At 40.8% G+C, this 142,195-nt stretch overlaps 9 protein-coding genes across 22 annotated transcripts; 3 read left to right on the top strand and 6 right to left on the bottom strand.

Moving 5' to 3' along the window:
- Positions 1-5,035: 5,035 nt before the first annotated feature.
- On the bottom strand, positions 5,036-39,221 carry LOC137135639 (CCR4-NOT transcription complex subunit 3-like). 7 transcript variants are annotated; one of them, XM_067520321.1, is made up of 21 exons: positions 39,067-39,213; positions 32,789-32,851; positions 30,944-31,031; positions 29,607-30,038; positions 27,286-27,353; positions 27,085-27,159; positions 26,011-26,100; positions 24,312-24,440; positions 22,437-22,532; positions 20,964-21,092; positions 20,740-20,830; positions 18,723-18,856; positions 16,870-16,926; positions 15,601-16,594; positions 14,797-14,902; positions 13,830-13,980; positions 13,256-13,352; positions 12,566-12,767; positions 10,514-10,646; positions 9,462-9,587; positions 5,528-8,831 (listed from the first exon to the last, which is right to left on the bottom strand). In XM_067520321.1, exons 4-21 carry the CDS (start codon positions 29,629-29,631, stop codon positions 8,733-8,735), a joined length of 2,802 nt encoding a protein of 933 aa, XP_067376422.1. In that variant the 5' UTR covers positions 29,632-30,038; positions 30,944-31,031; positions 32,789-32,851; positions 39,067-39,213; the 3' UTR covers positions 5,528-8,732. The 7 variants fall into 7 exon arrangements, 6 of the variants coding, with proteins under 6 accessions (XP_067376422.1, XP_067376330.1, XP_067376591.1 ...); XR_010915517.1 differs by lacking the exons at positions 29,607-30,038; positions 30,944-31,031 and adding an exon at positions 5,036-5,368 and having other exon boundaries at positions 8,681-8,831; positions 39,067-39,221; XM_067520229.1 differs by lacking the exon at positions 29,607-30,038.
- A 799-nt stretch (positions 39,222-40,020) lies between these two features.
- LOC137102072 (coiled-coil domain-containing protein 106-like) lies at positions 40,021-45,540 on the bottom strand. The gene is made up of 7 exons (XM_067481173.1): positions 45,305-45,540; positions 44,416-44,574; positions 43,607-43,798; positions 43,376-43,528; positions 43,072-43,278; positions 42,714-42,874; positions 40,021-40,808 (listed from the first exon to the last, which is right to left on the bottom strand). Exons 1-7 carry the CDS (start codon positions 45,342-45,344, stop codon positions 40,653-40,655), a joined length of 1,068 nt encoding a protein of 355 aa, XP_067337274.1. The 5' UTR covers positions 45,345-45,540; the 3' UTR covers positions 40,021-40,652.
- Positions 45,541-48,514: 2,974 nt separating this feature from the next.
- Positions 48,515-50,502, top strand: tmem238a (transmembrane protein 238a). Of its 2 annotated transcripts, none has more exons than XM_067519915.1 (3): positions 48,515-48,602; positions 49,353-49,504; positions 49,818-50,502. In XM_067519915.1, the coding sequence occupies exons 2-3, from the start codon at positions 49,360-49,362 to the stop codon at positions 49,979-49,981; spliced, it is 309 nt and encodes a 102-aa protein (XP_067376016.1). In that variant the 5' UTR covers positions 48,515-48,602; positions 49,353-49,359; the 3' UTR covers positions 49,982-50,502. The 2 variants fall into 2 exon arrangements, with proteins under 2 accessions (XP_067376016.1, XP_067375924.1); XM_067519823.1 differs by having other exon boundaries at positions 48,558-48,717.
- Positions 50,503-56,985: 6,483 nt separating this feature from the next.
- On the top strand, positions 56,986-62,741 carry LOC137135188 (recoverin-like). Of its 2 annotated transcripts, XM_067519702.1 has the most exons (4): positions 56,986-57,272; positions 58,271-58,805; positions 60,838-60,949; positions 61,554-62,741. In XM_067519702.1, the coding sequence occupies exons 2-4, from the start codon at positions 58,425-58,427 to the stop codon at positions 61,637-61,639; spliced, it is 579 nt and encodes a 192-aa protein (XP_067375803.1). In that variant the 5' UTR covers positions 56,986-57,272; positions 58,271-58,424; the 3' UTR covers positions 61,640-62,741. The 2 variants fall into 2 exon arrangements, with proteins under 2 accessions (XP_067375803.1, XP_067375794.1); XM_067519693.1 differs by lacking the exon at positions 56,986-57,272 and having other exon boundaries at positions 58,043-58,805.
- Positions 62,742-65,274: 2,533 nt separating this feature from the next.
- On the bottom strand, positions 65,275-69,949 carry LOC137135448 (germ cell-specific gene 1-like protein). The gene is made up of 6 exons (XM_067519716.1): positions 68,927-69,949; positions 67,853-68,045; positions 67,433-67,492; positions 67,115-67,273; positions 66,761-66,872; positions 65,275-65,836 (listed from the first exon to the last, which is right to left on the bottom strand). Exons 1-6 carry the CDS (start codon positions 69,122-69,124, stop codon positions 65,320-65,322), a joined length of 1,239 nt encoding a protein of 412 aa, XP_067375817.1. The 5' UTR covers positions 69,125-69,949; the 3' UTR covers positions 65,275-65,319.
- A 4,750-nt stretch (positions 69,950-74,699) lies between these two features.
- epn1b (epsin 1b) lies at positions 74,700-85,388 on the bottom strand. Of its 4 annotated transcripts, none has more exons than XM_067519656.1 (11): positions 85,371-85,388; positions 83,103-83,253; positions 82,890-82,998; positions 81,944-82,099; positions 81,097-81,225; positions 80,744-80,864; positions 80,467-80,642; positions 79,098-80,271; positions 78,003-78,149; positions 77,424-77,585; positions 74,700-76,938 (listed from the first exon to the last, which is right to left on the bottom strand). In XM_067519656.1, the coding sequence occupies exons 2-11, from the start codon at positions 83,180-83,182 to the stop codon at positions 76,373-76,375; spliced, it is 2,820 nt and encodes a 939-aa protein (XP_067375757.1). In that variant the 5' UTR covers positions 83,183-83,253; positions 85,371-85,388; the 3' UTR covers positions 74,700-76,372. The 4 variants fall into 4 exon arrangements, with proteins under 4 accessions (XP_067375757.1, XP_067375706.1, XP_067375747.1 ...); XM_067519605.1 differs by lacking the exon at positions 85,371-85,388 and adding an exon at positions 83,803-83,946; XM_067519646.1 differs by lacking the exon at positions 85,371-85,388 and adding an exon at positions 83,365-83,524.
- On the top strand, positions 84,839-92,901 carry necap1 (NECAP endocytosis associated 1). The gene is made up of 8 exons (XM_067519679.1): positions 84,839-84,997; positions 86,557-86,657; positions 86,800-86,904; positions 87,299-87,380; positions 87,596-87,704; positions 89,210-89,354; positions 89,539-89,632; positions 90,642-92,901. Exons 1-8 carry the CDS (start codon positions 84,858-84,860, stop codon positions 90,694-90,696), a joined length of 831 nt encoding a protein of 276 aa, XP_067375780.1. The 5' UTR covers positions 84,839-84,857; the 3' UTR covers positions 90,697-92,901.
- A 5,293-nt stretch (positions 92,902-98,194) lies between these two features.
- Positions 98,195-105,737, bottom strand: si:ch211-171h4.3 (serine/threonine-protein kinase SBK2). Of its 2 annotated transcripts, none has more exons than XM_067519422.1 (5): positions 105,476-105,737; positions 101,304-101,448; positions 101,014-101,216; positions 100,658-100,819; positions 98,195-100,559 (listed from the first exon to the last, which is right to left on the bottom strand). In XM_067519422.1, the coding sequence occupies exons 1-5, from the start codon at positions 105,494-105,496 to the stop codon at positions 99,936-99,938; spliced, it is 1,155 nt and encodes a 384-aa protein (XP_067375523.1). In that variant the 5' UTR covers positions 105,497-105,737; the 3' UTR covers positions 98,195-99,935. The 2 variants fall into 2 exon arrangements, with proteins under 2 accessions (XP_067375523.1, XP_067375589.1); XM_067519488.1 differs by having other exon boundaries at positions 98,196-100,559; positions 105,491-105,737.
- A 4,744-nt stretch (positions 105,738-110,481) lies between these two features.
- Positions 110,482-131,129, bottom strand: LOC137133031 (uncharacterized). 2 transcript variants are annotated; one of them, XM_067516272.1, is made up of 5 exons: positions 131,010-131,129; positions 112,421-112,587; positions 112,037-112,135; positions 111,777-111,944; positions 110,482-111,084 (listed from the first exon to the last, which is right to left on the bottom strand). In XM_067516272.1, exons 2-5 carry the CDS (start codon positions 112,472-112,474, stop codon positions 110,914-110,916), a joined length of 492 nt encoding a protein of 163 aa, XP_067372373.1. In that variant the 5' UTR covers positions 112,475-112,587; positions 131,010-131,129; the 3' UTR covers positions 110,482-110,913. The 2 variants fall into 2 exon arrangements, with proteins under 2 accessions (XP_067372373.1, XP_067372281.1); XM_067516180.1 differs by lacking the exon at positions 131,010-131,129 and adding an exon at positions 115,541-115,592.
- Between the last annotated feature and the right edge of the window lie 11,066 nt (positions 131,130-142,195).

Below are 142,195 nucleotides of genomic sequence, written 5' to 3'. Positions count from 1 at the left end.
TGTTGGATGCCACTGTTCCCATCTGTTGATTGCAAAGAAATTCTTGCAGTACATAAGCGTCTCAAAAAGCACAATGTACTGAAGAAAGAAACTAAACACCCTGCTGGAATGGGTTTCAGCTGAGGAGGAGGATTTGTGCAGAGATGGATTTCTGAATCACCCTATGTTGTGAAGGTATATGAAAAAAAAACATCAGGAAATAAAAGCTCAACTGTTTCTAACCCAGAACAAAGGGTATAAAATAATCTGGTTCCATCTGAGCGTCTGAAGACTGCTGATCGTGGTTCACCTTGTGCTTTCGTCTGTTCTCCTGCTCTCATGTGACGTTGTGTGATTGAGTCATGGTTTTTCCCCCGCGGGCTGTTTTCGTGTCGCACTCCAATCCAAGGCCGGAGACCAGAATAACACAGCGTGAGCCGGTGTGGAGCCTTAAGGGTCTGAGGTGCAGATTGGCTCTCAACCTCTGTTGCATCCTTCACTCCATTATTCGGTTATAGCATCACGGAACAAAACCATGGCATTGAGACTCCTTCTGAAAGGATGGTTTGGGGGGGGGGGTTCAGAGGCGGTGAGCAGCTGTGCAGAGCCTCTGGCAGCTGAGAGTGTTATAGCAGGAAAGGGAAACGTTCTCTGGGCACGTTTGCTCCACCACCACCACCTCCAACGCTCGTCTCTGTAGTGGGATGTTCGAACAGATGAACGTCAAAATGGTCAAATGTAGGTCAAAGCGAAAAAATGGCTCAGGCTTGAAATCCAGCAACTTTCTGCTTCATGACCGTGGAAGGACCAGTAAAACGGGGTCCAGCAGGCACAAAACCAGTTTGTTCAATCCAATAACAACAATGAGACATGGACCAACCAACTGGGTGAGTTGGTTATTGAGATGCTATTGGAACTGATGCCAAATTATATGAGAAGCAACAGCCAGGGACAAATCCAGCAAGGACAGAATTGCGGGCGTGTTCTCGTAGCACAAACAATGAGGGCAACCAGCAGCATGGACTGAAGCTCTGTCAAGCAAGTTTCCATTCTACTGCCATACACACAAAAACTGCGTTAGGGTTATGAAAAAGTACTTGTACATACACAGGAAATAGTGACAACAGGAAACACGTACTACCTCACTATAGTAACCACGTGCACCATGTTGTGTTACGATCATCATCAAAGTGCACAGCGTCTCACACTAGAGTCGAACCCTGGTTCCCCCTGGAAAAGTCCCGTGATTTGTCGATCTGGACATTTGTCCCAGCATTGGTGATGTGAGGTCACAGTGACCTTTGACCATTAATTAGCAAAATGTATCTGGACTCTCAAGTCTCAACATCCTTAAATCCAGCTGGACATTTGTGCCAAATCTCCACAAGGACTCAGATGAATGGTTTGGACGGACAGACAGCCTGATGTAACGTCTTCTGCACACGGTTCTTGGTGGTGTAAGAAGTGCAGTTTGGGGGAGGTCATGGATGGACTGGTGTGGACCGAGGCCTCCAGAGGAAACAGGCAATTACAAGTGAAGGTAGGGGGACGGAATCAGTGGACCATTGTCTTAATGATTTCAGCATTCATTCATCAATTTTGTTTACCGTACTGTGCATGTGTGTTTATTATTTCCTGTCAACAACCTTGTGAGTCTTATTATACTGTGTACAGCTCTTTGGTTAAATCTGAATAATCTTGGCCTCACTTGACATTTGTGGCCCCAGTGACAGTTTCATAAAAGCTGCTTAATGAGGCGAGAACAATCAGAGCAGGTGCAGAGGCCATAATCAGACACAAAATGGCTTCAAAGAGCGAGTAAATGACACAGAATTGCCCCTGTGCAGTGCAGATGGGCGGGTCCCTTACATGTTTGACCTTTGGACATTGGTACAATACTTTAGTTTGACGCTGACAATGAAGAGAACGAGGGGACACTTTAAAAATACTTGTCCCTGGTGCACAGTGTGTACTTGGTAAATGATGCTCTATAGAAAAGGGACAGAAATCAGGTCCTTGCTTCCTGTGGGTTTCCTCCTCTTTTTCTCATTTTCAGCCTTCACATCGTGTCCTCGGGGACAGGAGGGTAAGGTAGGGGAGGAGGAGGCGTTTGACTGCTCTCAGCGGTGGACCTGACAGACCTCAGTAGAGTCAACAGACAGGGATGAGTCAAAGTGTTCTCTGGCCAGCAGAGAGTGAGTCATTCACAGACACACACGCACGCACGCACACACACGAGCAAACACATGTACAACACGTGTGCACAGGTACTGCTGGTGTCCACTGAAACCCTCCCACGGCCAAAGGAGCTTTGGCCGTGGGCTCCGGTGTCATTGGCCAATAGTCTGTGTGCAGGTCCCTCCAGCCTTAAATGTCATTTATGCAGCTCTTCAATAGGTAGAAGTTTTTGTAACGGCGAGAGACTTTATGCACCGAGAGACATTATCAAACCGCGTAATGTTGTGTCTACACTGCGTTGTTGAGATGTGTGTCCTGCAACTGATACGCTGCGGTTTGAACGTATCCAGACGTCCACGCTTCCTGTGCACTGACTCACACACACACACACACACACACGTGAAGTGAAGGGGTATGGTCCAGCTTCTCAGTGGCTGAACACACCTGATGCAGGTAGTGAGCAGTAGGTACTGAGGGGATAGTTGGAAAACTATCCAACAAACATATCTAATACCATAAAAGTTAAAATACTATAAACTGAACTACAACACAAGTTCTAACCATCGACAAAGACAAAACTGACCTGAATGACAAAACTAAAACAAAAACAATTAAACTTTAAAATTAACTAAAACACATAAAGAAACGCTTCTGCCATATGTCCCCGTCCCTGCATTTAACGGGGCACTTGGTAAAGTCCGGGCCCAGTAGAAGCTGATTAAGCTTGAAGAAAGCCTCAATCTAACCTTTTACGTGGACGAACATTAAAATTAATCAAATGCGCATGTTTAAGAACCTGATACTGAAATCAAATGTAAACGTATAAACTTAACGGTGAAAACAAAAAGGAGCTAAAGTAAAATTAAGGGTGAGTGAAAACCACCACACCGAGCAACGGTCAAACGCAAATGTACCGCGGTGGGTAATTACGGAGCTGAGGGCTGATTACAGAGTGGAACCAGCTGTGTAGGTGAGTTAAGTCGGGTAACTGCAAAAAGAAAGACCCACAGTATATTCTGTATGTGCTCTTTGCTTCACAGTGATCGTGGCATTTAAAACGTTTTACATAATAGAGTAAAAGCCACTGCTGCAGATGATGGTTTTTGTTGCAGAATATGTGAATATCTGGAGTTTGTTTTCATTTTTAAATGCACACACACACATTCTCACCCACAATCCTGTTTGCAGGGAGTCATAAACTCTACATGCGCCTAAAACATCAACCGACATCTCGACCCCGTGAAAAAGTAAAGGGGAAAAAAAGATGCCGACGTCTTTGAGCTGGGTTAAAGTCACGTTATAATGTGGCATGTTGAAATTATATGCAGCCAGTCATCCAAAAAAAAAAAAAAAAAATGATGGTGGGGGGGGGGGGGATCTGCAGCCGCCACACAGCATAACACGAACATATGGCAGCACATCACCATATGCTGCTCGACAGTTTACACAAGGTGAAACCATGTGTGGAGTAAACAAGTAACATCCAGGCACACGAACATATCACGGCAGCAGGAGTGTGTGACGAAGGAGGCCACACAGGAGGGAAGAGTGTGTGTGTGTGTGTCCTTTATCACCAGTTCCCCCTGGTGACCTGCTTCGTCGTGGAGAACAGAGGAAGCTGCTGGGTTCTGCAGGTGTGAATGTGTGAAAAAGATCCACATCTCGAGCCAATTTTTCTTTTTATTTTCTGTCACTTGATGCATTTTATTTTAGGTGGGAGCTCAATGTAGCAAAGGCCACAGTCAGACCTGAACCAAGGATGCTGGGATTTATGGTCAGTGCCTCGTGCAAGGTCCCACAATTCAGGACAACCGCCAAACGTCCATGTCCTAGAAAGTCTCTATGGACCCCAACAAGGACATTCTGGGAAGAGACCGGGGCAATAATGTGAACATGTGTATACAAGACATCGGAAATGTGGAAGGGAAGAGGTCCAAAACCAACAGGACCAACAGTACGAACATTTGTTTCCTGCTGAAAAAAAAAGCTAAATAATTATAAATGATTCTGACCCATATTGTTTTCCATCACACTATATACTTTCTAGGTACGATAATGGAACAGGCCTATGTCCTAAACTGAACCTGGGGGATGCAGCAGAACCCCTGACTCAGGTAAAGTAGAAGTTAGAAGTTGACTAAAAGCAAATGGACCTTGTGCTGACAGGCGACTACGTGAATAACAGGATCCTAACTTGAACAGCTCCTGCTAATGTGTTTCCCTGAGAACCTGACGAGCTTCATAAAAGCTTTATTGTTCCATATGGTAATGTGGTCTCACCCCCCCCCCCCTCCCCCTCCCCTCCCCCTCCCCCTCCCCCCCCCCCTCTCCCCGCTCCCGTTCAGGCAGCAGGGCAGAGATGCTGAACTGTGTGTCTCCTCTCAAAGTGCTTATTGACTTTGGGAAAACATTTACAAAAACAGCAAAGCCTCATAATCAATGTCTAAAATTATGAATGTGGCTCAGTCGGAACAGCAGTCGTCCTTGAACAGCAGGGTCAACGGTTCGATTCCCAGTTGCTCCTGGCCACATGTTACAGGTCTGTGCGCATGACATTCGTTACTCACTATTTATTCAAAGTAACTAACAATTGAAATTTTGTATCTTAATGAAATAATAAATGTCAGGATGTTTATTTTCCTGTGGGAAAAAACTGTACAATAGTACTTAGGCAAATGTAACACCTCTGCTATTAATTCGGTCTAGAGTACTACTAAAGTATTACCATTTGTACTTCTTGTTACAGCAGAATATTCATTTTCAGGTAAATCAGATTCTTGTGCAGAGTGTTGACGACCTGAGACTATTCTGTGCACATTTACTTCTATGATCTGTACGTTACCCTCACAAACCACCACGCAGAGCCAATTTTCTGAAAAGTAATTCTTTTATTAATATTTTACAATCCTTTATTCATGGTTATTTCATTATTTACTTATTTCAGAGCCACTTTGCAAGTGTCAAATATTCTGACGACAACGACAAAACAGAAAAACAAAACAAAGGAGAGGTTTGAAGAGTCTATGCAACATTTTTGTCAAGGGGCAGAGAGAGATTCACATTCTGGCTCTTGGATTGACCTCTCATCCCTTCCACTTGTCAAAAAAAGTAAACAAAAGGTTTAAAAAAAGGTTTAAAAGCAGGACTGTCAGTCAAGTGAACGTGTGTAGAGTTGTCCGTCTGTGTTTGGCTACAAAAACATCCCACACTCCTGTTGAGAAAAAAACAGGACTCCTCATTCTCTTTCCCCATCTTTGACACAAAAGGAAAAAATAATATACAAACTACCACAATTAATTCAACAAATATAAAATATAAAGATGGTCTCTCATCCAGGTGCTGCTCCAAACATTGGAGGATAATATTTGTGTTTTTAAAAAAGCCTCTTGTGAAATGAAAAGGGCCACAGGCAGGTTAGAGTGTGTGTGTGTGTGTGTGTGTGTGTTTGGGGGGGGAGGGGTACAAAGTGGTACAAATCTGTCTGGGAAGTTGTTGTGCTGTGGTGACGTGAGCTGCTGGCGGATACATTTCCTCATGAACTCATCTATCAAATACTTCCTGAGAAAAGAAAGGAAATATCTACCTGGTGTCATGGAGAAGAGGGGGGAGGGGGAGGGGGGCTGAGAGTGAGAGTGAGAGAGACATACACACAGAGGAAGAGGGTGAGATGAGTGAATCGAAATCCAAGTGTGAAAGAACAACAGACTAGAGGAAGCTGGTGTGTTGTGGTGTGTTGGCAGCAGGATGCAGCGAGTGGAAAACACAAAGAGGAGAAAAGCTTAAGCTGTGACTTGTTGCCTGCAACAACTGTGCAGAGTGTGTGTTTATCGTGGGCCCCGTTCGGAGTGTAAACACGTGAGCAGAGAGCTGGAGGACAGAGGAGGAGATGTGGGCAGCAGTGCTGGTGTTTGTGCTCTCTTCAGTGCACAGAGGAGGAGGAAGAGGAGGAGGGCGGCTAACAAAAGTGTCCGTCCAGCTGCTGGTAGCGTCCTACACCCACGGCGCTCTGCCTGTGCGTGCGTGCGGGTTAAAGGATCAATGCACTTAAACCACTAAATACATTTTCGCCTCTGGCGACGTCTGGTTGAGAGCAGATGTGTTTCCGGGTGTCACAAACATAAGATGTTTTACACAAAGGACGTGTACAAATAAAATGTAGTGATTGTTCCTGGAGGGGTGGTTTAAAAAAATCTTTTCTGAAAGCAACACTAGTGAGCTTTACAGCTGCCGAGAGGCTCATATGTTGCGTTTGGACACTGGCTGTTCGTCCCCGTTTCCAGTCCTTGTGCTGAACGAACTGAGCCAGCGGGCCCGTGGGTCCAGCTACATGATTACGGCACATATGAGTGGAAGTCAACATGGTGAGATGGAGGCAGTAATCCCACTTTAACCACTGATGTGCATTATTGCGTGTCCAGTTTGAGAGCAGCCAACGAATCCACATGACTGCTTTCAAAACGTACACAAGATACAAGTGCGATGAGCACGTTTTCATGCCACCGAAGTGCTGCGTTACTGATGGATGATAGAATTGTCCATGCTCTGTGTTAGTTCCATTCAGAGCAGGGCGTCATCACCTAAAGTTGCATTTCTTTTTCACTTTTTTTCAGATTTGTTAGAAAGTACCGCTATTTGGTTCAGTGCTATCATTTTCCCTCCATTGGGTTGGATGAGGAGCCTTAAATCGCCGTAGAAACATCCCCAAAAACACGAGCAAACACAACCGAAAGTCGGGATTTTTATGTCATTTGGTGTGAACTGATCCTTTAACCCAAAGCGAATTCGAAAGCAGAATCCAAATGTGTGATCCGTTTCCTCTAAAGCTGTTTCGTAACACTGCCCACCAGGTAAGAGACAGCTACTACCAACACCTCACTGGCTGTGTTGTCACTACACTCCTCCACTGTGGCTGGATGGGAGTAGGCAGGACAGGATATTTTTAGATTCACAAAAACAAAGCAGCCACACAACAACCTCCGAAAGCTAAGTGTGCGAGAGGCCTGTTGTTCCACCCACAGCCAACGTTTCCCCACATTTGTCTGTTCATTTTCCACCCTGGTGAACATTTGGTTGGTCCACTGCCCCCCCAGAGGCAGGTTTGCAGGTCAGACGGTGTTCAATAGAGACGATGAAGCTCAACAAGCCCTTAATTAGCTCTTCTAAGCTCATTTAGCTCTGTTTTCCTACCAAACACTGATAGTGGAGTTCACATTTATCAGCAAACAGGGAGGTCAGAGCAACTTTGTGTAGCACCAAACCCCATTCACTTTTTTGACTACTTAATGACCTGTAACGTAAGATGCAACCAGGAACATTTGTTCCCGCTGCTACGGATGCCAACGCTGCTTAGTTAGGAACTCTTGTAACAGTTTTACTAAGACTTTTATCCTCACAAAATTGGGAAATACTGCGTGGAAATGCCACGTCAATTCCAGCACCACGTTAAGCCCGGTTTGTCTCAGCAGTGAGACAAAAAAAAAATAAAAAAAAAAATCCCAAAATATAATGATGTTGTCTTTTGGCGGAAATGTGCACTCAGTTGCCGGTTATTCGTACGCGAAAGAAAGCAAAAACTGTGTGGTTGTGCAAAAAAACTGTTAGAAACACATCAGCCACACAGACGTATTTCTTTATTCCGAAATACTAATCCAGGTTGGAGACTGATGGACATTAAATGTGAGTAAAGGCGATTCACAGTTGGTTTTTGTGTTTGCATGGGGACTGTTGAAAATATGATAAATTTAGAAAATGACCGACGTTATCTTTTAAGTGATAACTTTCGCTCTATTAGACTAAAAATGAAATGATAAATGAATGAGAGTCAAGGGAATGTTTTATTGGATTACGATCATTTGAGCTAGTTGTACCTATTAAACTGACAACTGAGTGAACGCAAAATGTTCTGGCTCGTAAAACAAGGCCTACGCCTAATGGGCTCACGTGGTTCTGGTTTGGGGTTGTTAAGTTCGTGTAGCGGAAAAAGAGCTGACCGATCATCTCCCTGATTTCTGCTCCGCTGCTGCAGGACCCTGTGCCCAGACGTTTTACATTTAACAGGTTTTCATTAGTCTGTTAAGGAAGCTGGCAAAACATAAAGTGATTAATTACTGTATCTTTGGTTCTTAAGGGGCAAACATAAGAAAAAAAGTTTTAAAGCCAACAAAACAGGTTATCAAGGAGAGGAAAAGCACATGGTCGTCTGCATATTTGTGGTGATTTTTGTGTCTTATCTGCCAAAGCGAACTGAAGTTTGTGTTCGGGAAAAGAGAGGAAAAAAAAAAAGCCTGATGATGGAGAAAGTGTAGAGGAGGACTTAATCGCTGCCCGGGTGAGGAAGATGAGGAAGGGTTGGAAGATCAGAAGGAGGGAGGGGTTTGAAACCTGTCTTTGCAAACCCCTCCGGCCCAAACATCTCCTTTACCCAAAGAGCTGAGGTGAAACCCAGGAATGTCAGCGGGTGGACTGCACTTAATTAATTCGGCTGTTTGTTCTTCATCCATCCTTCTGTCCCTCTCGCTCTTACTTTCTTTCTCAGCCCTCCATCCGTTCGTTTGTCTTGTGTTTCTCTCTGCAGGTCACTGGAGGTCTCGGTCTTCTAGGTACCGGTACTCGAACGTGAAACCTTCCTTCTTCCGTTGGCCCCATTTCTCATAGTCAAAGTAAATGTATGTTCCCTAGAAGAAGAAAAAAGAAAAAAATGAATGAAATACATCAACGTAAACATTGCAAACAAAGTAAGATCAAGGAAATTATTCAAGCCTCAGTTTTTGATATACCAGCATCCACAAGAACAGTTTGTCTCAACTGTTTTAATAACTTCCCCGGAAAAACTCTAGTGTTGAATAAAAATGTTTCATAGCCATGAATTTTTGGCTATGTTGATATTAAAGTTGATTTTTGAAATTTCCAGATGTATTTCCAGCACTATTGAAACTTCCTTGAGCTGTGTTATTTACCACAGTGTAAATCAAGTCTGCAATAACTGTTGTCGGCCTAAACCTGCAATTGTTCAGCAGAGCAGCAATCACAGTATGAACATAATTAACAGAGAAAATGAAAAACAAGGTGGGCGTTGGACAACCTCACAACAACAACCGATTCTCTATGATGCCACATAAACAATAAGCAAACTTGAAAATGTTTTCATAATAAAAAGAAATAAATGGAAACCAACACCTGGAATAATAATAATAACAACAACAATAACAACAACAATCTTCTCTTCAAATCTTCTCATCTTTAGTGATTTTACTGACTTTACCGACTTTGAGATTATCATTAGGAGTCAAAGATGTGAAGCTGACCTGCTCAAATTCGTCAGTAATGGTCTTCGGTTCTTCGTGCCTCTGAAACCACATCATGTACTTTGTGTGGAATCTCCACGACTGCTTCTTCAGGGCTTTGGCTGCCAGATACTGGGCCTTTGTGCCCTGCAGAAGAAAGCGGAAGATAGATGACAGAAAAGTGAAAAAAAGAATTAAAACTACTTAGTCTGATACATGTTCAAAAACACATTCCTGTAGTTGATTGACATGTTGCAGAATAAAGTCGGAAATAACGGTTTCCAATCAAATGTAAACACAATTTATCCAATTAAGTGTAATTAACTAAAAATGAAATCAATGAGATCTTGAAACTGTTTTAATTTAAAGGGCTGACACAAACTAATACCATTCAGGAATGTGAATGTTGTGACAATTAATACAATTTTACTAATCACAACTGCCTCATATTTAACAACAAGTACTACGACTAAAGAAGAGATTAACTATTTTGCACGCAAGTACGCAAAAGTCAAAAAGCCATCGCCTGACAAACATTTTCTTCTAAAATAATGCACCTGCATCCAAATCTATTATTGCAATTTACACTCACTCCTGGGTAAAATGCGCACTGCAGTTTGTTTGTTATTGCAGTGAAATCAGGTATTTTATGCAGCAACAATCCCAAGGCCATCAAATTTTGGATGGACAGAAAACTGGCAGTGAATTGTGTCACCATGAGGTGTGTGAATTTACTTACCTGCTATGCGACTTCTTAAAAACACATCAGTGAGCCGCACAGCAGCAGTGGTTTACAGGTTTTTTCTCCTCTAAAAAGGTCCTTTTTATATTATTAATGTTACACTTAATATGTTATGTGTAGTGTAAGACGCTAGTGACCTTGGGTAAACAGAGCTTTGCTGCAAATCACTGATTTCTTATTAATAGTTGCATAGATAAATCAGATAAATTAGTTTCTGGACAGACTTTCACAGACATTATAGTGACAAGATGCAATTCACTGGCAGCGGGTTCTTGGCCTCGGACAGAAAAGGGAGGGTTGCGGACACATTCCATTAGCCAGACGTGTTTACCTCCAGGTAATAAAAGATGAAGAAGAGGGTTTCGGTGGAAAGCCTCTGGTAAAACTCTACAGTGTCGGAGTGGGGTGGTGGCACCTGGTGGTGGAAAGGCAGGGTGGGACATGGGTTCCTCATCAGGTACTGCCTGTAATTGTCGACACAGAGAACGGTCAGTTAGTGGAACAGCGTTAAAAAAAAAAAAGCAGCATATACTGTTCATCACCAATTAAACTGTTGCTGTTAGTAGCAACTAAATGTTAACTCGCACTGTTAAATTAATATGCGGGGGGTTGTTTTTAAAACGTGTGCATCATGGGTCAGCAGTAATAAATAAAAGTGGTGTCATGGTGGAAAAAGTGACATTTAATGTCGTACAAACACTGTGTCGAAAGTCGAGGAGACTGGAAACAACAAAATACCATGACCGCAATATCGAGACGTCACATAACATCATCTGCTTTAAGTCTGCATTTCAATGTTATTCTCAAGCAAAAAACATACTTCATTTGGAGACACTGCTTAATTAAACGAGACTGTCTTAGCTGCACAAATGTTCCAGATTGATGGATCCCACCTGTTCATGAGGGAGAAGGTGCATGTTCCTGCATTAGCATTCGAACATTAGCATAATCAGCACCTATAGAAATCCCCATTCAAGATTCCTATTAGTCTTTGTCACTGACTCGAATGTTAAACAAAGGTTTAAAAAAAAAGAAAGAAAAATCGGCGCAGAGCTTCAGGTTTGTAGTCAGAAAACAGCAGACTAAACTCAAACAAACCTAAGGGAATCTGTCGTCACATTAGAGAAGCCAAAAAAAATAAAGAGGGACTGATACAGGCTGCATGGAATTTGTGTGTGTGAGGAGGTGAAAGGGACGACAATCAGGGAGATATCAGAGTAGAGAATATTCCATCTACAGTGGCTGATATTCCACTGTCAGCTGTTTGAACAGAGGACACAGTCACTAAGGCAGGAGACGTTTAAGAAGCTGCTTTGAACTAATAGGACAATAAAGACGCCAAAATCTGAAATACGTCACAGTAAATTGGGAGCAATTTACTAAAATGATAAAAAAAAAAAAATGCATTATTCTTAGTGTCAGTGTAAAATTTGCGATTAAAACAGTGGTGACTGGCCCAAATTCTCAAACGTAACTCTGACGAGCCAAAGTTAAGTTGGCCCAATCAACAAAACCTGTATTCCAGCCAACAGAGAGCTTCACGTCCCTAATGGATCCACACAAAGTAGGAAAATCCACTAACGGGTCACACTGTGCCCAGATGCCATTTTCCATCCAAATCAAGTATTTTTAGACCAGTGACAAATCCAGATTGTCCTTTGTGTTTCCATTAGGCTGCGTGCGGCATTTATATTAAGGTTAAACAGGACTCAACACCAAGTTAAAAACGCTCCAGTGAGTTATTGATAACAATTACTTAGAAATCACCCAAGGTAGAAATGACTGCGTTTGGTTATCAGGAAGCAGATAACTTGCATCACCTTCCTGTTTTAAACACGAGAGAAGAAGACATCTCTGCAGGCTTTATGGCTGTGTGTGTGTGTGTGTGTGTGTGTTTATGTGCGCGTGTGTGTGCCTCTTCTGCTTCCTTCTGCAAAAAACACACAACAGGTTCTGTGGGACAAGAGCGTTTGAGTGTTTGGATTTAAATGTCAATTGCACACGTGTGGGCAGATGGCATTGTAGATGCAGCAGCAGGATAATCTGCTGCTCTAACTGTGGCAGCTGTGTGTGTCTGTGTGAATTTATGTTATTGCATAATAAGGTGTTCATAGGTTACATATTACATCAATGTTATTTTCACAGTCAGTGCGGGAATCTCTGTTGCTCCTGGGAGTCGGGTAAATTAGTAAGTAGTTTGTTAATATCTTCACATGTCTGATCGCTGCTATAAACTGTTTTTTTTTTTACCAGTAAACAAAGAAAACTAGCAAGTGTATGAGGTCTAATCCAACCATGTCAGCTCAGGATACATGGGACTATGCCTTGTGTTCTCCAACAGTTCAGACTATCCTTAAGGTGGAAAAATAAAATCTTGCTGCACCTGATCCTCTCAGAGTCAGACGGGTGGGGCATGTGCATCCACGCCGCCTCCTGCATGGCCTGTTGGTAGAGCTGGTCTTTGGACAGGGGAACCGGCCCAAGTGGGCAGACCCCCAACGATGGGGGGATGCTGACCTCTGACAGCGAGGCCTGAGGTGCTGATGGGGGGCCTGAGGGGGCCGTAGTGCTGCTAGGGAAGATGTCTGAGGGGAAAAGCCAGATGAGAGAATTACAGAAGTGGAGAGGCAGGAGATGCTTTTGTTGTCTGGTGATCATTTGATGTGTCCACTTTAAAACGAGGATCTCGTTCAACCTTATTCTGACACGTGTCAACCTGCTGATTGTAAATAAACCCATCTCTATGAATGAGAGGGTTTGTTTTTTAATATGGAGTCATGACTTCTTCCCTGGCTGCCTTCAGGACAATACAGAAGACCGAATTAGAGGGAAAATAGGAAATTGCAGAAAGAGGAAATTGGGAGTGGGTGTGCAGAAAGGGGTGGGGGACTCTGTGTTTGAAGTCAGAGGACTAAAAAGACTGAAACGTTGACAAAGGGCTAATTGCATTGGTGGTTTTTGTTCGGAGGACGCTGAGAAAGGGAGGTGGGATGATACTTGGTCCCACTGAGCTACAGCTTTTCTAGTTCTGCTCTTTGCTGGTTTTATTAACGTATACATGGATGTGTGATACCTGGGGTGAGGTGTATGGAGGACATGTCTCCCTCCATCCCTGAGCTGAGTGCTACTCGCTCGGCCATGGACTTCAGGCTGCTCAATGGCTGCTGAGGCTGTTGAGGACAGAAAAGGAGACTCATGGGAAAACAAAATTGATGGCACATGTGTTTGCAGCCTTCGCTACCTGCCTCCACGGAAAAGCTTGTGTTCCTGCACCAGTGACAACACTGTTATGCAAAGTATTTCGGATTCGCTTTGTTGGGATGTTTGATTGGTTTGCCTTAGTCATGCTGGTGAAGGTTCATGAAAGTATTATATATTATATATTTGAAGTGTAATTAAGTGGGTTAGCACAATGCAATGCTTTTTATTGTCTTTAGATCAAAGTGTTATGATTTGTTGTTTCACTGTTGTGTAATATTTGAAATGCTGCAGCTTGCTTGATCTTCAAACGAACAATGGGACTACAATAACCCTCTCATGGATTTCATCGTTGGCAGAAAAAAATTACGATATAATTTATGAAACACCCAGTTATGGGGAGGGTCACTGGGTAAAAGGGACGCGGGGCAGCGTCACCATGTCCTCACCTTGATGCCGTCAGAAGACTGGGAGTAGGACATCGGCCCGTTCAGCAGGCTGCTGCCGCCGCTCACCGTTTTGGCCTCGTTGTAGGAGGCCGGCGATGGAGAGCTGGATGACAAATTCATAGAGCTCAGTAAACTGGAACCAGTGTCCTTACTGGGGAGGGGGACAGAGAAAGAGCATGAGAGGGAATAGTCAGGCCAGTTCAGGTTATTTAAGACAAATACTAACGTTTAAAAGCTTTTCAGTAGAGCAATTTAAGTTGTTAAAAATAGTGTAGATAAAAAGTTACTTTATTTTAACCTTTGCTTAGCTTAATTCTAGTAAATGTAGCAAAAGAGTATGTGAACAGTTCTTTGCATTAACTGATTATCAAATGTAAGTAATGACTATAGGTAAACACATATTCGAATATTTGGAGCCTTTATCTAACACTCCCATTTAACATTCATAGTGCTGCTGGAAACAAATTAGCAGCAATAACCTCAAAGCACAGAACTTCAGCTCCTATTCTCAGGATGTCTGCTGTGAATGCTTCTCTGAGCTCATTACAGAGAACCTCTACTGACTGGGCCATTGTTCTTTGTCTGAGGTCATTCTGTGCCATTGATGTTCTAAATCGGTGGTGCGTCAGTCAAATTCTACTGAGCTTCAGTTCAGAGACTCCCACCCTGATACCCTGATAAACTTTCATTTTGTCCTAAATCAAAGCAGCTCTAACACACAACTCCAATCTGAACTCCAGGTCTGTTAATCTCTCACTCCAATTAGGAATCCGGAGTTGCTGACACCAGTAAATGAGGGCTTCATATTTTTTTATAAACTACACAGTGCAAGTTTATTCGCTGTATTCCGTGAGAACATTAGAGCATAAAGAGCAAAAGCTTTATACTGCTGCAACAAGTTACCAAACTAGACAGAGAGAAAAACGTGTCTGTAACAACCTAGTTAGAGTTGCTTGATGATACTCACAGCTGATTGGTTGTGGAGGTCAGAGATGAGGGTTGGCTGTTTTGTGATTGGCTGGCACTGCTGAGGGCGGACTCTGTCGTGCTGTCTGCTACTACAGCACTGTAACCTGCAATGTAAGGTGGGCAAAGAGAGGAAACAGATAAACAAAATAAAATGCAATCCTGAATCTTAATCTGTTCAACTGTAAACACTGGAAGTCATAAATAGTAAGAATTGGGAAAAAGGCATCCAGAAACACCAAAACTGCTATCTAAGCCTAACTCTGCTCCGCTACCAAGCTAGGATGAGGGAGACTATGTCCATTTCCCTCTTCTATTCACCCTGTGCGTTCATGATGCTCCTGTTCACGTTCTTCAGTTGCAAACAGACACATGTAGTCAACACTGGCTACACAGCTGGTTTCATCACAATGAAGACATGATGCAGACGAGCAGTGTGACTACTCTTCAGAGTTGATTTTGGAAGATAATCAAGTAGCTCCATACACTGGTTGACTCACTATAAAAGCCCTGTTGACAAAGCATCTAATTAGGGTCAACATCACCCCGTCTGTGGCTGAAATAATCATGCTATGCAGAGCCCGTGTGTCACTCACTGGAAACAAACATTGTGTATCCAAGAACCCTTAAATCACAGTAAATGAGATCAGTCCAGTCGCAGCACGATGTGTTTGTGTCATACTTGACATTGCATGTTATGTGATGGTGAAAAAGATATGCAGCCCCAGTTTTCAGGGACTGTAATAGTGCAACGTTTTCTGTTCCAGTTTTTAAAAGATTAACCTCCTGGTTTTCAGATACTTACTGGTGCTACCGTTCTGCTTCTGTTGGCTTGGTGGTCTAACAGAGAGTGATGAGTTTCCCCCCACCACTCCGCTTCCCACCGATCCTGAGCTGCCTCCGTTGCTCCCGATGACTCCCACTCCGCTACCTGAAGCTAAGCCTCCTATTGGGCTTGGTGATGCAAGGGAAGACCCCTGCACCCCTGATTGACTGGACCCCAAACCCACAATCCCAGAACCAGCACCGCCCATCCCCGGCGCCGCACCCAGCAGACCCCCTGTTGAGGATGTCGGGCCACCGACGGCAATACTTCCGCTGCCGATGGAGCCCATTGTGCTGTTGGTTGAAGAAGTGCTTACACCACCGAGAGAGCCAGGCAAGCCAGAGCCCAGTGTGCCTAAGGCGGCTGCCTGAGCATAGGGTGCTGGGCTGGAACTTGACAGGAGGCCAGCCATGGTGCTCAGGGATGCCGGCATCCCTGAAAGGCCAAGTCCTCCTGACATTGGGCTGGTAGTGATGGAGCCACTTTTCCCCAGAGAGAGACCCAGGCTGAGGCCGAGGCTGTTGGAGGCTGGCGTGGACCCTGATTGAGGCTGGGGCTGTGAGTTGGAATTGAAGAGCCCCTGTGTGCTGACGTTGGGAGGAGAGGAGGCAGAGGAGGAGTTGGGGTGGCTGCTGGTGGAGGAGTTGGGATTGGCGATGAGAGCCAAGGAAGAGGAGCTCACTGAGTTTTTGGCCTGTTGCTGTTGTGCTAATGGATGCGCCTGCTGTTGGGTGGCGCTGCTGTAGCTGCCAGCGGAAGTGTTGGAGAGGAGACTTCCCGAGTTGACCTGATGACCGTTGCCCCCAGAGCTGCTGCTTCCTCCCCCAGCGATGGTCGACATAGAGACTAGGGAGGATGAGGTCAGTCCCGAAACAGAGGAAGAGGAGGAAGAAGAGGAGGAGGAGGACGAGGAGGAGGAGGACGAGGAGGAGGATGAGGAGAATGATGCGGGGGTCCCGTTCTTCACAGGTGACTGGAAACGAATGGGACACTGTTAACAGATGTGTGCTAGTCAGTCAGCTCCTTTAGACTTTAGACTGATAAAAATGCTATATGCTAAATATTTCTAAAACAAATGTTCACTTTATTATAAGGGTTTATGGCATGTAGACTGAGAAGTGATTATGCTTAATCAAATAAGTGGCTGTTTTACTATCAATATGTTGCGTGTGTCCGTGTTTCTGGGGATGTCAATGTAGTTTTCAAAGGATTAACACAAGAAATGGATGAGCACCATCTCAGTCTCACCTGACTAACTTCACTGTCCGTTGAACGTCCTCTCTTCTTGTCATCCTCTGAGTTCTCCTGAGGAAAAATACATAAATACAATAACAACGTTGGGTTAGCCGTCATCGCGATTGCAAATCAACTCATAGTTACAGATGTGATATTATAATGCATTTAGTTATTTTGACAGATGATTTTCATGGTTTATTTCCCATATCTACTATATACTATACTGTAGAGTACTTTATACTTACCTGTTTGTATTCACCTTAGTAGTTTTGTTCCATTGGAGTCTATGTAATAGTTATTCATGTGCTGCTTTTGTGTTTTGTTTGGTAAAGACAGTCTTTCCGCTCAGTCTCTGTTTCTTGGCGAGAAATAAATGCTGACTGATAGTCTCCCTCGAATACAGCTATGTGCAAATGTTCGGGCACAAACTCGGTGTGCTCATTTTATTGTATTTTTATGTTTTATTCACTATACTTAAGAAGTAAAAAAAAAAAAAAAAACACTCTGTAATTGTGGCATCTACAAAGTCGATGTCACCCTAATCTGCTTTGGAGTCATGCTGCAGTCGGATGCACAGGAAACAACAGAGCAAAAATGGATTTGACTAACGAATGCGAAACGAAAGAGAGTTAAATTGAAAAGAGGCTGTTTTTTTTCACAACAGGACAAGACTGGGATAAACTGCCCATATCCAGCTGTGAGAAACTTGTGGAGACTTACCCAGTAAGGGTGTCATTAATTTTTACAAAAATATAGAAGAATTTGTCCTTATGATATTGAGTTCAAAATCATGCATAAAGTATGTCTTTTTATTATAATTTTGTTATTGAGAGTTCTGCTGCTGAGTGAACCGAGCTAGTGCAGCGCAGAGATACTCTATGATGGCGTGACGTCATTTTTGACCGACTGACTTGCTACTGCACTTTCAACGATGTGGAGAGGTTTGATTGTGCAGCTGTCAGTAAGACATTGCCGTAATCCAGATATGAGCAGTGCCTGCACGAGGAGTAGGGCTGCATATTAAGAAAGGTAAAGAAAGAAAGTCTGAATGACAGCTGTATGGCAGCGCCTCCCATTGGACAGTTGCTAATCAAAAATGGTAGATTTGGAAAGCTAAACTTAAGTTAGGCTAGAATTACAACACAGCAGTTGTGCTGAACATCTCTCAATGAAACTTTCCCTGGATAATTAAAAGTTTAAACTACTCCAACTGAACTTCACACATCCCAGGAACCAACGCCGCACACCGTACTGTACATCCCACCCTTTACATTCCCTTTCATGCCAAAGCGTAGCTTCTTGTCAGCAGCGTTTAACAGCACCACGCCTTCTATTCAGACACATCAGACCTACAATAACTACTCTCACTACATATTGTATGTGGGTGGAGAGGAAGAGCAGATGATATAATGGCACTACAGTAGAACAATAACAGCAGATGGCAGGGCACTACAATACCAGCTACAAAGGCAATTATGCTACATTTATATTTGGGCCATTAGCCTGTCTTGACTTAAAGTGGCTGTAACAATGGTGTTAACTTTCAGAAAATTATCAATATTAGATCAATATAACTGTCACTGAAGAGATAATTACATGACAAATTGTTTGTGGTGGAAAAGCACAGTGTCAACAGCTGTTATGACATTTTATAATTGCCAGATCAAACACTGAACAGTAAAAAAAAAGAAAAAAAAAAGATGAAATATACAAAAGCTGGAATAATGATGAGAATGAGGTATGGACTTCAAGTTTGACCACAGATAATAATGAAAAAAAGTGGGGATTGTAACAATTTTTCAGTGAGCAGTGGCAGAAAGCTATGAAGAACAGTTTTAAAATTGGTTTGAGCTCATAGTTCGTACCGTAGTGCAAGTGGCAGGCGATGGGGGGATGGGTGAGGATGAGGTGGTGGAGGTGGGTGTGCTGCTAGAGTGCTGGAAGATCTCATCCTCCAAGTGCGATTGTCCTGGTGGAGAGGTGGCAACCAGCGACGAAGCTGGAGGAAGCAGAGAGAGACAGAGAGACAGAGACAGAGAGGACAGTGGACAATGGGGTTAAAATTTTAAAATCACTGTCAGAGACCCTGAGGGAAAATTAGCATACTACAGCAGCTCAGAGATTAAAAAAAACAATAAAGCCATTATTTCAATAATTAAAAGCCCTTACAACCTATTACAGCGAAGCTATTTAGTTTGACAGTACTATGCTTAATGGTAGAAATATATTAAATGAGTAAATAGCACTAGGAATTATATTTCAGCACAAAACAAAATGAGAAAGTGTGGAACACAGTGCTGCTGAATTACAGTAAAGTGCATGTTTCAGTGTGTAGCATCCAGCCACGTAGTGGTGAAATGTGTCATTAATAATCCAGAGCCCCGGAGGTGGTGGACGGGTTAGAGGGGACGGGCTGCGTATTTAAAAAGTGGATTCAGGTCAGTGTTGCCAAAGGGGAAATGAAGAAATATCGCACTATTGCCTTAAAATTATCGGAGATTGACCCAAACTATTGTATGCACTAAAAAGATCAATGGCTTTCGGCTCGTCCCTTCAGGGGACCCTCCCATCTTATCCGGGCTCGGGACCGGCACCAGGGTGGCCCTTGGGGGCTGGGCAGGGCCTGCAGTAACCTGGCCCAAGACTCGCCCAATTGAATTAAACTGCAATGTCCGGAGCAATGGCAAAAGGTTGGAGCCATCACTTAGACATAGGTTCTAACTCCCAGGCAGGACGATAAAGCTGCTGTTCCCAGCAGAGCTTCTCTGCTTCCTCACCGTGTCCGTGCTGCTGGACTCTTTTCTTTTAGTACTTAGTACTTTTTCCTATGACAACTTCCTATGAACTCCTACTTGTTTTCCCTTGGTTCGAGGCTAGTTTTATTTCCTGTAAAACCCAAGAAAAGGTCACGAATGCTCAAAGCTGTAGTGAAACTGTTTTCAGTTGTTTTATTTCTGTAAATGTGCTCTAATTTGCGGTAGTTCTGCATGTACTGTAATTTACCAGCCAGCTGACTCATCAGTGGAGGTCACAAAGGTCTCTGTGGACTGACACACAACGGTCTGCTTATCATCAGTAACACTTCTTACATTCACAGTCTTATTAAAGCCTGGCTTGCAAACAGGGACTGAACTGCAGGTCTTCAAAGGTCAAAAGACTCTGTTCTAAGTGCCACTATGTCTGGTACTTGAGTGGATCCAAACTGACCCAAGTGTGAGTAGTATCAGCTGTGTTTTGAGGTGAAACGGTTGAAAAGCCAGCAGAACAAATCTGTGGTGGGCTGTGACGTTCACTTTTTACTTTCTCCATTTACCCCCCACAGTGCACAATCCCCCCTTTTCTGATTATTTTACATGTGTTTAACATGTTATCTAACATAAGTTAACACGTCGTACAATAACTGTCCAGCAGAAACACAGCAGAAAACACACCTGCACAACAACCGCTCATCTTGGTTGGTCAGTGGCGACTTCTCAGTGTGTGCGTGCGGGTGCGCACAGAAGATGGAAATCAGACTTCAAATATTTATGGAAAGGAATTATTGTCTATGACTTTAAATGATTATTGTTTATTTGATATTGCGGCTCTTTCTTACTGATGAATGTCATCACATCTAGTCATCATCGGGTCTGTATGCTCTGGGGTTTTTTGACAACCCATCCTCCTACATGCAGGTTAGTGCAGGTTTTACAAAGCCGTGTTTAAGACTGCTTTCGGGAGCTTTTTACAAGTTTCCTTTTCTGCAAACAATAACACTCTTGAACTGTGATGTTTCCTCCTTAGTTGGAACCAGTCTGCACATTTTTTGTTACCATATGATTATGTTAAAGTTTTAATGCACAATCATTGTGAAAGTGGATGAACCCCAGATTTTTTACTTACGAATTTCCTCCAGATCTAGGTCGTCGTATAGAAACTCATTCTCCTTGTAGTCTGGATCTTGCGACGAGTCTAGATAATACTCCACATCATCCTTGATGAAGAAAGAAACAATCCAAAGAAAGATAATAGGTGTGTTAATATGGTCATTTTAAACTAGACACTGCATTTTAGACAGAAAGTCTTCATGGTCAATAAAGGACCTTAGATTTTAATTAAACACAAACCTTGATCTTGCGGATGGCTTCCACCTGCACAGAGTCATTGTCCAGCATCCTCAGTATTGTTTCCAGCATCAGGATGTGGTACCGATGTTTCTCAATGAACTTCTTCAGCTCCTCAATCCGGTCCTGCTTCTGCAGAACAGTAAGGGTTTTTAAAACTGTTTTCTCTTTGTTTTCAGAAGGATGTTTCCTTTGACTTAAAAGCAACATAATGTTTAAGCTGCACAAGATTTGTATCGTTCACTTTGATGGAACAGCTCCTACGTAACATGTTGGGAGAAACATTCACTCAAGTGCAGAACAGTATGCAAAATGAATAAACGGCATGTTAAAATTTAAAAGGTCTTTCATGCTCTCATGCATGTTCTGCAGCAGAAACAAATTAATGAAACTCTGCTTCAGCTAAAACAGCCCTCAGGGTGACAGGAGCCCAGTATCTCACTTGAGATGCAGGAACACATCCCCTCTGACTCCATCATTTATAAATTATTTTGCCGTGTAAAAACAGCTTTTGCCTTTAAAAAAATAAATAAATAAATAAAATGTTGGTCAAGGGTCTCTGGAACTTAATTTAACTTGCATCTTGACACAACAAAACACACAAAGTACACATTTAAAAATACACTAAAGCCAAACATTATATTGTCATCTTTTGTCAGTAAACTATTAACCAACAGAGCAAGTAACTCCCTTCTGATAAGTTATCCACCAGAAACAAGTGTGTTGCCCCTTGATGGTTGGTCATTTTTGAGCCCGTGAGAACCCGGAGACCAGAAACTAATCAACACTTCAGAGCCACACTCCTTTGAAGATTTCCACTGAGAAACACGGTCCTACGCTTCTTGGCCACCTAAGCTAACTCCACCAGCAACAGACAAAAATAAAACCCTGCTGGGTCTCGTTTAGAACAGAGTCCATTGCGCAAATTTCACGGAAAAGTAATGCTGATGCCAAAATAAGTTAGCAGCACATACGCTCAGTTGGCACTTCGTTAGCTACACCAAGCCAAACCTTTTTCAGTCTAATCCAACAATATTTAACACCTCTATTAAACACTTTCAACAAAAACTGAACATCACTCTCATAAAGGAAGGGTTTATTGGGGGACTGTTGTGTTTGTGTACCTAATAAACTGCCTCTTGGATGTACAACTTCTCCGCAAATGGGGTTTTATCTTTTCAATGTAATTAATTTTCTGTTAATCCTTGATAATGAACAAGTAGCAAGTCCAGACACTCTCTCTTTAAGTAGAGAGGACCACAATAAAATGAGTGAGAGAGAAAGAGAAGTGGTCAGCAAGGTTATCTATGTCAGGGCAGGCAGACGATGAATGGGAGACACACACTATCTGAACTTTCCACCACAGAGGAAGGAAGATAAAGAAGAGAAAGGAGGGACCTTTGTCAGACATAAACACAGAGCACACAGAGAGTAGAGAAGAAATTAATAATAGACCAGAGATGACAACACACTGACCTCCTTGTCTCCTTTCTTTTTTCTCGTCTGGACTGACAGAGACTCCACTTCACTCTCAAACTGGTCCACCTGCATGTTCAACGTGTCTATCGTATTCTAAAAAAATGAAATACACAAATAAGTAAACGAACAGTTAAACGATTATTCTATGCATCAATTATTAAAACGGAGTCTACATTTTTTTGCGGCAAGAACACCAAACATTCTTTCAAGGCTTTAGATTTTACACAGCGGATGGTTGAAAAAAATCTCGTCAGGTGGGAAAATCAGTCGATATGTAACATTTTTAGAATATACTCTTAGTAGAGATATGCTGCGTAACTTTACAGTGAACACTGATTAAATTATTCCATGTTATTTCTATAAAATGTCATAGTGAAAAATCTAATTTGTTGTTTTATTCTGTGATATTCAAAGGTTACATTTCCATCCATCTAATAAAAATAAGCACAGGAAACTGCCATATTTCAGGACGTGTAAACAGATGTAATAAAAGTTCAGAACAGCTGCAAATGCAACCAAGCAGCACAAATGAAACTTTTACTATATGAAACGTGGGCGAAAAAGCTTCAGATGTAGAGACAATTATTTTTATTTCCCTCTCAGCCGCCTGTAAGAGCTAAACAGAAAGTGTTAAGAAGTAATACTGTCTAAACGTACCCTCATCTTCTTTTAATGAGCAGCTGTGATGTGTTCATACAAGCAGGAGGCTGATGGGTAATAAGGTGTTCAGCCTTCTATGCAACTGAACACAGTGGATTTGTCCTCATTTTGGTTTTAGGTCACTTTGTATCACTTTCAGGTCCCGGTTTTTGATTAAAATAAATAAATAAATACCTCGCAAAAAAAAGTCACACAATGACCTCAGAGTGCAGTGAGTGAAACTAAGTGTAAAAACCACACCAGCTGAATAACACACACAGGAGCAAAGTAGCATCAAAAAGTGAAACCTCCTTCTCTGTATTGGCCTCTTTTCAGAATCTGCTGATCAATAAATGCTCAGGGGTCATTCTCCACATTCAAACTGTGAATATTTGCCCCTCACTATTAGACCTACTCCACAAAAGTCACAGTTTAAGCAGCAGAGTAGTAGTTTTTGTTCCCGCTCATATGTTTTTTTGGCCAATGATAAAAATGACAGTGACACTAACAGAAACTACTGTAATTAAATATTAAAATGAGCCAGAAACCCTCACCACATTTTTTCCTTACTGTTCTGTGGTAGTCATTTGTCCTCTTGAAGCTTTTATATTTCAAGTTACTTTACCATGTTATGTTATTCTGAAAGCCTTCACCGTCAGTATCCTATGGTATCGGGCAGTTGTTTCATTGACTCTAGTCCGATGTGTTTGTTAACAACAGTGTTGCTGAGTTATGTGTGTTTCTATGTCAACTGTCAACTTTTTTTCCTCCTTCTATGCTTCTAAACAGAGAATGAGAACAACTCATTTATGTATCTGTTACCACTGATTTAATCCCTGCACAGGCATGTTTAGCATCCTACACATTAACTCTCACACAACAGAACAAACAGCTGCTGATGTCTTCATGCAGCTCCATTTCTAAGTATGTGTTTCATTTTAGATTTAATGACATTTAATTATCACTGCACTCAATATAATTGATTTTAACATCGTCATTTCAATTTTCTTTTTTTATTTCTTTTCTCGTTTCCATTTGGGAATATTTGTAGGCTTGCATACTTGTCTAATAAATGGATTCTGAATTGGCTGTGGAGTTAAGCCTTTGGGAATTTCACCAAGTTGGATTTGGATTCAAAAGGAACCAGCTTTCAGAAACAATCTCTACTAATATGGACAAATATTACTTTCACCGTCAAGAGCTCATCTCTCCTGAAATAATGATGCAGCTCACCGTTAGCCACGTCCCGACCTCCTCTTTTTCTCTTTGGGCTGGGTCCACCTTCTGGGCTAAACCTAGCCCCTCCTTTGAGTAAGCTTTCGTCTTGGTTTCTCTTTCCACTATCTTGAACCGCTCCATTTGCTGTAGACATATACACACATATGCGTTATTATTAAAGGATGTCTTTGTGTCAGTGTGGCTCAGATATCATAAAGAGAAAAAAAACCTGTGGTGCAGATGACGCACATATTTAAACCCTCTTAATCTGAACTGTGTTCCAAAACCTATTCAAATTCAATACTTAATAAATTGGTGATGAATTAAAATCCAGCATAACATCTCAACTAACAACAACATAATTTCTTAAACCGTGGGAAACGTCCAAAAAGACGAATTGATGGAAGACCTGTTGTGCTGGGTGTATACGCTCCTGAAAATAAAGTTTTTTTATAAACTTTTCTTATGCTTTTAATTAAATTATAACTGGAGGTGTAAAATAGGCAAACACAGCAATGATAAATGTATAAAATATGCACCAGAGGAGCAATTAAAGCCCACTCAGCAAGTAGAAATAGCACGAGACCACAAATTATCTGTACAGGTTGTCTGCACTCCACAAAAGTGATTTTCATCCATGTCCAAATCTTTAAAGATCACTGATAAGGCTCTAATCTGATTTATTCCGCTCAGTCTAAGCATCCAGTAGATTTTGAAGTTCCGCTTTCCTCTAACGAACCCCATCCATTTGCTGCAGGACTCTTTGAAAACAAATGTATAGTTTCAGGTCAACTGACCAAACTATGGGAACATTTGAAGGGCAGCTCATTAAGATCAGAGGGAGCTGCCGTGAGTCGCCTCTTGACCCTCTTTGTGCAGGCAGGTGGCTCGTATTCAGGCCATTTCAATGGCCCTGATCAAAGACCCGTGTAGCTGTGCAGCCTGACGGGCGGGGAAGCTGAGCTAAAAGACAGGTAATAGGTATTGGACCACCTGCCGCGCTCATGGCGAGTGAGAACTATTGCAATTTCTGTCCCTTACATTGTGACATTGGTTATAAAAAGCTGGAGGTGCATCCATCACTAAAATCATCACAAGTCACTGTCATTTACAGCTGATTCTGGGAGAGTAACAAATGCGACATGTGTATTTATAACACAGCGTAATTTTGCAGATTGTATTACAGAAGAAAAGAAATTTTTTTTAAGCAGTTTATCGTATGTCTTTAAGAATTGGTTTGTGTTGTTTTTTTAATGAGACAATCTACTGCATAGTTACATACATGGATTTATGTACTATATACTGTAAGTACACTTTTTGTTTAAAATGACAGAGAATCTGTTATAGCTATGTAATAGAAAGTAAACAAACCTTTAGGCCATGAGAGGAATAGAAAAGCAGCATAAAAATTAAAAATTAGAACAATTTAAATAGAAAAAAAAAATCAGTGGGTAAATCACTAATCACTAACTCAGTAATTGCTTAATGCCTGACTGTTATCTCTGCCGTTCTCTACATGTAAAAGACAAACCATTTTGTGGCTCTTGCATGTTGCAAATAAGTTGAAGTATTATTATTGTTTTTATTTAAAACACTATTTTTATTTCAAGACTTTCCAGAGTTCAAAACAAAGACAAACAAAGTAACGCTGGGTCCTGGAAGGAGTGTTATACTGATGTGTCCTACCTGTCCTCCCTCTTCCGTTTCAACTCACCGTTTCTATGAGTTTGCGGTTGTCTACTAGCTGCCTTTTGTCTTTGATCTCATTGGATGCCACCCACGTCTTGATCTGGTCTCGAAGACGCTGATGGACCAGAAGAAGAAGAAGAAAAAGAAGAAGAGGGAGAGAAACAGAGTGGGGAAGGAAGGGAGAGAGTAGCAAAGACAGAGAGGGACACAGATACATCAGTGAAGTGTGAGATACGTGCAGAGACTCGTCTTCAGCAGTCATGGATGATAAACTCCATGCAGAAAACAAGCTTGGCTTGGAGTTTTGTCCTCATGGCAACGTAAAGACAAACCACGCGCACACACAGACCCTACTCTACCTTCTGGCTTACCATTTTGATATTTAATACTCTGCAAGCAAAAACACACTGACACACACATCTCTATCTTTGGGCAGGTTAAACAATTCCAGGCTGTTCCCAAAAAAGCAAAGACATCAAACACCAGCCTGAAAATGAGAATTCTTTCTGTTAGACTCATTGTAAAAAAAAGATACAGTAAAGACAGTTATTATTAATGTGTGAGCTGTGTCTGTAAGAAAATGGGACAGAATCTCATTCAGGTGTAAATGCAATAGATGAAAAAGTGGCAACTGCTATGACTTAACTGTTTCATAATTTTAATACATCACTAAACTAAACTTTCAATAATGCTCAGGTTAAATTGTCTAAAGTTTTGCTTATCGTATTTTTATAATGTTCCTCTATATTAAGGTATTTATTTTTACTGAAACTTTTGGAAACTATGCTGCAGTTATTCGGATGAACTGCACTGAAACTGTATAGAAAAACCTGACAGTAGTTCAAAAATATGATTCAACAGCACCACAAACATGTGAAAGCATTCACAGTTATCATAGAGTTGAATAACAAATAAAGAAATTCAATATTATCACCTTCATAAAAGGTATATTTGTATATTGCCATGATGGGAAAATCCTGTGTTTTCTCTACAATATTCAAACTCCACATAACAGCTTCTACTGAATAACAACACTGAGCTGATGAGGTTATTAAAAACCTTTTAATATTACATTCTCAATAATAATCTTTGTATTTACCTGTAGCTTTTTAATCTCTTTCTTGAGGTCTGCTTCATATTTCTCCTTCTGGTTTGCATTGGCTGCATTGTGAAGCTGCAGAGAGGAAGAAAGAAAAGATGGTGACAATTATCTGGTCCAAAAACAAAATGGGAAAATGCAATAATGTCAAATATTTTTCCTTCAGTCTAATCAAAGTAGATACGGTGACCACTCGTTTACCTTTTGCCAAATGTCTTCAAATTGCTCTACTCCTTCCGCTACTTTTTTCAGACATCGATCTATTTCACCTGTATAGGAGGAGAGAAGCAGAACACACATGTGGAGAAAAGCTTAAAAACTATTCTATTCACATGATAGAGTAACTAATGTGAAGATAAAGAGTAAAAACCACAATAGAACCAGAATCTTTTCAGGATAAGTTTACAGAAGTTTCACATCCACTATCACACAACTGTCTGGTGCCCACAACCTGCCGAGGCAGCTTCTACTAGCTGTGATCATTACAGGTTAAATCCTTTATTGGCAAATCAACACAAAACCACAAAGAGGAAATTTTATGCAAAAACGAATTCACGTTTAATAGATAGTTGCAGATTCACTACATGGTGCAGGAAGGTAGAGCGGTTGTCCACCAATAATGCAGTTGTTGGTTCGATCCCCGGCTTCTCCGGTAACATGTCCAGTGTCCTTGAGCAAGACGCTGAACCCCAACTTAGTTGCTCCCTGGGAGTGTTGTCCAGCTGCACAGTGTGTGTTTGTGATTATGAGTGCGAATGGGTGAAGGACAAGCAGTGCAAAGCGCTTTGAGTACTTACATATTTTGTAACCGTAATTGAGTAATTAGGTTGTAATATTGATTATGAGCACAATGACATCCAAACAACTCCACCTGTTCCCGTTTTCTATCGTTCAGGTCAGGTGAGACACTAAAGCACCCTGAAGGATAAGGGCCTGAACGCCCTTGATGCAGAGCATTGCTCGTGACCTCCTCTGCAGGGGGGTGCGTGCTGCCCGCAACAATCAATGTGTTCATGCTGCAAATGAACCCTGCTCTTGTTCGTGTCGCCCCCCACCACCAACCTCCTTGACACACGTTTGTGGGTAACAGTTAAACATACTGTTGTATTTGTTTAGCTATTTTTTACAGTTTATACAAGTATACAGGTCACCGCCTTGTTTTGTCCTGCATGTGTGGAACACAGCTGTGTATTCATGCTAAATGCAGTATGAATAGAACAGGAGGATGTGAAGGTCACACAAAATATGAATTTAAGGTATCGGTACAGGCAGGTTGGGCTATGATAATAATAATAACTGACCACTTTTTTCAGCTGCCTTTGTATAGCTGTCTTTACTTTACTCCATTGGGTGTGTGGAGGCTGATCTCTATGAAGCCAGAAGGAAGCCTAGTTTGAGTACTGATAAAATTATGAATACATCAATCCATTGTAAGTATTGGACTCGCTCATATTAGATCACATCCTGATCACACCCTTCTTAATGCTGCCATAATTTGCACCCTTGCTGTAGGTGTGTGTCCAGATATCACACTATGTCTATTTACCACTGAAAACTGTGATTTAGTAATGAACAGGAAACAGTGTCTTGTGGTTGGCAATTTATAAATGGTAAATGTTCTGCACTTATATAGCGCTTTTCTACCTAACGGTACTCAGAGCGCTTTACACTGCTTCTCATTCGCTCTTTCGCACTCACAATCACACACACACACACACACACACACACACACACCGATGGGGCAGCTGCTATGCAGCTGGCAACTAAGTTGTGGTTCAGTGTTTTGCTCAATGACACTTCGACATGTGCCCAAAGGAGCTGGGGATCGAACCAACAACTGTGGGATTGGTGGGCGACCGCTCTGTGATGTCGCCCCTTTATTTATTTGTTCTCCATTAATGTTCTGCTTGTTCTGTATTTCAGTACTGAAGTGAAAGTGAGGCCACCTCAGGATTTGCTTTTATCCCCCACACAGAAGCACACGTCAAATAAGAGAAGGCCATCTACAAACCGTAGAAATCTCATGAAATATGCATATTGTAAAAAGGTACATTCTGCTCGTGAGAGAGGTGAAACAAACACATCACCTCACATACACACACAGAAATATAGGTTCTGTTAAAAATGACACGTAACTGCAAAAACCTTCTAAGTGCAGCTCCATCAACTGCACGTTTTGGATGGCAGAGGAGTCAAAGCAGATTACAAAGTGACGGGGGAGTTAAACATGTCCAGATTTAGATTTTGTTATCACACATATGTCCCAAACGTATGCTTTGTCCAAACATCTGTTTTTGTGACTGGTGTGAGACAGATGTTCACCGCTAAATGAATCCAACAGCTCACTGGATATTTTTCTGTACCTTAAGCGTGTAAGGATAAATGGAGCCGTAAGCTGCCTTTGTGTGCAGGTTTGTGTTAAGAAAGTAACACAGCATAACGTGTCCCTCTATCAGAAGCTAACTCTCTGATCAGGCACAGTATAAACTGTAGGTTACAAGGGATTTGAAAACTGTACACACTAATTGGTGTCTTCTGCTTCTTCATCTAAGCCAAGACTCCAGGACCTCAGGAGGTTGAGGACAGGGCTCTGTGGGGGCCAAACCCTCTGGTGCAGGAATCTTTACGACTGTGGTTGTATGTTCGGGGTGATTGTAAGATGCTGCAGAATTAATATGGGACACCTCTAAACATAAAAAAGTGTCTAAATACTGTATTCCTAATAGATGTTAATGCTAATGGGTAAGCAGGGTGTAAAGACCAGTGGCTTAGTCAGAAACTAAGTTGTCTGAACTAGCTCCAGTGTTGAAATAAAGACTATATTGTCTGTAATACTACAAGTTGAGAGAATTGAGTTTGTGCTCATGCTCAATCTTTTCTCTTTCGTTATTTTTTGGGTGATACATGTGTGTTTTTAGGAAGCAGACGCTCAGCAGGAGAAGTCATAGGAGTGCCTGTGAAGGGTAGAGAAGGATGAATCTTGTCAAAAATCATCTTTCCAGCCTTCAATGACAAGTTGAAAATAACATGAAATAAAATGACTGTGAAGAAAATGTCTGCGGGACAGAGAAGAGCCTGAGGTTCTGTGTCTGTACACAAGGAAGTGGGTTAGGTTGCAGTGCTTGTTGTGGTGAGTTCAGATGGCTTTGGATGCTACACTTCAGACATCAGTCAACATCAGCTGAACTGTTAAGCTCATACAGTTTGCATTTTTGGAATAAAAGCACTGAGGACAGATGAGGGGAGCAGCATAGGAGTCAGACCCTGACCCATCATAGTAGAAACAAAGTGTGCATCTGTGTGAAGCCTGTAAAGGCTCTCTGTCAGTGAAAGTGTGCCAGCATCATGAGCAGACGCCTGCACAGATGTCTGCCAACACACACGAACGCAATCACCCTGTGAACAAAGACGTAGTGTCACATTTCCCAAAACAGGACACAAACAGAATCAGCAGCCTTTAAATAGCTTAGAGCGATATGGGTAACTTTTTCATTCGTGGGATTTCTCATTGCTGTATGAAATTTTTAAAAACAAAATAGAAGCACTTCAGCACAGTACAGTACAGCTGATTGACACCCTTGGCTGAAACACAGAACTGTGACTCTAGAACAGTCTTTGCATGATTGTGTTGCAGATTTATCTTTAAACAGATTTACAGACACTCAATCACCTGTGGCAAAGTTAAGGCATGAATGTTTGCCAATTTCTATGGGTTCACATAAAGGTTAGTAGAGAAAGCTTAAAACTGGTTACCTTAATGGGTTGAAAGGATTAAACGTGGATGGGAAGAGCACTGTGGTTCCAATTTCAAAGCATCACATACAGAGACTAAATCCAACAATCAATTGCATCTACTCACTGTAATGTTTATGAATCCGGAACATGGTTTAGTTTATTTGTCTGTGCTGTAGACGTCCATTGTTGATCCTAAACACATTAAAAACACACTGTAGGAGCTACTTGTTAGTATTAGGTCAGTGTTTAATTATTGCAGATATTTGCCTAATTTCATTAGATGTATCCAGTATTTTTCTTTCTGTTTTTTTGTATAAGATTATATTCAATTTTTAATATCCACAGACTAACAGGCTAATGTGCTAACAAGCTGTATTTATCTACACATTTCTCAGTCAAATAATACAACACAGTTATTATTGTAAAACTAGTAACTACTTGTACTGCACTGTGGTTTGTACTATACACCCTTTACCCAACGTCCAGTATTCCCACAGTGCTTCAGTGGCCTTTTGACTAATTTGACCGTCATGAAACACAGGGTCGGAATTTTATCAAAAGAAAAAATAAATAAATAAAAAGCTCAAAAGGCTGAGAATGGTCATTATTAGTGTCTGAAGTAAGAAAGGGTGAAGTGCACACGTATGCACACGTCTTTCCTCGGTTTAGAAACTGCCCCACCCGCTCATGCTGTACACGTCTTTTAGATTATAGTTCTTTTTCAAATTTACACTGTCTAGTAAGTCTAACGTATAAGAAGAGACTGTTGGATGTGCTGAATTCAAAGAACCACCCTTTTTTGAGCCAGTGGAGCTGCTCACTGACCAGTAGTTCCGACACTAGTTCTCTGTCTGTATGGGATTAGGTGCTTTTGTAAGAAACAGGTTGTCTCCCAGTGAAACTAGTCTGAAAAAATAAAAGGAAATAAAAAATTAACTTTCCTTTGAAGGCATCAGACCCTTAATTCAGACCCTTTCCTTCAGTAAGTACAGCATTCGATTTTCTCTGCCACTTGCAACAGATGTCGTCATGTTACGTAGCAAAGTTTACTCTCGGTCCGACTCAGTGACAGTTTGACATGACGAAGAAATCAGATGAAAGTCTTGTTTATTCAGTAAGCTGTGGGACACTCATGCCCAGATTTCCCTAGATCTCTACGACAGAGGTGGCGAGTGTTGGCACAATCCACAGAGCTCAAATCCACAGAGGATTTTCTACTTTAGATCAGTTGTTTAAACAGGTGAGAATATTTGAATTCCTAACACTGAAAATCAACTTTCTTTCCTCATCTAAGCGCAACTTTCAGATATATTAAAGCTCCTAAACTCCTAATTTATATGTGATGTAATATATATGCAACTTGATAAATGCAGATAGTGATACTGGAAATCAGTGCAAAATAAACAGACAATCTGTCGCAGTGCTCAACTTTTTCTTCGTGTGCTTTTACTTGACAAAAGAATCTCAGCTGCATCTATCATATTGTAGCTAAAGCTATAGATTGGATTCTCACTCCCTCTGGAGCCAAAAGCCTCAATCCTAACAGGGTGATTACTTACACAACCCAGTAAACAAGCTTCCTGTGAGGGCATGTGACAACCTGGGTTCTTTTTTTTTGGTTTTAAACAAAGCAGTGGGAAACTACAAATGCAAAAGTGCATTTTCCTACTTGAGCTCCTCAAAACCTAAAACACACCGTAGCAGAGCAGCAGAAGCTGTGATCACACCTGAACAGTAAGCTGTTTTTTTAACCTTTACCTACTTCGAGCGGCAGATGGGTGGAGTTTAAGAAGATGCCCTCTGCGGACTCTCCAATCACACACTCTGCTTTGCTGTGATTGTTGACACTCCCTGTACTACAATTTATGGTTAACCTTCCCTACCTGGCATCAGATCAGACCACAACAGAGCCTAATGCTTAGGTGCAAGTCAGGTGTTTGGTGACCCCGAGGTAAGTCAGAAACCTTACCTTGAAGTTTCCTTTTATCGGCCATGGCTGACAACTAGGGTGATGTCTTCATGCCTTCTTTCACTGCAGAAAACAGAGAGGGACATTAGTTAATGTGAGATTTTTTTCTTCTGCAGCCCCTGGACACGTGTTACACATTTAAGTACAGCGAGACTGTTAAAAAGAAACCAGTTAAATATCACAGGCAAACAAATTTACAGGGAAAAACAGATGACAGAGATGAAAGAGGGGTGAGAGGACGTGTGCCTGACAAACCCATTCAATCCCGGCCCAGTTCTCAAGAAGTGCAGTTCTGCGGCCGACCATAAAGTTTACCTTTATAATGTCTTAACATTCCGGGGGTCTGACACGGTAACTAAAAGAGAAATCCTATTGTTGCCTTTTTTCTTTTTTTTTTTAAATCTGTGTCGGTAAATTCGTTGAGTTATAGCAAGTATTGTTAAGTAGCTAACTGTAACCTAATCCTGCCTGCTCGATGTGAGCATCACCTCATGATTCTTCAACATTTTTTAACAACCGTCGAGAACGAGTTTGAACTAGTTGAACATTTGATGCCCAGTTTTCCTACTTGCTTTAGCGTTTAGGTGATGTAATGACTTATGACCCGACTCCAAGTTACCCTTTTATCGAACACGTTATATCATTATTCCCATAAAATTCTATGAATGACTTCACTACAGAGTCTTATCCACTCAGACAAATCTTTTACTGAAATGTATTGAATGATAAGTCATATAAGAATAATTATGTCGTGAACAGGACCTAAGGTTTGTGCAGCATTCAGTCAGTTATGGGTTAATCACTGAGGAAGAATGTGGTTAAAGCTCGACAATCTTTCAGCCCAGTAAAGTCTCTGTGGTTTAGATTTAATCCAGAACCCTGGAAAATCTATACATGGTTTTAACAAGATGTCTCTATCCTCTACCCAAGTGTTTTTGCTGTATCAGACATGCTTTATATATTATAGCTTTCCAATAGAACATAATGTGATAAATGCTGCATACTGCCAAACACTGCTGACAGCAAAGGTGGCAGAGGTGCACCCCTATATAACCTCGTTCACTATGCCCCAGTACCACTTTTGATCAAACAGAGTACAAGTACTTGCAGATTCTGACCACTGACCGGAGTAGTAAACTGTTCTGCTTCTAGTATGAGATGCTGAACAGTAAAATCCTGATTAATCCACTGCACAGTTGAGCTGATGAGAGACACTGGAGGACACGTAGCCCTAATAGAAGTTGGGACGCATCCGAAGACTTTTAAAGACTAGACAGTAAACACTTAAAGCACTGTTTCCAACAAGAGATATTTAGTCTCTGACAGTCTGGAAAGAGTACACATCTGACAACTGGACATTCTAGTGTGGACACATACACAAATTCAGCGAGAACTGAAAATCTCACATATTGTTCTGCCAAAACAAATATGGTGGCAACCAGTGGCAACGTCGAGTGAAAATAAAGAATAAATAAATAAAAACAAAGCACAGACTGCAGGTGAAATGCTGGATGGAGACGCGTGGACAACACAGAGGAACATGGAGGTAAAGTAACTTTGTAAAATAAGGCAAACATAAGGTAAAGCTGAGGTTACTGTCATTCTTGCTCAAATGTTGCCGATGTCAGTTGTCAATATTATACATATTAAAAATAATGTCAAGAAACATGAGTCTGTGTTTGCCTGTTCTCGCTGTGCTTGCATGAGTTTCCTCCCCCAGTCCAGAGACATGCGTGTTAGGTTGATAGGTGACTCCAAATTGCCCGTAGGTGTGAATGTTTGTCTGTCTGTGTATGTCTCTCCGTGTTGGCCCTGAGATAGACCTGAGACTGGAGTCTCTCCCCCAGTGACAGCTGGCAGAGACACCAATCTGATTTGCTTCTGACAGCTCTGGCAAGAAAAACAAGCAAACCTCGGACTACATGAATACCGGTTTTAATCAATTTCACGACTGCACTTTCAATACGTTACGTGTGAAAATGGAAGAGCAAGTGTCATTCTAATAGTTAAACACAACTGATCGCTAGAATGTCATCACAGAGCGAACCTGTGCTGTAATTAAGTTGGAGTAAATGGATGATTTCCCACGATGCAACATTAGTAAAACGTAAGCTATTGGCTTCTATTAACACTACCATGACATTGCTCCACCCAAGAAGAGGAAACCGAGGGGGCGCTCAGCCAAAAATATTAAAGGTTCTCTCCAAAACAAAGACAAATGAAGATAAGGAAGAGAGCAGATGTAGAATAAAGGGAGGGGGGAAGGGAGGATGGCGATGGCTCCAGGGTTGTTAGCATAAGATACATATACAGGCTACGGGTCAAACGCAAGCTGCAGGTGCACCAGAGGATAGAAGCAAGCTGGGAGCTAGAGTGGTTAAAATCAATGCTACCTACCTAACTACCCACATTAAGTTTCAATTTGGTGACCTCATAGAACCAAAACACATTTTTAAATGGAAACTCATGATTGCTTTTAGCAATGAAATCTATCCTTCAATTTTCTTCTCTAAAACAAACCTCAGTAAGTGAAAACAGACCTCCAAAATAAGGCCGTGTAAGAGTATCAATGAATGGGCCTCCTGTGGGAGAGTTTTCATACGGTGATGCCATCGTGAACTTTTTGAAACTTTGAAAAATGAGTCATGCACATTGTGTTCATGACGAGAAAAATGTGCAGTTTGTTTCAAACACTGAGACATAAAATTGCAGTTTGTACTAACTTAAGTTCATAACAGTTTTTATATTTCATTATGTGCAATATTTTTTATTTACTTATTTTACCTAGAGAGAGTTTGTTCTAACTTTGATTCTGAAGTAGTTTTAGCTTTGAAAGTTTGTTGTTTGCAATAAAAACATCATATTAATAATATTATCTCTATTGTTTTACTTGATCTTTACATAGCATGAGAAATAAAAAAGCAAAACAAAACCTCTATCATTGTTTTGCCAATGTGCCTGAAAACCTTTCTAGAGGAAATGCTGAAGTGTAACTATGTAAAGACAGTAACTTAGACGAGCAGGTAGAACAGGTGTAACAGTAGTGTTGTTATTAGACATCAGTTTCTTCCTTAAACACCTGGCAAGTGCCCTTAAGCACGTGGCATTAAAGCTAAGGACTTTACATTAAATCACTTTTAAATGAAATATAAATTCAACTACCTGAGTCTTCTGTGCAACCAAATACGTGCAGTTACACCACTGGTTGCAATTGACCTGTGCAGGTAAAAAGCCCTCATCTGAAGCAAAATGTCTGAGCAGCAAATTGCTTAATCCCAATGAGCATAAAACAAACACCTGACTGTTTACCTGTAAATATACATAAAGCACTAGGGCTGGGCAGCTGCCTTCATGCTGATAAGACAATTTGATCTCCTCCTTACAGATGGTGCGAGGGTGGGGGCCCCTTACTTGCTCTGCTCATTTGAAATCCATATAGCCAATCTCTCAGCACAGCTGCTGTCGCTGACCTCGATTTGGCTTCATCAAATCAGACAACGAAGTGAAATTGAAATTTGCTGCACTGAAAGACAGAATGCGTGGTGACGTGGAAGGAGACGGAATAAAAAGTATGAGAAAGTCTCGCTCCAGTGTTGCTCTCATTAAAGACTACTTTTGCTGTGTATGTACTATGACAATTTCAGTGACAAACAAAATGCATAACCAAAAATGGATTATTATTTGAAATGAGTTAATGGCTCAATAACTATAGATAGTATTATACAATCACATGTGAAACTCATGCTTCAGAAAAGCACATCAGTCCAGTGAAATGTAGTACATATATACACAGATCAACCACAACAATAATACCTCTTGTGGTTTTAATATGATAATAATAATAATATAGAAATCTAAAGAAATTTAAATCTAAAGTTTTTATAAATGCTGATGTCTCATTGATGCCTCATACTGTATATGCTTTGTCATTATCAATATCAGTACTGTTTAAAATATGTTGTTTTCTTACAGGTGTACTTTCACTTCTGTACTTAAAGTACTTAGTAAAATTCAGATGCTTAGTAATTTTCCCCAAACAAAAAAATTGATGTGGCAGTTGTAGCGAAGAATTTGTTTAGGCCAACTCTTGCACTTTTACTTGAGTACTGAGGTTGTGTACTGCTACCAACTCTGCAACTCTCTTTTCTGCTTATGGGGCTGTGTTCAAAGTGGCCATGTTAACACTTTGAGACATTATTAAAAACCACCAGCGGTGGGTGGTGTATATATGAAACTAAAACTAAAATGTATCTTAACTCATGAGCTTAAAAACCTGTAGAATACTATAATACCACAGTACCATCATCTCATTAAAATTACAAAAGTATTTCAAGTAAAGCTACCATCCCAAAGGCCTACATCAGTGCTAACAAAGACTAAGTATAAATTACATAAGGCTGATAGATCAGTATATATTATTAGACTAATGATTTCCCTTCTCAAAAGTCATGTTGATCATGTGATATAGACATGTGATATGTGATATGTGCGTGGTATGCTACACTGCATTTTCAAAGGAGACAGTTTCCTGGGTCCTTTCTCGAAACTTGTAAACATGTAGATGATTTCTGAAGGTGCTCAGCCTCTCTCTTCCTTCCACCGTGCATCTTGTCCACCAGGCACAAGCAAGAATTTTACAAGACGTTCGGTGTACAGAGCACATGTCGAAAAGTCGGAAATTTGACCTGGGAAACAATCCAAGCTGGATTCAACACAGTCACACAGAATGTGATGGCTTGGAAGGAAAGGAGCACAGACTGAGCAGACATAATTTTAACGAGAGTTGAGGACAATATGCCATCTCAGCTTTGACGCACAAACTGGCAACAGGTCAAGAGTGGGCCAGTTATCAAGTTCAGACACAGGCCATTAAAAATAAAAAAAATAAAAAGGCAGTTCAAACGCTCGAGTTTGTGACAATTTCCTGACAAATAATCTTAGGAAAAGAAATTATATGATGTTAGTGATCACTGCTGTGGCTTTGAATTTAAATGTCAGGGAGTTGATTCGGTTTAGGACAGTACCCTACATAATCAAATAGATTGTTGTGGCTCTAAAATATATTTTATTTTTTAATAACTTGATATTCTCTGCAACCACAGTGGTCTAAAGTTTAGGCTTTTTAGGCTCATGTAAGGCTCTATCAGGCATGGTCGACTTTTATCTAGCTTTTTAAACTGTTTTTCCACTGTTCTGGGTGGCACCATGTCTTCAAATAGAAATTATGTTGTGTTATGACTGAAAAGGGTGATATGAAAATGGCATCTGAAACCAACAATGCCACATGGGGCTTGTTTGGGAGGCAGGTTGCAGAACTATACATTGGGGCAATTCCGTTAACCTTTTCAAATGGTGGAAAGCGCTTGTCGCATGAGTTTTTGTTGCCATGTATGTTTTAGAACAGATAACTCACAGCCCTACAAGAAGCACTTTCTGTATTTTTAAATGTGCATCTTCATCAGTGTGAAATCTGTTACTAATTGCTGCTTTGGCAAAAATCCATCAGTTATCCTGTGAGGGGCTGCAGTGTGGCTGGAGCCAAACAGGGTGCACACTTTAAAGTGCATGAAGTAAGTGAATAAAGCTATGTGAATGCTCTAATGCTTTGTAAGATGACTACTGTAGGAGTTTAGAGTAAGATATAAACCCCGAATGCTTTACATTTACAAATAGAGTACTTCACAACATTGGAGAAGAAAATATTTCACTTTTACTCAACTTAAGCTGTACTTCTACTACACAGCGCACGTCCGTGCCGTAGTTTTGGCTTAGAAACAAGGCTTTAACAAACAAACACTCACTAGTTTCAGAACAGGTGCACACACCTGGAGAAAGACCCCCCACCCCCCAGGCCAACCAACCACCCACCAAGTTTGGACCAACTGAATACACTAACTCTCTCTCGGTTGGTTTACACATGTATTAACCTAAAACCGAGACCTGGTCTGGGGACTAGCAGAACCCAGCGGTGTTTCCGGACCGAGCGACAAACGGTTGTTAAAGCCAGGATGTTTATAAACACCGCGGGCGGCACCGACATCCGAGCGGAGCCGCTTCCAAACAAACTCCGGAGACTCAAGTTACAGCAAGTCGCGTTTTCGCTTTTAAAGGCAAACACACAGACAACACACTGATCCGCTGTCAGCGAGACAGCTGCAGCTTCGCACCGGCTTCGCTATTTGATGTGGGAGATACAATTAAAAAAGGGGTGAGAGGCAGAGAGAGAAAGAGGGGGGACGCACAGGAATTCATCGCCTTTAGCTCTCCAACAAATTTACCTGGACTTGTCCGAGTTACGATTTCACTAAACACCAGTAAATCTTCAGGGATTCCGTATGAAGGGTTATTTTCCAAAATATTTGCAATCTCTTCTCGCTAAACAATCACTCCGCACATCCAAGATGGCTACCAGGAACACCTCCTCCTCCGTTGCCCTGTTGGCTGGGAATCCCACCCACCTCGCTTGTAATTGGCCACTGCGACACCTCCCGCACTCCTATTAGTTCAAAGCTCCTGGCTGTCAAAAGGGCCTGGTTTTACTACTTCCTGTTTAACCCTTGCTGTCATTGGACAGCGTTGAAAGTTGAAAGGTCAAATCGAGCTTTGTTTTGGCCGCGAGGGGATCTGGGATATGGAGTTTGCAACTGTTACTTCTTTTACCAACTACAACGTCAATAGAGGTTCAGCAGAAAATGAACCTGCCAAATAATTTCGGTGATTCATTTATTTGTTTTAGGTCTTTTTTTAGTAAATTTTGTCACTTTGTGGTGAGTTTATGTGTTGTGATTGTTATTTTGTCCCTTTACGGTCTTTTGTTGATTCTAATTCTCACTTTGGCCTTTTTGTGTGTCAGTTCCATTCCTATTGTTGGTTCTTGATCGTATATTCATTAATGATTAGTTATGTAAATCCAGTGAATAAGTTGTAAGTGGATCACCATCTGCCGTAGGATTTTAATTGTCTCGACAACTGATTTTAAAATCATATTGGACATTAATACTGAGCTGGCAGCAAGTTTTTGATGTGATGTCTGGTATAGTTATTTGAGCCCTGGACTCAAAGGAAAGAGCCGTATTCAGCAACCATAAACATACGTTTGAAGTTAATTTACTTTCTTACATAATAAAGGCAGTGTTACATGTTCTACTATCATATTTACACAATACAGAATTATATCAATACCAACTTAAACATGTAATTTGAACACCTGCTCTTTCAATAATACAGTACATAACAAAAAAGAATATTCAGTGTGCAAACAGTTATAATACTGAACCAGAAATAAAAAAAAAAACAAATAGAACAAGCTGAAAGAAATAAATGTAGCATCTTTCTGGGATCTGTAAAAAACCCACAGACCAAATTATTCAAAACAATTTGGGGAAAACCACACTTTTACTCACTGACTACTTAAATACACGTTCTTTTAAATCTTTTTAGGAAACTGACCAAAAGACTAAAAACTAAAAACAAAATCAGTCAGTCACCTCTTAAATAAATACTTCTGCATTTTGCAACTTCTGGTAAATTCTGAGATAAAGTAAAAATCAACTTTAATCTCCAGTGAAAACTACACAGTCTGAAATACAACTTGAGACAACTAACAAGCTGAACAGCTGGACAGTGTAAAAAGAAAAAAAAAATGAAAAAAAAAATAAGACAGATACTCATTTAGATCCAGCAGCTTGTTGGCCAAACTCATAATGTCTTTAAATTCAGTAAATCCTGCAATGCCACCAAGTCTTCTGACTCTTAGATTTCTTTTATTTTTCACTTACTTTAAGGCAATGAAACGTAACATTTTTAACAAAAACAAAGAAACCGCAGACTGCAAACGTCTCCTCTTCCCCCTCCCTCGTGTCAATCAGTTTCTGAACCTGTAGGAGATGGGGAGCAACTTGTGGGTCTTCTTCATGGTCTGGACCTTGGCGTGCGTCGGGTCGTCCATGGTCTTGTAGCACCGCCGGGCGTAGTCCAAAAGCTTCTCCTTCGATGCATCAAACTCTCCAACCTCTGCCACCTGCAGCAGATGAGATCAGGTTGTTAATCCTGTGCTCGACAGATTATTTAAGTCTGTGGTTCTGTTCCTGTGGTTGGTTCCTTTTTTAATGTGTGATTTCTCTTCACATATGACCTGTCATCATCACTCACTGTCATCCTCTGTCAGTCAGTAACAAACGTGTAAGAGGTAAAAAAAAAAAACAAAAGGGGTCAATGGAGAGACGAGGACGTGTCAGATTTGTTGGGACATTTATGGTTAATAGAATTTAGACAGAGCTCATTCTAACTGAAGGGTTGTTGAAAAAAATCCTGCCATTTCACAGTAGCATGTGTGATGTTATTGTACAAATGTGGCTCACATTCCAGTTCAACTTGTGCAGTGTGCAGCACATGTTACATCGACACAAAAAGATCAAATCTCAGCTTTTAAGAGAAGCCTTAGAGCATTGTTTTAAGCTTCGTTCATACTTGCCCTTCCGATGGATCTGTACCGACACCGTGGACGCACGGACACTTGTGTTTGTACAATACTAGCGGATACAAACACAGACACGTTCCACCCACCCTCACCACAAAACATGATGACAACTCCGGACAGTAAGAAGAAGAAAAAAAAAGTATTATTGTATGTGACTGAACAACGTTAAAAACAAGTTGCACTACAAAATCTTTGGACATGACAGGCAACATTGATAATATGAATCGGCTGTTAAAATGTTAGTGAGCAGCTGCTGATGTTTAGCAAAAGTAGAGACCTGATAGGCTTCTGAATCGATGCTCACACATAATGACAATGTGGGATATCTGTCTAGATCTCCATTATACTTTACAATTACAATGTGCTCCAAATACAGATTTATTCATGTGTTTTGCAACAACAAACTCATTTCATTGACTACGCCACCCCTTGTATCTATTTCTTTTTTCCAAAAGCAATATGCAAAATGGCTGCTGAGGTGAGCAGCAGGGTGGACTTAAACAGGAAACGACCCAGTAGATCTTCTCTTTTGGGCAAACAGCAGAGAGAAAATGGTGCAGCCCCTGAAGGGTCACAGTGGGAATTTTTTGAATGAACTATGTTTGCCTTCCATGTGACCCATAATTGAAAGCTGACCCGTATTATCATATAAAGTATTTTGCAATAGAGGGCTGCAGGCTGTGTCCACAAAGCAACGGCTTCAGCCTCAGCCGTTACTGCACAGCGGCATCTGTCACACTAAATAGCAGGGCTAACTAACAGAGCTGCCGGGTCCACATCCTTGTCCTGGGTTATAACAAGCTGCTGTAGACACAGGCTGACGCTGTGCTTCAGACACATTCTGTACTAGCTGCACTGATGCCTTATCCTTCTCCACAGCCAGGCAGAGGAGCTGCAGCAGTGCTCACACTGGATTATAATGTTAGTTGCTCTGCCTTTTTTAAAATGAACAATGTCCAAGAAACACATCACATCTTCCCTTTGTTGTATCTGCAGAATGTTTCCCTAAAGTGGCAGCGGATTATCACTGGACCGGACCAACACACCAGCAGTTCCTGTCAGTCAGCGAGAAAATCAACTTAAATAAACAACACAAGTCATTGCGTTCACTAAATGCCTATCATGAGCCTGCATGCTCTGCCGAATATTTCCTTTGGAAACAAAGCTGCATCAATTGAATTTCTACAACATACTGTATTCAAAATCAATATCACAGGTGGTGCTCATGCTGTAGTGGTCGGGGTCAGCACGGCCGGTCCGACTGCTCCGCCGATACGCATCAAAGTGAGGTGCACTGTCGATAATAACCAGCATTACATTGTTTCCCCACGCCGAGCCCTGTTAACTACCACATGGACACCTGGTACTGGCTTCAGGAAGTGGCTGTGTAACAACCCCGATCCTGTTCTCGGGGCGTGAACGAGGACACATATCAACAGCTCAGACCTTCTCTGGAGCCACCAGCAGCAGTTCAGCGATGGGCGAGGTGGAGGCCATGGTGTTCCGGTCGACTCCGTGGATCTGGAAGGCCCGGGACATGCTCCTTACCCGCTGGTAGGTGGACAAGATCTTCTTGTAGCGAATCAGAACTCCGTCTGGGTCTTTCACTAGGACATTGAGAGAAAGCAGGGAAATGTGAGTGTTTTTAAAGCACATCCACAGCACATTTCTACACTGACTTCATATGCAAACAAGTCCAAGCACTGTTATTTATTCTCATGCTACGTTTAGATACTTTTCCTGATTTACCATCTTATTACTGTACCAATCATGTTTGCATGCGTGCAGTTCCCATAACCCTCACCTCTCTGCCTCTCCCTCCCATGAGTGATCCTGAAGATCCTCCTCATCTTCATCCTTGGCTCCCCATTGGCTCGTCCCTTTCCCTTCTTCTTTCCTTTCTCCACAGAGGAGTCCTCATCTTCCTCCTCCTCCTCCTCCTGCTCTTCTTCCTCCAGGTACTCATCCTCAGTGTAGAATTTGTCCTCCTCCACATGGAACTCCTGTTTCACTAAAGCCGCGACAAACAATGAAGGAGCGGTGGCCTGCAGGGACATTTCTAACATGTTAATACAGAAAAAGAAAGATGGCGACCCCAGCTTCCTCACCTGGGATGGCAGTGCTTCGGCGAGTCCGAGGTCCTGGTCCCTGCAGGCGTTTGAGGGTCATTCCAGACCTGGTAGTCATTGGGGAGGGAGGGGAAGGGGAGCTGACAGGCTGGACCTTGACTCCACGCTGGCCATCTCCACACCACTCTGTCACTATATGCAAATCGAAGTTAATTAACAATAATGTCCATGTTTCAGTGTGTATGGGTCAGGTTTTCCCCGACACCTCACCATCTGGAGTCCTCATGCTGACGATGAAGCGGTCCAGCTGACAGCGCAAGAAGTTTCGCTCCTCCTCCAGCTCCTCGATACGCTTTTGCAGCCAGGCGTTCTTTTCCAGAGCGACGTACAGGTGAGCTCGCAGGTTGGAGACCAGGATGAAGGGGCTGTACTGAGAATGAGGCGGCTCCTGCACCACGGCCTCTTCAGGACCAGGACCAGAAAAATGTTACTTTATTGGCTGAAAGAATATTGTTATGATACCACTAAAATCAAAATGTGTGCTTTCTACAAAACTGCAGCAGCAGGTCGACATCAGTCCAAACTATAATCTTGTGTGCATTTTTAATTTGTGGTTGATTTGTTCAAAACATCTGATGTGATTGATGACCAACATGTACAGAAAAAATCACGCTGACTGACTTGAAGTTGAGGAGGAAAAAAAGTCAAGACAATGCAAAGTGAGACAAAAGCGAAGGAAATAAATTAACCTAAGGTGGAAAATTTGTGTTTGGAAAAAGATCTGCATTTACTGCATTTTATGAGCAATTTTGCTACCAAGTAACAACCCTGACAACGTGGTATGAGTAGGTTTCATGTTTTGCCTTTCAGAAGTGCTCCTGCATTTGTACTTGTAACTTCAACTTGAAGACCTTATTACATGATAGACATTCTCGATTTATAACTTTTCTAAAAATGCAGCTTGAAAACTTCTACCTCCTCGTGTACGTAACGCTAAAGCATGAGTGCCAACAGCGGCACAATGGCGCCTACACTACATACAGTAACAGAAGAGCTCCTGTGTAGTAGCTGTGGCGTACCATCCATTATCGGCTGACCCCGGTTCAGGTGATACGCGGGTGGTCTCTCGACGCTCTCCTCCAGGGGAAAAGAGACTTCGTAGGCATCCAGATACAAACCTGCACCTCCTGCTGCTGCAGGCGCTGCTGAGGACGATGAAGACTGGTGCATGTAGTGCTCTGTCAAACACAACAGAAACACGGATGAAGATTCAGCAAACAGCTAAACATTAGTCGTCAGACATGTGGATTCTTCTCCCATTAGCTGATTTGAACTTAGGTTAACTAAGCAAACTGCAAAGGCAACGGATTTAATCACAGTCGAGTTCTTAACATCTAATTAAACAGACATGGATCAATGTGTGGTTTACAAGCTCCGCTAAACAATTCAAGGATGGAAAACCTTTAAAAACCTTTTACAAATTGCCATAAGAACTTTACAGAGCCAAAGGTCTTTAGATGCAGATGAAGGTTACATTTACTAAAGGTTTAAAAGTGAAGACTAATAAAACGTATATTTGAGAAACAGCTTCTCAAGTTTGGTTATACTGAGTAGCAGGTTCACTTGACTTCAAAAATACATCAGTAAAACAGTCATAACAAGCCCAAGCTGTACAATGTCAACTGTCCAAAGCTAAAGGAGAAAAATAGCATCAAATTGTAACCATTATTTAAATTGCCTTTTACTAATGAGTTTAAAGATGCAGTTGTTTGCTGAGGCCTTAGCTCCAGAAATCTATTCTTCTTCTAAAATGCTGCGGCAGCTTAAATTCACTCAGCGCATTTACTGTAAATTCTGTGAAGCAAACGGTGCTTTTTTTCCTGCTTGTTGCTGTTAAAAGGTGTTTTGCACGGGCTCGCTTCACTTTGCCGCACAAGCTGAAAGTCGCCATTTCAAAGTCGCTGTTACCTGGCGGGTTAGTGTCGTCTCTGCTGGTGGGAGTATTCATGACCGGAAACTGTCGGGGAACCGCTAAAGATGAGTAATAACCGGACAAACTTGTTATTATTTGCCTTCACAAGTTCTGTGTTCAGTTATACTTCTGTAATACAGCCTGAAACGACCCCACAGGTGATGCAGCTCCGCCGGTGAGCGAAGACACCGCACCGCGGCAACGAGCTGATTATAAGGGGCGCGAACAGGTGCTCGGCGCTCAGGTTTGTTCAGTTTACACATGCGCAGAATGGTGATGTCCCCAAAAAAAGAAAAAAAAACAAGAAAAAATGAAGGTATCACACATGTGGAGTCCGAGGGTGCAAAGTATTGGAACCGGTGCAAATGAGCAAAAAACAGGCTTGTTGCCCACTGCTTTTTACATTTCAATTTTATTTTTATTATATTTTTTAGAGAGGAAATTTGGTTTGAAACTAGGTTTTCATTTATCTGCAAAACACAACATTGATAGGAAGACTTATCTGTGGAATAACAGTTGGTGGCGATAATGAGCTGCCGGCTACAATTTGCTCTTTTTTGGGTCCAAAAAACTTTATTTACAAATGTGTTTCCTCGCGATTAAAAAAAAAATTGGCATTTTCTAAAATAGGTGATCTTAGGTTTCTTTTGGTCCGCAACTACTAACTCTCCATCTTCCATCTACTTTCTTGGTCTCTCGTCTTCGAACATAATTTTACACCACACACACACTGTATCTGGAACAACAGGGACAAATTTCAATTGTATTTTTATTATATTTTTTAGTAACATCTAACATCTTAAGCTGAACAACATCTCTTGTCTCACTACTAGGCAGAAACTTTACTGCCACCTCTCCTAGACACTTCCATACCTCCACAGGTTTGTCATCAGGACCAACTGCCTTTCCGCTCTTCAATACATTTCCATCCTTATCTTTAATCACACTAACCTGCTGCACATCCTTTCTATCTCTATCTCTTTGTCTGGCCAACCTGTACAAATCCACCTCTCCCTCTTTAGTGTCCAACCTAACATACAAGTCCTCATATGCTCTTTGTTTGGCCTTTGCCACCTCTACCTTCACCTTACGCTGTATCTCCCTGTACTCCTGTCTACTCTCTTCAGTCCTCTCAGTGTCCCACTTCTTCTTAGCAAACCTATTTCTCTGTATACACTCCTGAACTTCCTCGTTCCACCACCAAGTCTCCTTGTCCTCTTTCCAGATGACACACCGAGTACCCTCCTACCTGTCTCCCTGATCAAATTAGCTGTAGTAGTCCAGTCATCTGGAAGCACCTCCAAACCACCCAGAGTCTGTCTCAGCTCCTCCCTGAAAACTACACAACATTCTTCCTTTTTCAACTTCCACCACTTCGTCCTCTGCTCTGCTTTAGTCCTCTTCATCTTCCTCACCACCAGCATCATTTTACACACCACCATCCTGTGTTGTCTGGCTACACTCTCCCCTACCAATACTTTACAGTCACTGATCTCTTTCAGATTACAGCGTCCACCTGAGTGCTTCTCCCTCCACTCTTGTACGTCACCCTATGTTCCTGCCTCTTCTGGAAGACAGTGTTCACTACAGCCATTTTCATCCTCTTTGCAAAGTCAACCACCATCTGACCTTCTGCGTTCCTGTCCTGAAGACCAAACCTGCCCATAACTGTCTCATCTGTTCCCTTCACCTACATGTCCCTTGAAATCTGCACCAATCACCACTCTCTCACCTCTGAGGATGTTCTGCATCACTTCATCTAACTCACTCCAGAATTTCTCCTTCTCTTCTAACTCACATCCTACCTGTGGGGCAAAACCACTCACAACATTGAACATCACACCTTCAATTTCCAGCTTCAGACTTAGTCATGATTCGCCTTTTTAATTTGGCATGTGCATTTTGGGACTGGCACAAGAAGACACTGGCTTGTGTCCCGTTGCGGTTGCATTACAACTTTATTTTAACTAATAAAGTCAGAGAAATATCTTTTAAGTTGCTTTACAAATACTAACCAGTTAAAATGTATCTTTCCCTAAGATTTAAAAAGAACATTGACACCAACTGCTTCTTCTGTAATTCTTGTCCTGAGAAAAGTTTATAAGAATTTCTGCCTGTAATTATACTGTATTATACGTTTTTTGGTCCGATGTCCAAATTTTCATTCTAATCAAAATTCTCAATAATGTCTGGGTTTTTTTAAAGACATTTTTTTGGGGGGGGAATCTTTAATATTTTCTAATACATTTTATCTTTATATTTGCTAAATTCTATATTCATAAATGTAACTTTACTAATATTAAACCACTCTTTATTGTTTTCAAAAACGACATTAGCAGATATTTTGAAAGCATGCAATTTTCAAAAACAACAACTCTTTAAAAATACTATGGCTCTGTCAGTGTTAGTGTCAGGTGATACAGGTCTTTAATTTTATTACATTTTTTTTGCCCCATTGCTGCTGTTACATCTGTATCCTTACTGTATTGTTTGTGTGATTGTATTTGTTTTTGGTTCAATAAAACATATAGAAAAAATATAAAATTAAAGGCATTTGTTGTGGATCTATTCTTAATTTAACTTAATAATTCGTCATATAAACTTATAATGTATTTGCAAAATATCTTAGACACTTATCAGTCCAACCTTTGCAAATCAAACAAATGAAATCCTTTTGCCCAACTAATTCGGTCTGTCAAAAAAATTTGGCTTTTTAAAACTCTTTATGATAAAAGTCTTTATGATTCCAAAACAGCTTTCAGTTCATTCTAACGTTTTAAAGATTTTTGAAAAAATTCAAACGATAAGAAAATAGGAACCCGATGAAATTCGGATGCAACTTCAAGAAATTAAGTAACTTAAAAAATAAAGTTAAAATATGTTATTGTACACGTAGCCTAGAATTGAAGAAAATGAAATGGCTGATTCTCTAGCAAAAGTGGCAAGTAGAAATAAGATTTAATGGAAGTTTCACATAGCAAAAGAGAAGCAAGAACAATAATAAGAAACAGTAAGTGGCCGCTTGACTGGGATAATGGAAAAACGGGTCATCTCAAATTCAGAAGAAAGAAACACGGAAGAAACCATCGTCCATGGAGGAAAATGTAATATAGAGACTAAGATTACGACGCCCTCTGGCAAAGCACAGTAGGTGGCGGTAATGCACCTTTACGTTGGATGCCACCGCCATCGAAGAAGACGAAGAAGAAGAAGAAGAAGAAGAAGAAGAAGAAGAAGAAGAGAAGGAGGAGTTCCGCCCGGAAATACAGTGTATCACCTAAGGGCGGGGTGCAGGTAAATGGAGAGACAGACGGAAAAAAAAACGACCAATTCTACAGCTGAGCGTCAGGAAAACGTTAAAGTAAAGATTCCTTAAGGTTTCTACGCTGCCGAAAGAACAAAGAAAAAAGTGAGTCCAAGCAGACTCGAGAACTGCAGAAAAAGCGATTCACAGCTTTATTAGGCGTTTGTCCGTCTTGGCCGGATACATGAGGCTCTGAGACTTTATGAAGATAAATCAGAAAAATAACATTTGTTTCAAAGTTTTGCACATTAAAAATGTAATGTGATGTAATTTGATGTAATGAATTTGAATTGAAACCGAATGTGAGTTTATAGTGATTATTTTTTCCATAAACAAGTTCACTAGTGTTTAACATAAATAACTTTCTTAGTGGACTTGCTCGTACTTTTTCTACTTAAAGTAAGTGTATTCAGTACTTTGAGTAACTTGAAGGGGAACGTCTACTTGAAGCAGAGTACTTTTATGCAAGTACCTGCAGCCATTGAGTACTGAGTTTTTTTTACTCCTCCCACCTGATGATCAGGGAACAGTTGCTGAAAATCCTGACCCGTAAAACTTAGCTCACACTCCAACTGCATGATCTTAGATCGATGGTTCCGTGACGAAAAGACGTTAGGGAAACAACGTGGCACACGAATATGTGGAAAACGTCTTCAGAAGGAATAAGAACAGTAGATGCAGGTTTCACCTTTTCACACCTTCATATTTAGGGAGCAACTGTGTTTCCTCTTCCCTTCCAGTTGGACCATGTGTGACGGCCTGTCCCACTGTAAACTGGCTCTGGCCTTCGCTGTGCTCATGGATTTACTGGGTGCAACTGCGTTGCTGGTGGGAGTCTTCGCCCATCTGGAGATCAAAGGACAGGACTTTGGAGACTTACTGGTCTATACGGGTACATTTGTCCCTGGTGTTAACCTCAAGGGTCACTTTAAGTGTTTTTATGCATATTTTTATAATAAAGACATCAGAGCATATGCATGTGTTTGGTGTAGATCTAAAGATAATGTTCCAGAGTTTTATTTTAGGTTTTTCTTTCCCCCTACTTCTACCACATTTTCAGTGTTTGGTGAATTGTGTAGAAATTTGTCAGCAGTTAATTTAATTTGGGTTAGTTAGTTTGGGTTAGGTTAACATAGGTGTAGCTTCAGTAGATCCATCAATAATTTCTAGTCGCAGTATTAATGGCCTATCTGTCGTCTGTTCAGGAGCCCTGTTAGTGATCATGTCTTTGGCCGGGTGGGTGACCTGGTACAGCGGGAACATCGAAGGTCTGACATCCAAGAAGGAGCTGGGACAAATCAGCAGCGCCGTCGACCGGCTCGCCCGCACCCTCAGCCGCAAGATCCGCACCTACAGGGTCCACCACTAACCCCCCAAATTCCCCACCTCCCAAGGAGGGAGTCAAGTATTGGCGTGGCACTGGTAAAACAAGCATTTCGGAGATAGATGTGTTACAAACTCATTCTGTTACTGTGTTATTGTGAGCAGTATTTTTTATATTTATAGTGTTTGTATGTGACCGTCTCTCCTGCTGGATTTCAATAAAAACTTTAATATACACGGTGAGCCACAGCATTACTGCTGGTGGTCTTAATAATTTCATGGAGGACAAGGCTACACAGCAACATGTGACACACTGGGAACTCCACTAAGAAAACAATGGATTTTAAACCGTACATTTCAAAATGTACAGTAATTAATAAAAAATAAGGTGGAGATGATTTTAACCACTTTTTATGTGCTGACAGGTGCATCGCCCGTAATGATATATTTGTTAGTGCATATTATTTTTATAAAAAAACAAGGTGGTAATAAGGTTGTGGCTGATTGGTGTACATTTATTGTATTAAATGTTTTGCACAAATGTAATAAATGTGTAACCAAGTTTTACTTAGTGCATTTCAGCGGCTCCCTCGTATGCAGATGTCAGGTTGTTGGTGAACTCACTTATGCACTTCACTATGTTTTGCAGCAAACACCCACCTTCTAATACTCTTGTCCATCCTCTGATGGACTCCAGATATTTTTCAGCTAATTGTATTTCTTATACAAAAAGGCAAATTAGTGCTATACAGCATTTTGTCCCAACAGATTTTTGTTGTTCACGCCTTAGATATAAAAATGTAATGATGATGTTGTAATTCACATTTGTCACCAGCAGAGATCAGTACAGGTTACAGTTCCAAGCTTTCGGAGTGGAGAGAGTCTCTTCGGTTCTCTACTGTTTACTGCTCAGAATGATATTTCTGCAGGGTTGAACTTGAAGCAAAGTTTCTTTGAGATCACCTTCATGTGTAGGATCTAATTCCAGTCTAATAAGCAATTTGCATATTAATATTCAGCTTTATACTTTAAAGAAATATGCAGTGAGAAGAGGAGTCATGATGACCCCTTGTTTTCAGCAGGTAATGTTGAATGAATGAATGAAAATGAGTCATATTGCCAGATTCACAGACTCAGAAGAAAAGTGCTTTTACACTTTTATTGTTTTTTTGCCATTTTATATACTAACAATATGCAGATCAATCAAATTCAGCGTATTTTTTTTTAAAGCTACTTCACATGAAGGAATCAGGACGATTTTCACTTTCTCTGCTTTGCTTTTTGAGCTGGCGTCAGACGATTCCCCTGTGGTGCAGCTCAGCTCTTTCTTGACCCCCTCATGCCATTCGGGCAGCACCCGCCCAAGAAAGTCAAGTCTCATTCACAACGTATGGCAGCTGTCAGTGGTCCAGCAGGTTTTGCAGCGAGCATCTAACCATATTCACCGTCATTATATTTCTGCGTTGGCTTCACCTGTTAGCTGTAATAGCTGGCGCCTCCTTTAAGCTCTGGCACTAGTGTTGAGCGCAGTTACAGATTGTAAAATTTAATCTCAAAGACAATATCAAATCCAGTTTAACGTGTTTTTCTGGGGCTCACAGAACTCACAGACTTCACCTGAGCTGCCTTGATATGTTAAGCTCCCACCGTCTGCTCAACCACCAAGTAAGTGGATTAAATCCTGGACTACATCAAACAGTTGAGATGATTTACCACTACTTTTGTTTTTGACCCAGCTGTTGTCTGAATTTATGCCAGCTTTTCATCCTATTTATAAGGCAGAGATTATAAAGCCTCTGTTTGTAGGGCAGTCCCTTGAAGAACATCAAGATTCAAAGAACTTTATTGACCCCATAGGGAAATTGTGTTGCCTTATGGTTTTGCAATCTCAACAATGGTTTCAACCAATCCCCAGTGAATTCTCCAGTGAATTCTGCACAGCCTTGCAATTTAAAATATCATACAAACAACAACATGCAACACAATTGTTTAGAAAAGCTGTCACGAAATCAGGCCTTTCAGGCTGCAACAATCACAATAACGTCTGCAAAATCCTGGAGGTACTTTTAAATTGTGTTCCTAAAAAGCTCTCGGCATGGGAGGCGCCAACCAGCACTCAGCGAACACGTTAAAGGGAATTCCAGTTTTCCTCTACACACAGTCTGTACCACCATTAATGGGATTATGGACTTGTTTTCTGTGCTGGTAGGCGGAGTCAAGCTCATGCATGTTTGGCCTTTTGTAACCTGGCAGGTAATGATGTCGCTCTTCAGACGGATGAAGTATTGACCTTCCTCGCACAGAAAACTTCAGGTTTTCCTGAAAAAAACAAACAGCCACTGAGGTGCTGCTGGCTTTTGAATTCATTCTGACGTGAGCTTTCTGAACAGGTCACGTGTCTACGATCAAAGGTTGAGATTTATTATACTGTTAAATTCTGCAGACCGTCTGGAGATCTTCATAAATGTCCATTACTAAGCAAGAGCTCAAATCCACAAACAATCATTTAAACAAACCAAACCTGGGCACAGTGAGGACCACACCGTTACCAACATGCATCTAGTGCTAATCAATCCAGGATTCTTTAATCACACTCTTCCTACATTACATTTCCTACTCACAGAAGCAGTAAACATGAATGTAACAAAAGAATATAACAAAAAATAAAACAAAAAAAAACAGCTCCTAAAAAATGGTTTTAACTTCATGCCCCCAACCGTCCCTGGGATCCATGAGAAGATCTCCCCAAGCTGGGAGATAAAGAGCTTGTAGAAATTGGGTTCAACCAGATGTTTCAGTATGTTTACATGTTTGGGTTTACCAGGTCTGTCCCCTGCTGATCTGATCCGACCCAGAGTCTAAGTCATATGGCCTGAGATCTGATCATATGACCAAAAACCCTATATGGTCCGATATGCTTGAGCATGGTGTTTGCTATGGGCACAGATCTCTACTAACACAGTGTTAAAGAACTACACAAAGAGCCCACCAAGAGTCTCCAAGAAGTCTTGATACACTAAAGTGCTGCATATGTGTAGCAGCAGCCAGAGCTCTGCTCTTGACAACTTGCAGATGCAATGAAAAAACCTTCTCATTCTCTAGGAGAACTTCATCACAGCAGCATTGAGCCCTTATGGGCTCTTATGAGTATCCCCCCATCAGCTCCGTGCCTGTCCCCTTGGTCGACAATGGAAAATGATAAACTCCAGGAGTTTCAGATCCAGTGTTTAATGTGGAGGTGAGCCCAGCTATATGTACTTGAACACTTGAGCACTGTCTCTCCCTACCACCCGTGACTTTTGAGAGAGCAACCTGGACTTCCTCCACCCTCTGAGCCCTAACCCTCTCTTGAAACTTGTGGATGATGTGCACTCTTTTGCCTTCTCCACCACACCTAAACCTACCTGGACAAGCCTTGACTTCAACCCCATTCAATACCTGCTCCAAAATATGTCCGTCAAGGTTCTGAGAATTGGTCTGGTTCTCCTTCTATGGAGACCACCCAACAGAACAGCTCCCAGGATCACCGGGCCCGAAAAAACTGTCCGACATTAAGGTGGTGACTGTCAGGATGGATGTTTCAAAATGATGATTGTTATTAAATTGTGGCTTTTTAAGTGTCCCCTCCCGTCATGATTGGTAGGCACAAAGGCAATATAACGGCATTAATCGAGATTAGTTCAGTGACACAAAAACATCCCTCAATCTATCTTTACATCATGCCTTTTACAGATAGGTGACTCAGGCTGCTCAGTCAATGTTTTAAACTGCTGACAGATTAATGGGGAAGGCTTATGTGTAATGTGAAAGGTGGCAGGCAGGCACGAGGCAGGTAGGCGCCGTGAGATGAATAAAGGCTTAAAGGTCAAATAAAGGCTGTTAATTTTGTGAGTGCAGCTTGTTGAGCTGCCTCAACGTGACCCAGAAAATAAATACATAATGAATGAATTCAGGTTTAATATACAAATGACCAAACTCGTGTTTTGTTGGCTCAATTGTGACATTTAAAATGTAACTTTGTCCACGTTTAAGTGCTTCAATTGTACATTTATCTAAAAAAGTCATTAAGATTTTTGTTTGAACTTTCAGGAATCTAGCAATGGATGCTTCCTTTTACCATCCAGATGACCGTGGATCTGGCCTCCCACTCCTCTCTTGACTAGTGTCCACTGGAAGCCACGATGTCTATTAAGGTGTCTAGATTAAATGTTTCTTTTCTGGGAAGGTAGTCGTCAAGGTCAGACCCAAGTGCTTTGATATTACGTATCACTGGTTATCCATTCCCTGCATCGACTGTCTGCTTTACATCACCGCCAAATCCTCCTTACATCGCCTCACATCACCACCTTGAACGCTACTCTCTCTCTCTTTCTCCTTCTGCTCTTCCATTGTAATCCTTCTCTCCGTTCAATCAAAGGATTCTCCTTCTTAGAACTCAATATAAACCAGGTTGTGGGTTAGAGGTCAGATTGTGCGAGGGAGAGGTTCCTCTCAAGATCCGAGGGACCAAAACTGCTAATCCAATAAATCCAGACTCTTTAGTATTTGCAGCCTGGAGGGAAAATCTCTGTTTCTAAAAGAGGAAAGATCTGGTTGATAGACAGAGGATCAGGTGCAACACAATCAAACGTCCATAGTTTGTCACACATTTATTTGATCTTGCAATCTGAGAAAAAAACTGTTAAAAAAATAAAAATAAAAATAATATATTTAATAATGTCTTTGGGTCATTTTTAGGACAGAAACTCTCATAATATGCTGTGCATCAAAACAAAATACCATAGGAAGAATTACACAGATGATTTAAATAAGTACTAGTGGTGATATTACACTTTAAAAATACTCCTTGCAGGCCTGTGCTGTGAAGTACTGGCAGCAAAATGTACTTAAGTGAATATATATTCAATCCAGATTTGCTTAGTTACTCTTGTCAGTGTTATTAGCTGTTTCATTATTATTAGTTAATGTGCTGTACAGTATGTTGCAGCTGTTTAAGTTAAGCTCATGTTAAATGTAAGAAGGAAGAATAATGAACTATTTTCTGGGTCCCTCATCCTGCAGTCTATGTTACTTTTTCCCCCTGACATAGGGTCTGTGGTTAACACAAGGGGAGGAGCTTCTCACGTGCAGCACTGTGACTGGATAATGTTTGCATTTAGAACTTTGGGCACGATTGTGTTTGCTGGCTCTAATTTTAAGAAGCCATTTGGTTTGGTGACATTGGTTTTGCATGTCCTCGGGCAGAGCTCTCCAAAGCCTCGGCAGCCAGATGGCGAATCACCTGTGGGAGAAGTGGCTGAATGCGCCAAGACAGAGGCAGGGTGCCGAAGTTAGGCCTCAGCGCGTCAGCGGAGGAATTAGGTTGTTTTATTTATTACAGAAGAAAGATCAACCGTTTGCCTGAGAGCTTAATGAGAGCTTAATGTGGACGCTGCTTTAAAGTTGTCCTGTGGAATCAATGCTTGACATGAAAGCAGTGGCAGGTAGCTATGTCACTAATGCACATACAGTACATATGCTCAGACATTATTGTAGTTGATGGTATTGTGCTTCTTGATGGGCAGCAGGCATCAAGAGTTTAGCTATTACTGATAAATGATTGGGATAAAAATATATATGAAAAAAAAAAGAGTCAAATTGGTAAAAGAGCCCCAATCACAACATAGCCAACAAATCAATAAATCTGTAATCTATAAAAGGCCTAAAAGGTATTTTACTTAAGTAAAGCAGATTTTTTACAATTTACTTAATGTAGAAAAGCAAAAGTTCTATGTATTTTTAACAAGGGATTATGGTAATTATGGCAAAACATGTTCAGTAATTAATAAAAAAAAAACAGGATCAAAGGTCACTGCTGATTTTAACCAGTTTATGTGCTGACAGATTGTTAATCCATAATGATACATCCACAATTATTAATTCTGAATGTTTTCATTTAAAAAACATATATTTTCATAATAAAACCAGTAGGTGGTATTAATGTTGTGGCTGATTGGTGACAAAAGGTCGTGGCAAATGATAATGTGCGATAATCTGTGTTCATTTAGATGATTATAGTGGACACTTGTGGGCCATAGAATGATGTTGCTCCCGTTCTACTACTAAATACCACCAACACCGAAGTCGTGACCTCTAGGGCCTGTGGAGTTCAGACATTTATTTTCTGCTGCCTTCCTACCTGCCCCAAGCCCCAGTCGGGAAAAGCCAGGTTTAGCTCCGTCAAGACAGGTCGATTTGGAAACAACTCACTTTTACTTTGTCACTTGACTTGATTGGGTTTATTTTTACAGTGGATAAAACCTGCTTGTAATCAGGCAACATGTGCCAGGTTCAGTCAGCTGACTGGTTTTCAGCTGCAGGCTGAGGCTCAAGTAAAGCTGCAGGGCATGTGTAGTCTGATCTTTGACCTGTGTCACATGTCAAACCTGCATCCATCCTTCTGTAGCAATACTATTCCTTAATATTTTCTGATAACGACATTAATCACCAGTAGAAATGAAAGAATGAAAGTGTTTTGAAAGCAGGTACAAAACACAAATTGTGCACAGAAGCTAAAAACAGCCATAAATATTCTAAAATCTAATAAATTAGCAAGATTTTATGAAATAAAAAAAGCGTGTTTCTCCTACAGTTAACAAACAATTTTGTGAAATATTTAAATTTCTTAAATTTGAAGTGGCTACATAGTTACAAAGAAAGCAAAAAGTAGTGTCATTAAATAAATATATTAAGATTATATTAAATAAAAAATGAATGTTATTCCTTTAAAATTTGTTCCATTGTATAGCGGTGATTTCTATTTCTGTGAATATGAAAATATTGTGAATTATTACACAATAATGTTATAACTGTCTTTACAACAATATTATTAGGACAACGAGAACCGGTTTCTGTTGAATTGGTTGTGTGAGGATCTGACAGGTGTTTCATAAAGTAGCACGACCACAACATTATAATCCACAATTACAGAACTTTTGACTCTAACAACGTGAAAAAAAATGAAATTTTACCCTAATTCACGAAATTCGACCTCCGATTTTCGAGTTCAGTATAACTTTTTAAATTGCATGCACCTGTGTTTGTTTTGCTGTGTGACGCACTTCTTTTGTGAGAAAAACACCTTTTAAATAAACGTGACTTGACTTCTGGACTACGTGACAGAAAACCAAAAAAAAAAGAGAAAAAAACAGCTCAAGGGTTCACATGGGTGGCATTGTGGCTCCGCCTCAGACTTATCCACTTTAATTGACTTATCTCAGCAGGTGGAGGCTGATTTTCTCTGCTGCTTACAGTCAGAGCATCAGTGTTTGTCCTGGACTCCTCAACTGCTCACACAGGTAGGAAACAAACAGAGCGATGCTGCACTGATAACTAAAAATAAAATTTTCCTAAAGACTCAAAAACGAGCAAACATGGAATGATAACTTGAAGAATAACAACGAGCTTGTTTGGAATTCTTAGATTATTTCACTATTGGCTTTTTTTCATTTGAACTAGGATCAAGGGAGATACTTAGTTTTTCTAGTGCAGAATTGGCATCGGTTTAGTTTAAATGTTATAAATTCTTGCATCGTCGTAATCTGTTACCGTAATCATAAACTATTAAATGTTGTTTTACTTTAAATATTTATCATAAAGACATAATGACGTGTTTCTCATTGATAGTCACTGAGATACACTGGGGACATTACATTATTCCTCTTTGTTTTATCAAACCAGAAAGTGTGACGTGTGTTAAATTATTGCATGTGTTTTTATTTGTCAGAATAATTATTTATTCTATTTTTACTTAACACCAAATAACAATTATTTGGTTGGTAATTGTAGCTAGAAACTCATATCGTTAATGCGAGCTAGTTGATTTTGAGGAAGAAATCTGTATAAAAAGAAATTATGCCAAAAGCACCTTTTCACATACGATTAATCAATGGAGAGTAGCGGTAATTAGGTTGGAAAAAAACTGGAACAAAAAGAATTGGATTTTTTTCATACCTGAACCTAAAATAATAACCTAGTACTTTCTAAAAACTTTTATCGAAACTTCAAATGATTTCATCATTTAATGTCTTACAAAATGCTACTATTGTAAAATGCGATTGTCGTCTAACATTCTTCATACATCATTAATGTGAACGTAACATCTTGCTGTGTTATTATTACTTATGCCAAATGCAAAAAAGACAATTTTAAAACTATACAGACGGTTAAAAATTGCCATAACTGCTGGAAACACACTTTGACCTTTGTTGCCTCTTGTTCGTGACGCCTCTTGTTGGAATTACTGATGATTCACTGCCTTAATGAGCTTATCAGGTGGCGTCTGCTCTTTCTACAGCATTTGCTTCTGCAGGCCGGGACCAGGCTCAAGAAAAATACTGCAGCCATTTTGCAGTTCTTGTGTTTTTGAAAAAGCAAAAAAGCCACTTCCTAGGTCAACTTGTGCAATAATAGTTGTAGAAGAGGCCCACAAATTACCAAAACCACCGACAATGGGTAATAGCAAGAGTGGTGCTGTGTCCAAGGAGATCCTGGAGGACCTGAAGCTCAACACCAAGTTCTCAGAGACTGAGATTGTCCAGTGGTATTCGAACTTCAAGAAGCAGTGTCCAACAGGCCGCATCACGAAAGAGGAGTTTCAGACCATTTACAGCAAGTTCTTCCCTGAGAGTGACGCCAATACATATGCCCAACATGTCTTCCGTTCCTTCGACACAAATGATGATGGCACACTGGACTTCAAGGAGTATATCATTGCTCTCCACATGACTTCGACAGGGAAAACCACTAGGAAGCTGGAGTGGGCCTTTTCACTCTTTGATGTGGACAAGAACGGCTACATCACCAAGTCAGAGGTCAAGGAAATTTGCACGGTGAGTTCTGGAGAAATGGCAGTGACATAGATCACTGTAGAAGTGTCACTAACATTTTCAAGGGCATAGTTGTGTTTGCAAAGATCGTTAGGTAAGAGTGATGGCTACAGACCAACATTTGCTTGCAGGAAAGTGCATCAGGGCCTCACCGGACAGAACTACAAGCTTCATTTTTATTTTTAAAATACACCACAACTTTCTGTCATAGTCATCTAAAACAAATGGAAATATCTGTAGGAGTTTTTGAGTAAAGCAAGATCTTGTTGAGTCTTCACTAACCTGAGCTAAATTAAGTGTAGAACACAGCACAGTCTGCACACAAATTCATGTCTTTCATTCTGTTGTGGGCTTTAGAAACAGGTCAGACATTGACAGATATTGCAGAGCACGCGAGTGGGTAAACTGGGGTAAACTGGGGAAAAGTGGGTTTAGGCTCCTCTGCATACATCTGGAGCAGGACGTTCTTAAAAAAAGACATAAAGTGAATGAAGGGAATGGGCAGGGGATGGAATTGAGGTTAGACAATGAAACATGCACTGGAAAGAACGACCACGCGACGCCACCATGAACTTTCTAGCATCTCAAATGATTTTTTTTGTTATTTATGATTACTGGATCATTACTATCCACTTACTCAGTGAAGCCACTAGTTTCTGTTTCATCACATTTAAATGCAGCATTAAAAGCTGCACCTGAATCTCATGGATTTACTGTTAGGTAACTTTTTTTTTTAAACACAGGATTACACTGACGCTGATTAACAGTTTAAGAAAAATTAAGGGCTAAGCCAGCTGACAGCTTTGGAGTGAAGATAGAAGGATATATATATATATATATATATAATTAAAAGATAATATGATGGATCCTACAGTGCTATTTTGCACGTTACATAAAGATGGCAGATAGTTTTCTGTGTATTTGAGAAACTGACATACTAATGGTAAGTTTTGATAGAACAATTTGAAAATAAACCTGTAACACTAAGACCGTTTCTATCAAACTATGTAATAAGCTATGGAAACCACCCAGTAAAGTCATATGTGCATCAATAGAAACAAAATGTATTATAATCAACAGTATCATCTGCATATAGGATGATGTCCTCATTACACACACTTCTTTTGTGGCTTTAATACAAAGTTTATCACTGGCAGTATTGCAGAACTTAATTAACTGAATCGATCACTTTGTCCTCAAACGTTTAGCCCATTTTCCATCTTCCAAATGTTCAATCTTTATCAAATGGTTCAGTAAACAATTAGTGCTTAAACATAGCTGACCTACATGATCTTCTCTGAACAATGTAAATTACCTCAATTCTACTATTTCCCAATATTTACGGTGCCCTGTAAATACAGTGTTTGGTCAGAAGACTATATTAACGACAAAAGACAGTATAAATGGAGTATTATCAAGAAAAAGAAACCAAACATCTTAACAGCAGTTTGTCTGAAAAAGACTATTTGTCACTATCTTGACAGTCTGGCCATTTATTTTTTACAGTACTGACTAATTCTGCTTAGTGTAAGATAAGATTTTTCGTTGTGTCTGATGAAATGTTAAACGCTTAACAGTGTTGAATGTGAAGTGAAGGTGTTCGTTCATCCAGTCTATTCATGTCCAACAAAGTCATACAAATTCCAAAATTCTATGCTGTACATATTATTAGTAAAATTATTACGTTTCTTTTTTACAGGGGGTACTTTGAAATCTCTACTTCCTTTTGCAGGCATATTTGTAGCTACCACATTTTGATTATAACCATTTGAGGTCATACAATCACAGAACAAAGCCAGAGAGACTAAAGAGCTGGCTGAGTAATTCATGCCATAACAGCCGTTTTGTTGCTCTTCTTGTCAAGAGACACAATCAGCTCAAATTTGACAAAATTGTTGAGATTGAAGAACAATTTGCATGAGATTGTATCAATTTGTATGCAGTGTTAAACAGAATGAATAATAGTTGGATACTTATTCATTTCAGCTATGAGATACTTGAGACCAAACTATTTTTACTGCGTTTTTCCTTACAGTCAATTTTCAAGCTGATTCCCAAAGATGATCTTCCCACTCTGGCTGACGATGAAAACACCGCTGAAAAGAGGGCAGATAAACTCTGGAATTTCTTTGATAAAGGCGAAAATGGTGAGATAAAATAGTGCAGATTGTCACATGAAGAAATTCACATTCACAGCATGAACATGTCCACAAATTCGCAGGTCAAAGTGAAACAAAGGTTCCTGTGATTTTCAAGCAGAGACTCAGTAATCTACATTTAAAACATGTGGATAATGTATGGAAATCACCAGGTACTATATATAATCCATGTCCATTAGCAGAACAAACTACAGTATAAACAACAATATCATCAGCATAGAGGATGGAGCTGATCACTTTTTACAAGTGTGCAGAACACATGCAGATTTTAGCAGCCTCACCCCTAAAATGATAACTATGGCTATTTTCATAGTCAGGTATCAACAATCCCCGTACAGACACTAAGACCAACAACTAATCTGCTCTACTCACATCTGCTGTTAGCCAGACACACCAAAATGACCCAAACCCCATACGCAGTTCCCTTCTTCAGACCACTGTAACAATATATAATGAGGTGATTTTACCATGGCCATTAAAGATCCAGAACCCAGTAATGGTACGTCCGTCTTATTTGGCTGGATTACACCGATTTGTGTTGTGCAGAAAGATTTACTTACTGTTTTTCTATGCTGTGTTTTTTCCTCTGCAGAACGAGTGGCGGAAGGGGAGTTTATCCAGGGAGTGTTGGACAACGAGGAAGCACTTCGTTTGATTCAGTACCAGCCTATGAAGTAACTCTTCCATCAACCAAATTCATTGTGTCTCCCACAAGTCTTGTGTTTTACACCTCATCATTCTTATAATGCAATAACAACTGACATGACCATTGCAAAATATAAGCACGTAGCAGGCATTTTAATAACAGTCCACCACTCATATGTAACAATTACACAGAATCTCCTGCAGGGTTTTAGAGCTTTTCATACCTGTGTGCTGTATGATTGGTTTTATTCATTACAACAGTACAGAAAATAAATGCTTACAAACCAGAGAGACGTGAAGATTAAAGTTAACCTGTTATTGTCATTACCATAGGAACCATTTTACCGATTCTACAACTTTGCAGAACAACGTGTTTACTACTGTATCGTAAAATGTGCACCATTATTTCCTCATACACGAGTAAATGACACTATGCCACATTGCTACAAAATGTGCATATGCTTTTTCTTTTAAGGTTGTAATGATAAAGTACATAAAGAAACTGTTATTTAGTTTACATTTCTTAAGAAAAGTAAATTATGAAGGTGCATTTTAGAAACTCAAGATTGTTTTAATGTGATGTCATCTGCATTAGGTAAAGTCTCATTACCCTGAACTATTTTTCTCTACCACACAACCAATACTTGCTCTGTAGTCCCTCGTTTTATCTTCAGGTGTTTTCTTCTGAAACTGACCAACATAAAGCTTATGATCAATTCATCCATGTGGCACAATCCTACGTGCTTGGTGTTCTAGTGAAATGCTGCATAATGGAAAATTGGTTGGTTCGTGCACAGCAACATGCGGAACGTTTAAGTGTTGGTCCTGGGTTTCCCTTCCCAACGACTTCAATCACTCAAAATAACGAAATTCTAATAAAATTTAAATGTGTCAGAAGTATGTTTTCTACCGTTGTGTCTTCTTCGGTTCATTGTGCTGTTTAATTGTTACAGCAAAAAGTAAGAACTAACGCCGTGCAGCAAAGCTCTCGAGCTGGATACCGTCAGGGTTTGTGTAAATAGAGGTGTAATCAATATAGTCCAGACAGCAGACTGTCCCACAAACCTCATATTGAACATCACTCTTTAAAGTTGGAAAAATGTCAAATGGGACTTTTAGAATAAAACCAATTCTGTTTGTCTTTTGAAAACCATTATTCAATGTACCATAGTGTGTATGGCATATAGTCCACATTAATGTAAGCTGCCTCTGGCTCGGCTGGTAGAGAACTGATCCCATTGCGGCCACGACTAAATGTTAGTGTGAATGCTGTGTGCACGTGCTGCTGCTGCTGCTGCTAGTCCTAATTAAACCACATGCTCTCAGGTCTCACTTACAAATCTTCTGAATAAATAAACTCAAGTCAGTAACGTGTCGCTGGCCAACTCTGGTTTTAAAGCCACTTCTAGACTGGTTCATAATAAATGTCATAGGTTAATCTCCAATCATCTGACACTGGGGAACCATTGCTGCTTTATAAAATAAAAAATAACAAAATCCACGGGATAATCCGCACATCCCATTGTGAACAATTCCCCCTGTTCTCAGGGGGCTCTGTGGATTGTCTACCATAACCAAGATGGTGGTTATGTAATGAAAACTCTATTCGTCTTTATTTTATGATTATTACTCTGTTAATCTTGACACCAGGCTAAATGAGAAGTTTTTAGTGAGCTGGGCAATGAGTCGTAAATTCGATTAAATATACAGTGTATAAAGTTTTTAGGGTCGTATCTCTGTTCTCCCATTCTTCCCAAAGTCTCCAGATGTTCACAGCTGTCGTGTTTCATGACGGCCACATTATTTAATTTTCATGACAAATGCAGATAAGAGTCTTTATATACAGATTAATATTGTTTCATAATGAAAAGACCTAGTTTGCTTTCTCGCTCCACTTTCGGAGGCATCTGCCATGTTTAGTCTAGTGAAGCCAAATGAATTAGAAAGTGGCAACGGAGCGTTTTTTCCAAAATAAGATATGAATTTCTGGTAAAACTATCAAACAATGAGTGGAGCTTCTTTAAAGGACACAGATTTGGGGAGGTGCGTGAGCCTTTAGGCATTTCCTCCACCCAGTGTTATTTACTGTATTATGTACAATGGAATCTGAGGTTTTCCTTTATGGCAAATGTAACATCATTTGACCTTCATCATTTGAAGGAAAATATACACGTGACAGCTGTTTCATGGTGGTTAAGATGGCAAAGTTGCTGTGACCTTCTATTTTCATCAGTGGAGTATCTCAAGAACATATTGAAGGACTTTCCATCCATCCAGCACAAACATCCACTTGGACTCATGGATGAACCAATTGGCATCGGTCTGGACAGACATCCATGCAAACTGCAACGTTACGGGTTTGCAGAGATTGTTTTTGAAGCAAAACGGGAAGACAGGTAAATGAATCGATCAAATGTCGCGTGATGCCAAGGCTCATCTTACGTAAGCTGTTGTGCAATTCACCCACTTAAGTTACATTTTTAATTACTCCCCACACACTGCTCAGTGACCTGGCAACCCTGTTTATCTCTGCTTCACAGTTCCTATGAAGCAAGCTGTCTCTCGGTTTTTCTCCCGACTGGGGAGATTATTCGCATAATCTTCTGCCCGGCATTTGAAAGCATTTGTTTGACATCCAAATCTCTCTGTTGCTACAATCTTTGTTTCTCTCTTTTTCTTTCTTTCAGACATACGATCAAGGCAGTAGGAAAACCTAAAACAAGAGTAGCTTTATATTCTAACATTCAACATTAACTTGCTGGTTTAGCGCCGCGCCGTCATCAAAAGATGTTAAAAGTCAACGCAACATTACATTTTACAGACCAAGAGCAAATCAACTAAACAAAATGATTGCAGATAGTTTGTATTTTTGTAACCATATTGAAAAAGTCTCCTGTCCATTCTTGCAAACACTGAATAATTATTGTTTGACAGTTGTTGTTTTTTTTTCCACAGGTAAAACATTTGAAGTTGTCATTTTAAGGCTGGATTTAACCACAAAAAAAGCTAATAAATGCTTTTATTTACAGTCACATTTGATTTACAGTAACTGCAGCTCACATATTCTATATCCAGCCTGGAGTATTTGTCTCACTCTCAGACATTCTAAAAAGTAATCTAAACAAGTATTATATCATATTCATTTGTTGTGGCCTCATATTTAAAATATATTTTACTTTTAAATCTACTTTGTATAAAAAGTGTCCAGTTGTTTCATTTTCATTGCAACTTCTGTCAAAACTGAGTTACTGTGTAACTGACTGAAGTCACATTAAACAATGGTAACTGTTGGCAGATAGAGGCGCCATCTTGTGAACTGGTTACCTTTTGTTTTGTGGGGCTAAAAAGTAGGTTAAACGGTTTGATTTGGATGGAGACGCGAAGAAATCATTCTTTAATTCTGTATGTTGTGCAATCAATCTAAACACAGCCTCCAACTCGACCTCTGAAAGGCAGAGGGATCTTCACAACATGGCAGCACATGTTGGGTGTTATTAGGAAATGCAGGAGGATTCCTTTTTAGAGGTTGACGCATAAATGAATCATAAATGAGTCACTTCTTGCACTTTTTGTAGCCATTTGTTGTAGTTCTTTTGCTGCGCGCAATATTTTTGTTGAAGATTCTAGTGTTAATGTCTCCCAGTCTTGTAGTCTTTGAATGTTGTTGGCTACACAAATACCATCTCAGCCAAAGACTTCTCTCCACTGAAGTCTCAGCAGACTGAGTCATCTCTTTCTTCCTGCAGAGGGTAATTTATCTGCTCCATCTCTCGTTTACAGTCTTCACATCCTTCAGCACCGCATCCCTCTACCACCACCACACCACGAGGGTCCACTAGCCTTCCCCCACAAACTCCAGCTCCTCCCAGTGCTCCCACTGTCCCCACACACATACCTCCTATTCCCACTCCGATCCCTCCGACTCCCTCGCTATCAAGCATTGCTCCGCTTGCACCACATGGCAGAGGTCCAACTGCCGGGCCCACACCTCTGGGCCAGAGCGGATCAATGAGAGCCCCCTGCTGGCCAAGTTGAATAAGCTGGTTGACCGAGTAAACTCCTCCACCACTACCTCGAACCACCTCGTCATAGGATGGGGCGCAGGTAGCAGCTCGAGCTTCGTCCAGCTTCACCCTGGCTCGGTGCTTCAACTCAATTATGGTCTTGGTGTAGGAGTTGAGCGTCACCACAGCAGCCGCCATGCAGCAGCTGAACGACAACCACGCCAAGCTAAGAGGACAAAGAAAAAAAAGATTCTGACCTTTTTTATCAAACCACAAGCGAACAATGTGTTTAAAACTCACACCAGAGACCAGAAAGTGCAGCAAAGTACATCAACATTCTCTTGCAAAATACTTGCTGCTATACGTTTGGTTTTGTAGAGACTACTCTCAGGACTCACTGGAGTATTGTTGAACAATAATTTGAGTTAACTATCTTGCTACTGTAGATAACAGGTAGCGGGTTGTCGAAAACTATGCTTCCGTGTTGGGAAGAAGAGCAGGAGAACTGAAATTTGATAGTGACATGCAGCTAATATAAAGTTCACTACACTGTCCTCTTCAAAACACAACACATCAGCACTTGCATTAAAACTGCATGTCACTACCTGCTTTGCTTGCGGATTGGTTGCTTCGAAAATATTTTCTCTATAACTCCATGCATTCTTATTTATTAAGACTTGCCAACACTACGTACAATGCAGCTCAACCACATTTGGGTTGGAGATTCTAATAGTGGCTAAAGTAGCAATCGATGTAACTGGCTAAACTGACATACCAACGTACAACGTACTAACACTGCAGTATCACATTCCTCCAAAAGCCACGTACTTTATGATACTCCCCACACTTAAACATACAAACATACTAAAGCATCAAATGTTTACACATCAGTTAATTAACATCCACTACCGCAGGAGGTGGCAACGCTACAAACCAAACTGGGTCAAACTAACACAAAGACTAAGCGTCAAGTTACCAAAGTTGTTCATTTAATCCCAGATGAGTCCCCAATACGTCGCAGGCCAAAGCACTTGACAAATCAGGCACAACCACAGGAACTACTATATGTAACTATAGGTATTTTGTTTCGAGTAACTGAAAAAAGAAACTATCACAACCAGATTTATCAGCTCCTTTAAAAACGACTTACGCAAAGGACCACCCGTAGTCCCAGTCTTGTGGCCTCCAGTCTTTGGGCCCGATGCTCACAGTCATCTGAAACACTGTGGTGTACATCATATGAGCTACCATTCCCATCAAACCTGACGAGAGAAGAAAAAGATTTCATAAAAGAGTTCATAAGAGAAAAATGAGCTGAATCAGATTCTGTAGCAAAGGCAAAGGTGAAGACCCAAACAATATTCTAATATGTCAATAAGTAAATCCTACCTATTTAGCAAGCCGCAACCACTTTTAATCTAGAACAATTAATGTCTGGTGTCAACACGCTTATAAAGAGTGACATTTTCTTCCAGCCCAGCAGAAGGTTTCGCTCTGTCCTCACCTGAGAGGACAGTGCACATTGCGGCATAGGCATTGATCTTGAGGGCATTCATCTTCCTCTTGGCACAGAGGCAAATCGCTTCCACACACATCAGCAGGAGTCCCATCCCCAGCAGACCGATGTACATGAACTCACTGATGACAGCCAGCCAGAGGACGCCTGGAAGCAAGGACAGGGACAAGAAAGTATTTTTCATATTTTCTGCAAAGAGCAAGACTTGATTTACCTCGTTTGGTGCTCATTTTGTAAACTTGTGAAACTGTTACTGTGAATTGAACCGAGTACATGTTGTTTTGTATGTTTTTTGTATGTACCAACCTTGGGTCTCTCCGGGGGTCAGCTCAATGAAGCTGCGACATTTTTCTTCCTGATCTTCACCTTAAAAAAGAAGGTACGGTGAAAAGTTTAGCTATCAAAATTCTCATAAATGATAAGAATAAGTCATAATGTCGTCTACGTACATTCTGTAGAATTTACTAAGATGGTATATTTGGTGTATAGTGAATGTCTAAAATTAGCATTTTATGTAAGTTGAATACATTTAAATGTGAGTCTGTGCTTGGAGCCTTTCATTACAGCAGCTCTACTTTCCTATTGGGTAACGTAAACGTGTGGGGCGACATGACAGGAAAGCGATCATGTGGGCGCTTTTCACTAATTTCTATCGACACAAATGTTCATCACTGGCCAGTCAGAAACAGCAACTGCAGTAAGATAGTAGACATTCTCATCACTGACCTTCATTGTGTTTCTCACAGGACAGCCAGAAGCCAGTGTGGAAGTAACGCAGCATGTACTTGTCCTCGCCCGTCTCCCAGATGTAGTGCACAGCATTGGCCAGCTGCTCCTTGTTTAGCCTGGCTAGCTCCTCTTTCTGGAGTGGAGAGAGGGTCCCGTTGTAGGCCGTGTTCTTGGGGTCCGAGGTGGGCGCCTCTGGGTGCCGAATATAAGTAATAAGAGAGTAAAGTGAGAAATACAGAAATCGTGTAACAAGCGATAAAAGCCAAAGTGCCAAGAACATCTCCTGTAAATCCCACAGATCTACTGTGGGTCACAGCATGTAAAACAACCCAGCTCTGAAACACAGTTCAATGGGTAATCTGCAGTTTTATGTTGTCCAAATTGAATTTGACATGGTAACAAACAAGCTTAGTGCTGAAAGACAACACAGCTGCAGATATAAAGTTCTGAGATTAGCAACAAAGCTGGGATTATGTGGATCTCTGCCTGTCACATCAAGTGTAAAATGCTTCAAATGTGCAAGAAAAAGTTTGTGGATCAACGCTTTTTTTAAAAACCTTAACCATTTTGGTTTGGTTCATTTCCAACAATGGTTCCCAACTCTAGTGCACAAGACACCCTGTGCTGCCCACTGCCCATCACCTGGATCAGGTGTGTTCAGTCGATCACAGGCTGAGAGGGGCCACTGTACTTCGCCTTGACCCACTCCTCCCTCATTGAAGATGGAATCTTCCAGCTTGGGTTCGACTGTTGCAATACTTACGTATAAGAGTAAGTACAATACACCTTCACTCTCTGTGATCCTGCTTTGGAAAAAAAGTGATCCGGCCCCCACAAAGTTTGTCAGAGATCCATGTACTGCTCCCTTCCAAACCTTCATTCTGGCCCTGATGTGACTGAGGAAGCTCATTGTTCTCCTGCCATCCCACTGTCTTCATTTGATCTACTGGGGACACTTTACAGGGCACTTTTTTGTGTTTTTGGTGGCACCTGAGAGAGTGGTTGCCCCTCCTGCCCCATAAGTCCGCTTAAGAATATGGTAGGAAAATGTTGGTGACAATATTTCTGGGCCTCACCTGTGTATGGGTGGCTGTTGTTCTTCCCGCAGTTCTTCATCTTGACTGGCGACAGGCAGAGCGGCTTCACCACCTTGTGTGTTCCCTCACACCAGTAGGAGGTGCAGAAAGCCAAGACGGAGAGGGTGAGGGCCAGTGAGGTCAGGGACATGGACAACAGGGAACGATTCCGCCTGGACATTTTCTCCAGCATGTTCGCTCAAAGAAAGAGGATTGGTACTGACCAGTGTGGCTTCAAAGGGGGTTAAAAATGACTGGGCCTGTTGACCAATCAGGGAAGTGGATCAAAGAAATGGGGGTGGGGGAGGAGGCTTCACCATAGAGACCTGTGAAGTGCAGCGCGGTTGTTGCAGTGATTGAAGTTGATGCAGGGAGCATGGTAGAGAAGTGAGGGAAGGGGATTAGGGATGTTAGAGAAGGTCAGAGGTGAGGAAATTAGAGCTCCAGCGAGGAGATGAGGAAGAGGTGGGTGGGTTTAGGAAAAAAGACGGAGTCAATGGGAGGAAGACAGTGAATTGCGGAGTGGACAAAGATGAAGTGCTTGCATTTAATCATGTCCAAAAAGCAAGAGAGATGTTTGGGGGAGAAGTTTTTGTCCTTCTGTTGTTCGTCAAAGAAAATCAGCTTTATGGAGAAAAGTAGTTTGTCGGTTTCAAACTCGGGACCATCGTTTGTTCTCGATCCCAACTTTCTGTTGCCATCACAGCTCACGTCTTCTGTCTCTTTCTGTTGTCTAACGTGAAGATGAAAGTATAAATTTTATCCTTCAGATTTATTCAGTCCCCATTTTGAGTACACATCCTGTCTCCAACCTGCTCCTCCACCACTTCGGGTCTGCTAATCTGTTAATCCTGCAGGGTTAGGTGGACGAGATTAATGCCCACTGGCTCTCGTGTTGTCCTTGTGCTGACGACCACCTAAAGGAGGCAGAGGCAAACATCTGGATTAGGAGCAAGTATCATCTTCCTCTGTCATCGTTTGTTGATGACAAGTTTGTTTCTCTATAACACGTTAATATGGTTTGAAGTTTTCCCATGTAAAAGGTGATGGATTCATTCCTTTCCTTTTAGTCCTTTAGTCCAAAAAGTTCCACAATGTGTAAAATATAAATGTGTAAATCATTTAAAGTCTGCATTTGTTTACAAAATGAAAAAAAAAAAAAAACAGCAGCATTTGAAAAACCTTCACCACTGTGCTGAATCACCCGCCAAACATGAAAACTTTGTGCTTTGTGTGTTTTTGGTCACATGATCATTTGCTGTCCAGTCATTTCTCTGTTAACTGAGCTCTGTGCCCCCCCATGTGTGGGTCAGGCCCAGTGACTGTTTCTCATGGTCTTTGTCTCTACAATGAAAAACCACGCCCCAGCCTTGGTCCTGAGAGCCTCAGCTTCTCTCAGATGCTCTTGATACTGAACAGCTACCATTTAACCTCGTTATGGGTGTTTTTTGAAGCGTTACACATTACAGTCTTTTTGTTGCCCCCGTCCCAACTTTTCTGAAATGTGTGGCTGGCATTAAATTCAAAAAGCGTTCAAATTTTCACTATATTTACAATCAAAACATGGTTACACATATTTCGCCAGTAGTCGCTGTTGCTCTTTTATATACAACAGTGACACAATGTCACCCATTAACGTCAAGTTGTGTCAGGATAAAAGTCAAACTCGAGCTCCAGTTTTACTTTCACACTGTCCCAAATGTGTTGTGGGATGTGAAAGTTCCTGTGCACACGACCTTAAAAACCGCAGTGGACTCAAAATATGACCTACAAGCTTCCTCAATGTGTTGGTACAGTATGGGGGGGTTGTTTTGTCTGTAGCCACCCTGTGATTGTTGAGTAGTATTTTTGGTTCCATATTCATATCCACTAACAATCAAATCAAAGGCAGTCAAACTAATCGTAATGTCTTCTTCTAAATCAAATTATCAAGCTGGTGTAAATAAAGACACCAGTACAAACTGCTCTGCACTGGATGTTCACATATGTTTTAAGTGTGTCTCCAATTTACAGTCAGGTGTCTGTGTGAGCACTGAAATAGCTTTTAATGACTATATCAGCCTCCATCTGTGCAAAAATGTTTGGAACGGTTTTATCTGAAGACAATAAAAGGCGTCCAGATTCTACATTTGTCACATGTAGTGGATATTTTCCAAAGTTGCACATCTTTCTGTCAATAATTCCCCCTTTTTGTTCCGTTTGTGCCACTGCAGCTCAAGAGTGAAACACATTTTGGAAAATATCTTTTAACTTAAAAAGTGTGAGCCCCAGATTTGATACACATCTGGATTATTTTTTGCAAGGAAAAGATTGTAGGTTTTGCTCCTTATTGCTTTAAAAAGTATGACCAGACAAAAATCACAGCATGTAAAATCTGCCACGTGTCCACGTGGGCATGTTTTTTTTTTTTTTTTATTCTTGCAATCTCCAATGTAAAACTTTACTTTGTTCTTGCAAATTAAAGTTTTCAATATGAAATGTTGACATAAAAACCGTGAAGTGTACTTTTATCGGAAATATATATTTTTTGACTAAGTCAAGTTTGCAGATGGTTACATTTGCCCTCAGTCCTCGCAACAGCTAGATTTCTCTCATAATTATTAACAAAAAACAACCAAACTGTTGTGCTTTACCTTCCTGTTTTCATCCGTCAGAGACTTTCATTTCAAATCATTCCTTCGTGTTCAGCGTCGGATCAGCGGCACAATCAGAATTTAGTGAAACAAGCGAACCTCAGGACACACTCTCTTCCTTCCCTTTTTTCCCTGAGCTCCCTCATCACTCACTCCTTCGTCTTGGGTGAGTTTCCATCAGAAACCCACAGAGATTTCCCTCTAATCCTCACAAGTCCATCTGTTACTTTCTCTCCCCTTTGCTCCCTATATTCCGTGTCCATTCACCCTTCCTCGCTGCTCCCTCTCCTTTTCTTCCTCCCTCCTCCTCTCGTACTCTCACTAACCTCTGGTCCTGCAGTGATTAATCTAACAGCACGATATGGTTTTGCGGTTTGAGTTCAGCTGTGTGGAAAGAGGCTGACTTTAAGCAGTGGCCTGATTTGGATCTAAAAAAATCCGACCAAGGACGTGTTTGAACAGTTGTCCTGTCTCAGAGTTTGTCTCTGTAACAGTGAGACAGATACACTGTGGTTCCAACCAGCATTAAAACAAAAGTAATGAGGTACCGGAGACCAGTTTTTAAACCTGTCGACACAATTCTCTTTAGATAGAGCTCAGCACAACAGTTAATCTCACTAATGCAACCAAAACACTCGGGATCAACGCACCCACCGCATCTGTCTCCCAACAGCAACTCTTGGTCACACAATGACCCAAAAAAAAAAAAAGAAAGTCCCTGTGACTTCTTGGCGTTTTAAACCATTCTTCTCCCTCATATGTCTACACATCGTTGGTTGAGTACTCACTGCTGTGTGAAGTCAGTGTTAATCTTACTTTATTGATAGTCACAGGGCTCAGTTAGAGGATAAAAACTAACCACAAAGAGGAAAAAAAGAAATGACCACATCTGGCTAAAAACAACTTGGTGATCTCATGTGTTGTCATGTGTCTCCTGTTGGAAGCCATATGTAGAGGTTTTTCCTGCCAATGCTCCGGGTTCCTTTTTCCTATAATATGTCCATGTGCAGTTGGGGTCATGTGCTTCAGGATCTGGATTAAGTGAACGTTATTTCTCCACTGCTCTGTTTCTCCTACGCTGTACAACATACGATGACTCAGCGAACAAATTGAATTCGATTGCCTGCTCTAAACTTTAGGAGTTGTTTGAGAACTCGCCATTGTAAGTTACATTCTTCAGTTGGTTGGGCACCACTTCCTGTACGAAGATGAAATCCTTGGCTGCTGTTTGTATAAGAGGCCATCATTACGATGTTCATTTCATATTCGGGGGTCCTCATGAATGTTGTTTGTGCTTTGGGTCATGATCTGAGATCTCAAAACTACTTGTTGTTTAATGTTAACTTTACAAAGTGGTCTGTCCAAACTCATATTCTAATCAGTTCATCCATGAGCCAAGTGGAGCCGGGTGTGTATTTCTGAAATTTACTGTGGATAAGAATGGGACAGGCACGAGTTCACAGTGACCTTTGACCACCAAAATCCAATCAGTTCGTCCTCTATTTTAGGTCCGAGCCGGAAATTTTTGTCAAGGTTTTTCTTAGTATCATGTTCACAGAAAGAGGACGCACAAACTGAAAACACAACTACGGTTGATACAGGTTGTATAGTCTATAGCTGAAAGAACATTCTCACTATAATAAACATTTTATTATTGATGCTTTAATGTGTTCTTCACTTAATGTATAATACATGTTTGTATGCATTTTATGTGTGCATCATGTAAATCATTGTAAATGTAATCAGTTCTGCCTGTGAAACAAAAGGCCACACATGGCCTCAACTGACCATCGTGTCCTAATGTAACTGATGCTGATTGACTGTCACATTCCCAATCTCCCTCCGCAGTTTTTAGAAACTAAGCCCTGTCTGTCCATGAATGGGGAGACCTTGATCCGGCTCAGCTGTCAATCCTGCCCGCCCCCACCCCTACATTAATCACAAGATTAATGAATGAATAAATGCTCAAATACAGAATTTAGACATGAACGCACAGGGTCAAGAGGAAGCAAAATGTATCACAGACTTGTTGTGATGGCAGTGAGTGACATGTTACTTATAAATCTTTTTCTTCAACTTTCCTGCTTCAGCTCGGCGCCCATAAACCACCAGCTACACATTATCCCTAACGGCTGTCGAATGTGCAAAGTGATTTGTGGTGTCAAACGCTGCATAGAAGGAACAATGACGCACAGTTGGGAGTTTCATACAGAACAATGTGCACTTGATCTTCTTTCCTTTTGTCATTATGGCGCCATCGTGTGGTTTTCTCATTCTGTTTAACATGTATAATGCTGAAACCCTGACAAATCTTGTGTTATGAGGAAAGTCAATTAAAAAGCCAAAATATGCAAAACAATCTCTCAGTAAAAATATTCAGTCAGGACAGATGTACAGTGTGAAAGGGAAGTGTCACCTGTGCTCACAAGGCCTTAAGCGTGTGGAAACAAAGCAATTATATTTCAGATTTTTTTTTTTTTATTGGCAATTTATGGGACACGGAGCAGATGTTTAAAATGTCAATTAGTGAGGTGGTTGTCTATAACAATTACTAATTGTTTAATTGAAAACTTTAGCTGTTATCTCTTTGATTTTCTGGAGTCCTGCACCTTTAAAAAGGTTTATTATTATATATTTCACCACAAGATGGTGTCATCATGACAGAAGCAGAAGCCAACAGCAACACCTGTGACACATATAATGCTCACACAGAGTCAAAAGACAAAGAAAGTGAAAACTTGCAGAGAATAAAACAGATATTAACAACAATTAACAATAACAGATACTTTTATCTGATAGAAATAAATACTATTAAACAACTGGTCATTGTGGTAAGATGCTACTGAGGTAACCACACTGCTAAAAAAATAATAATTATATATATTGAATATCAATATTTGAATACATTTTCAATATTTAAATAACAGAGAAACCGTTGGTTTGGTTTGAAAGAGTGGGGTGTCGTGGATAAGAGTGAATGTGTGGCCTTCTTGTGGTGACAGTTTTTAAGATGAAATGTGAAACATTGATGTGAGAAATCACCCGTGTATCAAAAAGACCCGTTGTTTCAAGAAGCCACGTTGCACAGGAATGTATCACCACAATGCTTAATAAAAGAAACACAATTGGAACGTGTCACTTACTATATATCCTTTTATTTCTCAAATGTACTGTCACGGTTTGTCACACAACACAGCTTTATACTGAAATACAGAGCAAAATAAATTAATTTCATACAAAATTAAATTTACTATAATAATCCTAAACTTTTTTTTTTTTTTTTTTTAACTGTCATTTTCCCACCAACATTCATACGAAAAGGAGTCAACATGAGCGACACACAGCCCCGTGAAACAAAAAACGAACAATTCCAAACTACGCCACGTCCCCAAAGTGATTCATCCTTTCTGTGTTTAGGGCGGCTTTGATTTACTGAACCCTGATCTCAGTTAATCGAAAACCTCTCACACATCAACCTCGGCAGCTGTCTGCAGAGCCCCCATAAAGAAAAAGGAGGGAGAGGGCACTAATATTTCAGTGGTCACTCACACACCTAATGGATGTGAGGCAGGTACTTACACATGCAGAGAGGAGGAGCTGCTCAGACAGCTTCGACGCATTTTCTGCTTCCTGTCTTACATCAGGAGACACGGAGAATAACTGCTTAGTTACATGGGGAATCCAAAACAACCGCACAGGGAAGATAAAGCCACCAGTGGTTGAGTGAAAATGCGGCCAATCACACGGGACATCACGTGATCACCACCACCAGGTGAACCCGTATGATAATGACACTGGAATAATATCAGTTTAACCTGCAGTTGGCTTTTTTTGGAGTTGCATCAATAAATATTCGAGCAATACGTTAATCAATAAATAGACAAATAAATAGTTATTCATGGTTGTAACACTCTGATATACAATGTATTTATCTGTCATAACTTCCAATATTTACATTAGCACAATATTTACTGCACACACACACACACACACACACACACACACACACACACACTCCTGCCTTGTATAAACACCAAATGTGACATAGCAACTCTTTGTTTTACACGTCTGCTTAAAGAATCATACAGCTCAAGTAAATCTTTACCATTTCCACACTGGCGCACGCAGGTTTGTCGGACGTGTGCATCAAAATAATGACCCGGCTGCTCCAACTGATTTGTTTCAAATAGGAAAACCACAACCTGACATATAGTTTGTGTTTATGTATATATACATATATTATGCTGCAGACATTTAAACCATGTGTGATAGCTGAATACGTGTAGATCTAAAGGACAAATAGGGAGGATCATCATGTGATTTTCACATGTGTTTGCCCTTAAAGGTATTTGCTTCTTGTTTGCCACTTGTTTGCTTTATTGTCAAAGGTAACTCGATCGTTGAATCCCAGATCAATTTCAAGAGAAGAATTTGTTTAAGCACTACAGTTAATCTGCACCAACTTTGATCATTAAGTTCTGAATTATGACACATTATGCTGTTGCTTGGTCCTCAGATGCGGAGCTGATGCTTTTCTAAATTGTAATCAATAATAAACGGAACATCTTTGGGCTCCGAGCTGGTGGTCGAACAAAAGAAGGCATCTGAAAAACTCACTATTTGTCAATACTTGGCTTATCATAACATAATGAAGATAAGAGGTCTCAGTGGCTACCTGGTATGGAGCCACCTGTTGGAGTATGGCTTGCAATCAGAAGTAAATACTCACCTTCAGGGCTAAAACATGTGAAACTACTTGTCTGCCCAAACATGCACCTCGAACAACCATTTGATCAAGAGATCACACATCAGAGCAGGAATGGATTGTTACTTTTTTTCGCTGTCCCATTTGACCCACTGGCCGAGACCAACTGCAGCTGTAAGGGGACTCCACCTGCAGCCTGAGCAGTGGAACCGCCCACGTGAGCCACTCCTGCTTGGGGATTCCCTCCAAAAAAAGTGGGCTGAGCCATTCCTGTTCCTGCTAAAAGAGGATTTGCTATAGGATTTCCGATCAGAGGTCCAGACTGCACTATTTTTGCTCCTCCACTAGGGGATTTCACATTAAGTCCCATTTGTGGACTCTCACCAAAACAAACAGATTGTCCAATTCCAGTTCCTGAAAACAGAGGGGCCATCTGAACTGCTGGAAACATATTTAACCCTCCCATCGTAGGGGCTGGTAGCTGAAAGCGGGGGGGGTTTGTGGAAGTACTAGCAGCTCCAAACATGGGTGATGGTGTGCCATAGGTGGTGGACATTGTGGAACAGAAAGGATCGCTGAGTAGGGCTGATGTTTCAGGCAGTGACACCCCAGCAACAGTCCCTGATCTGATCATAGGGCCAGATGTTATGCCCCTGGCTTTGAATGTGCCTGGGAAATTAGGAGGAGCAACAAGAGAATGGAGAGATGGAGGGAGGAATATACAGTTTGTATTCCAGTAAAGAGGAAACGCACCAAAGCAGAGAAGAGAGAGGGGTGAGAATAGTTATACATCTGCTGGTTAATATCTACTAGTCTCTAAGCAGGTCACGAATCGTCACACACACACCAACAAAACATCTAGACACTACTGGGGAGGAGGAGGATTGGTGAGACTAAACATTACAAGATTTTCCACACAAACCTACTGATGAATATTTGTCAGTCATACTGTTTCCACCCCCCTCTCTCTAACCTCTGGACTGAAGGCTTCAGCTGAACAGCAGTGGAATGACGTTTAGTGTCTCAAGGATTTGTCAGTCTTTAAGGTTGCTCATGCATCCATTGGACTCAAACGCATAACAAATGATTCCATGTGAAGCCTTTGTAAAATACAGTAGTTTTCACCCAGAGTGATGCACTTTTTCCGTCCTTACCGATGGCTTGTGCCTGGACGGCAGGCGCGCTGGTGAGGGGGCACTGCTTAGGTTTGGGGTTGGAGGAAAATAGATCGTCCAAGTCCACCAGCGACGCCCCCGTAGAGCCCAAGAACAAAGTGGCCTTTCTGCACATCTCCTCTTCCTGCGCTGTTTGCTTTCCTGTAATAAAATAAAGGTCTAATTCTACTCTAAAAGGTGTTTTCTTTTGGGGACAGGTAAGGGAGGAAGAGAGAGCAAAGCGAATAAGAAGGTTAGTTTATTAGGGTTGCTAGGCAACTGCTGACAGATGGGAAAATGGAGGTGAAACTGAAAGAAATGATGGAAATGACCTTTGAATGTACACAAGAAAAGAAATATGCATAAAGGCACCAACACAGGCGAAGGGATGATGATTTAGTTTTTACAGTCAGCACTCTCAGGGTTCTATTGATTACAAACAAGCACTAACCCGAGACCACTGACTTTTTCATTGATTTTTATTAGTGACGCATGTAATGGCTCAGCGCAAAGCGTAAAGTGATCTTTAGCTCTCACAATCAATTGATGCATTATAGTGCAGAGTGCAGTTTACTGTACCTGTGCCATTGCTCGCTTTAGAGCACGGTGCACCCCAGGGATCACTGGCTTTAGAAACGCCATCTCCGAAGGGGTCGTTACATGGGGAGGAGTCTGAGGGTGGAGCAGGTGCACCCCACATGTCATCTGCACTAACTGGAGCTGCAGCTAAATTGAGAAGTAGGCTTTTTTTATTGCAGTGAAAAAACATCCTTGCTTGTTGCATATTAAACAAACATACAAAGGTCAGTGGTGTTAGATGCAAATTGCCTCCTCGATCTTACTCTGTGAGCTTATGAGTCCTTAAAATTTTGCTCTGTTCCTGCATCAGTATGACTTAGGACTTTTGGTTGTTGCCAAAGACAACCTGCATCACCTGCATCATTCTGGTTGGTACTTTCAAAGACGTTGCCCTGTGGTTCTGCCAGACCTTGAACTATTGCACACTTTGTTCATGATCAGAGAAACAGGTTTGTTGATGTTCTCCATTTGTACAAGTTCTGCCCCAAAGTGGAGCCCAAACTCTTCGGAAATTCTTTTCTAACCTTTACCAGGCCAATGAGCATCAACGACTCCTCTTCTTCTAAGGATCTTCAAAATCTCCTTACTTTAAGTCGTGACACATTTCTACAAACCAGTGCTGTCAAGGTCAGACTTTAGCCTGTAATGTAAATGTGGCCCAAATTCAATGTTTTTGTCCCCAGGCAACTGAGATCATGGAGGGATAACTAAAACAACAACCCAGACATTTTCCAAATTTGATCTGGGGCACTTTTATAAACGGTCCTTGATCAAGTTAATATCCACTCTCTGGCAAACAAACAATAATTTAGCATTGGATATGGTTCCACAATAAATAACTGAAGTGTAATTTATTGGTCTGATTTGTTTAACTCCATTTCTTTTACCTAGTTCTAGAACTTCTGTCTGATCTGATTACATTTTAGGTAACTTTTATGCAGAAATTGATTCTGGTATTTAAAAATGTCTAATTTAAACTTTCTAGCATCACTGTTAAGTATACGCATTGAAAAAATGCTGAAGTTGGAATATTTTTAATCAGAGGGGTTTGTTTCAAAGATGAATCCACATGCTCAAGCATTTATTGTTTCTTACCTGGTGCTCCCCATGGGTCATTGTCAAGTTTGGATGTATCCCCAAATGGATCAGTGTTATCAACAGCTGAGGAAGCGCTTGCCCCATTCCCCCAGGGATCGTCACTCTTTGCTTCTTTTAGAGCTGGTGTTATCTCCCAGGGATCCGAATCAGCGGCGGGTGGAGATGTGGCAGGGGCTTCCCATGCATCTGCCCCAGCTTGAGGTAAGCTCACAGGTGGGGCACTAAAGGGACCTGAGGTATCTTGTGGTGGACTGGATAGCACTGCAAATGTGTCATTTTTAGGCGGTGTGGTTGGTGCAGTGAAGGGGTCATCTTTTGTGGGTGCAGAGAAAGGATCCTTTTTCTGGGATCTTGGTGCAGCAAAAGGGTCATCTCGGGTAGGTTTAGACGATAAAGAGAAAGGGTCATTTTTAGTTGGTGATGTGGCATCAGTGAAGGGATCATCCTTTGTTGAGGCTGGTACTGCAAAGGGGTCTTCTTTTGGGGGTGTTGATGCTGGTGCTGCGAAAGGATAATCGTTTAAGGTGTTGAACGGATCCTCCTTTGGGCTGTTGAACGGATCCTCCTTTGCGCTGTTGAATGGATCACCCTTTGGAGCAAAAAAAGGATCCTCCTTTGGGGTACTGAATGGATCATTTTTGGAGGTACTGAATGGGTCATCTTTAGGTGTAATAAATGGATCATTAGTGGATGAACTGAAGGGATCTGGTTTATCTTTAGGAGCAGAAAATGGATCCTCCTTGTCTTTTGGTGCACTGAAGGGGTCTGAACTGTCTTTTGACGTATTAAAACGGTCATCTTGTGTTGCACTAAATGGATCAGGTTCATCTTTTGGTGCTGCAAAAGGATCCCCTCCATTCTTTGGTGCGGCAAATGGATCTTCATCTGTTTTTGGTGCTGCAAATGGATCTGCGTGCGTTTTTGGTGCCGAAAATGAATCTTCATCAGTTTTAGATGCATCCCCCCAAGGATCACTGCTAGCTGCTGTCTCTGTTGTGTCAGGTCTTGAGGGCGTACCCCATGAATCTGTTGCCTCTATAGGTTCTTTGGGTGCTCCCCATGGGTCTGGTTTCACATCCTTCTCTTCCTTCAGTCCTCCCCAAGGACTATCTTTTATGCCATTGCCTTTGCCGGCATCCTCCCACTTCAACTCATCTTCAGTCATCTTGGCCTAATATATTATAATTGCAAAGTTAAAAAAGTAAAAACACTCAACATTCAAACATTCAAAGGGATATTGATATAATTCTACGGTTGCTTTTGAGGTTACGGTTTGTGGTGTTGTAGCCCTCGACTGAACTTATATTGGTTCAATATTGATGCAATTATGCTGATTTTTAAACAGCTGAACACTATACACGCTCACCCTCCTCTCCGCTTCTTTCTTTTCAGCTTCCTGTCTAAGCCGCTCCTCTTTGCGAGCGGCAAAGGAAGCAGTCAAGTCAGCCACCGAGGGTATGTTATCTATGGATGGAAGCCCCGTCGCTCCAGGAACATAGCATGGCTTGTAGTTAGTATCCTTGACGACGTCCGAGGATGAGGCTGGTTACAAGGGAGAAAAAGCAGAATGTGGTCTGTGGGAGAGATACAGTCAAGTAAAGAGACAATCCTAACACACTTAGCAGTGACACTGAGGGGCTCACCAGCAGAACTTTTTGAGGTTTTCTCTCTTGTTATGCGGGCAAGGTCCCTTTCTTCTTTTAGTTTGTCATCATCCTCCATAAGAACAAGCACAACCTTGGCCTTCTCCCTCACATTCGCACCCTGGAATAAATGAGCTTATGTTAGAATTTCATATGGCTCTGACCATTTGGGCAAAATCCTATCTCAGCCTCCAAAAACTCCACTTCAATCCTGGCTTAGAGTAGGTTTGAAGCCATATAATATTATGAATATTACAGTGTCAGTATTGGAAATCCTTAATGCACGGCATGCAATTATTTTAATGGATGGTATTGTTTGCTTAGTGTGTGCATCGTCAGGATGCATGCATCACCTGATCTTTGCCATCCTTTTCTACAAAGCGGTACTCTGTTAGGGCTTTGACGATGTAGATGTTATCCTTCATTTTCAGAAGCACTCGATCATCACCGGTTTTCAACAGGTACTCCAGCAATGTTAGAGACTGGTATGAATAAAGCATAACATTACACAAGTTTTTGTGAAAAAGGAAACTGCTACTGTACTAAGCTAGGAACAACAATAAACAAATAGTTTATTAGAAATTTATAAGCAAAAACAATTGAAGGAACAAAACAGAAATCTGTTTAAAGCTACAAAGTGGGTTATGAAACACAAACAATATGCAAAAGCTGCAAAGCACAAACATGTTGAACTTAGAAAGCTCTGTTATGTTACTGAATTGTTGTAGTACCAGATAAATGAGATCATTTAACAGAAAAGGGTAAGATTTCACTTAATCTGTAGTAACTGCAAATAAATTCCATCCGCTGTGATAGTTTAAACTACTACCAATTAACTCTAAATCAAAACATTTAAACTGATTGCTATGGCAACTGTATTACAGTAGCCTGATACTGGGCTCTTAGAATTTGATGTGCTAACACTAAAACATTTGTTCTAGCATTTCCTAATGTTTGCACAAGAAACAAGATTGTATAAACATGAGATCAGATTGTTCAGGCAATAATTGTTGTATTTAGTACAAACAAAGACCTGTATTGTTCTGTTTCCATGTAGCCAATGTAATGCAAACTAATAGCAAGAGGTAGATGATGGGTGTTGTTCACTATTTAGAGTTACACCCGCAATAATGGCAGTGTGATGGTGGTCTGAATGCCCTAACTGGGGGGATGCTGATGTTCTTTACTGTTATTTTTCACCTTGTGGATGTGTCTCCAGTTCTTGTCATCTTTCAGGCGTTTCCAAAGCATCGTCATAATCTCATTGCAGGCGACCACATTGTAGGTCAGATCAGAGATGTCAGCCATTTGAGAGCTGGATGGGCCCCATGGGTCATTAGAGGTTGCCTCTCTCACCTGCAAAATTACAGCAGCAAAGTGAGCAGTGTTTAGTACAACTACAGGAACTATACAGTGGTGGTGGCCTGAAAGTTAGAGATGAAAGCTTTTGAAAAAAGCGGTTAACTGGACACTGAGCATTGGGCTGTGCCGTATCTCATTCAAATCACTGCTTGTCTTTACACAACTCTCAATCCTGTATGCTGTGACCACTGGGCAAGATGATGCGCTACTTTAATATTGGCATTTATGATGTTTTTACAAAAAGGGGGGTGAGTGTAGCTCAGTTGGTAAGGCAGTCGTCCAGGGACCTCGGGGTCAGTGGTTCGATCCCCGGTCCCGGAGGGTTGCGTCAGGAAGTGCATCCGGCGTAAAAACTGTGCCAAATCAACATGCGGACAATGATCCGCTGTGGCGACACTGAACTCACGGGATAAACCGAAAGACAAAAAAAAAAGAAAAATGATGCTACTACAAAACATACTACAAAAAAATTATGATATAGTTTTACATCTATGTCACTCATCCTTAACTGAGATGACAGTATCGCACTGCGTCTGTTTTTTCCCTCCTTTCATAAAATTTGTGTTGAGCAGACAGCAATTCAAGACATCTGTGTTTCCAAAATTGCCATATGCACAATACAGCTACACAATGTATTTATTTCTTAATTATCATATCGACTAAAGGCAGAAATGCCCCGAAATACTTAAATAGTCACCATGACCTTAAGAAAATAGAACAAAACAACGTTTCATTTACCGATTAAGGTAATAGTAAACAGTCTATCACTGGAAGTTTCTCTCACCTTGACCTCGGCCTCCGAGTAGTTCTGGACCAGGTTCTTCAGCTGTCGGCGCAGCATAGAGGATGTCATGTTATCTGGAGCGTGGGGTGGGGAATCAAACCACCGGGATCTGATTTACAGAATACTTGTCAACAATCCTGCCGACTCAAAGAGCTGGCACACAGAACTGAACCAGTATTGATGCACAAATGAACAAATCAAACGCCCTCATACCTTTTGTAAAGTGTGGTTGCACTGTCAGAGTCTAATTTGTATGTCGCTCGCTTGTGTGCAATTGTTGGCTCAGTGAGCATTCATCTTGCCGGTCCCTCGTCTCCTGGACTGCATTGGCTTGTCTCAGGATGCTAGAAACCAGATCCCACAGCTGCAGAGTGAACATTTAAAAGAGCTGAGGTAAACTGTGGAGCTGAAGGTCAACTGCAAACAATCAGTTAAGTGTGTGTGACTGCAATGATGGCTAAACAGGTGCATACACCTGCTGCGAATGACACGTCGTGCCATTGTGTTTGCTTTCCACACGGGTCCTCCATGTAAGGTTAGCCGTTTGGCTAAGCTACAAGCTAGTTAGCAGTCAGCCTTTTGAGGCTGGTGAGCGAAAATACAAGCGCACAATTGATTGCTAAAGCCCAAATCACCCATAAATCGACACACTCGTGCGTACTGTATCCGTCAGAGATCAGGCTTTGTGTTTTCAGGACCTCGGAGAGCGACTGAAGACGGTTAACAGCAGCCGTCAATATGGCTAACAGCCAAGCGCTGCTGTCAAACGAGCAGGAGCTAGCTTCACTATCATAACTTAGCAACCAAAGGACGTGTTGACCCCCACCAAACAGCCGCTGCTTCAAGTCCACAACCATGCTCCCTCCACCACGAGTTATTTCATTCTGTATGTATGCGGATTTACAGCACTAACCGTGAGCGAGTCTTCGGGAATCTTCGAGGGGACGACACGACGCGACAGTTTCCGCTTCCGCACTGCTCTGTACCTGCTAGCTGTGTTGCCAGATCTGACTATGGAGCGTGGTCTCACCAAACGATCGTGGTATAAAAAAATCGTGTTTTTGGAACGAAGAGATGTGAACTTCTAAGAAACACGAAGTATAATATATCTTGCCATGTATTCAGTTACAGACATAAGCAAAAGTTAGTACTTTTAGCACTAAAAGTTAGTGTTTTAAATAATTTAATTTGAAAAGATTTTATCAGCAACTTTTCCTGATGTGATTCTCTATCACTTACCCATCACTAAAAATCTTATTATCTGGTGGATCCAGTGTATTAACAACAACAACAACAATAATAATAATATTAATAATAATAATAATAATAAATGTGAACCTGTTAGGCTTTAAATTCTTTTCACATTCTGAGCTAAACTTTTTCCGTAAATATACACATGATATTAACATTTATACTTCTTACTAGGACTTCTTGATTCATCATGTAGAAACATTGGAGACTGTGGTAGGTCTAACTTTCTGGTCCATTCAAACACAACATTGGTTGAAACCCACCAGGTAACAAATGGCTTTGACAATGATAAAACTTAAAAGCATGCTAAATATTAGGCAGGTTAGGAAGCACATGTTTTTTGTTATGTCTTGTATAAATAATGATGATATAAGTGAAAGGTGTAAGTTACAATGAATCTAATAATGAGTCAAAGTAACTTAGTTGCCAAGAATAAAGAAAAGGTGAACATTTCAGCGGAAAAAAAGGCCAAGCTGGCAACACCTTCAACAAACACACGCCTCGTCACGATCAATGTTATTTATTTATTTATTATTTATTTCAACAGTCGTGCATTTTTTTTGTATTTGAAATTAGGAAATCAATCACATCAATATACACCTGATATAAATATCACGCAGTTTAATGAGCGGTAATAACACTTCATTGTAAGTTAATGTGTAAGCGTCAGTGCGACCCCCCCCCCGAGAGAAGCCCCCTCAGAAAACAACCGAATAAATGAGTCACAGTCACAGCTCCTATATCAACATCAGTGGAATCAAGATGGCGGCCGAGGGCGAGTACGAGTCGGTGCTGTGCGTTAAACCCGATGTCAACGTTTACCGCATCCCGCCACGAGCTTCCAACCGCGCATACAGGTAAAGAAAGACGCGCCGGTGGCCGTTAAATGTGGGTTAACGGTGCTTGGTGTCGCCGAGTGGCGGCTTTTTTCTCTTTCTCTGCTCGCTGTCAAAAGACGCTGGGATCCACGGCGAATCACCGGGCTTTCAAATACGTGCATCCGTCCGAAAGGCGTGTTTCTGCGCGGCTGTGTGTATGAAACTGAGGAGCGGAGCTGTCAAAGACGTGACGGGGAAATCAGTGTTCGATACGGGCGATTAGCCGAGACAATCCCGCTGCTCCTGGAGCTACCTGGGTGTTTTCTTGGTACACTGTGTTAAAATGCTGAGTGATGAGGCTTTTCAGACTTGACACCGGGTATTTCAGGTTCTATTAAAACTTTAGACCCACCTTGGTGGTTACTGACGCATTTCAGGCTGCAGTCCAGGGGCGGATCTACCGGGTGGGGGGTGGGGGAGTTGTTGTGACCCAAACTGGTCACGATTTGTCTCCTTTTCTCTGCTGTCACAGTTTTTATACTGCAGCTGTTTAAATACTCACAGTAATTGAAACTAGTACTCAGTATGTGACTGTAACTTCAGTGCGTAAATCCATCCACTATATAGTTCACTTAAAGTATCCCAAAATGCAACACCAAGCGTAGAGTAGACGGCACGTACGACTCTTACTGCCGACATTGCTGCCTCTTGTGGAGGTGAGAAAATTACCCTCACGTGGGTCGAACACCTGTAAGAGGTGACGCTTCGTAACCGAACTGTCCGTTGACTGCTCACGGTACCATCTGCAGCACCTGCTGCCGCTTATAAATGCTGATTAAAACGGGTATCAAACACTGCAAAGCAGTGCAAAGTGCTTTTTAGTTTTGTGGGAAAGTGTCTCCAAACCTTTTGACTTTTTAATGTCTGTTGTATGGTTTTTTTAAAGATATGGGCAGAAACCTTAATTTGCCATCCTGCCAAAAGCCTCCACATCAACTAATGTGTGCTAATGTGAGCAGTATCTAAGGAAGGAGGGAAATCATCATCATCATCCTTGATTACATCCCTACTGTATTTTCCCTGCTCCACATTAAATTTTTGTACATGTCTATTAAATAATTTCTAATCTTTAAACAAAATCCCTCAAACCAAAGGCAGCCTGAGCAAACAGTAGGCTTAGATGGAAGCACGTTATCTAATCTAATAATATCCTTGCACACAAATAATGTGAAGAAGCTGTTTTGGCTATGGGATCAGACTTTTTTTTTTTTTTTTTTTTTTTGTCTTTTGCACCTGATTTAAACCAGGTCAACCCAGTGGATGGTTCTGTGTACTCCCACTGTGCACCTGCTCATGGCCGAAATGTTTCATACAGGTTAAAGCGGATGAGGGTGAAAACTTGTGACCGTGTTAAGGTATAAATAAACAATGACCGCTCTGACAGAGTCCAGCCTGTAAAGGTGCTTATACGCTAAAGAGTGAAATGAAGCAGGGCAATGTGGGACACACCAAACCTAGATGAGAGTTGAGTAGTGGAAAACCCTCTATCAACAACAAGTGCAACCAAGCAGCTTCAGTTTATAAAAATGTGTCCACAGGGCAGCTGACTGGAAGCTGGATGCTCCAGACTGGTCTGGTCGAATGAGGGTCACAGCCAAGGGCAAAGTGGCATATATCAAACTGGAGGACAAAGTCTCAGGTATGCTCGCGTTATTTATATAAGCTCTGTTAAGTGATACTTTCTTTTACATGAACAGAACATCAGCACAGCTTCCACACACTGCAGTTGTTTTTCCAAACTTGGTTCACTCACTTGTTTCCTGTGCCCTCTGGTCCTGCAGGGGAGCTGTTTGCCCAGGCGCCCATTAAGGAGTATCCCAGTGTTGCAGTAGAAACAGTCACCGACTCCAGCCGATATTTTGTTCTGCGGATACAGGACGATAACGGTGCGGATGCAGATGTTACCGTTGTTTTGTGCCCGAATGGTTTTGTGAGCGACTGTGGCGCATGAAGGTAGAGCGGTTGTCCACCAATCTCACAGTTGTTGGTTCAATCCTCAAGTCACATGTCGAAGTGTCCTTGAGCAAGACACTGAACCCCAACTTAGTTGCTCCCGGTGAGTGTTGGCCAGCTGCATAGCAGCTCCCCCATCGGTGTATGAATGTGTGTGTGATTGTGAGTGTAAATAAGAAGCAGTGTAAAGTGCTTTGAGTACCAATAGGTAGAAAAGTGCTATATAAATGCAGAACATTTACCATTTACAACTTGTATTTGGCTCGTCCGTTAAAATCCCCTCTGATGTTCATGTCAAGTCCCTGTCCTCTTCTTTCTGCTCGGCAGGTCGCAGTGCTTTCATAGGGGTTGGATTTGGGGACAGAGGGGACGCCTTTGATTTCAACGTGGCTTTGCAGGACCATTTCAAGTAAGAGCTGGATGACTGGAGTCAAACTGTGAAAAGACCAAAATCTCAGCCTGGTTAAAAAGAAGTAAAGTCACGTGTGCATGTTGACATTTACCTGTAAGATCCAGTTACCTATAAGCAGCCTGTGCCAAAACAAGATGGAAAGCTGCATCTGAAAACTGCTGAGATGTTTTTTGTGTATCAGTGCTGATGGTCTGCATGTCTGTGTCCTGCAGATGGGTGAAACAGGAGGATGAGCTCAGTAAAGGTGGCCAGCCGGGGGATTTGGGGCCGAAGCTGGACTTGGGTTTTAAAGAGGGACAGACAATCACGCTCAACATAGGGGTAAGAAGCAGTGAATCAAACATCAGTGTGTCATTTTACTACATTTTGAAAACATTTCAAACTAAATGGCGAAAGGAAAAATAAACCCCTTAGTCCAGAGTTTTAATAAATCATACTTGACCCATGACTTTATCAGGCTGCTTGTCTAATTAAAAAAAGAGATGTTGCTCGGGCTAATGCAAGGGAAAACTAAACTGGAGTCTGACTGGCTGCACTTCAGTCTCAAACTCAGAAAACGCTGGACAGCACTGATTTGAAACCACAAGAAGTTGTGGTTATGATCCAAAGACATTTTGGACAACTGTGACAAATTTCTCTCTCTCGCATCCTTATGGATGAGATGTATATCTTAAATTGCTTTAATGCATATTTCATATCATCAGGCTCTTAGTTTGAGAGTAGTTCTAATTCTTTTATGGTAAAACCAGGAAATTTCCCATAGTATTGGAGTAAAAAAAACTCCTTCAGCCTACAACCTTTTCTTGTTACAGAGGTTCACAAAGAGTAAAAGCTTTTTTTGCCCAACCTCTGACCCCTATTTTTAATCTTACTGTAGCTTATAATATAATTCCAACTCGCTGGAAATCTGCATTGAATTTCCCCATCTGAAAGGAGGAAACTGATCTTATTATGATAATTACATCTATCTGATTTCTTCTGAGTATAATAGTGGATGGATGACTGGAACAACTAACTAAAAACACCTTACAGCTCAGAGATAATAAAGCAGAAATATCAATTGTAGGTAATCCAAAATGGAGGCAGGCTGTATATTCACATTTGGGTTCACTCTCTCTGGAGTTCAGGGGCAGGCCAGGAACCTTGGTGTCACTGTTGATGTTATTCTCAACTTTGAAAAAAATATTAGTGCCATAACTAGAATAACTTTCTATCACTTCATAGACTAGATCCATGAATATATATTAAAGAATTCATATTTCAAGTAGGCTCTAAAAACCTGTCCATCTCCAGAAAACTGGGTTACAGACCAGACCACCTCAAGACTGCAGCTAATTCCGAATATAGAAACCAGAGTCATTGCACCAACACACCAATTAATGAGTTTTAAAATCATCTCCCCGGTTCCCTCTGTAAAAAAAAGACAAAGCAAATGGCCAAAGGGATTTTTTTTTTTTTTTTTTGTATTGACATTTGGATAATTTTTGGAAGTTAGCTCTGTTACAAACAAGTTTGCCACTTACACATTTGGTTCAACAAGATAATCTTACCAGATGAGCACAGCTTCTGTTTATGTCTTTGTTTCTTTTGAAGCTTTAATACGGCTGCAAGAAGACTGTCTGCCGGTTTTTGTCAGATTTTTCTTCTTTTCCTTATCCGATTTGATTGTCTAAGGGCAGAGGGTGTTGTAGTGAAGCTAATTTTAAAGCCCCCTAAATCAAAGTTAACTTTGATTTTATAATGTTGATCAGTTTGCTTTTGGTGGTGATGTGACACACTTTGAATTGTGTAAATAATACTGGCTTCCGCAATATTATTGATTTCAGCAAGGTAAAAAGAGGGATAAGCCCCGCCCTCAAGGCTCAGGTGGGTTTGGACTCCTCCCACCACCACCTGGAGGAAAGATAGCCCCTCCCCCTTCATCCAGCTCATCCAATCACAACATAGTGCCCCAGACAGGCACAGCAACAGGTAAATGGCACTCAGATGCTAAATCTGCATCATGCTCTGCTTAGACCTAATCATATGGTGATTTTTAGAATTGAACTTGTTTAGCACTAACCTAACACAGCGACCTATTTTCTTAATTCCTCTGTTAATCGCTGAAATCTGTGCCAGTTTGTAAGTGACTTACTTTTCTGTCTTTCTCCTTCAGGCTGCCTGTTGGAGCTGGACAGTAGTAACTCCAACACAGTGGTTCAATCAAACCCCAGTTCGGATATTTGGGGAGACTTCTCCACTCCTGAAAGGTAAGAAAACGAATCTGTTTATATACGTTGGGCACTTAAGGACCAAAAGTATTACCTGGCTGCAAACCTTTGTTCCCAACAAGCCACAAGAGCATTGGGCAGTTTACATCACAGGCCTAAATGCAGAATAAAGTTAGTTTTAATGTTTGTTTGGTTTTTTTATTCTAGTCAGATGTGATCTCTTATTAGTTAACTTCCCCAAATGTGCAGCTTTAACCAACACATGAGCCACACAAATAATAATAATAATTGTATGCAATGAAAACTTTTTTTTTTACCTTTTTAAAAAAAACAAACAAACAAAAAAACAGGCTTAGCTTTGGCTGAAGTTTCTCTGACCACTCTGACACAACAATTCAGATGAATCACATTCTAGACCAAATATGAAACTGAAATCCAAGATCTGAGTCACTTGTTGCCAAAACTTTTTTTCTGTAGTGAGGCCCTGCAATGACGTGTTCATGGTCTGACTCACAGACAGTATCTGTTTCAGTTCGGGGGGGGGGGGTTGCACTGGCCATTCAAGTTCCACACCCTCTTACTTGTAGTTCTTCGTTCACAGGGTCACGTCCTTTTCTACTCAAAACACAAAGAGCCTTCCCTGTGACAGTGCAGTTAGAAAAAATGCTCTTGTCTGAAATCTTCAATAACAACCTATGAATTTCCACATATAAACTGAACCAATATCCAACTACAAAATTGCATAAACATTACTTCTCTGTACTTATATTGTAATATGTTTTTAAATGTGGTGCGCATATGCCACAATCATTTATGACTGTCCATCTTGGAGACAATTTCACGTTTAAATTAGTTTTTGTATCATTTAAAACACGTGACAGCAACAGAGAAACATTAGTCCTTCATCAAGTAAATGACATTTTCACATCATATCACTGTGTGTTAAATGTGGTAATTTCTTCAAAGTTAAGTGTTTGTAATTGGATGCTAGAATTGTCCATATGTCAATACAAAACAAACCTAACATGACCTAACATTTTGTTTTCAGCTCCATTCCACCACCATCACGACCACAGAGCACTGCAAACTGGATCCAGTTTTGAGCCGTCGGCTGGTTTGGTGGGTTGTAATCATCTCACGTGCATCCGTGTCCGTAGCTTCCTGTGCATCACACTGAGAGTCAACTCCTCCAACACACTGATCCCAAAGCAGAGGCATGGAACACCACCACAGCGCTGCAGAAACCACTCATGACATCCTTTCATTCAGAACAAACCTTTCAAATATTCCTGAGAGGAAATCGAGCATTAAATATTCAAAGCCATCACATAATACAAGCCATTTCTAATTATATTTAAGGGCTATGTGTGACGTCCTGAGTAGCAGGTGTTCCTCTCTGTGTCTGCATTGCTTCAACCAATAGATGGCTCACTGAGCTTTACTTTGACCTGGAAAGTCACTAACATCTCCCCCTGCAGGCACCAGTGCTTTCTGCAACAGCCTGAACAGCAAGTAGTCAAACGAAAGGCCTTTTTGCTATTTCTTTAATTTTCTACACTGAGTGTGAATCCTAAAGAATCTGACGTATTGATTTTTGAGACGAACCGTGTGTTAAATGCTCGTCCCCATCCTCACACTGTGAATTGTAGAGTAGCACAGCCTTGTTAAACACATCCAAACTTAATGATGCAAATATAACGTGTATTAATTTAATGATGCAACTTCTAATCCTTTAGAATTAGTTTTTTTGTTTGTTTTTTTTTTTTTTTTTTTGTCATTGGATAATAACATCAAATCTGAACGTGAATGCAAAACTCTTTTTATCAGGCAAGCTACTGTAATCTATCACAGTGGGATCCACAGATATGTTCATAGTAATACATGGGGCGCACTAACATTCCTCTCTGACAAATTTGTGTTTACAGTGTAAAATCATATTTGAGTGTACTGCTGGCCATTTATTATATGCAGGCTCCTTTTGTTGCAGTGCTGAAAACCGCAGCCAACTCAGACATGCAGTTCTTACTCTTTACACTTAATTTTTCTGTGCATTTGTTCAGGAACCAAATGAGCTACTTTGTGTGCGGAGAGTAAATTAAAACCACCTAAATGCTTGGAACCAACGTTTACCTTTTTGTAGGAACGACATCTCGTTCCAAAAAACTTGCAAAGCAAGAATGTAGGACACTTTATAATGAAGTCACATTTTAAAGCCCATCGTTGACATCAGAGCGAAGCTCTAACGTGATGATGATGCACATTCTACTTTATAAATTATCAGTCATCAAGACGTAATGTTGAGTGTTTAGAAACTAGCTGTTTTGCTGCAACCTCTCAATCACACCTGGGATTGTTTAAGGAGAAAACGGACTGAGAGGAAGGAGCAAACTTTAGTCTAACTTTAATGCGCAGTTTTTACTAACCTGAGTCTTAAAATCAATTTCAAATCAAATGATTTTCTGCAACAAAGTGGAAGGAAAGTGATCACAGTGCACACGTAATCAATTTACCTGCTTTTTTTAAGGTCTGTGAAACAACCATTAGACTTTATATTAGAAAAGATGAGGAATGTAAGTAATAATGTTTTCAGATGAGTTTTGACACCAGATTTAAAACAATCTGAGGAATTTATTTGGAACTTAAAATTATAGTTTGATATGTATATAAGAAGATTGCTACAACTCTAATGCAGTAAACTCCTTACTAGTGTGGCTGTTCATCGAACTAAGAAAATCCACTTACCAGTGCATCTGTAGCTCATTGATTACATTTGCTTCTTTCTGCATGACTCGGTGTTAAAGACCATAGTTGGACACTTTAGGAACAAAAACAGCCTGACTGTAAAAATCCACCTAAAAATGCTCTTTTGCTGAACTTGTGCACTGTTTTTCTTTAATCACCCGAGTTTCAGGACTGAATGCAGTAGTGGGGAGGGAAACAGGATTGTTTTACTTCATCTGATGAATGTCTTAATGGCAGCAAATGATTGGTTCCTTTTTTTTTTTATGCTGAAAAAAAAAGGCTTTTGGCTGATTTGTGAATTTAGAAAGTTTACGGGACTTTGTCAAATATTTTTTTGTTTGCTCTGCTCAAATCACATGAACTGTATTTTAACAGGCATTAAGATATAGGGCTGATTTGATTATATGTTGATACTGTGTGTGTGTTGTTTACATTGCTTGTATTGCTGGTTAAATTATAAAAATGTTTCATTTTTCAGTCATTCCACTCTGCCTGTAAAATCACTGGACTAACACTTGATTTATGACCAATTTAATGAGAAAGCGGCAATAAATCCTTTCAAAGGATGGAGGCGTCCGTCTTCTTCTAAATACTAAGAGCAGTTACATTGTGAAATTACTTATAATCTAGTACAGGGGACTTCTAGTGACTGTGGCACAGGTGGAAGAGAGGCCGTCCACCAATCCCACAGTTGTTAGTTTGATCCCCAAATCCTCCGGTCACATGTCCAATTGTCCTCGAGCAAGGCCCTGAACCCCAACTTGCTTGCTCCCGGTGAGTGTGGGACAGCTGCATAGCAGCGTCCCCCATCGGCGTGTGAGTGCCAATGGTCAGGAAAGCGCTATATAAGTGCAGAGCATTTACTTTAGCCCTGGCGTGGCATCGTAGCTTCGTGTGTACAGCTGAGCTTCAACAGTATGTCATCAGTTTTATATTGGAGTAGTGGCTTTTAGCATGTCTAAAAATAATTTATGGACACATTTATTTAGTTAACAAATTATTCATGTAAAAAAACAACAACTATGCTAAAACGTGACATAAAACTATTCTGGTTTCTCTGGTAGCTGCAAAATTCACGATCGTTAGAGTCAGTATGTCTGATATGGCTGACTAGATGCTCAGCGAGGGCTTAGGTTATCACATCTAATCTTAGCGTCACTTTCAAAGCTACGGACATCAGCACCTTATAAATTAGACAAGTAAATCTTTCAATTGACTTGAAGCTGTGAAGGGAGGAATCCTTGGTCGGCGCCCACAGATGGTGTCACAGTTGGGTAACGACATGTACCTGTTACAGGGCATCTGTTCCCCTCGTTCAGATCCAAATGAGGACCCAGTGTGTAGCTTGAAAGCTCCAACACCAGCTGAACTCTATCTGCCTGCATCCAAAGTCCTCTTGGAGAGGAGTGAAACATGATGATTGTTTAAATATGGGGATTGCGTTAGGGTACATGAAAACTCCCAACATGGACTTTCTCACAGGGGACTGGAGTTTCAATTGTGAAACTATTATGATTGTTGCTGCTGTTGTCAGCAGTGGTTTGAAGTCAACGCTGATGGTCTCTAACACCAACCAAAGCACTTTGGTAGCACAGTGGTAGCACAGTCTTTTCAACAGTTTAAATCGTCCTGTTGGTCATAATAAAGGGTAGGAGACGCAAAATGGACGTAGAGGTTGCAGGACTTGTGGAATAAAGCTGTACTTTGTCAAATCCACAAAGGTAACAAAAAAAACCTTTTTTTTTTTCTTATAACTAAACGGTTTGTAAGGTTTTAACCAACATCAGAAAAGCTACTGTATGTAAAGACGTTATGTTATTTTTATTAGCAGAAATATATTTACGACCTTTCCTCTTGTCAACTTGTACCTTTTCTTTTCTCACTTTCTCTGACACACTTAGTCTAGAATGTACACACACAAATAAACACACACTGTTACATTAGCCTGACATACAGCATTGATTCAACGTATCAAGTGAAATGTCAGGACAGGATCAGAATAGCTGACGGCCTTTCTGTCAGCGTCCCCCCCCCCGCCCCCTCTCCCCTGGGCCGCTGGGATCTGCTTCCCAAAAGTGATCCGGCAATCAAGCATTCTCCCCTTAACAAGCTGCCTAATTTATGAGTTTTGGCTGAGGGTGGTTGGTGAGATAATTCCTCCTCATAGATGATCTCTTTATTTTAGGTCTGCCGGGTTTATGTTAGATGCTGTGGTGATTTAGGGATAAGCAGTTAGGTATCGATGGGGACGGAGGCTTCAGAGGTCAAAGCTTGGAGTCTCAACGTTTCTACTTTTTATGTTTTCAGTTAAACCTGGACCCACAACTCAACGAGAGCGTTTAAGTGGATCAGAGTGTATCTGTATCGGATTAAACGAGCCTGTGGTTAAAAACGCACTTGCAAGGCTCCGTGTGTTAAAACATGGTATGTGTACATATGCTTCACGTACGATATGCGTCAGTGATACACGTCAGTGTTGTGACTGAGGCACCAGAGGGAGGATTGTGCAAGCAAGCCCTCGTCTTTCGTCAGCACCCGATTTACAATTTAAACCCTCTGCAGAGTCTTGGTTCACAGCTCCCCCTGTTAAAGTATGTTGTTAGTGCTGCCAAGATAAATCACATTGTCAAAATAAACGGTAACATTTAACACAGCTAAGACAACACTGCAATCTTCCTGTCAGCCTGTGCTAGAAAAATGAAGCATGTTCCTCCATAATCTAATGCCAATGCCAGCACCACTACATGAGGAGATCTAAAAGCCTATTCACTTTAAGAAACCAGAGTTACCAGCTTATGTTGTCTGTCACAAAGCTTTTTCCCTACTCCTCATAATCAACACTGACCTAAATGGATGTTTGCAAGGTGTGGATTCATTTTCCAAAACACCCATCAAACTAAATCTTTTTTTTTGTTTGTTTGTTTTTTTTAGTTTGGGAAAGAAATCATTTACCACCTTCGTCACATGTTCTGGATCATTGTAGCATTTTCCACACGTGTTGGCCTTGATTTTGGACAACAGGAAGAAATGACAAGGTCTGAGGAGTGGGGTGCATTCATCCTAAAGGTCGATGCCAGAGGCTCAACTCAACTTGCACTTGAGGCAAACTCAAACTTTTATCAAATTATCATCTGATGTCAAGGTCCCGATGCTTAAATGACCAGTTTGAAACTGTCAGAATACTTCTGGACAGTTCTCCCAACATGAGCTTCTTAAATTTTAAGAAAATGGTTGATCGGGTAGATGGTAGATCGAACAATCAAACAGTGTGGGACAGGAAACTGACTACATCCCAAAAAGGTCCGTCCTATCTTCTATATAAAACCAGCTGGACGTTGCAGAACGTGGTGATTTGTACAACATTTCAGTCATGTTGAACTCTACAGTGAAGTGAAGGGAGTGGGTCAGTAAACACCCGGACGCAATTTACAAACTGTATGTTTGGGAGTAAATCTGCCTCCATGTTCACCGGTTCTCAGTCCCAATCAGCCTCGTCAGTTTATAAACCAGTAACTGTACCTTCATTCACCTCTCACCTGTAGTACTGTGCTTCCTGTCTTTTCCCAATAGCTTGAAATAAAACCGGTTTTCAGCTTCAGTGCTCTGTCTTTGGACCCATTTGCTTCATTTGTGCTGCTCATCTGTTTCAATCCTGGACACAACATATGCTCCATCTGGTTTTCGTTCCCTCTGTGGTTAGTCTGTTTCTGATTTTCTCATTTTTATTGCAACTAAACTGTTGAACTTCACCAGGGAGTCGGTCTGTTGTGGTCTTTGTTTGGGTTTTAGCTTCCTGAAGACACGGGACAGAACAGGGCCCTTTAGAAACTGTTTGGATTCTCTCAAAATGTAAATTGAGCTTCCAAAATGCTTCATGTAAAGTAATAATCAAGAGACACTGATTTTATTTTAAATTTTTTTTTTTGAATTTACCTCTTTGTCACTATCATAGTTAACTATTTAGAGTTGAATGGGTTCATTATGCAGCTGTGCTTCTCACCAATTGGTAGGTACTGTGGTACAGTGGGTGTTTTCCGCTCTCTAACCAAAGTGGGCATTAATGAGCCCATTACACACTGGTGGACCACAAAGAGCTGAACGAGGCACCAGACGGAAGGAAGGAAGATTTATGATTTATCGGAATTTTTTTGGTTTTGCAAGAGAAAAGTTTTTATGAGTGGAGAATGACTGAGTGGTTCTTTTGGCATGTGTACATGTGGCTAATCCAACGTTCTAGAGCATATGCACGTTTTTGTGGAATCAGGTGGAGAAACAACATGGCACACCATTAATTTCAGAAATACTAAGGGGATTTTAAGTAATTGTTTCCAATTCCGATTTTGCTTTGGTTTTTTAACAAGAATGAAAGTCCTGTTGGCACAGTAGTGAGGAGGGAGTTGAACCATTGACCCTGTAGGTTTGTAAAGAGCTACCACCTGAGCTACACATCCACACAAAGACTAATTACATTTACCCTGCAGCAGTTTCTTTGTGTTTTTTTCACCTCGGCTTATTTACGACTCCTGTGTGTTTTTCATTAGACTCGAGCGGTGGCTCAGCATTCTGCGGTCGACCTCCCCCTCCCACTCTCGCTCTCACACCGCAGCTTCCTTTTTCTCTCCAAATGCTGCTGACTTTCCGTTCTCCACACAAGTGTCAAAGAGCAAATGCTCTGTGGCAAACTCATCACACGGTAGCTGGCAGCTGGAAAAGAGAGGCAAGAATTGTGTGTATATAAATAATAAACAAACCCCGAGTGAACTAACGGGCTGGTGTGCAGTTTCAAACACCCCATGTATAAATAGAAGAAATCCAAGGCTCCCATTGGCTAATCAGAGATGCAAAGAGCTTGAGTTCTGGCAAACTTGGAATACACAGTATTCATTTTGCTCCTACACCAAATGACACAACTTGTTAGAGCTACAAATTGCAGTTGTTGGAAGTCAGTGCACTCTGCCCAGTCCTCCCTGTCTTCAGTTATCACATTTAAACCTACAATAAACGAGACTGCTACACAAGTTTTTGATTTTTCTCTCTGTCAACTCCCTCGATCTGCTCACACCGGTGCCAATTGAAATGATCCCCTTTTTTTTTTTCTTTCCTTCGTTTGCGCTCCTTTTTTGGTTCTGTTGGCTCAGCCGATGCAGGAATCGGTGCCACGCTTTGGCTGTGAATCAGCCACAGCAATGTTTGGAGCAGTGAACCGGGAGCAGTATTCGCATGCTGATTAACAGTCGTGAATTTCCACCTCTGACACCAGCGTTTTCTCATTCAATGGAGGCCTGAGTGTCACATGAAAAGCATAACCAGGCCAGTGACTGCATGGCTCATTTGCTTTGAGCAAATGAGCAAATTCAGCGCTGCAGTGTGTTAGCGGCTTATGAACTTTCGAACTCTATGTTTCAGAGGTCAGATTTCTAATGTGCCATATTCTACCTTTTCCACAGTCTAGCACTCTCAGTACAAATCCCCCAAACTGCATTTAATTAGCCCTCAAAGCGTTTTTTTTCATTCTGCCAAGTCTTTTTCTCAGAGAGCAGTGTTAGCAGATAGTCGTATGCTAAGCATCCGTGTTTGGTGCTGATTGTAGTTGCATGAAGAAATGTGCTCAGTGTGTGACCTGGCTGAGGGGACGGAGCTGTGAGCTGCCTCACGTACTTGTTGCTGAAAGGTTGTAGTGTCAAATTTACGGCTGCGGGTCTATTTTTGCAAACGTCTGGGGAAGCTCTCCAGATGATCCCCGCTGTGTGTGTGTGTGTCTGTAGGTGCACGTGCGCATGATGTAATGGTGTGTCATCTTACAAGCACATTATTGAGCCATGAGTGCGCCGAGAAAAGTTTCTTAAGGTCAGCACATTTGGGTTTAATGCATTTTAAAAAAATAAAAGTTTCGGCAGATCGGTGCACAGAAGAATTTTTACTTTATTCAAAATGTTATATAAGTCAAGTAACAGCCAACGAGGCTAAATTCATTTAATGTAACATTTAATATATTTAATCATTATTCATTACATTATATTCATGAGCATGCAAACTTCAACAATGAACAAGTTGGTAAAAGTGCCAAATGATAAAAAAAAACAAAAATCACAATAGCTTAAAGTTACTTGCTATTATAAATTATTTCTTAAGCTTTTTTTTACACAGTTTAGAGCAATAAAAAAAAAAGAGAAACTGATCTGTGAGTCTGCTACCAGACGTGTTTATGGCTATAAAATCTGGACACTACTACAGTCTACATACAGTTCACTGCCTGCTGTGAAAGTCTAAACCTAAATATAGTTGCAGAGCACTAAAGAAAGTATCTCTTCCAAGGACATGATACTATAGCATTACAGCAGGCCAATAATCCCCTGATCTGCAGCTGCTTCCGTGTCATTTGCTTTTAAACGTTTGATCAATAAAATTGTTAAATTCGCCAAAGGTGAATGAGGACAAACTGTTAGCTCTACAGTTCAACTGCTTTCCCACAATTAAAAGCAGATTTTCTGCAAAATATGTTGCTTTCATTTAACGGAGGGGATTTTTTCCAAAGTGGCTTCCCACATTTAAAGAGGTTAAACATTTGGGAAGTGATTTATTTTTTCTTCTCTTTACAAGCTTTTTAAGTCTTCATGCCACCTGCCTTTAGCACTGATTCTAGATTTGCCCACATTTGATGGACTAATTGGACTTTATGGCTCACGGTGTCAAATTTCTTATAGAGGCTGCTGTAGAAGTTACCAACGTTACTGCAAAAGTCATGTTTTTCTTCACAAATTACTATGATTAATTGATTTGTTGATTCCAAAATGTGTTTGTCCTGTCAGCAATACTTCAAACACTGCTGCTGTCATTGTGTAGTAAAATATTGATATAAAATGATCAGTTTTGTTTAATTAATAAGGTTAAGTCAAAGCAGTGGTAATAAGTGCTCTTCATAAATTCAGAGATTATTAAGTGAGGTATTAGATTTGCTCGTTTCCAACAAATCCTCCAACCTTTACAACCACAGGCTGTACACACGTCGCAGCACAAGAGCATTTGTTAAAATTTGAAATTGCGCCCAGTTGGTGCCACACAAAATTAGTGCACATTGTCTCTTTGCATTTGTGCCAAAGCTTCTCATCCTAAATGGTGAATTACAGTTGTGTAAACATAGTAGTTTTTTGGGGGTTAGGTACAAAATGAACATGGTTGGGTTTCATATATGTAGCATCGTCAACTAATGTCACTTACTTAAACCCGTCATGTTCACAGCAACAACAGGAAGTTACACACTGATCTCAACGACCGGTCACAGGTGGGAAAGTCTCTGCTTTGTGCACCCGCCCATCAACCCTGACCCCCTCCCTACAACATGATACTACAGGACTGTGTCATGTTCACTATAAGGTGCTAGACATCCCATAAAGACGATCTATGAAAACATATTTTACAAGACGGTATCCTTGCTTCTTGTAAACGGTGGTTGAAATCCCACAGTGTTTCCACTGAGTACAATATAAAACTAGAAAATGCTCATTGTTGGAAACAAAATCATAACAGCAGGTTTAAAAAAAAAAAACGGGACAAACTGTAACTATAAAAAAACACATTGTCCTTTCAAAGTTGATTCTGCTTATCGCTGTCCTCTCCCTTCCATCTCTTTCATGTTCTTGATTGCTCCCTTCCCCCTGCTCTTCATCCTCTCCTTCTCCAGCCTCACCCTCTCCTTCTCCATCATCCAGTCCCCTCCAAGGTAACTCAGTGCGTCATCAGGTCGCCCGCGATGCTGGGGTCTCGGGTCAAGGAGTGACTGGAAGAAGGAGCAGGCCAACGGGGTAAAACAGGCAAACTGGGGAGCTATGGGAGGGTTGTCCTTCATGCCCAGCCCTGCTTCGTCCCCTAAAGTGTCTGTCCGTGGCTCTGCCCACACATCCAATTCATCTTCGGGGCCTTTTGCTTGGTCAAACCATTCCCGATATTTCAGGTATGAGCGGCAGTCGTTGGCAGTCTCCGCCCAGGGATGACTTCCTGTGAGCATAGCGTAGGTCAGAATGCCCAGTGCCCAGCTGTCTGTGCTGGGCTCCACAGACACCAAAACTCTTGTCTTCGTCTTCTTCTCTTCATCCACCTTATCACCATCATTCCTGTCATTCATGGTGGGCCAGCTGTCCTCATTTCCTCTAGCAACCTCTGCTTCAGGGGTGCAGTAAGGGGAGCTGTACCACACCTCTGGGACCTTGGTGCCCTTGGCCTTCACCTGCGATCATAGAACAATTGTTTTACTGCCTTCGCTTCGCACATATCCACGACAAGGAATGTTACAGTAATTAATGCCTTCATGGGGCTTTTACTGACCATGCCAAAGTCTCCCAGTTTGATCCAACGGCAGGTGGAGTCACACAGGAAAACATTCTCTGGTTTAAGGTCTCTGTGGACGAAACCGAGGGAGTGCAGATGGGACAGAGCACTGCACAGCTGGGACACCACCCGCTGACAACAGTTTTCCTCCATGCCGACCTAATGATGGACAGAGAAGCCAAAATCAACAATTATACAGTAGCAGAAACTCCCCATCCATGAAATTGAATCCTCCATCAGTTATTCATCAATCTGAGGAGCAATTCTTTTTGCTTTTCATCCACTTGTGCATTTCATCATACAGTCTGTGTTGTAGTTTGCACAATACTTAACCACTGTTAAACTAAATGTACCTCAGGCAGGATGACATCATATAGGTCGCCAAAGAGGCTGGCTTGCTGAGCGAATATGTAGTGCGCAGGCGTGAAGTAGACGATTCCAAGAGCTCTGGTCAGAGACGGGTGGGTACAGAAGGACAGAGAGAAGTTGTACTCCCTCAGGAAAGAGAAGAGAGAGGTGGACTCTCGAGGGAAGAACTTCAAAGCCATTGGAGTACCTGGAGAATATGAAAAAAAAGATGATGATGTAGGTCTGTACGCGGTGAAATAATGTAACGAAGTGTCGACCTCCTCCGTCCTCTCACCTTGATTCTTGTGCACGGCCAGCATAACTTTACCATATGAGCCTTCGCCCAGGAGCTTCAGGACCTTGAAGTGCTCTGACGTGTCCATGGATGTCAGAGACTGAGCCGTCAGATGGCACATCTCATCTAGAAGCTTTGTGGCAGCCTGGACACACGGACGCAGGAACAAAAGATTGTTGACTTTAAATACGTTGTGTAATGAAGTTTATATTGAGTGAGCGCTGTGCTGGATTTTTTTTTTTTTCTTTTTGTTTTGGAGCACAAGTTTAAATTGCAGACTGCACAAGTCCGACAAGTCTAGACTTAAATTCCAGGAGCAGCCCTAAGAAATGTAAGTGCATAAATGCAAATGCAAATTATTCCGGACAAATGGTGAAATCAAAGAGGAAAATGATTTTGTAAATTTAATGTACTGCAGATCCATCATTTAGCAGCTGAGTGATGTGCTTCATAATCAGCATTTCTCAGTTTCATTCACACCTATGTGTTATATGACATGTTAAAATTCTGCCATTAAAAGGCCTATTAGCTTTATCGTGTTGAGAACCAGTCCACAATTTACAATTAAACTGTCTTCGTTTATCCACTATCTCAATAAAACAAAAAAAGACACCTGAAATATCTTTTCCAAACTTGTGGGGGTGGAGTCCTTTGCATCTCTGTGGTATGTAACACAACTGTTGTTGATGTGGTGGTGCTGGCAACACTGATCCCCAGTTATAAACATATCTGTTAATAGCTTCATAAAATCCTAGGCACACACACACACACACACACACACACACACACACACAGATCTGTGTGTTGTCTGGTGGAATGTTGGTATTTCGCCAACAGCTTCCCCCTCCTCTTTGGCCCCTGCGTGGGACATGTGGTGTCCCACAGTCGGACATGGGGCAGCTCATTACAACTTATTACAGTGAATGAATGTGGTGCACGCAGATACTGTGAGTCAATGACAAGGTTTTCATTCCCACCAACAAAGACGAGGGCTCCCAGTCTACGTTCAGAGCCAGATGTTATAAGGAGATGAAATGCTTGTTTCTGGCTCGTTTTGGATGCTTGACAAGCGACGAACAATTTGAAGTGAATCAGTGAAGGTTTCTAAAATCGGCGGTTTTACGTGAAACTCCCAAAATTAATCTGCAGACTTGTAACGGTTTTGTTGAACGTCCACCATATGTGGGCCGACCTTTGTGGGCACCGTTCAGGCACTGTGAACGCATGAGAAACAAAAGACCTCGGTTTGGAATGTGTCTGTCATGATTTAGACAAAAGGAATAAAAAGGAGTTTAAGATAACATGCACATGGAAATGGGAATCGCAAACGTGGCTGATAACAGATAAAAGGCTTTGGGGTAGAGTTGTGTGCAACTGGGACCAGTGATTAAATGAAAACACATGTGATGATTGAGAGACATTGGAGTCGGAACAAAGGAGCGGACGGAGAACTGTGCGTATTAAAACTTCCCACAGTCCCAAAGGTGATAATCCTAGTAGGAGGTCGTTATTGAGGTCAAAGCTGGTGGTGGACTCATACTGGAGGACATTAAAGACGAGGGGGTTGTACGATTTGGCCACTCCTGTCCACACTTTTGTTAGTTATTTATGTATCAAGTTAAATATTTTTCTTTTTGGGGGGTTGAAACGGATCACACTGTCGTCAGGAACCACACAGTACAGGTGTGAATGTGTACGAATACATATTTAATGTCGGATCCACAGAAGTGTTATTACACGTGTACATGAAAATGAAATGAAAATCTCCCATGAACGTGCAGAACAGTGAAAATAAATCCACAGTGTGCTGCTAGAGTGAATAAAGCTCAGGGGCCACAGGGTGGAGGACCAGGGGGGAACGGAGTGTTCAGTGAGCAGGATTCCTGAGCTAGAACAAGTCAGCAGCCTCCCTGTGAAATGCCAGGCTGAATGTTAAAGACATGTCCTGACTGGTGTGTGTGTGTGTGTGTGTGTGTGTGTGTGTGTGTGTGTGTGTGTGTGAGTCAGAGATGAACAAATGCCCCTGTGGTTTCCTCTACATGGAAATGAATCTTTGTTGACCGCAAACATCAGTCTGATAAATGACCAGATTTTCTGGTTGAGTGTGTTATGAAACCTACTGGGAGACACACACACACACACACACACACACTTCTGTCAGCACCTGGCACATACCCACAACTTGACCAACTCTTTGTTAAATATGTCGACCACCGAAAATAGCTTATAGCATGAGGGTGATCACGTAGAGGACAATTTACATAAGCCAAACATATTCTGAAACATATTTTGGACTTTATTTCACAGGCTTCAAGATTATTTAATAAATGAATATCATCTGAAATTGTAAATGATTCCAGGTATTACATCTTCAAAATAGCATCTGTGAAAAGGAACAAGCTAGAGATGAATGAAATGTTAAACATATTGCAGTTCTTATACGTGGAAATGCTTCCTTTTGCTTGTTTAGTCATTCGAGAACACTTTATAAAGTCCTAATTTTTTTGCATACAGTCACCTAAGAGGCTTCCTGGAGAAAAACATGATATGTAGATATGAGTAATCTGCATATTTCTAGTTATTACATTTTAAGTACCCTCTCTACTTTTAGGACTCGGCTTAAAACCTTCCTCTTCCTGCTCACTCAACCTGAACTAGCTCCTACTTAAGATGCTGTAGGTTTAGAGTGTTGGGGGGACTCCAGCAAGTGCAATGAGCTCCCCTCCTCTTTTTCTCTATACATTTATTTGTCAGCACCGTATGCTATTAATTTTGTGTCCCACCAACCTGTATAATGTTTGGTTGTTGTTTTTATTGTCATTTTGTTGTTGCTTTCTGTTGTTCTTTTCTTTTCTCCCTTCACTTTCCACTCACCCCAACGGGTCGAAGCAGATGGTCGTCCACCCTGAGCCTGGTTCTGCTGGAGGTTTCTCCCGTTAAAGGGAGTTTTTCCTCTCCACTGTTGCCTATATCTTGCTCAAGGGGGATTTGTTGGGTTGCTTCTACATACTTGTGTAGTCTGGACTTTATTCTGTAAAGTGCCTTGAGATGACTTTGTTGTAAATTGGCGCTATATAAATAAAGTTGAATTGAATTGAATTGAATCTTAACAGTTAGCGGGGGGCAATTGAACCAAATTTGTTTTTGCCATTAAATTCCCTAATTCCAAAAAACAAAAGAATAAAGGAAATGCAATCGTGACGCAAAAAACCATACAAACAGACAAAAAGACTTTTCCCCTTAAATGCACGGAGATGAAAGTAGCCAGCTTGTTAAGAAAATGATGAGGAAACTTAGTACTAAGTATAAATATGTTGGAAGGGAAAGTGAAAGTTTTGAAAAAGAAAGTACTCAAATGCAGATATCCAAAAGTTCATAATACTGTATTTCAGTACCATTTTACCTCCGTAAATGATATAAATGATATTGTTTGGAAATACACTGGTGCTACTGTGGCTCTGAGAGCTCAGTGCTTAGGGAAACACAACAGCTTCGGCTCAGCATTCAGGGAGAAGACGCTGCAAGAAGACAAACATATGATGCAAATGGAACAAACAAAATACCTGAGTTACTTTTTTGTTGCTTCACCCTCAATAATTGCAGTTTTTTGTGGTAAAAATGAACATTTACTGATTGTTTAACCATCAAACTGCATGATTTTGATATATGTGAGGCATATTTAATTGCTCTCTACAAGTATTTCTTATTCACAGCACACTTCTGTAGTTGAGTTTTGTCTGCAGCTGTTTTCTCAGGCTGCAGTATGTTGAGCTTCCATGGCCACCGTATGTGTAGTATTTAAAGGGTATTAAAATACTACATTTAAATCCAGACTGTATTTTATGCTTTTGCTTTTCTGTAGAAATAGATAAGTTGCATTATTCCTGCTAAGTCTGCTGTCCAGTGTGTGACACCTTATACTTGATGATTAAAACTGAAAGTGTCGTAGCTGCTGCATTTAGTGTAATTTGTACTTTTTTCTGAAAGTTCTCTTTCTTTCAACACACTGAACATGTTATTGTCCAGTGCAAATTTGTGTTGTAATGATTTAAGTGATATCAGGGAACCTCTGTCATAAAAGCCACAATGATCTGCATGTGACTCTCCCTCTAGACCCTTAATCAATTTCAAAATGTCCAAAGTTTCCAAGCTGTGAGGGAATGAACGCTTACAGCTCTTTTACTCACTGTCATCCTGCTGCTGCTGTTCAGTTCGACGTCCTCAGCTAGAAATCCGTCTAACAAACAGTGTATTTATGCTTTGCTCTAGATTTAGCAGGTGCATCTGTCAGAAAATCCTTCACGGATCCTCATCTGCTGCACGCACACTTCTCCTTTCACCTTTGGTGCAGGTTCAGTCTGCAGCAGTGCGACGTTGGCTGTGGTTTGCACTCGACCCAAACTGTCTGACTCACTGCTAGTTGGAGGGTTTCATTCGAGCTTCTGCTGTAACTTTTATCCCAAACAGATCTGTCCTCACCCCCCCCCCCCCCCCCCTCCAACCACCACCACCGTCCCTCTGCTGCTGCTCTGGGCGGATCCTGAGGAGCCTCCTGTGTCTGCTTGTGGAAATGAGAGAAAGTGTCTGTGTTCATTCCTCTGTGTTTGTGTAAGAAAGTCAATGACATCATTCGCTTCTCTTTAACACAACATGGTCTAAAGATGTTTTATCAAAAAGACAAATAGAGGAAATAATACCTCACATTGTACATGCTTTGTGTGAATGTATATTTAACAGTAAAATAGTTTTGGTCCATCCACACTGTTGTTAGACGTAGAAAAAAGATTTGTGAAGTGCACGACTAATAGTTGTCCCCTGGACAGATTCTCCCGCCTGAGCTGTGAATCTCTGCAGCTCCTCCAGAGTTACCATGGGCCCCTTGGCTGCTTCTCTGATTAATGCTCTCCTTGACAGCCCTCGTCAGTTTTGGTGGACGGCCACGTCTCGGTATATAGTATTTAGTTTTAGTAGTATAGTTTTCAGGTATGTATTTGTAAATTTTGAAAACCCTTCATCATTTCACTTCACAGTTATTTGCCACTTTGTCACATAAAATCCCAATATAATAAATGTATGTTTTTGGTTATAAAGTGACAATGTGTGAAGAAGTTCAAAGGGACTGATGTGTGATGATAATGTAACTCTTACTAAATGGCTCTATAACAGTCAGATCGTGCAGATATGTAGTAACATTAAAATTTCTCACTATATGGTAAAATAAACACCAATGAGTCGTACTTTAACTAACGTAGCCTCCTGGATGCTACAACAAACTGTTTGGGGAAAAAAACATACCACATTAGTCTCCATAAAAATGGTCAATTCTGTTTCCAACCTCCTTCACATCCCCTCGAACTCATGCTGCTGTTATGGTTTTCCCAGTTTCTTGACTTTCACCCGCGCACCTTTGTTTGCCCAGCCACCTCACCTATTGCAGATGCACTAATCCCTCCCTCGAGTCTGCCACACCACCCGGTAGTGGCAAAGAATCTCACATCTAATGAAAGTCAAACCTATAAAAATGCATTTCAGACAGGACTTAAAAGATGACACTGATGATTTCTTTACGCAGGTTATTCCACAGTTTTGGAGCCATGATGGAAAATCCACTGTCTGATCATCTTAAGTTTCGTAATGGCACATATGGAATAAAAAGAGCAGAAATATAACATGGCACTAAACCGTGCAGTGATTAATAAGTAATCAGTAAAATCTTAAAATTTATCCTAAGATGAACAGGGAGCCAATGTAGAGATGCAAGACAAGGAGCAATGTAGCTGAACTTCCCGGTTCTAGTCAGGAGCCGAGCTGCTGAGTTCTGAACAACTTGTAGGCGTTTCAAGTCTTTTTGGTGAAGTGAGGAAAATAGGCTATTGCAATAATCGAGACGAGAGGAGATACAAGCATGAATAATAGTCTCAGCATCATTCAAATTTAATATAGCTCTGATTTTTGCAATGTTCCTAAGATGATAAAAGCACGACTGAACTAGTTTAGTGATTTAATGCTCAAAACTCAAGTTACAGTCAAATAAAACACCAAGATTTCTGGCAACTTGCTTAACAGAATTTTGATAAAGGCCATAAGGCTGAGAGTTTATTACTGGAAGTATTTTGAGGTATGAGAATTTTCAATTTATTTGAATTTAATTGAAGAAAATTTAAGTACATCCAGTTTTTAATATCGGAATCTATATAATATCGAATAACCTTGTAGAGAACTCAGCCTACTATGATCCATAGGAGTTATAGGGAGACACAGCTGAGTGTCATCAGCATAACAGTGAAATGAAATATCATGTCTGCGTATAACATCACCATCATGTAGATTGAGAACAGAATTGGGCCAAGTATGGATCCTTGGGGAACACCACACTCAGAGGGGGAGGGGATGACATATAATTGTCAATGGAGACACAAGATTTCCTATTAGACAAATATGAAGCAAATCAGTTTAATGCTGTCCCTGATATACCCACCAGGTGCCTCTTTGTGTCCAACAGAATATTATGATCTACTGTATCAAATGCGGCACCAAAATCCAACAGCACTAAGATAGAGCACAAGCCTGAGTCAGCATTAATTAGAAGGTCAGTTACTGTTAGTGGACATGTGTCAGCCTCGACTCTGGGTCTGCACTCAAGCAGCAGTCTTCTCATATCGGTCAATCAAGGCCAGCTTGAAATTGTTTCTAAGCAGACAACTGTCCACCACAACATTAAAGGCAAAAAAAAAAAGTGCACACCACGCTGGATACAGGTGAATGGCAAACGTTTTCCACACGACGGATTGTCTCACTGTATGTAGCTTATTGTTCCCTTAGACTTCCTGTATGTCCTCTGGCCTGGATGGAGTCTTGTCTTGCTCTCACTTGTTCTTGGACTTGCCTGATCGTTTTGTGCCATTGCCTGTAAATCATCACCTGTTGTCTGTTTAGCAGAGGCATTGAAATGCTCTTTCCTTTGCAGTTTTTTTAACCAATGCGTCTATTAGCGGCGCATCCGTTTGCAGGATTTGTTGCATTACAATAACATCACCAACAATGTTGTTGTGGGGCAACAGCTTTTACTTCATTGGAAGACACCTAGATGGGAACTGGAAGATTCTGCTGGGACTCTGACTCAGATCAGCAGAATATGAACCCACTGAGCTGCACAGAACAGTGTCCTCTGGCAACAGGAGGCAGGACAACTTCATGGGAATATGAAATGTTTTTTTATGAAGTGGAAATCAATGACAAACCAATGTAAAACAGTGAACCATGCATGTAACATATCTTACACAGACATGGAAACAATTTAAGCTAATATGTTTTTATTAGTAAATTGTAATATCAGTTATTGCTCCATCATCTGTGCAGAGAAAAGTGTGTTATTCCCCTCTGACATTTATATATTTAGCTATAAATATCAGTCAACAAACTCTCACTGCTCTCTACACATATCAACATGTTTCTTTTTTCTACATTTGTTTAATTTATATCCAGTCAAAGGATTTTCCTCTTCACCCAGACCCCCTTTCTGTTTCAGCCGATGCCGAGTCGCTCAGACTTTCCCTGGAGGCCACCAACACTTAAAGGGAAAGTGTGTGTGTGTATATGTGTGTGAGAGACAGATCATGTGACTGTGTCCACACGTCAACACACCGACATCATGCCAGTCACCCAGAGGTCCGTGTGCGCCCTCACGATGACAATTTTAACTTCACTGCCTTTACGAGTGTTTGCTGCAGAGGTGGAGTTACAGCGATGGAGTTGTCATACTGCAACAGGTGCTGCCATTACACATATACAGCAGGAGGTCACCACGAGTGGAAAATGCACAAAGTTAACAGATCAGAAAATGCTGGTGACATGTATTAGCAAATCAGCTGAAGGAAATCTGATCAAATTAAAAAAATGTAAGATTTAATGGAGTCATTTTTCTGTCTGTATTGTTGTCTCTAGGTCATGATCTGGCTCAGTTCCACTTCCTGCCTTGGACTTTTATTTTGTAGCCTTTTCTCCGCCTTCCTGTTCCCAGTCCTTTTCACCAGCTCTACCTTTTATTATCAGTCATCATTGTTTATACCTGTTCCCCTCACTCTCTAGACCCAGCTTTCCCCACAGCTCCTCATGTCCCTCTCAAAATACACATCTTGCTTGTGATCTACCCGACCTGGTATTTATTTAGTAACTCGAGGGTTCATTTCATGGTTTATGATGTATCTTTGTTAGTATTCTACGTTTGCTGCTCTTGTTCCAGCTTAAGTTTTTCTGCTACCCGCCTGTGGTTTTTTGTACCCTCCTCTTAAGAGTGGGTGTCTGCTGGTTTTGAGTTTTGTCCTTCATGAAGCCCGTTTATTAGTTCACTCCGTCTCACAGTCTCTTCACTTGTGTCTGTCTGTTATGATTGTATTAACCAGTAAAAACTATAGACACATGGTGTTTATAGCAACATTTAATACACAAAACATAGACAAAAGATAAATAGCACTAAAAAAGTCAATACAGTGAGTCAATACAGAAATTACACATTTTTAATACAGTAACCAAAAAGAAAAGAGATGGGGGAGATAGCTGCATCTCTATTGTAAGACAAAAAAATAGCATCCTAATCAACAGTAGAAAAATACTAACAATTTCTCCAGATTTTAGCATTTGAGTAATAATACTTAGTTGGCGATGTGCGTGTAAACACTCTTTAACGGGAGAAAAGGTCACAAGTGACCAAACACAGTGGATCAGCTTGTTTTAAAAGGTTGTGCACCAAAAATGTGGCAAAATGTTGGCACATTTCATTCTTCAAATACAAGAATAAAAAAGCTACGATTCTATCCTGTTGTTGCCACATGCTTAACTGCCACAAAGCAGGTTCAGCATCCAGCAGGACAGAGACCCTAAACATACAGCCACAGCTACAATGGAATGGTTTAGATCAGAGCATATTCATGTGTTACAATGACCCAGTCCAAGTCCAGACCTAAGTCCAATTGAGAATCTGTGACAAGGCTTGAAAATTGCTGTTCACAGACGTTCTCCATCCAATCTGACTGAGCTTGAGCTATTTTGCAAAGAGGAATGGGCAGAAGTTTCATTCTTTAGTGCAAAGTGGGTAGAGACATACCCCAAAAGACTGGCAGCTATGACATAGAATCCAGATTAACTATAAATATAAATATAAATTATTTTTGTTAGTGACAAAAGACGATGACGTGACAAAATGTGAAAACATATCAAGCGGTACTTACAATACTTTTGCAAGGCACTGTAGTTCTTACAAGACAGGTTTGCATTCGTTTTGTGGGTATTTAGGTGTAAACTAACTGAGAAGTTGATTTAGTTATGATGTTAGTCAGAGGAAAAGCTGAGGAGTCATTGTTCATCCTGAGAGGTTCATACTTCCATATTTGAGTAATATCTGTCTGTAACAATTTTGTGTCGTCACAGATTTGAAAAGTGAAAATTATGAGCTGCACATAACAAAGCAAAGTCAAGGAATAAAAATGAGTAAAATACATTATTTCAGCTTAGTGGATATCAGTACCAAATTCCACTAACAGTGTGAGTCTCCCTGGGTAACAAACAAGTTCAAAGTAGTTCAAGTTCAAACTGCTGCTTATCTTATCAAGGGTTAATGTCTGGGACAGCGGGACATATGGTTGAGATGTAGTAACACTCTTCTTGACCAGTCACAGAAGACTTGTATCCGCTCGGCGATCTCGACGGAAACCTGAAGTACATCGAAGGCCGTAGAGACGTTGGGGAAGGAGGGAGTCATTGACTGAGGAACCTCTGCGCTGATCTGAAGACAGAAAATGTTTTTAGCAAGAAGAACATTGCAATTCTATGGTATGATTTGCTTCTCTTTAACTGCACCATGATCTAAAAATGTATCATAAAGACTTAAATCCAAGGAAAGAGAGGAAATAAAACCGCACATTGTACATGCTTCCTGTGAATGTATATTTAACAATAAAGCTGTAAAATTGTTTTGGAAAAAAATGGGTATCAAAATTAGAATTGCACTCATTATTACTTCTAAGTAGCTTGGTCCACTTTGAGTAGAAGTACATAAAACAGAAATGCCTCAAAATGTATTCAAGCATTTAAAACGATAAAGATTTATTTCAGAATTTGCTGAAATTAACTTCCATGCCTGATAAAAATATGACAAATATAGTTTCCAATTATAAATGAGAGCTCAAAGTATGTACAGAAATGGGTTCATGGATCTTGGTGATGTGGTAAAAAACATGACCCACAGACCCATAAAATTACATTTTACTGAAAACAGGTGGAAACTTTTGTTTTTTTCACTGTTTTAAAACTTTTATTTAAAACTTTACATATTTGAATTTAACAATTTTTAATTTTTTTCAATTATTTACATACTGTATCTGCATTACACTAAAATCTTCTTTTTGTGTATTTAATTGAATTTCTGGACAGATGTATCTTTTGTATATTCCCACCAAACCATGCTGGTCCTTTCACCTGGTGAATAGATGAATAGAGGAGGTTGGACAGCTGCCTGAGGTTGGAGTTGATGGCCTCTGTTGACTGGCAGGCTGGACTGTACTGTTCTTTTGCTGTTTTCAGCCAGTCCACGTGCAACTTAAAGGACTTGGTGTACAGGTAGAGCTGAGAGAGGGACTCACTAACCTGTAGGAACATTACACAGACAGTTGGTTTACACACTGATAAAGTGAACTGCTTTGCCATTCAAAATGAATTGTTTGATGTAGAAACCTCACATTCATTGAGCCAAGATGAGCAGCAGTGTGTTGTATACGAGGAAGATCTTGAAGTTTGTTTTTCATAGAAGGAAAGTACATGTTGACTTCATCATCTGACTGTTGGAGACACGAACAGAAACATTAACTTATAAGACGCAACTACGACACAACTTGTACCACTAGAAGGAAAAGATTTCATATTTGGTTTCGTGTGAATCTATGAAAAAAAGTGGGTAAATTTTTTTTTTTTCTTCGTCTTTACCCTGTTGAATATCAACTATTGAAGAGTAATCTACTCTCAGGGGTGGAGAGTATTTTTAAGTATTCAAAATCAAAATACCCATAGATACAAGGTGACCTGGATGGACTTATCTATAGACAGTGTCTGTGTTAAAACCTTACCAGGCAGTGGAGACCTTTGGATGAACTCATCAGCTTCTGCGTGTAAACGATCATGGAACCAAAGTTGCCACAGAGGGAGGGAGTTTGAGTGGGACGCGTCGACGTGTGGACAAAGAGCTCAGCCAGTAGCAGCAGGTGGAGAAGACCAGTAATGGATTTAGGACTCACTGTAAAGACAAGAAGTTTATTTGAATTATTGTATTAGCTCGACTGTTTAGTGTAAAATCATTTAGAAATGTAATTTTAGTTACTTTAAGCCATCACACAGTGCACAGACAACGTTGGATTTCACTCTTGGGTTTAGACAGACAAGAAAAATGCATTAAAAATGTATTTCTGATGAAAGAAGATTTGCACCAGCATTAAATATAATGTTAGTGAAATGGAGTTGCTCCTCTGCTCTACACTAATAACGGTCGGTGGGCTGTTCCCGCCTGAGCGTCGTTATTGTGATTCAAATAATGAGCGTAGAGCTTCAGCCTTCTGAGGTTTCAGGCCCAAACACCACTTTGATGGGTTTGGCTTCAAAAGGCGTTGGTAGAACTATTAGTGCAAGTGTGTGTGTCTAGACCACAGGAGTGATTAAAGAGTTAAGAGCCATATTTTGAGGAAGCTTTTCAGCTCCTAGTTGTTTGTGCGTGGTGATTGGTCGAACCAGTGGCCACAAGGAGTCAGAATTCTTCTTAATATTCAAACAATACAGAATTACACACATGCACATGAATCCCAGTAGAACCCAGAGTTACGTAACTTGGGTTAAAATCCCAAGTAATTAACATTTTATACACATTCGAACAAAGTCTACATTAGAGTTCATCATCATCATGTTCGGATTTCTTAGAAAGTCAGGCTGCTGCATGTTGTCCTACACTTCAAAGACACAACAAAGACACAAACTGTCTGTTGGTGTTACACCAGGGCTAAGAAATGAGAGGTATGCTGTGGGCTTGTTTTGCCCCGGGCACGGAGGAAGATGTCTGACTCACATTAATTTTAATCTCTTGCGGTCAGCCGCCCTCCTTAGAAAGAAAACATCCACTTTGTCATGAGTGCTGATGCACTTTAAACACTTTTACTGCTGCTCAAACACAAACTGTGAAATCCACTCCTGGCATTTTTGAAGATAAGCGCTGTTTTCATTTACATTAGTATTAGTATTATTTTGTAGGTTGTTTTAATTTTTCTACCACTGCAGTTCAATGGGAAATAATGTGTGTTTTACTCTACTGTTTACTCATTTGGCAGTTTTTGTTACTTTTCAAATATGAAATATGTACATTATGTATAAAATTATGCTCTCTATAGTTTATAAATGCAGATGCACCATCATGGATGAAGTCTGTAGTTAATGTGACTAAAACCGCAGAGCTTAAGACGCCTCCGGAGCTGTAGTTGCTTGAGAAGCAGTGAATGGGCCGGAGATTTTTTCAGCAGCTCATTCTTTCAGCACATGCTCACACACACACACACACAGTGCTGCATCTCTCACTGCTTTGTTTTTTTTTTCTGACTCGTTCTAACTGGCAAAATGTTGGAAGAGTCTGTGTCATTCTCTGACACAGTGAACGACCCGTTTTCTTCGGCCAAGTCCTTTTAACTTCTACCCTCATAAACGTGAGACAAATTGCACAGAGGAAAACGATGTCTGACAGGAAGTGACCTCCGCTTGACTTTTCGATTTGACTTCCCCAAAAATGAAATAACAAATTAAGCATCAAGCATCTGTCTAACTATGACTTTGAATCAGGGTATTTCAGAATAAATTTGCTACAGAAGAATGTTTTTACTGCTGTGAAAAGACCTGTAAAGTGCTGATTTCTGATGATTTTATGATTCTTCTTTTGTAACTAATTCCACCACCTCTGAGCTAAACCTGCACTGATCAGTCATTTGATGATAACAGTGGATCACATGACGATGTTTAGTGTGAAATCAAGCTATGCTCATCACAAAGTGATGCAATTTCAACACGTTGTTCACTGTATGTACAGTAGTGTTGGGAAACACTGGAACAGCAGCATCCACATTATGAGTTGGCAGCGATAACAGGAAGGGAGTTCGTTCTCTGGAATTACTAACTAGCTGTGCGCTGTGGTGACGCTGAACTCACGGGATAAGCGGAAAGGACTAACGGCACATGTTGTTTATGTATCTGATCCATGAATATACTGTAGTATAATTACTAGGCCCAAAATACCTGGCTGGAATCCATTTCATTCCAAAATCTGTTTCTACTTGTGTTTTCCTACTGTACCTTACGCTGAGATGATGTCCCACAGGTAAATGTAGCCATTTCTACCTTTAGCAACTACTACACCATCATGGAAGAAAGTTTGGTTGGTATTTACCATTAAAACTTGTCCTGTTAAGTTAAGGACAAGGTCAGCGATTTCTCCCTGAGCAATGACTGTACAAGTCCCATTACAGTAGGAGCCCTCGTGATGTCCAATGATGATATCACTGTCTGTCTACCTGACTCATAGGTTCCCCTCTCTGTTTATGTTACTACCAGCACTTCACAAAACGGTGAAGTTGCTGAACGTCAGCCTGACAATGGTGAACAATAGAACCAAAATGCCTTTTCTCCGTTCTGGTGCACCATCACAACACTGCGAAAAGCCTGGCTGAAAGGTCGGAAGGTTTTTTCCCTTTCTCACAAAAGTTCTGTGTCGGACTCAAAAATCACAGACGACAATGAGCTTATAGTAGATTCTGGCACATCTGCTGCAAGAAACAAGATCTGACCCAATACAAAATATGACCGTGTTGTTGTCTCATCCTGGAATAAATCTGCCCTTCTCTGAGCACACTCCCGGTTCGGAAGGACATCTGGCTCTTGCTCCTACTTACATGATTTCAATTTAACAAGCTTAAGCCAATTTAATGCATCATATCTGTTTTACACACAGATGTTGTTTGCTAAAAGTAAGTGGACACACACAAGAAAGTTAATCAGTTAAACACATTGTTACTAATTTCATACGGCCGCTCTCTGTTTCATTCATTCTCTCACTCATTCATTGTTACGCTCATACTCACTGAGGCTGAAAGTAGTAGTAAAGACCACGTGCACCAAAGCATCATCAGTCACTCTGTAAAGCAGTATCATAAAAAACTTACACTTCATCTTTCTTCTCCTGTGATAAGCAAAGCTCCTTTGGAGTCCACTGTGTGTACTGTCACTGTGTGTAGATGCAAAATGTAAAAGTTCTCTTTTATAGCTCTGGATGATGCATCACCTGAGTCATCGTTGCTGCTCGAAGCCGGACAGGCTAACCCACCTCCCCCCCTCCAAAACCCCCTCTCATTTGAAAAAACTTCAAATTTCTTTTTTAGTTAAGGAGGCTGAAAGAAATAAAATAAAAGCTTATCAAAAAATACTACATTGAGCAACTCCCAGCTTTCTCCTTCCTGCCATCGCTCTTATGACATCACCTCACTTGCTGCTTTTGATTCTTCCAGTCAGTTCAAATGCTAGTGAAACAGCAAGAAAAACAAAAGAAAAAAACAATTCTCTGGAAAATTGATGCTCATGAAGTTATGTAGAGTTGACATTTTACTTTAAGGTGGATTTTTGTTTGAGAAATCAGTGATAATGTCACTTCCTGTGAACCTGATGACAGTGTCCACTTTCACATGTGGACATGAGGGCCCAGGATTTGAACCACCAACCTGCTTCACCCTCTGATCCCCAGCTGCCCCCATCTTTGGTGTCTGTTGTAACCCTACATGTCCCTGGGCTCACCCTCTTTTCCTGGTTCCACCTCCCACTTGCTCTTCCCTTCCTGCTCTGTCTGCCCAGTTTTCCCTCCAGTTTTCCCAACTGGTTCCTGCCCCCAAAAGTCCCCACATGGCTGCCATTTTGTCTCATCCTCCCCCAGTAGAAATACCCGCCATCTTCTGCTGCTCTTTGCATGTTTGTTTGTTGAGCTTCATGCTGCTGTGTGCCAGCTGCTCTTGGACAGCGTATGGACATTTTGGCTGGATTTGTTCCTTTCTTCCAGACCTTGGAGTAAACTTGTTTTGTTTATGAAAAGCTCAACCGATTCCATGTGACAACCTGTCTGATTTGTACTTTTGGCTGTGTTTAGGTCCTGTTTAACCTGATGTTTTTTACACCCTTTGGCCCAGAAAACCAGTCTCAGGACTTAGACACCCAACACACAGAGCTAAAAGTCTGTGTCAAAGACCGAGCAGGTAGACACAGCAATAAAGTCTCAAAAGAAAATGGGTTTTATTTACCTGAATGTAACATATACAAAGAAATTTAAATTAACTAACAAAATGTGGGCCCTACAACACACTCTAGACAAACAGTTTAGTAACATTATCCAATTACTTAAATATGCAAAAGCAATAACAAAATAATGAACCAAATAAAGTTTAATAACCTATAACATCTAAAGAAACATGTTTCCATATTTTCGCCTTCCTGCATCAAACGGGAGACTTGGTACAGTCCAGGCCCCGTAGAAAGTAATTTAAGGTTTATTAAGTAATTTAAGGTTAATTAAATTAATACAACTTACACATTATAGCAAGAAACTAAACTTAAGGTAAAAGGTATATGAAAACATTGCATAACAAACTTAGGTTGTGTCCATCACAGTCTGAATATTTGTCATACTATGGTCATCAAATAGAAACTGCGTTAAACTACTAATGTTTCTCGGAACAGTGAAAATCTGTCACCAACAACTTAATGCACCATAACACTTACACATCAGCTGATCTTTGGGCCACTTGTGTGACACAATTCCTACATTTTAAATGTAGCGATATATCCCATGTATATGATGAATTGATGTCCACTGTTTTACTTTTCCTTTGACTCTTTACTGTCTAAATGCTCTGAATTGTATACTGCAGTGAGTTGTGTGTTCTGAAGTTTGACATTTTCTACTCTGCTACTAGTTGGAAATGACTTTTTACACAGAAGAGGCACATTTCAAATGTACAGAAAATATTAATCACTGTCTTGGTCTCAGAATGATTATCCTAAAATCAACAGTGCAGCAGGATATTGTTTTACCAGATGTGCTTAGGAAGACACAGACAACACAGTAATGTGTGTAACTGTTTTCACCCACAGCTGGATGGAAGATGGAACAAGTCAGATTCCTTTAAACTACTGAAGGAAAGCGAATAAAAACCTGGCAGTTTTCTGAATGTGTCATTTCTGTCAAAGTCCATGTTGACAGGATTATTGATATTTTGTGATTTTATTTGCAAATTCAGTTCACACTGCACTTTGTTACAATGTTGTATTTCAGTGATGAACCTTAGCAAAGAGGGTTTTTTTGTCACTTTTCTCTACTAGATTTCTCTGATGGGTTTTAAATGAAACAAATGTAAAAAGAGGAGGATGGAGATGGACCACAGCTTCTTATATGTTGCTCAATGAGATCCAGTTTAGGTACAGAAAACACTTTACTTTCAGAGCGATTGTGGTTTGAACATTCGGCCCCTATTGCTGTTGGTTTTTGGATCCCATAAACGTATCTATAAAAAACTTCTGTCAGTACGTGAAGCACCCAAACATTCTGCATAACCACCAAGAATATAAGTTTTTTGATGGACAGAAAAAAAAAAAGATAAAAATAAATCCCCATTGGATTGTTTTGAAGTCCTATACACCAATCAGGTGTAATGACCACCTGTGCAGTGTAATGCAACCCAATAGTCTCTCTGCCCTGAATTCTACTTTTACAAGTTGAAACTGTCAGAAAAGTCATAATTTTAGTTTTTCAGCATTTAGTCCAACAAAACCAATTAAAAGTTTAATGTCACTGCAGTCAGACAAGCTGGATATTTTGCTGTCCGTAAACATGTTTAGTATCAATGCAGTTTACACTTAAATGTCAGAAACAAATCTAGTTGCAGTTATGATCCCTACAATAAAATGCATTTGTATTTGAGTGGTACAAAAAGTGGACATTAAAGAGGCAGATTTGCCAATGAGATCAATCCTATACACTTGTGACAAATCTCCAACTTTACCAATGTGTCATTTTCTAACTCGATCACATGTTTTTGTATATAAACACAAAGTCAGCACTTCTGACTTCGTTGTGAAAGTATTTTACATAAGTAATAGTAATTGTGTCCCCTGGTGAAAGCACATGTGTCCTCATGCAGATGTCAGTATAAACAGAAATGCTAAAACTCTAAATTAATAAATGCTTATTGTCTCTGACTGACCTTTGACCTTTTATTCATTACTAGAATGGACAGATTTTTGAGAAAATCGGGCCCCTGTGCACAGACTGAGGCCCTCAAACCCTTTTCAGTCTATGGTCCCTTTTTATTTCTTAAGTTTGGCTTTTTTTTTTTTTTTTTGTAATTTATTAATTTTCCACATTTTTTTAGGGCTTATTTAGGGGTTGTCATGGCATAAAATCTTAACAATCCAGTCACACCGAGGCTTAAGAGCCCCCTGCCCTTTTGGTGCTGGTGCCACTCCATCCATGATCCCTAGAAACATTACCATATTTTTTAACTCTAGAAATGGATTCAATCTGAACATGAAATAAAATTAACAATTAACCTGCACATTTTAGATGCCTGGAACAATTCTGAAAGATACAGAGTTCAAAGTACTTGGCTCAGTCAGACTGATGCCCAGAGAAATCAAATTCCGAGTGGTTAGTATTGAGTTTGTGTATCTCTGCTGGCCGTCTCTTAAAATAGACAAAAATAAAGCAGAAAGTTGGCTTTTTTTCTCTTCTTTTTATTTTTGGAGCTTTGATAAAAAATGTACTTCTGTGTTCAAAAACTGTTTCTTGTAAGGAAGCATCTATTTACAGCTCAAAAACCCACCAATTTACTGTTTTTTAAATAAGGAACAATATTATCTAAAATGATATTCTGCAAAAAAATAAAAAAACACTGGTTGCATCTACATATAATCCAGTATGTTGAATACTAGTATAAAGTCCAAAACTGAGCAGAGACACATTCTGGCAGTTTGTCCAGGGTTGTTTTGACACAAATGGACTATTTTTAGGAATCAAACACTGCAGCCCGGTTGGTCTCTAGCCCTCAGACTAAACTGCCTCCAATTAAACCATCACATTAGGAAGGAATTCTGCATGACAGCCAGATCTCCCTATAGACAATAAGTCAAGCTTGAAATCAAAGCAAAGTTTGAAGTAATCTGTATGTCAGTGCTTCCTGTGGAATTTCTTGATGCGAGAGTGTGGTCGGAGACCCCAACATACCTCTGATTCCATTGTACGTTCAGTTCCAAGAGGTATAATATCATCATATATGGAGAATTATTTTAGGGAGTGGTAAGTTTTTCCAGCTGGAGCAGAAGCGTGTCATGCTTTCAGCCCCATCTGTGGCTGTTTTTAACTCCGAAGTTTACAAGTTTGCCCCATTTGCCGCATGTCGGGTGTCTTTTTCCTTACGCGGAAGGATTTTTATGATCTTAGACACACGGATGCCAGAGACAACATGCGTCAGATGATGCTTGTTGCCCCGGAGTCAGCTGAGCTTCCTCCTAAATATTTTGTGTGTAAGTTTATTAACTGCAGCAGCAACTTGTTTGACTTCACAGCAGGTGCACAAAGCCCAAGACGGTCGCTGTTAACAACATAAACCACACCAGGATCTTTCTCTAAACAGATGGCAACTTAAAAAGACCAGAAGAAGGTAACAACTGTTAATGTAGTAGAAATCATAATACTGGTGCAATTATGTCTAAATGTATTTTAGCAGATTATATAAAATTCATTTAGAAGATACAGTAAACCTGCTTTGACCTTATCACCCCATCAAATGGCTGCTCAGGAAGCTGTTACCATGTATTTTACACTCTAGTTCTGGGATAACAGTAATTCAATATCACATGCTTCATGACGCTTCTGTCATGAGTAGAATCACAAGTAGTGGAGTCACATGGCTGTGTCAAAATACAGACTCAGCCATAACACGGTTTTCTTTAAACGGATGCCACAGCAGAAATTTAACTCAATAAGCAGAACAAGCGGAGAAATATTTGCTTGGTTGGATGAAACAAAGCAAAAAGTGAAAAATGTAATGTAATTGGTTTCATCTTTCTTCTTGTTTTCATAATTACTGTTACACATGTCATGTGGGTCAGGAGCAATAGAAATAAAGTTTCCAGCTTTGCATCCGGTAAAAGCCTGTTGTCCCATAGTACAACATGTGCTGATTGGTCGGCGTCGTTATCAGCGCTGCAGAAAATGAAGCTTCACAGTGTAACAGCAAAGAACATGTAGGTCCCAGCCGGAGCTTGGCACCTGTTAAGAGGCCTCCAGGTTAAAATGTGGACATTTTTGGACCAAATGATTACATCATTGGAGAACTGCTGCACATGCAGTCGTGTTTCTGTTACATGTATTCTACATTTACACCGTCAGTAGGAACAGAAGCAGAGTGAGGGTTAGTGCACATTTATCTATTCCTATATTGATTTGTGTCGAGTCCCTGTTTTGGTTTCACTTTCCATTCAGGTAAACTGTCAATCACATATCATCCTAATAGTTCAAGCTTTAATCTTCCAAAATAATTATCTATATATTTAAAAGACTTGAAGAAGACTGTTCTCCCTGTCCTGTCCTGTCCTGGGTTGGCCGTGGACACTGACTCTCAGGAGCTTGGCTGCAGGCTGCTCTAAATATATTCATTTGGATAAACTGAGCTAAACTGAGATAAGTGGATAATAGCTGTCTGAGGACAGGAAGTAGAACAGTTTCGAGTCCACTGAAATTGTCCCCCGCTCTGCAATACAAGCTCTAACTTTTTTTTTAAAGCATTCCTTTGTCCTGCCGCCTTTATCGTCTGACAAATCCCCATGTGCAGAGAGTTGAATAGCATTCCTTCCACATTGTGCCTCCAGTAGATGATGACGTCACAGCGGCTTAATGAAGTGGTTTTATACTTGGAACTGGAACAGGAATCTGCTTTAAAGACACCAAAGTTAATTTTGGAGCATCACAACATTCCCACTTTGCTGGAAGAACACATTGAATGGGAAGCTGTGGGAAATATTAAAGTGTGTATTTTCTTATCTTTCTTATCTTTCAGTACTTAGACATGTAGTGCAGCTGGAATTTTTGTTCTTCAAGCATGAAGTCATGTTTAGCGCTAAATGTGTGGGAAACGTGCATGTTGCATCCATTCATTGCAACTTCCTATGACTCTCTCTGTACTTCTCCATCAGCGTTCTCAAAGCACATACAGCATCTGTTGTTCTTTCTAGGCATGAAACCATATTGCTGCTCACACATGTTCACCTCTTCCCTTAGCCGAGCTTCCACTACTCTTTCCCACAACTTCATTGTTTGGCTCATCAGCTTTATTCCTCTGTAGTTGTCACAGCTCTGCACATCTCCCTTGTTCTTAAAAATGGGCACCTTTAACAAACTAGTCAGAGTCTGTTTAAAAACTGACAGATAAAGAGGAGAAACACAAACAGTGTGGTTTGAACATGACATGTTGGAACAAATTCCCACGAGTAATGCCGATAAAAATCAGTTAAATTACTAATTTCTTCCTGCTTCCTTTCAGTTGATATTTAATGATAAGCTGACATTTTGGATATAGCTGGATGGCTCCACCAATAGATATAAAAGTATAATTATTATTACTATTTTAAAAAATATATATTTTTATTATTATTATTTCTTTTCTTTTTTTTGTGTCTGATTCAATCAAACTTATTCATTTTTCCTCCCCCTAACTTTGGTTTGGGAGGGCTGAACACGAACCACACTGAAAACAATGAATCAGACCACATCTCATCCACCAAACACTGAAGCAGCTCTTATGTGGCGAGAAAGAACAAGTTTTAATTGACTATTTGACAAGTGGTGGATGTGATGCTCAAAAGTTCCACACTTTTATTTCTACTTGGAGTAAAACTAAGTACATGATTTTCTTTCAATACTTTATTTACAAAGTTTTTTCCCCCGTGGATCAGTATGACTATGTTGTTTATTAAATATTGTCATCTCAAACAAATCTACTAACCTCACTGACCGTCACCAGCATATAATGTGAGTGTTTTTCCTACTGTGTGTGATATGGTTGCACTTTAATTTAAATCAAAATACTCTGACATCACAGGGCCATTAACAGCCTGCAGCAGTATTCAAGAGAGAAACACGGAAATGAGGTGATGATGCACAGAATTAAGGAGCTACAGAAATACAACTTAACAAAGAAGAATCATGAGTGTGTTTATCTAATAAAGTAAAATACAGATATGTGAACTCTTCAAAATAAAATTCAAAGTTTATTTGTCACATACAGATCCATACACAGTATGATATGCAGTGAAATGCTTATGCGACTGCTCGACTAAAAGTACAAGTACCTTAGAAGATATAGAAATACAAAGATATAAGAAAAATAAGAAAAATATAAAATATGAAGTTATGTAGTTATATATGAACTTTAAGCTAAAACAATTAAAAATAGAAGTGAATGAGGTGATAAGTGTAGATACTATCACCTCTACAATAAAACAGCAGCTGAGTGCAATAGTCCTCATTTGGTGGGAAAATCAGCAATGTGCAAAGAGAAAAATGTGCAAGGTGCCAGGAAATATGCAGCAAGTAGCAATGTGAAAATGTGCAGCTTCATGTTTGGTGTTACCCTGGCACTTCAGGTCAGCCCTCACATTAAAGTGCTAATTACTAGCCTGCTTCAGGGTGAACAGAACAGGTTTCTACTCTAGGCTGAGGCGAAGGATTTCATCCAGCTTTTCACTACCTTCATCCCAATGTTTCCCCTGCTGCCTCTTCACCAGCACCTGCATAGGTCTGAAGCTACAGATAGTAATGCAGTCACACTGGTTAACAGTAGCTTCCTTCTTATTGTAACAGTTGTTGTGGTTGCTGGAAAATATTTAAGCTGCAAGTAAACTCTCACTGCTTAGGAGATAGTATTTCAGGGTCTAAACAGACTAGGGACTATCTTAGCTATCATTCTACTCAACCTCCTTGGTGACTGAAGAATAGGGCTGGTTAAGGAGTGTAAAATTCAACAGTGTTGATTTATTTTATTTTTTTAATGGTTGTTGAAAGACTCTGGTTGTATCTTGATCCCATCATCTGTTTCCCTCCTCCGTGGTGGAGTCTCATCTCCAGGCCCGATGGCCTAGCTACCTATGGCAGATGTCTCTCCTAGTTAGGCGGATCCTGGATGTCTCGTGTCGGTCTCGTGCACTCCTGGTTGTATCAAACATCTTGATGCAGATTGACAGTGTCCCCATGCAGTTGAAGGACGCATGTCCAAGTAGCTAAATCCCAGGGTTTCTATAACCTTTTCCCTGCATTAGGTAACACTTACTTTACACCTTCACAATCCCAATATGCACTTCCACCCTGTGATCTTTGTCAGCATACAGACACAGCTTTACAGATGGCGTTATCAGCTCGTGGCGTAGGGTTGATACCTACACACCTTTAACTTTACCCAATCCTATCATCATTAGATGAGGATATATGATACGCTGTTCATGAACCACAGATTTGTTGGTTACTATGATCCCATCATTTATTTTTTTGTCAAGGTCGTTCCCCTTTTCTCTGTCTGTGTCTGGACGGCCTCCTCGTTCCTTCATCATTACAGCATTAAACACGTACAGTTCATGAAAGAAACACGTTTCCAGGTTTTGGTTAAATTCCTCTATTTCCGGCATAGCTTCTCTCACACATACTTTTGCTATGAGCTCTTAAAGGCTTTCTCGGTTTACCATCGATGTGCGTTTTTCTGGCCTCCTTGACAGTGGTACTACAACCAGACTGATGTAGGGAAGGTGGTTATTGCATGGACGAGCAAAGAGGGCAGCTCAGATTGTTTATTTTCGTTCATTGTGTTGTTCTGGTTCAGGGCTCAAATCCACTGTGGGAATAACAGAAGTTCAATCAATGTCCTGTGTTTGCTTGGTTGTTCTCGCCCCACACTTTTTAACCAATGAGTAGAATTCCCAGGTGATTCGTAAAAAATATCACATTAGTCATCAGTTAGATCAGTTAGAGTTATTAGAGAGGATGTATCTGGATGTATCCGGATCTATCTGGATGTATCAGACGAGATGGTGACTACTGGTGGATTATATTTCAGACAGACTGTTTTTGGCATGGCTGTCTGTCCCATTCTCTAGTGGGAAGAAGGAAATGCAGGGTGGGATCTGAGTTATTTGGAGTCATTTCAAAACCTGCTAATGTAGATTCATTCATGTAGATTCAGAACTGATGTTTCTTATCTTGAGGTAACTGTTTCAAATCCCCACAGGAATAAAAAGGATGTCGATGACCTGAACAAATTTATTCTTGCCTTTTTTGCATTTTAAATATGATGTGAAGTACTAATGGATACTCAGTGCTGGCTGAAAAACAGGATTAAAATACAACAGGTTGGTAAAAAATGTTAAAGGAAAGTTTTTTTACATCATGTGATGTCAGAGGAAATATAATCTTCATTCTCTGATACAGACTCCAATTTATTTGCATGCAGGTACTTTTTAATGCTGTTGTCATTTTCCTTACAATTTGCCTCATTTGCTTCTTTTAAGTCAGCAATTTCCTTCAGTGCCCAGAATCTTTCCTTTAACTGAGAATGTGAACCATTAGGAGAAATGTGTGAATTTCTTTAATTGGTTGAATAGCTGTGGTTCAGGAGACAAAGCACATTGTTCACCAACCACCAGGTCGGCAAGTTTAAGGGGGATCGGAGTTAACCTGAAGCTCGAAAGCCAGATCTGGTCTGTTGTTAAGTCTAGTTTCTTTGCCCCGAGGCAGCTGGCCAGAGTCAGGCCCATTCTTACAAAGCAGCACTTTGAAACAGTAACCGATGTCTTTGTTACCACCCGGTTGGATCACTGCAATGTACTTTATCTTGGCATAAATCAGTCTAACTGCAGCTTGTCCTAAATGCTGCTGCACGTCTTTTGACTGGCACTCAAAAATATGAGCACATTTCTCCTATGTTATCTTCACTTCACTGCCTGTGCACTTTAGGAGCCATTTTAAACTTCTTCTCTTTGTTTCTAAATGTTTAAATGGGGAAGCCCCACTAACAACAACAAGGCAACAGAGTAAGAGCACGAGCATGATACAGCTTTATAGTGTGGGTGAGACTTTCTTGGATTCATCATTTGGAGCTTGTGCAGGACTGCAAATGGCCCCAGTTGAGATTTACTCAGACACTTCATATGCTTGTCATTAACCTTTGGCATCAATGTTCTTCCATGAATGCTAATGAGGTGATAAACTGAGGTGATGATGACTAGTGTTTGAAACCCAAGACATAATTCCCACTGCAATACCACCAACTATATGCATACACTCAGATTACACTCATAATGTGATTTTCCATTACAACTGGCAGGTTGAAGGGAAATTCCTCCACCACATTCTGGTACAAATGTCCAAAGCAGTGATAGAAGCTTAGAGATGATTAACCAAAGTGATCACATATATGAAAACATAATAGTGACTTTACCCAATAGGAAACTTTTTTATTGACTCCCTAAAGGAGAAATTGTTGTGAAACAGGAATATCGCTGCACAGACATAGAACCAATGTGTCCATCAGAACAAAAACACGTAGCCACAGTCCATACAAACACAATTCTTAACGTCCTCACAGACACATCTGTGACTAAGCTATTACATCACTTCCCCCCCACATAGTTTGGCATCAATTGGTAATAAAAAAACCTGGAATTTGTCATTGCGGTTGTAACTGTATATGATGGACAGATACATAAAACGAACTTACTGTTTACACAGTACCTACAGTGCTACTATTTTGTAGATAAGCTGTACAATATTTAAAAGTATACAACTGCTTATTGTTTGAAACACACATAGTTTTACCCAGCTATTAGATTATTATTCTTCTCCATAAATACATCGATCAGGCATAACATTATGACCACCTGTGCAATTTAATACAATCCACTACAGTGGCTCTGCCATGAATTCTACTTTTAGAAGGTTATAATTTCTCCGTTTTTAGGGTGAAACTGTCAACATAACTGCCAGTTTATTATTGATGTCAAAGTGGGTAGTGGGTAGTGGAGTGCATTGTAAGAAGAGGTGGTTCTAAAGTTTTGGCCATCTCATTCATTTTAAATGTCAAAAATTGTTATTTCTAAACCCCTTTGTTTCCCAGTTACACGGTCAATATGACAGAACGCTGTAATTTCAAGTGGAGCCCAACCAGCAATTATATACCTATCATGTACTTATTTAACAAGTATCCCCTTAACTACAAAATACTAGCACTGTAGTTATTTTTCTTATTCTCATCTTGTTACCCTGTTATTCCCCAATGTCTGTTTTTTATTATCAAGTAACAACAAATATGTGTCAATAGGTACTTTGGAGGTACTTCATTGTTAATCATAAGTAAACAGTATGTTCGCTGTACTTACTGTAATTTACACTATTTCATTATTCTCAAATAGGACCATGCAACATGGCGCCCTCCGTGGCAGACGTGTTTGCTCGCTCCTCGCTCGAATGTCGGCTTTTCCTTCTTTTTTGTGTGTTTCTTGTTTTTTCTGCAGTGCACAAATGCCATGCACTGCTAACATACAACCGACAGGCATTACTGGACATCGCCAACTCACAACACACTGACTTTGCTAGTTTTATTCCGCTGGAGCTACAACTCATTGTTCGCTCCCAGAGTCACCACCGTAACCACCCTGGAGGCCATGAAGCACCGGGCTCGAGTGAGTTAGCTGACCCCAGAAAAGCGCTTCGGAGACTGCGACGCAAGCGAGGCAAGAGGGGAGGGCTCCATGCTAGGCTAAAAGCTCGCGCTAGCCGACCACCGCTACCGAGTCTCCTGCCAGCGAATGTGCGGTCCCTGGAAAACAAACTGGACGAGCTACGAGCCAGGATTACAACTCAACGGGAAATCAGAGAGTGCTGCGTCCCAGAGGACGCCATTCAGCTACAGACTCACTCACCGAGGCGATCGAACGGCCGCGTCTGGTAAGGCTAAAGGGGGTCCGGGTGTGTGTTTTTGTCAACAACTCGTGGTGTGGAGACATACAGACGGTGGATGAACACTGTTCACCAGATGTGGAGTTTCTACTGCTGAAGTTCCGTCCTTATTATCTACCGAGGGAATTTACTGCTGTGTTTTTGGCCGCTGTTTACATCCCCCCGCGAGCTAACTCCATGGCAGCGCTCAGCAAACTCCATGACGTCATCAGCGCGTTAGAAACGCCTCATCCTGACGCTGTTTTTATTGTTGCTGGCGACTTCAACCAGTGTAGTTTACGGACTGTATTCCCCAAATACCACCAGCATGTGGACATTCCCACCCGTGATAAGAACACTCTGGACCATGTTTACAGCAACATACGTGGTGCATACAGGGCTGCACCCCGCCCCCACTTTGGACACTCAGACCACATTTCTTTGTTCCTGTACCCTGCTTACAGACAAAGACTGAAACAAACACACCCTGTCACCAAACAGGTTAAACTCCGGACCCCAGAGACTGAGAGCACCCTGCAGGACTGTTTTGCTCTGACAGACTGGGATGTGTTTAAAGCTGCAGCCACTCTGGAGGACTCTTCCATCAGCGTACAAGATTAGAAGCTTACTTCCAACATCCAGTCTGGTTCCTCCACCAAAAGATTAAGAGTATGTGACTGGGTACATCAGCACTTGTGTCTATAACATCATGCCCACCATACAAATCAGGAAGTTTCCAAACCAGAAGCCCTGGATAAACAGTCAGGTATGTCAAAAGCTGCGTACTCGTTCTCTTGCATTTAGATCAGGCAATGACACCGAGTACAAAGCTGCGAAGTACGGACTGAGAAAAGCCATCACAGCGGCCAAGAGGCAGTACAGAGAGAAGCTGGACAGCTTCTACTCTACTGCTGACTCAGGGCGGATGTGGGAAGGCCTGCAGCACATCACAGACTACAGGACCACCACCACTAACATCACCACCTTAAAAGACAGCCTGCCGGACGACCTCAACACATTCTACATCTGCTTTGAGGGCCCCAGCTACACTGCAGAGAGGGGACCCACACACACCTTGACCACTCAACCCTCCTCCCCTCCACCAACTGTCTCAACGACCCAGGTACACAAAGCTCTGAGGAAGATCAACCCCCGCAAAGCAGCAGGTCCTGACAACATTCCTGGGCGGGCCCTCAGAGCATGTGCCAACGAGCTGGCTGACGTTCTCACCTCCATCTTTAATCTCTCCCTCAGCCAGTGCACTGTTCCTTTGTGCTTCAAGACCACGACCATCGTCCCCCTGCCTAACAAGAGCCCACCCACCTGCCTGAATGACTACAGGCCAGTGGCACTCACTCCAGTCATTATGAAGTTTTTCGAGAGAGTGGTGCTGGCCCACATTCAGAGCAGCATACCTGACACTATTGACCCCCTGCAGTATGCCTACCGGCCCAACAGGTCCACCTTGGATACCATTGCTGCTGCCATCAACTACTCCCTCTCTCACCTGGAAAATAAGGACTCATACCTGAGGATACTTTTCATAGACTACAGCTCCGCCTTCAACACGGTCATCCCCCACAAACTCACCCACAAACTGTCCACACTTGGTCTACACCCCACCCTCTGTGACTGGCTCCTAGACTTCCTGACTGGCAGGCCTCAGTCTGTCAGGATTGGTAACAGGACTTCAGATAGCATCATCACAAACATTGGACTCCACAGGGTTGTGTACTTAGCCCCATCCTCTACACCCTGTTCACCTATGACTGTGTCGCCTCCCACAAGGACAACATCATCCTGAAGTTCGCGGACGACACCGCAGTGATAGGACGCATTGCTGGCGGTGATGAGGCAGCCTACAGGAGGGAGGTGGCCGGTCTGGTGTCATGGTGTGGAGACAACAACCTCACCCTAAACACGGACAAGACGAAGGAAATGATAGTGGACATGCGAAAGGAGAGGAGAACGCATCAGCCACTGTTCATCCGGGAGCTTGAAGTGGAGAAGGTGAGCAGCTTTAAATACCTGGGTGTCCACATCAGTGAGGACCTCACTTGGTCATCACGTCACGCAGCTGGTCAAGAAGGCCCAAAAGCGGCTGTATTTTCTGCGGAGGCTGAGGAAGTTTGGCACGTCGCCTAAGATCCTCCGCAACTTCTACAGCTGCGTCATTGAGAGTGTCCTGACCAACTGCATCACTGTGTGGTACAGCAGCACTACTGTCATGGACCACAAACGCCTGCAGAGAGTGATGAAGACTGCACAGAAGATCACCAGGACTCCACTGCCCTCTCTGCAGAGCATCTACCACCGCAGAGTCCACAGGAGAGCTGCTTCCATCCTCAAAGACCCCTCTCACCCCCAGCACGGACTGTTCACACTTCTACCCTCAGGACGGAGGTACAGAAGTGTGAAATGCAGAACCTCGAGACTGAAGAACTCTTTCTTCCCCTCTGCCATCAGACTCCTAAACAGCTAACAGGAGTTTGCAACCATGAACATAACATAACATAACATAACTGTTACACGGACACAACTGATACATGGACACAACTGCTCAAGAATCACATTTTGTATTTGCACACAAATTGTTTTTTGAATTGCACTACCGCACTGAGAAAGGCACTACCTCACTTTATTGCCTACTCAGAACTGCACTACCTCACTTTATTGCCTACTCAGAACTGCACTACCTCACTTTATTGCCTTATTGCTCTTATTTGTTTGCTCTTATTTTTTTACTTTTTTTATTTTATTTGTATTTTATTTTATTTCTATTTTTTGTAAATTCTCATCTTACTTACTGTGTGACATTCAGAGTGGAGGGCAAAGTAAGAATTTCATTGTACAGGGAAACATGCGCTCTATCTGTGCATATGACAATAAACACTTTGAACTTGAACTTTTATTTCTGGTACTATAAGATCTTCTGGGCTTTGTGACAGATAATATTTATACACTTATTTCCTGTTACCGTTACTAAGTAAAAGACTTGAGTACTTCTTCCACCACCATCATTAACATAGCCTGCAGTACAATGGCACCTTGTACAGTAATTGCAGCTTGACTGGTTATTACATCCGTTAACAGGCTGAGGCAAGTTCAGCTGAGTAGTTAAACAAACAATTTAGTCTTTGCAGAAAAAAATCGCCCTCAGGTGCAGGCAAGTCAAGTGTTCTCCTGAAGTGTGTTATATTGTGTCTGACACATTTATCAACTTAACGGTTAATAAATCAGCGTCAGTGTGTTCGTCATAATGAAGATCAGCCACAACATTAATGCCACCTTAAAAAACCTGGTTCACTTACAGACAGAATTTGTGTGTGTGTGTGTGTTTATAGAGACACAGACAGATATAGATTCATACACATGAAATAAATCAGATTTTTGAGGAATGACCGGGTTTAGGTAAAGGGTTTAAGTCAAGCTTACAGTTAAGTTTGGGCAGGTAGTGGCTAAGATCAAAGTAGGTTAAGAGGAGTTTCCAGGGAATGAATGCAACGCTCCCAATGTTTAAAGTGTGTGTGTCTGTGTGTGTGTGTGTGCTCATAGTTATGTGCACTAACTATGTTCACATACTGACGTTAGTAGGGCAGTTTGTGTATCCTTACCTATAAAGACAGGGCTCTTGTCCTCACAAGTTTGATATGAGTCATATCCCGCTTTTTCTCCAAATTTCCTAATAGCGCCATTTTACCTGTGTCTGTGTGTATGGCTGTGCTTCCTGGTTGTGTATCTTGCGGCGCCTACACGTGCCTCAATGCGTCTAAAACAGCCAATCACTGAGCTCGCATCGGCTGCTGTGATTGGTGCGATACTGACGATGATTGACATGTGTTGTGAGACGCATTGAGGCACTTTAATCAGAGTAACCGATTTACGAATAAACTTTATTAATCTACGCGGAAGTGAAGCGCATCGTCATTTGCTCGTGTTGAAGGCAAGTTTATTTAATATATACTTTCTTTAGCTCCAACACACTTCGAATATTACGACTAACACAAGCACGAGGAAACTCCGCTCGGTAAAAAGTGACTGCGTCTGAGAGAAATTAAAAATAAATAAATAAGCGAGGCAAGTGTGTCATATTTTTGGTTTATGGTCATTATAGCGTAATGCTCCGTGGTCTCTATCAGATATGTTCGGTCACTGTAACACGTGCGTACGTACAGGTACAGTATCTTTCTGAAAGCGGCCTTTAAACTGGGTTTAACCGCACGGAACACAACAAAACGTTGCTATTATAAACGATGAATTCAACTTCTCAGTCATGTATCTGATGTTTGTTTGCCGGACAAATTACCTACATTTTATTGGTATGAGATGTTGGTCTTTCCCAGTGCCATTTAACCAGCCATGTTCTCTGGAAATCTTTATAGTCAAATGGAGAACGGGAAAGAAAGAAACCCGAAAATGATGCAATACAACACGTTTTGTCAGGCAAAGACAAAGCCTTTATGGAGCAACGAAATATCAATGCATTTAAAAAGGTAAGTTTTCATTTACACATTAACACATCTCCCCATATATCTTGAAAATACAGTAATTTAAATAAAAATGGGAATAGAAATGCACGAAGATGTAACAGCATCATTTTAATGAACATCATTAAGCGAACTATTCAATTTTAATGTGTAGGTTTGAGAGAATAATGTAACAGGACTCATCCAGTGTAGCATAGTGCTGAATATCTATGTTCTGTTGGAGTGAGATCCGATGACTGCACCTACATTTGAGAGGCTCTGCCACTGAAATTGTTCTTTTATACACAGTCATGCTGCTGCCCTGTTGCCAATTAACTTGATTAGTTGTCAGAACGTCCTGCATTTGTTTTTCACGTGCAGCAATTACTTTAACAGCCTTTTGTTTCCCCTCTTCCAAATTTGAGATGTGTTGTTGTTCAAAATGAGCCAGTAATTTCCACGAAATGGTAAAATGCCTCAGTTTTGAAATCGGATATTTTGTTTACATACTATTGTGAATAAAATAAGGGTTGATTAGATTTGCAAATCATTGCTTTCTGTTTTAATTTATCTTTTACACATCCTCACAACTTTTTTGGAATTGGGGTTGCAATTGTTAGAAAAGAGTGAGAGTTAAATATTTGTTGATTTTTATTGCTTATTTGTTTTGCTTTATGGATGCTTCAAAAGAGGATGGAACGCTAGGACGATTAGTAAATCATCATTTACTCCAAGCCGGATACCAAGAAGCCAGATTCAGCTTTGGCTCAATATCAAACGGTAAGTTACATTAGTCAGTGTGTGATGGTTGACTATATAGGGGGAAATAGAAAAACCTCTTATTCATGTCTTTCATGTGATGATTATTCATGTCTGCTGTGTACAGGTTAGTAGTGAAAGTAGTAGATGCTGAATCATCAATATTTTTTGGATATACTACATATCGTGGCGGTTTCTAGTTAGCAGGGGTGCATATTTGATGCCTATTATTAGTTATTATTAGAGTTTGTCCGCTGGAAAAGTGTTTAGGATTTTGTGTCAAACAGTTTACTGCCTACTCTTTTCCTTGCCGGTCAAAAATATAGAAACAATGAGCTGGTATTGGTTGTACATATACAGTACTAGACAGCTGAGACCCAGAGTAACAGAATAATAACAGAACTTCTATTGGTATCACATTGTTTTTTTCGTTTACTTTCGTTTCGTTTAACATGAGTTAACTTATCTAACTATGTTTGCAGAGCAGCCTGATGGGTCCAGCTTTGCTGAAGTCAGTCGAGACACCAGAAGTCACCTTGGTAGCTTAGCTGGTTATTTGCAGTCTAATAGCTAACTTGGATAAAACTTTTTCTGGAGTAAATTGATGAAAGCTGTATTTATGTTTTAAAAATTATTAACTTTTTTTTTCATTCCACAGTAAGTGCTTTCAAATTTTACCAAAATTTAACAAATGTCCAACCAATCAAATGTGACAAAAATGGTCAAGGAGTTTATACAAAGAAAAAAAGATGAGAAAATGTGAAGAATTATAAGGGCAAACATTTGCATCACCCTTACTGAATTAATTACTTTTAAATGAAGGGAAAGTTGTACAAGCTAAATGGGCATTTAATACTATACTCCTGCTTTTGTTTTTCTGTTTTTATTTTGCATAGTTTTTCTCTACTTGTCATGTCAACGTTAGGGATGGAAACCTTTACACTCAATGTAAAGAAGCAGCAACTGTGGAGGACACGGTTCTACACAGTTCTAGGTTACATTAAAAAATGTCCTGGATGTCATTAAGATTCCTCACAACCAGGAACCATTCCAAAGCTGCAGCCCCGATGGGGTCCTGGGCCGAGTCTTAAAGGAGTTTGCACACCAGCCCTCAACTGTAATGACAGACATTTTCTGTCCCAGGCCATTGTACCATTGTGCCTCAAGACATCTGTTCTCCTTCCTGTGCCAAAGGCCTCTACAGCAGCTTGTCTAAATGACTATCACCCAAACAGCAATGAAGTATTTGAGAGGCTCCTAACAAAAGGTCTCCGATACAACTACTGACCCTCATTGGTTCACTTACAGACAGAATTTGTGTGTGTGTGTGTGTGTGTGTGTGTGTGTGTGTGTGTGTGTGTGTGTCCTCAGTGAACTGTATCAGTCTCTGCAGTAGCTTCCAGCTGCAGCATCAGTTCAGTTTCTGTTTAGTCTGACTGAGGGAGGTTTTTGTACGATGCTTTTTCACTGTGTGTATGGTGCTTGATAATTGTTTAAATGGACACTATGACAGTAGTAAACTGCTGCATCTTCAGTCTGGACTCCACTGATGGTCAGAGTGAAGTCAGAGTTTGATCCACTGCCTGAAAAACGATCTGGAATCCCTGATGGATTTCGGTTGACATCAAAAATTACCAGTTTAGGAGCTTCTCCTTCTTTCTGTTGATACCAGGCCAAATATTCGTGGTTTCCCCAAGAATAAACCGCACGACTGGTTTTACAGTTGATGGTTGTGGTTCCTCCCAGAGCAGAGCTCACTGCTCCAGGCTGAGTCACTGTGACCTGACCTCTGGACTCTGAGGACACAGAGACACAAACAGAAAGCAGCATCATGATTTTGTGGGCTTCATTTCAGAGGGACGGATGTTGATAGAGGAGAGGAGTTGGATTCTCTGGACTTTACCTGTGAAGCAGCAGCAGAGGAGAGTCCAGATGAGGACGGAGATCAGAGTCATGTTTTTGATGAGGAGGATTTCTGTGTCTTCTGTTGTCATGAAGGACAGCTGTCAGTCATCCAGTGTTCAACTTTCAGGACTATAAACTCTCCCAGAGCACTGGAGCATGGTGCTGCTGATGCAAAGTGGCTCTATGGAAATGATCACACTGACTGTTCAGGAACAAGAATGTTTCCTGTACAACATTCACTTGAAATTGTCTTTCAGTGTTTCAGCCTTATACTGTCATGTTTTCTTACAAAGAAAAAGTTTAACAAGGATGAGCTGTAAAACTGTTTCACTAATTACATGAAAAAATCTGGGGTTTTGTTTTAAAGTCATGTACATTCAGAGGTTTTTGTACGACATCTCAGTCAGTTTGTATCTCTGTGGTACACGTTCGGTGGAGGAACCAGACTGGAAGTTAACTGTAAGTACTTTTGTCATAAGTCAAAATTGTTTTACAGTTGTTTCTGATGTTTAAATGTTTCAAAGTTGAACCGATATAATATTGAAATAAAAGGAATCACGTGACTTGGTTAAAAAAAAAGCATTAAAAAAGGCATGGTATTTTTTTTTAGGAAAATAAACTCACGCTGTGTTTTGTTGGTTTAGCTTCGAGCCATTAAATGTTTCACATTGAGGTCTTGCTCCACTATCAAGCCCGTTTAACCGTTAGACCCACAGTTTTTTGTTTCGATTTTTTTACATATTTTTTTCGATTTTGTTTAGACTCTTAACTATGTTTAGTCCTGAAACCCGTCTGTTGTCATGGTTCATCAGTGAAGCCTGTCTGTTACCATGGTTACTGAGCTCAGAGAGGGAAGTGAAAAACTGAAGACCAGTTTTAACCAATTTGAGAAACTAAAAAAAACCCCGTTCTTACTGCTGCCACCAACAGGGCGGAGTTTAGTTTACGTCAAATTAAAAATGATCTCTCTCTGCAGTGGGTCGAGTCGAACCCACCCTGACTGTGCTGCCCCCCTCCAGTGAGGAACTACAGAAGGGCAAGGCCACACTCATGTGTCTGGCCAACAAGGGCTTCCCCTCAGACTGGACTCTGTCCTGGAAGGTGGACGGCAGCAGCAGCGGCAGCAGCTGGGAGGAGACCAGGAGTCCCGGGGTGATGGATAAGGACGGACGCTACAGCTGGAGCAGCACCCTGAGGATCCCTGCAGACCAGTGGGGGAAGGTGGACTCTGTGACCTGTGAGGCCACCCAGGGCTCCCAGACTCCGGTCTCAGAGACACTGAGTGTGGACCAGTGCTCCCAGTCCTGAGCTTTGCTACTGCTCTGTGTGTATTCTCTATCTTCCTTTCTCTCATCTTCTTGCAGATGTAGACTGTTTGTGAAAACAATAAAATTTCATCATCTGTACTTTGAATACCTCTTTTTTTTTGGATACGATACACTAAAATGAACTCAGTTCACATCCTAACAAAGACTGTGCATATCACTGCAATTTTCTAACAATAACTATAATAGACAATTCTATACATTTATTCTAACGATGCAAAACTAATAATGTAACTGCAGTAAGTGTAAATGTGTTTTGGTATCTGTACATACATTACAACTCACCAAAAATTTCTAGTAAAAGACCAGAACTTATCCTGTCTCTTTGTTTCCATGAGCAAACTTAACACATTCCATTTGTATCACTTGTAATAAGAGTTTCTCGTTACATAAAAGGACTAAATTACAATCTAATGGAATTTGCTGCATGCACAAATCTAAAACTCCTCCCACAGTCCAAAGACATGCGTTGGTTAATCGGTGACGCTACATTGCCCATAGATGTGAATGAGTGGGAATGTTTGTCTGTCTGTGCTCCCTGGTTCCTGCACTCCAGTGAGCGTCATGCACAGCTGGGGAGAGGTCGTCCACAGGCTTTGGCCCCTTCCTGCAGTGGGTGGTGTGTATCCACGTCTTTCACTGCTGACATGACTTATGACAAAAGTACTTACAATTAACTTCCAGTCTGGTTCCTCCACCGAACGTGTACCACAGAGATACAAACTGACTGAGATGTCGTACAAAAACCTCTGAATGTACATGACTTTAAAACAAAACCCCAGATTTTTTCATGTAATTAGTGAAACAGTTTTACAGCTCATCCTTGTTAAACTTTTTCTTTGTAAGAAAACATGACAGTATAAGGCTGAAACACTGAAAGACAATTTCAAGTGAATGTTGTACAGGAAACATTCTTGTTCCTGAACAGTCAGTGTGATCATTTCCATAGAGCCACTTTGCATCACTCTCTCACACACACAAACACACACACTTTAAACATTGGGAGCGTTGCATTCATTCCCTGGAAACTCCTCTTAACCTACTTTGATCTTAGCCACTACCTGCCCAAACTTAACTGTAAGCTTGACTTAAACCCTTTACCTAAACCCGGTCATTCCTCAAAAATCTGATTTATTTCATGTGTATGAATCTATATCTGTCTGTGTCTCTATAAACACACACACACACACACACACACACACACACAAATTCTGTCTGTAAGTGAACCAATGAGGGTCAGTAGTTGTATCGGAGACCTTTTGTTAGGAGCCTCTCAAATACTTCATTGCTGTTTGGGTGATAGTCATTTAGACAAGCTGCTGTAGAGGCCTTTGGCACAGGAAGGAGAACAGATGTCTTGAGGCACAATGGTACAATGGCCTGGGACAGAAAATGTCTGTCATTACAGTTGAGGGCTGGTGTGCAAACTCCTTTAAGACTCGGCCCAGGACCCCATCGGGGCTGCAGCTTTGGAATGGTTCCTGGTTGTGAGGAATCTTAATGACATCCAGGACATTTTTTAATGTAACCTAGAACTGTGTAGAACCGTGTCCTCCACAGTTGCTGCTTCTTTACATTGAGTGTAAAGGTTTCCATCCCTAACGTTGACATGACAAGTAGAGAAAAACTATGCAAAATAAAAACAGAAAAACAAAAGCAGGAGTATAGTATTAAATGCCCATTTAGCTTGTACAACTTTCCCTTCATTTAAAAGTAATTAATTCAGTAAGGGTGATGCAAATGTTTGCCCTTATAATTCTTCACATTTTCTCATCTTTTTTTCTTTGTATAAACTCCTTGACCATTTTTGTCACATTTGATTGGTTGGACATTTGTTAAATTTTGGTAAAATTTGAAAGCACTTACTGTGGAATGAAAAAAAAAGTTAATAATTTTTAAAACATAAATACAGCTTTCATCAATTTACTCCAGAAAAAGTTTTATCCAAGTTAGCTATTAGACTGCAAATAACCAGCTAAGCTACCAAGGTGACTTCTGGTGTCTCGACTGACTTCAGCAAAGCTGGACCCATCAGGCTGCTCTGCAAACATAGTTAGATAAGTTAACTCATGTTAAACGAAACGAAAGTAAACGAAAAAAACAATGTGATACCAATAGAAGTTCTGTTATTATTCTGTTACTCTGGGTCTCAGCTGTCTAGTACTGTATATGTACAACCAATACCAGCTCATTGTTTCTATATTTTTGACCGGCAAGGAAAAGAGTAGGCAGTAAACTGTTTGACACAAAATCCTAAACACTTTTCCAGCGGACAAACTCTAATAATAACTAATAATAGGCATCAAATATGCACCCCTGCTAACTAGAAACCGCCACGATATGTAGTATATCCAAAAACTATTGATGATTCAAAATCCACTCCTTTCACTACTAACCTGTACACAGCAGACATGAATAATCATCACATGAAAGACATGAATAAGAGGTTTTTCTATTTCCCCCTATATAGTCAACCATCACACACTGACTAATGTAACTTACCGTTTGATATTGAGCCAAAGCTGAATCTGGCTTCTTGGTATCCGGCTTGGAGTAAATGATGATTTACTAATCGTCCTAGCGTTCCATCCTCTTTTGAAGCATCCATAATGCAAAACAAATAAGCAATAAAAATCAACAAATATTTAACTCTCACTCTTTTCTAACAATTGCAACCCCAATTCCAAAAAAGTTGTGAGGATGTGTAAAAGATAAATTAAAACAGAAAGCAATGATTTGCAAATCTAATCAACCCTTATTTTATTCACAATAGTATGTAAACAAAATATCCGATTTCAAAACAGGCATTTTACCATTTCGTGGAAATTACTGGCTCATTTTGAACAACAACACATCTCAAATTTTGAAGAGGGGAAACAAAAGGCTTTTAAAGTAATTACTGCACGTGAAAAACAAATGCAGGAGCTTCTGACAACTAATCAAGTTCATTGGCAACAGGGCAGCAATTTAATTTTGATTTATCAAACAACTGAAGGATACAGTAATATTTCAGTGATGAAATGAGGTTTATTGGCTTAAGAGCAACAGCAACAAAATTAGACATGTGCATAAAGTTTTGCATACAACTATATTTAAATGACTTGCAGAAGACTGTTCTCCCTGTCCTGTCCTGTCCTGTCCTGTCCTGGGTTGGCCATGGAGCATTTAAACATTTAGGGCCTAATGGCCGTTTTTTATAAGGAGCCACACTTATTGTCTCTTTCTCAGAAACACACTGGAACAGGAATCTGCTTTAAAGACACCAAAGTTCCTTTTGGAGCATCACAACATTCCCACTTTGCTGGAAGAACACATAAATAATAAGGAGTGTATTTTTTTTAATCTTTGCTCTTTCAGTACTTAGGCATGCAGTGCAGCTGGAGTTTTTGTTTTTGAAGCATATAGTCATGTTTACCGCAAATGTGTGGGAAAAGTGCATGTAGCATCCACAGCGCAGTGGAATTAGTCAAAGGATTTTTCTAAAAATAACCCCGGCCCAGCTTAACGGATTATGTGCATTGGATATGGTAGAAACTGACACTAAAGCCTTCGCAGAGGCAGGAATGAGCTGAAATAATTTTATTTAGGCAAATATTTTGTCAGAACTTTTCTAATAAGAAGATTGATATTATGTATTATTATTTCACACACTACATCCTTGGATTATGTTCTATTTTTGTCCCGACCCCCCCCATCCCAAATTTCCCATTAATTTCCACTCCCCTTTCCCTTAATGTGGTTACTTTGGGGAGGTCTGAACACAACCACACTGAATCAGACCAAGATCTCATCCACCAAACACTGAAGCAGCTCTTATGTGGCGAGAAAGAACAAGTTTTAAATGACTATTTGACAAGTGGTGGATGTGATGCTCAAAAGTTGCACACTTTTATTTCTACTTGGAGTAAAACTAAGTACATGATTTTCTTTCAATGCTTTATTTACAAAGATTTTTCCCCCGTGGATCAGTATGACTATGTTGTTTATTAAATATTGTCATCTCAAACAATTCTACTAACCTCACTGACCATCACCAGCATATAATGTGAGTGTTTTTCCTACTGTGTGTGATATGGTTGCACTTTAATTTAAATCAAAATACTCTGACATCACAGGGCCATTAACAGCCTGCAGCAGTATTCAAGAGAGAAACACGGAAATGAGGTGATGATGCACAGAATTAAGGAGCTACAGAAATATAACTTAACAAAGAAGAATCATGAGTGTGTTTATCTAATAAAGTAAAATACAGATATGTGAACTCTTCAAAATAAAATTCAAAGTTTATTTGTCACATACAGATCCATACACAGTATGATATGCAGTGAAATGCTTATGCGACTGCTCGACTAAAAGTACAAGAACCTTAGAAGATATAGAAATACAAACATATAAAATAAGAAAAATATAAAATATGAAGTTATGTAGTTATATATGAACTTTAAGCTAAAACAATTAAAAATAGAAGTGAATGAGGTGATAAGTGTAGATACTATCACCTCTACAATAAAACAGCAGCTGAGTGCAATAGTCCTCATTTGGTGGGAAAATCAGCAATGTGCAAAGAGAAAAATGTGCAAGGTGCCAGGAAATATGCAGCAAGTAGCAATGTGAAAATGTGCAGCTTCTTGTGTGGTGTTACCCTGGCACTTCAGGTCAGCCCTCACATTAAAGTGCTAATTACTAGCCTGCTTCAGGGTGAACAGAACAGGTTTCTACTCTAGGCTGAGGCGAAGGACTTTATCTAGTGAACCTGACTTAGTCTCTCACAATACAGCAAGGAAGCTTTTACTTTAACTGCAGATGTTGTCCTTGATTTAGCAAATGCAAAAGGTAACAGCAAACAATAAAACTTTTAAATGATAAAATCAACAATACAATCAGTCAGAAACATCTATTCTTTCCCTATCTTAGCTATCATTCAACTCAACCTCCTTGGTGACTGAAGAATAGGGCTGGTTAAGAAGTGTAAAATTTCCGGGATAGCTACTCTCACACATACTTTTGCTATGAGCTCTTAAAGGCTTTCTCGGTTTACCATCGATGTGCGTTTTTCTGGCCTCCTTGACAGTGGTACTACAACCTGACTGATGTAGGGAAAGTGGTTACGTACCCACAGTCCATACAAAACACAATTCTTAACGTCCTGTGTGACTAAGCTATAACATCAGTTTCCCCCTCCCCCCACATAGTTTGGCATCAGTTGGTAATAAAAAAAACCTGGAATTTGTCATTGCTCAAGCGGTTGTAACTGTAACTCTTTATATGCAGCAGAGATACACAAACTCAATACTAACCACTTGGAAATTGATTTCTCTGGGCATCAATCTGACTGAGTTACTAATGATAAGCCAAGTATTTTGAACTCTGCTGATAAAACTTTAGGGGGGACTGTCCAGTTTCAGAATTGTTCCACATAGTTTCTCCAAGAATCTAGAATGTTCAGGTTAATTGTTAATTTTATTTTAGTTCAGTTTCAAGGAGAAAAACCACTTTAAAAACCTGATTTCATTCATTTCTCGTTTCCCCAAATTAAGCAATAAAAAAATGACTGGATTATACCCTACTCATTCATTCTGCTGCATTCCTCAAGTTCCTCCATTTAGCTGACGTCAGAAAAGGAAAGAGTGACAGTGGAAAAGACAAAGAATTGGAGACATACATTATTTGGGTGGCTGAAGAAATAAAGAGGAAATGATGAAATAAGAAAGTCTGAATGCGAAAACCCACCCACTCACACTTTCAAACAACTTCTTTCCAGGCACCATGTTCACTTAGAGTTCATCAGGTGAAAATTTGACCTAAAATAACACTTACATTTACCTACAAAGTGTGGTTAGGTTGGAGATGCAGTTCTTTATCCTGGTGGGTAGAGACTACATCAAAAACATTTCAGAAGAAGCAGGAAACTAGTAGCTTCTTGGAAATGCTGCAATATCTGTCATGTTTTCACCTGCTATCAACGTAGCTGTGACATAAGCCGCTTATGTCAAGTAATTCATAGAGTGATGGTCTAGTTTTGTACTGTTTTTAGTTTTTTTTGCTGACAGAGCTCAATGAGTGAGTGAGAGAATGAGTCAGTCAGTGACCGGTTCCTCCAAACATTTCTGTTTATACTGACGTTTGCATGAGGACACATGTGCTTTCACCAGGGGACACAATTACTATTACTTATGTAAAGTACTTTCACAATGAAGTCAGAAGTGCTGACTTTGTGTTTATATACAAAAACATGTGATCGAGTTAGAAAATGACACATTGGTAAAGTTGGAGATTTGTCACAAGTGTATAGGATTGATCTCATTGGCAAATCTGCTTCTTTAATGTCCACTTTTTGTACCACTC

Source organism: Channa argus, chromosome 1, assembly GCF_033026475.1.
Source record: "Channa argus isolate prfri chromosome 1, Channa argus male v1.0, whole genome shotgun sequence".
Classification (NCBI taxonomy): domain Eukaryota; kingdom Metazoa; phylum Chordata; class Actinopteri; order Anabantiformes; family Channidae; genus Channa; species Channa argus.
The sequence above is the reverse complement of the archived record's forward strand: the minus strand, read 5'-3'. Positions and strand labels throughout refer to the sequence as shown.

Excerpts from the sequence above, each read along its gene's own strand:
- LOC137135188 (XM_067519693.1), top strand. The coding sequence starts at position 58,236 with ATGAGCTTATCAGGTGGCGTCTGCTCTTTCTACAGCATTTGCTTCTGC. Across the intron at positions 58,806-60,837 it reads AGGTCAAGGAAATTTGCACG|TCAATTTTCAAGCTGATTCC; the intron begins GTGAGTTCTGGA and ends TTTTCCTTACAG. Across the intron at positions 60,950-61,553 it reads CTTTGATAAAGGCGAAAATG|AACGAGTGGCGGAAGGGGAG; the intron begins GTGAGATAAAAT and ends TTTCCTCTGCAG.
- epn1b (XM_067519656.1), bottom strand. The coding sequence starts at position 83,182 with ATGCTCACTGAGCCAACAATTGCACACAAGCGAGCGACATACAAATTA. Across the intron at positions 82,100-82,889 it reads ACTCGGAGGCCGAGGTCAAG|GTGAGAGAGGCAACCTCTAA; the intron begins GTGAGAGAAACT and ends GTAATTTTGCAG. Across the intron at positions 78,150-79,097 it reads TGACCCATGGGGAGCACCAG|CTGCAGCTCCAGTTAGTGCA; the intron begins GTAAGAAACAAT and ends TTCTCAATTTAG.
- LOC137135639 (XM_067520047.1), bottom strand. The coding sequence starts at position 32,813 with ATGGCCGATAAAAGGAAACTTCAAG. Across the intron at positions 13,981-14,796 it reads ACCTCCACAACCAATCAGCT|TAAGGACACTGGTTCCAGTT; the intron begins GTGAGTATCATC and ends CCCCCTCCCCAG. Across the intron at positions 10,647-12,565 it reads TCTGACTCTGAGAGGATCAG|GCAGTACCTGATGAGGAACC; the intron begins GTGCAGCAAGAT and ends CGACAATTACAG.
- LOC137102072 (XM_067481173.1), bottom strand. The coding sequence starts at position 45,344 with ATGAATACTCCCACCAGCAGAGACGACACTAACCCGCCAG. Across the intron at positions 44,575-45,304 it reads AGACGACACTAACCCGCCAG|AGCACTACATGCACCAGTCT; the intron begins GTAACAGCGACT and ends TGTGTTTGACAG. Across the intron at positions 43,279-43,375 it reads CCGAAGCACTGCCATCCCAG|TGAAACAGGAGTTCCATGTG; the intron begins GTGAGGAAGCTG and ends TCGCGGCTTTAG.
- LOC137133031 (XM_067516180.1), bottom strand. Across the intron at positions 112,136-112,420 it reads CCAAAGGTCTCCACTGCCTG|TCAGATGATGAAGTCAACAT; the intron begins GTAAGGTTTTAA and ends TGTCTCCAACAG. Across the intron at positions 111,945-112,036 it reads CTCATCTTGGCTCAATGAAT|GTTAGTGAGTCCCTCTCTCA; the intron begins GTGAGGTTTCTA and ends ATGTTCCTACAG.
- necap1 (XM_067519679.1), top strand. The coding sequence starts at position 84,858 with ATGAGTCACAGTCACAGCTCCTATATCAACATCAGTGGAATCAAGATG. Across the intron at positions 86,658-86,799 it reads ACTGGAGGACAAAGTCTCAG|GGGAGCTGTTTGCCCAGGCG; the intron begins GTATGCTCGCGT and ends CTGGTCCTGCAG. Across the intron at positions 87,705-89,209 it reads CAATCACGCTCAACATAGGG|CAAGGTAAAAAGAGGGATAA; the intron begins GTAAGAAGCAGT and ends TATTGATTTCAG.
- tmem238a (XM_067519915.1), top strand. The coding sequence starts at position 49,360 with ATGTGTGACGGCCTGTCCCACTGTAAACTGGCTCTGGCCTTCGCTGTG. Across the intron at positions 49,505-49,817 it reads AGACTTACTGGTCTATACGG|GAGCCCTGTTAGTGATCATG; the intron begins GTACATTTGTCC and ends TCGTCTGTTCAG.
- si:ch211-171h4.3 (XM_067519422.1), bottom strand. The coding sequence starts at position 105,496 with ATGACAGTGAGTAAAAGAGCT. Across the intron at positions 101,449-105,475 it reads TGACAGTGAGTAAAAGAGCT|GCTGCCACAAAGCTTCTAGA; the intron begins GTAAGCGTTCAT and ends CCGTGTGTCCAG. Across the intron at positions 101,217-101,303 it reads GGCCGTGCACAAGAATCAAG|GTACTCCAATGGCTTTGAAG; the intron begins GTGAGAGGACGG and ends CATATTCTCCAG.
- LOC137135448 (XM_067519716.1), bottom strand. The coding sequence starts at position 69,124 with ATGCTGGAGAAAATGTCCAGGCGGAATCGTTCCCTGTTGTCCATGTCC. Across the intron at positions 67,274-67,432 it reads GACCCCCGGAGAGACCCAAG|GCGTCCTCTGGCTGGCTGTC; the intron begins GTTGGTACATAC and ends CCTTGCTTCCAG. Across the intron at positions 65,837-66,760 it reads GACTACGGGTGGTCCTTTGC|CTTGGCGTGGTTGTCGTTCA; the intron begins GTAAGTCGTTTT and ends TTGTCCTCTTAG.